Consider the following 144,179-nt stretch of genomic DNA (forward strand, 5'->3'; position numbering starts at 1 on the left):
TTCTGGAAGAATTTAGGCTCAACTGAAAACACGTCTGTTTCCTTGTTCCTCATTATATCCTCAGAACAGTGCCTGGCACACAGTAGATGATCAATGAACAATTGTCCAACTCCAACCACAAAGTAAAAAGGGCCAGAACTAAGGTGGTGGCAGTTGTGGTGGGAAGATAAGGACATATGCAGAGATTTGCAAAAGCAATATTGATAGAATTTGGCAATTTGAGAGTAGGGGAATGGCTTTGAAAATGCAAAAGGTGATGAGAGATTGGTGGAATCAATCGCAGTTAAGTTAGAAAATGCGCAGATCTGAGAAAAGTAAATTGTATTTTGGATTTATGACATTATGGGGAATAGGACAATAAAATGCAGGACTGAAATTTGACAAAAGTTTTAGTGTAATTTAGCTAAGGGGACTATTGAATAATAAGGTTTCTCAAGACAGATGAAGGATCTTTCCCCACTATTACTAAGAGCAATAACTAAAACAATAATCTTCTTTGTATAATAAATAGTGTCATTGCAAAAGTGAGTAGTGGATCATTTTTGAGGGTCTAGAGTTGAATCACAGAACAGTTACTCAAAAGCTAATGTACCTGTTGAGATTGCTTTGTTGGATTTTCAATAATCTTTGGGCTGTTTTAAACTTATACAATGTCATTGTCAACACTGAACAATCAAAAGTTCATATTCTTTAATCCTCTTAAAGACCAGGCAGATTTGTCAAGCTTTGTGCTTTTCAACAAGCACAACTGGATGGACCTGAGCATCTGGTGCAGCTTTTAAATGACTCCAATATATCACCTCATAACTGTGTCCACTGTGTCACCCACCTGGCCCTGTAGGTATTTGAGTTTGCAGTTTTTGGTCTAGTAGTACCATATCAGCTTTAGTGAAAATAATAACACAAAGAGTAACAATGAGAACTTAGTTCCAGGCCCTGTTCTAAGCATGCCACAGAGATCATTCACTGTTTGTAGGAGTTACAACTATTAAAAATCATTTTATAGATGAGAAAAATGGGGACACAGAGATTCAAGGACATGCCTGCAGGTCAACAAACAGCAAATGGTATAGGTGAGATAGAAGTCAGACTTAAATGAGATTTAAATCAGACTTAAATGTGCAGTTAGCCAATTTAAATGGTAATAAATTACTCTGTATGAACCTCAGTCTTTTTTCTAAAAGCAAGCCTGTGTTCCTCTGTATGTACACACAAACATGCACACCCTATGTGACTCTGTTTAGCTGAGTATCTGCTTTCTTATTCTACCTGCGCAAAGCTGGCCTCGGGTGAGCTCAACAGTTTCACACACACACACCCCCCCCCCGCCCCAAAGAGCATAGCTTTGTGCACCGAGGAGGGTGAGTCACAGCAGTAAGGGGACGGCCTCACATTTATTTCTAGAAATCCTCCGATGCACAGATAGGACTAACTTTAAGAAGCATGTGTTCTAACTGGAAACATGAAATAGTATTCAAAAAATTTTAAGGACATTTAAAAGAAACATGTGGGTGAGTATAAATGGAGGTTGTAGAGCATATCCAGGGCTGAAAGGATGAGGGACATAAGAGATCAGAATAAGGGCCAGGAAGACCATTTAGAAGTGTTTCAGTTAGGGTTTGTTAGTGTCTTCATGAAGATGTCCACGTTAAGGGAAAAGAGCTTTCCCAAAGGTCACACTGGGCACGCTGGTTCTCTCCCAAAGTATCAGCGGACATTGACATTTGCTTGACTGAAGAAGAAACATTCAGTGGAATAAACGTGGAATAGAATGAAAGAATGTGAAAGATCAGAAAGGACATCTGACTACACTGGAAAAACTGAGAACGAGCTCAGGGAAAAAAAAAATCAGTGTTCTAAAAGATCTTAATGCATTAAAGTATACATTTGTAAGGCAGACATGAATTAGGGGAAAAAAACCACGAGTTGAGTCGAAATGAAAGTGGCATAAAGTATTAGAAGAACAAAAAAATTCACTCACAACTATCAGAAATAACCAAAACTATTTTTATCCCTTTCTGACAACACATTTGAGAAAGGTGAAATAGGGGGTATAAAAAGCTGGTTGCCTTAAATTAAAAAGATACACACATCTGGGGATGAAGTACTCTAACAGGAGGAAAGTGCTGGAGAATTACTCTTTCTCACACTTTGATTCTAGAAAAATCCATTAATCTTCTGTGTAGGTGTTTTAACAGTTTTTTTTTTTTAAAGCATTGTATTAAAGATGAGATATAACACAGCAATCATGAGTCAGTCAATGAACCTCAATTTTCTCCTTAGTTTTTACTAGATGCTGGGGACAAGGAAAACTAGTATTCTTTGAATGCCCACTTTATGCTATGTATTACTAGCTTTGGGACTGCTTTATTTCATTTAATCATCACTACAGCTGTGTAAGGTGGACAGAATTTTTTTTTTTTTTTTTTTTTTTTTTTTTGCTTTTTAGGGCTGCACCTGGGACATATGGAAGTTCCCAGGCTAGGGAGTCAAATTGGAGCTACAGCTGCCAGCCTAAACCACAGCCACAGCAACATGGGATCCAAGATGTGTCTGCAACCTACTGCTCATGGGATCACTGGATCCTTAACCCGCTGAGCAAGGCCAGGGATTGAACCCACGTCCTCATGGGGTCGAGTTGGTTATTGCTGAGCCATGACAGAATCTCCCAGAATAAACTTTTTAAAGATGAATGTAGACGTCAGAGATTTGAAATAATATGCCCATGTCCACATAGCTGTTAGGTGGCAGAGCTGCTACTCAAATACTCTCATGCTTCTGGCCATCCTCCAGTTGTGTTCTGGAATGAAGCAGACCTGGGCTAATATCTGGTCCTGCTACTTAACAGCTTTGTGGCCTGAACTTAATGTCCCTGGACTTGACTTTTCTGTAATATAGGGAGACACAACCAATTTTCATAGGGTTATTTTGTGGAAATTAGTTTATTCATTTGTTCATCTAACAAATGATGGCCCAAAGAACAAGGGATGTGAAGAGGGAGGGGGTAACATTATAACAAACGCAATAGATATAAAGTTGTGATGAAGTAAAAAGACTGCCTGAATAGCAGCATTGAAGCAGATGAGCTGAATGGGGCAGTGGTCAAAATGTGAAGCTTGAAGGAGAGATTTCAGATTGTATGGACTGTAAAGTCAACACGAAGGGGATGACTATGAGAGTTGGGGGCTAGGGATGTGGCAAGGATGGAGGAATAGAACCTTGGAGGCAAGTAAGTTGAGAGACTGAAAAACAATGAAAAATGCATGCAAAGTATCTACAACCCAGGTGATCCCTACAAAATGCTAATCCTAAAAAGTAAAAAATTAGAGATAACAAACATTTTTCTTGCCTGCATATTAAAAAGGATGAAAGTGAAAAATCTGCCTAAGTGGCAGATGGTGTATGTGAACATGTATTTGATGCTGTAGAAATGCAGATAAAGTGGATAGTGCAGTTCTGCACACAAGCTATTTACTATGTCCTGATATGACTCACTTGTACTTAAATACTTCCGTTTGAAGGTAGTTAGGTGTTCTGTTAACTGCCTTTGTAGGAGTAAATAAAATGGTGAGGAGTAAAAAAAGCTGCATTAAGTAGAACAGGAAATGTTAAAAATTTCTGGGCAATAAATATCCACTATAAATAGACATCTAAGCCTCAGCAGTTCCTCCTGCCTCGGTTCTTCCCACAACAAACACCACCTCGTCAGAGCTCTCCTCTGACTCTCCTATGTAAATCCATTATCACACACTCTGTCCTTTCTTTCCTTCAGAGGATTCATTACCATGGGGTACTTAGTCGCTTACTGTTTTTCACTGCTCTCTCTCCCAACTATAAATCTCATGAGAGTTGAGACTTTGTTTGCCTTATTGTTTTATCTCTAATCCCTAGAACAGACTTAGGACCTTAGTAGCTCAGTCAGTTACATTTAAAAATAATCTAATAACACTTTAGAATCTTAAGTACACAGTAAAAAGAATAGTTTCCCACTTTTACATTTAGAAAAGAAATTTTAAATTAGGGTTGCAGTGAAGAAAATAGAATGTCTAATCCACAGATTTTTTCCTTGTTGTCAGGGTTTTAGTCAAAAGATCAGTGTTTAGTTAAAAAAATTAACTTATTTATTTCCTTTAGGGCTTATAGTCTATGTGCTCCTTAAATCCAATCTGCTGAGCTTCACAGTTCTGCGAAAGGTACTATGTCCATGACAATCCATTCTAATCACAACTCACCACCTTCTAACCACCACAGTTGGAGAAAATGCTAATCAATGAATACTTTGGGAGGACAGAGGGGAGAGGAGGACAAGAGGATAATATTTATTGACATGGACTTTTATTGTTATTTATGTTAAGTTTTAAACAGCAAAAATAGAAAACATATTGAGTCAGTGTGCTTGAAAGCTAAACATTAAAATGGTGGTCCTATTATTCTTGAACCTGCACATAGGCTAAAATGGATTTTATGTACTTTTAAGGTGAACAAGTACAAGTAGTCTACTTAGTAAATAAGGTTAAATGTCTGCCAGCAAATCTAACATTTCAGAGGCAATATTTTATTTCAAAAGTAATAAATAATATAGTCACATATTTAATTAGTGAGAGTTACAATGATGGAAACCCTTAAAATTCTTAGAAAAATTATTTCACAGTTCGGCTTGTCCACGTTTCATGATTGTATGTTTTCCAATCTATTAATCCAAATTAAAAACTAAATACATATTAACTTACCAACAGTGATATAACTTCAAGACTGAGTAAAGGCAGTAGTCACAAAAAATTTTGATTAAACATTAATCTAACAGTCCAGAAAGAAGAAATGCCATCAATGAGAGAAGCCCTAATTATAAATAATATAGCTGTGTATCTGTTTAAAGACTAACATACATCTAGTTTCACCACTTGTGAAAAAAACTACACACATCTATTTTGTTCAAGCCATAATATGAAACTTGAAATAATTTCTCTACTTTAAAAAAAAAAAAAAGGGCAGCTCCTAAGAAGGGTTTATATCATCTAATTAACAAAGCAGAAATGTTAAATTGAAGTGGTTCACCTCTTTTGGTCTGCAGTTACAAATAAAAAGCCACTAATAATTCATTATAATAATTCTATAAACAACTGGAGACAGTATTATCAGAAAAAAAAACTTGTCAATGAAAAAAAATCACTGATTCAATGAGCATTTGATCATTTTATTAACAAAATATAAGCAAGAATAACATTCCTCTCTGGTGAAACTCTTCAAATAATTTTATGTGGAGGGCCTTGAGATGTATCAGTTATAAAATATGTTAAAATGAAAACATTTTTTAAATGTACAAATACAAATCAGGACTTTATACAAGAATTCTCTATAAAGTTCGTCAATGTAAAAAATAATTTGTTTCAACTGAATATAAGGCATGTTCAGTTTCTGTAATTTCGCAGAATTTTTTTTTTGCTTCATTGGAGACTTTTCTTTTCGAATTATTTTTTTTGCTTTGTTGGAGACTTTTCTTTTCGTCGGTCCTGATTTTTCTTTGATTCTCTGGATTGTTCAGAGTATCGGCTAGATTTTTCCCATCGCCTCTCGGCACCATTCTGATACCTATCTTCATCGCTTCTAGAACCTGAATGTTTTTTACTCTTTTCTCTTGAGTTGGACCTCTCTTTTCTTGTAAAATTTTCACTGTCCCTATTTCGGTGTCTGTGCTCATTTTCAGAAAAAGAATTTCTTCTCTCTCCTCTTTTCTTTTTGGGGTCCCTGTGCTTATGTTCCACATCTATGTGCATTTCGTAGTCTCTGTCATTCATGGCTCTGCTGTAGCTATTTCGCTCAGAAGGAACCCCTCTGTCAGAACTGTGTTTTGTTGCAGGATCTCTTGAATCTCTATCTCTGGGTTTCTCTGACCTCCTTTCTCTCTCAGTCCTCGTTTCCTGGTGCCGTGGCTCTGGTCGCCTTTCTTCTTGTTTCCTATCATTTGTTTGTTGTCTCCTGATTAATTTATCTACTTCTTTACTTCTGGGATTCCCTTGTCCCTTCTTTCTTACATCTTTAGCTGCATGTGTAAAATGATATAGTTAGCTTTTATTTTAATCTTAATTTCACAACTGAAAAATCACATGTATTGATACATTATAGGTTTAGTAATTCAGATAAGCTGGATGCAAAGTCTGATCATAGAGAATTTTACAAGATGTAATTTTTTAAGAATATACAACATATTAACATTAGTTACCAAAGTATTGTTTTGAACCTTGGACTCAAAACAGTAATAGGGATTTTAAAGGAACTATAAGAAAATGTAAAAATTTTAGTTTAGTGACTAAAATGGTACATTTCCACCCACAAATTTTATCCAAAACATAAATTCCAGCCCACATGCATTATGTCATAAGATATATTATGTTGGATCTGGTACATAATTAAAATACAACGATTACACATGCCAGCAACATCACTTCCTAAAAGGTGGGTTGAGTGGGATTGACTGGGCTTGCTTGACAGTATGAATACATATTTTTCAAATGAAAACTTCTTCCTACAAAAATAATAGTTCTTCTATCAGAGAAGCACTAACTGTACTATAGCAAAGAGAAGCTATGGTGAGATACAATCATAAGCTTTAAGAGAGCAATAAGGCTTGATTTCTGAGAAAACTATTCTGAGAGGGCCTTAAATATTTTAACTTTATTGAGATGATCACAAATAAGAATACCAGAGAAGCACAATGAAAACATCTTACCATTTTAAGCTATAAAATAAATTTATGTGTTATTTAGTTTGGGTATATCATCAAAGGTGCTGAGATGACCAAAATTTCTGTCAAATTCCTATGAATACTGAAAGAAGAAAATATGGTGGAGAGTTGTCTACCCTTGTCCTATCTCCACTCAAACCTTATTGTACCAACTTCCTGCTAAATGAAATGCCTACCCTTGGCACAGTCAGTTGGTTAGCCACTAAGGACCTATTTCTCTGGTTCCCATCAAGCAGCTCAGCTGAGCTGCAGCTACCCAAGCAGAAACCATCTGGCTCTGTGAAGAATCAAGACCTCTCTGACCCTGCTATATGCCACTCTTGGTGCCTCTTGACACTAAAACCAGGGTCCTCTAATAATACGTACTCTCCTCTTTCTTTGCTGTGTGCTTTACAATCTTCTAATTTGGGGGAAGTTCATACTGCTTTTATGCTATTTAATATTTTATTGATAAAACTGAAAGCTCTCTACTGAAATTGTATGACGAGGCAAATTAATTTTGAATCAGCAAGCTTCCTTATTGTAGCAGTTCATGCTGTGCTATCATCTGTTCTCAAAACAGATATAAAATAACAAATTCTTTAGAATTCAGAGGTGAATGGTAAATGATCAATGTTAGTATATTTCAATTCAAAAATAAGACTTCCTGTGAGCAAATGGAATCTTGCTCTATTAATTTAAAACACCGAGAGTCCTCTAATTGTGGATGCCACATAGTATGTAAAACAAGTATCTAAAGACTAGCCTTCCAACCTACTAAGCCTGCGGGGGTGGGAGGAGGTGTTACCTCTCTGAAATACGCATTAAAGAAAAACAGGACATGATGCGCATTTTGGACAGACTATCTCTTATTCAGTCTAAGATGGTATGATGAAAGAAAGCTGAGTTGCCCCTAGGGAAAACAACACTGACCTTTTCAAAAAAATGGTATGTTTGGAAAAATCCTTTATTACAGCACTTCCCCTTCTAAGGAGGATAGGAGAGATTATGAAAGGCTAGCGATGCTTTTGAAAACAACTAGAAATGCCAGATGAAAATTTAACATCTTCTGTTTAAAGGCACTAAAGATCTGGAACATCTTGAGGTGCTATGAAGGAAGTGCTCAAAAAAAGATGAAAGTATGTTAAAAGAACACAGGAGTCAACTTGAATGAACTCCTAATTGCCAAAGTTGAAATGATTCGAACAACAAAATAAATGGACTTTAACCTATAGAATATAACAAATATCCATGAGTCCTCACTGATTGAATATATAGTTGAATTAATAAGTAAATGGAGGGGACAACTCTTTCTTACAGGAGAAACTGAATGACTAAACACAGAAGAAAAGAGACAAATAGAAAAACTACCATTTGGAGTTCCCATTGTGGCTCAGCAGATTAAGAACCTGACGAGTATTCATGAGGATGCAGGTTTGATCCCTGGCCCCACTTAGCAGTTTAAGAATCTGGCATTGCTGTGAGCTCTGGTGTAGGTCGCAGACATGGCTCCGATCTGGCACTGCTGTGGCTGTAGCTCAGGCTTACAGCTGCAGTTGCAAAATGAACCCTAGCCTGGGAACTTTCATATGCTATGGGTGTGGTCCTAAAAAAAGAAAAAGAAAAAGAAAACCGACTATTTGACAAACACTACAGTAATAAATGCTATAGATAAGATCCAAAGATAGATGATAAAATTGAAGACTGAAGTTAGAGGATAAAGAAGAAATTTGCATAGTATCAAATTATGTCCTTACAATATATTAACTTACTAAAAAAAACAATTTCCATGAAAAAATCCAGTAGGTACCATCATAACCAAGTAATCAAAGTTAATGTCACCAATAAGATATCGATACTATGAACTCTTCAGTAAGGCACATTAAGAACAACACATAATTTCTGTGGTATTTAAAAATGCATAACTTCATTCTAATTATGAGAAAACATCAAGACAGATTCTGAGGGACATTCTACAAAACAAGTGGCCAGAGGACTTTAAAAGGGTCAAAGCCATCCAAAACAAGGAAAGCCTGAGGGAACTGCCACAGACTGCAAAAGACTTAAGGACCTTGGAACAGGAAAAAGGACATCAGTGCAAAGACTGGTGAGATTCTGATAGGACCTACTATTTTGCTAATAGTATTTTCCCAATGTTAACTTCTTGGTTTTGATAACTGAACTATGGTTATATAATATGCCAACATTAGAGGTAGTTGGGTGAAGGCTATATGGGAATTCTCTATGTCATTTTTACAACTTTCTTATAAGTCAAAAATCACTTCAAGGGAGTTCCTACTGTGACACAGTGGGTTGAGAATCTGATTGCACTGGCTCGGGTTGCTGCAGAGGTGTGGGTTCAGTCCCCAGCCCAGCACGGTGATTAAAGAATCCAGTCTAGGCGCAGCAATGTCATAGGTCACAGGCATGGCCATTAAAAAAACCCGAAAATCAGTTCATAAAAAATAAAAAATAAATACATACCATATGATATCACTTATAACTGGAATCTAATATCCAGCACAAATGAACATCTCCTCAGAAAAGAAAATCATGGACTTGGAGAAAAGACTTGTGGTTGCCTGATGGGAGAGGGAGGGAGTAGGAGGGATCGGGAGCCTGGGCTTATCAGACACAACTTAGAATAGATTTACGAGATCCTGCCGAGTAGCATTGAGAACTTCGTCTAGATACTCATCAAAAGGGTGGGGAAAAAAAATGTAATTGTAATGTACACATGTAAGGATAACTTGATCCCCTTGCTGTACAGTGGGAAAATAAAATAAAATAAAGAAAATAAATAAGTAAATAAATACATTAGAGAGAAGGGCCAACTCTTCTACATTAGAAGAGTTATGCCTCTTTCTCTCTGCAAGCATTTGTGCATTAGGGTTGCTGCTGAAAGACAGAGAGACCAGCAGAGCTCCGGCAACCACGCAAGGCTTGAGATGAGAACGGGACTAGTTATTTGCAATACATATCTGTGACAGAAGATATACAAAGGTTCTTACAAATCAATACAAAAGACAACTTAATAAAGAAATGAGGGGAGGGGCAAATAACTTGAACAGCTATTTACAAACAGAAAATATCCAATGGTCACTCATATATAAAATGATGCTCAACTTCACTAAGTGATCAAGGTATGCAAATGAAAGCCACAATGCAATAACATTATACACCCAACAAAATGGCTAAAATGAAAAAGACAGTCAAGTAAAGTGTTAGTGAAGATGTCAGCTCATACATGGCTGGTGGGAGTGTAAACTGGAATAACCACTTGGTTTTCAAAACCATCTGACAGTATCTATACAACCTAAAACCCATCGATTCCATCTCTAGGTATGTTACATACCCAACAGAAAGGCATATATACATGTGGTCACCAAAAGACACGTACAAGAGTATTCATGGGAACACTAAAAATTTAATTTTCCATTGATAAATGTTAAATATACTGTGGATATTCGTATAGTGAAAAACTACGACAACAAGAATGAATGAACTATAACTAAATGCAATAGCATGGATGAATCTCACAAGCATCATGTTAGAAGATAAGCTAGACATAAAGGAGTTCATAATATATAATTCTGAAGTTAAAAGCAGGCAAAACTAATATATAATTACAAATTAGAACAGTAGCTGCCATGAGGCAGTGGATGAGAGGAATGGTAACAACTAGGAAGGGAACAAGAACTTCTGGGTCCGAGCTACATGGATGTGTTCTGTTTATGAAAATTTATACAGCTGTTCACTTGTAAGGTACGCACTGAATGTGTGGCATGTGGCAATTACTAACATAAAGCTTCACTATTAAAAGTGAAAAATTAAAATTTCTTGAAAATATAAACATCAGGAAAGCTTAATCCTTAAACTAGATGACAGAAGTTAGAAATGGCATTTCAGTCAGCATTCAAATAAATTATTTGCAGTGGACTATCTTCATTTCTATAAAGAGTATTTCAAAAGATAATCTTAGCATTATAAACACTGAATTCAGTATGGACTGCAATAGTGATAGATGAGTGTTTATATTATTAATTGTGGCTTTTAAACAAGTGAAGTCTAAAATAAATAAGCAATCAAATGATTCTCTTCCCTTGTAAACACCACCAGCAATATACTTGTGAGAAAAGGGCAGAGTTAATTATAAATGAGCTTTGATACCTGAGGACGAGCTCTGACTACTGGTGGATGAAGAATCACTCTCCTCACTAGAAGACTCTGAACTGCTGTCACTGCTGTCCGAATCAGAGGCAGAGGATTCAGAATCGGAGGAGGAGGAGGAGGATCCAGAAGAGGAAGAGGAAGGGGAGGATTTATTGGGCTCAACATCTGGTTTTTGGGCCACGATGACCTTTGGTGTATTTTTGAGATGCTCACGCAATTCATCCCTAATTAAAAACAAAATTTCTATTAGATTCTGCCTTGAAGGCAACTGTGAGAAATTCTGTAAGGTGAATAAATTTCTGAAAATAATTCTTACGTTAAACCTCCAAGACCTATAGAAGTAAAGAAGTTGATGGCAAACCGAGTGTTTCTTGGGTTATCTCGGGGTAATAATCCTTCAAAGAATGGCTGCAGAGTTCTAAAAAAGAAAAAGAAAATGAACAAAACAGATTGGTTAAAAAGGTAAAACCCTTATATTAATCCTTGCATTTTCAGATTTTCTATATATTAAATTAGTAAATGAAATACAATTAAGTGATTTAAAAATCATTTATTTGGTTGTATGCTATCTAAATGAAATGAGTAGGGTCAAGCCATAATTTACTATAATTCTATAACAGAGAGGGTTTTAAAAAACTTTCTTATTCACTCTTATACACTCAGAATATATATATATAGAACACATATAAACCTATATATATGTCTATTTATTATACATTGAGTATATGTGCAGAAAAGTGAAAAAAACCAAACCCCCCCCCAAAACCCTCTCTTCTGGTGTATATACATACCATGTACACAGAGTGCTCTGCAAGGCACTGGAGGAGGGGAGGAAGCAGTCAACAAAAGAGAAATCAAGGATGAAGACTGTATGCAATCACTACAGTTAGGGAGGGGGACAGGCAGAAAAACATTGACAATATAATGTGGTTTTCAGTGCCACACTGAATGGCCTAACCAGCAGTGTTAGGAAAAACCATTCTTCATAGTAAAGGTAATTTAATGTAAGAAGAATGATTAAGAGTTTGATGGACAGAACAAGAGAAGGAATACCCAGCTCTGTTAGGATGCATGAACGAGCCAGAACTACTTAACAAGCTGGGCAGTGTTGGTGTGGCAGAGTGCTGCTGTTAAGATTCTGCTTGAAGGCAACTTATGAGATAATTCTGTGAGGTGAGTAAACTTACAGAACTTGTGTGGAGAGGAACTATGTGAACTTGACCAAGCAGATAGGGACCAATAAATAAGTACATGAAACCAGGAGAAGGGGATGGACTGGCCCAGAGCATACAGAAGCCAGGACAGACTTTCAGCGAACAATGGAGGGGGAGGCTCAAGAGAGAGAGACTGAGGGGAGGAAGGCACAATGAAGGAAAGTGAGGAGCCACAGTGAACAAGTGGTCAACAGTGTGAGGCCAAGAAGTCAAGAGGCATGAGGCCACCTGGAACTGGCAGGTGGTCACTAAGACAAATGAGAAAGGACTTCAGGAGTGTGAATGGAACAGAAGCCAAAGTGAGTGGTGACGGGCAATCTGGATAAATGGTAAATAAGAAAGCTGATATTATTTGATAGTCCTGGAACAAAACCCTAGTTCAGTGTAAAATTTGAATAGTTTCATGAGTGATACTCATTTGTATATATTCACAGTAATTTATTGATAGTAAAAAATTAGCATTCTAAGGCTCAAAATTAGGGTAAAAATGAAACTAAAACTAAAAACACTCATTGCTGGAAAACTCCAGTGAGCATGCAAAAGTTCTAACTAAATTAAAAGAGGTATTAATTCTGAATTTTCTCTAGAACTAGACTATCATCAAGTTTCATGTCGTACCACATAATACAGGAGACTCAGAGTGGCAACGAATGGATGAAAACTATCATGAGAACTTGTATTTTTACCACTAAGGGTAGATTTCCTCTGCTAAAGTGCGGTAAAGCCTCTGAGGGCAGGAAGAATAAAAAGAATAACAAACTTACTCATCCTTTAACCTTGCATTAAGTTTAGGAAGACCCATGTATTCACACAGTTCTTGGAAAAATATTTTCACAAAAATTCTACTGGATGATGTAGTAGTTTCTTCACTCAGCTTTATACATTCAAGAACCTGAAAATTAAAATTTAAAAACATTTTTATTTTGGTGTTTAAAAGGTAAGACAAAGTGACCAATATTTATAACTTTCCTTTCTTGTGAAATTACAATTTGTTCTCATCTTCAATCAGAATTATCTCTAAATATCTTAAGATGATGTATATTATTTCTTGGAAAGAAATAAGACTGCCTCTCTATACTAATTTTCAAAATGTTAAGATGCTGTAGAAATAAAGAGTTCATTCTCTTTCTTGAGTAATGTATGTGCTTTTTATAGATGGGAGGATACTGTCTTGAACATATAGTGCTAAGATTACTAGTTCCTAAAACTCACTCATTAAAATGTGCATGTATGAGAGTCTGGGGACAAAATGCCACTGAAATCATCAAGCCATAGTTTTATAAAGACAAAGAGTGATGGCTTGTTCTGAATACTAAGATTGGGGCTGAAAACCTAAAGCTCATAGAGATATTTTAGGGTAAATAAAAAATAAAAGCAACCTCCATGTTTGATGGATTCTGTGTTCCACTAGCTCATTTGTTTCATTTGTTGAAAATTTTTTACTCCCTTTTTCCCAGAGAAAAGGGAAAAAAAGAAGTAAAAAATTATTATACCTCTTGGGTCAGCTTATAAATGCATATTAAAGTAGCTGGGCACACTTAGCACTTAGTATTACAAAAATTCACCCAATGATTACAAGCTCAATGATGTTGCTTCATTCTACCACAGGATTATGGTATTCTAAAATATGATCCCCTTTTTTCTTTCTTCTTGTATATAATTTTCTTTTCTTTTTTTTTTCAATTCCTTCAGTAACTTTGTTTTTCTTATAACCTATCAGGTTTTATTTTGTCTTATTACTACAGGCATCTTATCTCTTCTCTGACATAGTACTAAGATCCTTGAAATAAGAATCATATAAAATTCTTCTGGACACTCAGTTAGGCAAAGAGTTGGTGACTAAACAAATGGTTGTTGAATGAACAGTAGCTGTACAATTAAGTGCCAACTTAATGAGTGAAGTTCAAATTCTAACACAGTGTACATTTTCCCATCAAGAATACCTTTCCTTGTTCTAATTATGACTATGGGATCTTCTCCCTATCACTTATTCAACTTTAACGGATGCTACGAAAAATACATCCTGACAGAATAATCACGTCTCACGTCCCTACTAGAGAGACTGCTGATAGCTACTCCCTCACGAAACGGCAGTTACTGAGAGGCTCATATGCCACCAAACAACTGGTATATGTGAATATGGGTGTGTGTGCCCATATGTGTACACAGAGAAGATGAAAATGCTCCCAGCCATCACTATTAAAAAACACTGTGATTTTGGGTTGTTAATATCATTCACAGTGATATTTCTTACACTCATATATTATTTACTTAGCTGATGATCCCATGTCACATTAATATAACCTGAAAGACAGCCATTATAGTAAAAGTTTGCTACACATCTCATTTAAAAGTATGTTTCCTACATAGGAAAAGTATGGCTATGTTATACTTAATCTATTTCAGAATAACAGGGGATTAGCCAAGAAGAACAAATATATTGACCCATCTACTTACGCTCCAAGGAAGTGAATCAGTATATAAAAGGTGAGCAAACATCTTAGCAACATTTCTCAATTTGTTTGTTTCCAAGCGATGGATGGTATCATATTGTTCTTTGAATATACTTTCGAAGGATTCCATGTATTCTTTTTTTAGCATACAAAATCGCTAATAAATTAAGAAAAAGTCAATACCATTATTAAAGCCTTCTAGATTTATTCAATCAAAAGATAATCAATATTTTGTATATCATATAACCTTTTTGTGCTGTATAATGGGATGCTCAAAAAGTAAGATAATACGTATTATCCCTAGGTACTTGGGGTTTATATGCTAAAACAAAATTATACATGTAGCCGATCACAGACATACACATTTGCATAAAATAAACTTCTCTGTGAGTAGAGTTTGGATTCTAAAAAGTATTTTAGCTCATCCTTTACTGTGCTGCCTGAACATGTACTTGACTTCAGAAACTGCTGTGAAATTGTGAAAAGACAGCATTTAATTGTTCTCTTTGGGAAACTGTCAAAAAGCATGTGGAATTTCCCAAAGCCCTGGAAGAGTGATATGTAATGTTACGGCACTACAAAAATAAAGTGGGACAGGAGGAAGCTGCAGAGAGTGGGGAACCTGAGGGGTGAACAATTTGTTTTCAGGAAAGATATGTTATTACATTAGACTAGACCATAAAGCAGACACATTAATTCACAACACTCATGTTAAGAATTCCCTTTGTGATTTCATCACAATCCAACAAGAAAAATGATGTTGGAACTCACCCCAGCTAATAAGCCAAAAAATTTCTCATATGTCCTCTGTTGGGCACAGCAATCAAGTATCATGTTGCAGAGTTCTTTCTATTTGGAAAAAAAATTACATTAATGATTCAAAGCACAATGAATCCATGCTGTATAATAATTTATCAATATGACAGAGATAGCCTGAACTTTAAAGTAAGGTTTTCAAAACACAAAACTTCCACAACTTTATGAACTTTAGTTATGAGGACAAAATAAAAAAAATCAATCTATGTCAAGGCTATAGTCTTTTAAAGGCTTCTGTTTGGCTGACAGAAATTTCAGTCATCTATGCTAATTACATCAATTATAAAATTCTAAATTTGGAGTTCCCATTGTGGCGCAGTGGTTAACGAATCCGACTAGGAACCATGAGGTTGTGGGTTCGGTCCCTGCCCTTGTTCAGTGGGTTAACGATCCGGCGTTGCCGTGAGCTGTGATGTAGGTCACAGACGTGGCTCGGATCCCACGTTGCTGTGGCTCTGGCGTAGGCCTGTGGCTACAGCTCCGATTCGACCCCTAGCCTAGGAACCTCCATGTGCCGCGGGAGCGGCCCAAGAAATAGCAAAAAAGGACAAAAAAACAAAAAAACAAAAAAATTCTAAATTTGTATAAGCATGAACTACTTCAAGAAAACCTCGTATATGAAAGAGATACACCAAAAAGAGACTAAATATACTGTATTCTAAAAAGATTCTATCCCAGTAGGGCCTCCAAAAATAAGTTAATTATGTAAATAAATAAAACAAAAGTAAAAAGATTTTATAAATATGTCTTTTAAATACAGATTAACAATATGACATCTAACAATTCAGTTATACACCTTTTGAAGATTTAAACCCAATTATTAATGAATATATTTTGTTAGTATGGAAAAGACAGATCATAATGAGTCTTTACAGAGGCATAAATGGACACAACTTCAATGCTGAGTTAAATGACCCTCTGGATGATAAAGAAGAAAATATATTTAAAAGAACAAAATAAATGTTATGAATATAGATCTGTCAATAGATGGATCTATACAAAGAGATGGAGTCATTAAACTCCTGTTATAACACAATGTCTAATCAGTTATTTATGTGCTTTGAAAAAATTACTTTGTGAAAATTCTATTGACCTAAGAAGTGCAAGAATAAATCCAAGATTAGGAAATACCATCATCACAAATGATTTACACTTAATATTATTTACTAATTCCTGAAATAATCCTAATGAAATATGTATTGATTATAGCAATTTCATAGATGAGGAAACTCAGACATATGAACAAATCAATGGAAACAAAACTAAAAAAAGGCACAAATTCATTCTCTGACCACTAAATATCTGTAGACTTGACTAAATATCTTTTTCTACAAAACATTTCTTATCAAAAGTTTAAAATTATTTTTTCTAAATACAGTAACTGCAATTTATTTGTGCTTTTTACAAATAGAAATCTATAAAATATAATGTATATCATTTCAGTTCATTTTTACTTTTAATTTTACTTTCATATTTTTAACTACAAATTTTGACATCTTTGTCACTTAATAACATGAGATACAACTTAAGTAACTATTGCAAATTTTTAAAAATTAGGTCAATGTTTATTTATCGCATACATCTTTGTAACAAAGATATTATGGAAAAATACAGAATAGACATTCTAGAACTGTGCTGTCAGGCATGGTAGCCCCTAGCAACATGCAGTTACTTAAATCTGAATTACTTAACGTGACACAAATCCAGATTTTAGTTTCTCAATCACATGAGTCACATTTTGAGTACTCAAAACTACATGTGACTAATGTAGTGGCCACTGTCCTAAACAGTGCAGAATATGAATACTTCCATCACTGCAGAAAGTTCTGTGGGACAGAGCTGTTCTAGAAGCTGATAATCTAATTATAAAACTATTTACTCAAAGGCCTCTCTGCAAAATATAAGGTTATTTTCAGATATAATTATATTACTAGATTTTTTAAGATTAGTCATACATTGCCTCAATTAAAATGTTTATAAATGTTTAAGTTCTGAAGAGATGTATTTTGTCAAAATTTAATATAGTATTAAAAACTTAAATGAGACTTTTCTGAGTTGTGTCATATAATATTTATTTGATGTATTAAAATACATTTTCAAGTTTTTCTACTAATACTGTATTTTACGATAACAGTTAATTAGGTTTTAAACAATATAACATGGTAATGCACTGACAGCATTGCTATTAAAGTCATCACTACCTGTAAAACAAATTACTTTCTTCCCTAGACTAAATGCAATTACCAGAGTTACTCCCTGTGGCATATGATAATTAAATATTTTAACATTTTAATTAAATATTATAGTGATTTTATAAGATTATTTTGAGTATATGAAAATAGATGCATTAAGACCAATTTCCAAATGTTATCAAAATACATTGAAGTTACTTCTAGAGCAACAATGGTCTGGATTAATATTAATAAAATTTATGATGACAATTATATTCCTCAAATAATGTGACAAGAGCATTCTGTAACTTTAGTTTCAATTATAATTTTAAAAGTTGACTCACTAATTTATTCCTTTCCAATTCACCATATCAAGTGCACCCATAATACTATGAGGCACACTATTATTAACATACCAATAAATAAAGAGGGGAAAAAATAATTTTTTAAATTTGAAAAGAATCACCTCTTCAAAATCCAACACTTTGGCATTTCAAGAATTAATCTATATTCTTGAACAAAGGTTGGGAAACTTTTTCTGTAAAAAAAAAGTTTACGGAAAAACTTTTTCTGTAAAAGATAGTAGACATTTTAGATTTTAGCAGCCATACAATCTCTGTTGCAACTAGTTAATTCTGCTGCTATAGGGTGAAAACAGACACACACAATATATCTACCCACGGGCATGGCTGTATCCCAATAAAACTTCACAAAAATGGGCAGTGGCCCTGGACCACAGTCTGCCCATCCCTAGAACAGAACATATTTAAAAGCCCCAAGACAAAGGACTTTATACTCAACAGTAATTCAGCTCAGATAATCAAGGTCTTTTAGAAGAATCAGAAACCAAACAGACTGTATATAGTTGATACTCTCCACCTGTGCTGAATCTACCACAGGTAAGGGAAGATGTGGAAAACAATGCGAAAGCCTTGGCTCAGGTTCCAAGGATCTACAATCTAGATGGGCAGGGAGCAATATACATAAGAATACAACTAGAAAAAAACACCCTTGATAATCTTTTCAATCTAGTCTTTATTTTCCTTGGCATTAGGGTTTCATGATACTCTGAATAGTGAAGTAGTGAGTTATAAGACTATTACTCACATGGGCTAAGAGGAGGCTAAAATATGTATTTTATGGATTATTGAATCCGTGATATCCCGCAGAGTGCCTGACATATATGCTGAATACATTTTGTTAAATGAATTAATGAATAAAAATGGTATAGATTCTTCTATACCCAAAGAAAGCAATGTAACAACATGTACGGTCATCTTTCTAATTTCTATGACAAAAAAATGCTTTAGTGCATAAAGTAGGTGGACCGGGTAATTCATTAAGGAACAAACTTTCTACTGTATTTAAGCCACCATTTGATTTATAGGAAACCACTCAGAAATTTATGTGAAGTGTGGTGGTTCAGAGAGACTGCTTCCTTTTCCTACAGCCCATCCAAGCAGCTGATTTAAGTCACCAGAATGAGTAACATATATGAAGCACTGCAAGACTCCTAAGTTTTAAGTTACCTAAAAATTTTAGCAAACCTACATTTAAAAAATGAATATTTAGTAATGAGTTACTGTTTCAATTCATGAAACCTATTAAATGTCTTAAACACTTTTATAACCAATATATATTCCTTAATAGAAAAAAAAGTATTAACTTACTGTTTGACTCTCAGGAAACTCCATTTTCAGCAATTTGTGAGCACATTCCTCAAAATCTAAACTGTAGAGAAAAATGGTTACAAAAATTAGGTTAAAAACTTTCAGCATAGTTAAACTGTCACTCTCTTTCATATACAAGAATCTTATTCTAATAATTATTTTAAATAATTTTTTTTACTATGATTTCATATTATTGTGTTGTGTATATAAAAAAGACATAGCTGGAGTTCCTGTCATGGCGCAGTGGTTAACGAATCTGACTAGGAACCATGAGGTTGCGGGTTCGGTCCCTGCCCTTGCTCAGTGGGTTAACGATCCGGCATTGCTGTGAGCTGTGGTGTAGGTCACAGACGTGGCTCGGATCCCGCGTTGCTGTGGCTCTGGCGTAGGCCTGTGGCTACAGCTCCGATTCGACCCCTAGCCTGGGAACCTCCATATGCCGCGGGAGCGGCCCAAAGAAATAGCAAAAAGACAAAAAAAAAAGAGACATAGCTTTTAACTCCACAAAGAATGAAGTACTGATACATACCACCATGAGGATGGACCTTAATTTATGCCAAGTGAAAGAAGCCGGACGTAAAGACTGCATACAGTATAATTACATTTATATAAAATGACCAGAATGTGCAGAAAGTAGACAAATTTTTATTACACTCCTAAATATTTCCACTTCTGTCTGATCCAAGTCAGGAAGAGGTGAAAGATATTCCAGGAGCCCAGCATGACATCTAGTGCTTAATAACCAAATTTAAAAGTTATCTTGAGGGAGTTCCCGTCATGGCTCAGTGGTTAACGAATCTGACTAGGAACCATGAGGTTGCAGGTTCGATCCCTGGCCTTGCTCAGTGGGTTGAGGATCTGTCGTTGCTGTGAGCTGTGGTGTAGGTCACAGACGTGACTTGGATCCTGAGTTGCTATGGCTCTGGTGTAGGCTGGCGGCTACAGCTCTGATTGGACCCCTAGCCTGGGAACCTCCATATGCCGTGGGATCGGCCCTAGAAAAGACAAAAAAAATAAAAAAATAAAAAAAATAAAAGTTATCTTGATTCATACCCAAACACAAGGCTTCTACCCTACATAAAAACTAAGTATCAAAATAGTAAATAATCAAAATCACTCACAAAGAATTGCTTTTGTACAACATTCAAATAAATTGCATGAAATATATCTTTGATATGCTTCACTAAAGAGGATGATGAGACTCAATGTGAACTTGATTCAGGAATAATGCTAGTATCTTTTGATAACAGCAGCATAAAAAATCACCCACTGAAATATAATGATTATGAATTCATAGTTCATCTGTATTCTTCAGCTTCTGTTATTTATTGGGTTTCAGAAGCATAAAAAGGTTAATAATCCAGGATGAGAGAACAGTAAAAAAAAAAAAAAAAAAAGACGTATAAAAAAAAAATCTATCAAAAAAGATTTCATAACAGATGATATCAAACAATACCTAGCACTAAGATTAAAATAGTTAAATTGCAGTTGACAAACTTTAATAATATTGTAATACCACGAAGTATTTAAAAAGATATGTCATTTTTTAGTTTCCACTTTTTAAAAAACAGAATTAGTACTCGGGGAAAAAAAAATCCTACAATTTCTGAAAAAAACAAGTCAGTAATTCATGGAAAAATTTTACAAGTTTTATTTTATCTAATAAGTGAAATATTAGGGAGAAGGTATGACAGTCTATTTTCCTGTTTTATTTTAAAGGTATTTGGTGACGTCCTACACATGATTGTCTTGAAGTTGCACTAAACATAAATATTAAATAAATTAAATTTGCTTGGTATTTTATACCAAATGAATTCCAGGTTTAACACAAAGTAATAGTGATTGAGAGAAGGGTTAAAAAAAAGGATGTTACATGATGCCAGTTTTCAAACCATGCTTACAAATGGCTTGTTGATATTGCTAATCCAAGAAACTGACTTGTTGAGGACCTTGTAGTTCCACTTCACTCCGATGGTACAGCTTCAATAACACAACATCAGACTGCTGAACATCACTTTAAACTAAGAATAAATAGGAATTCCCGTTGTGGCATAGTGGAAACGAATCCGACTAGGAACCATGAAGTTGCGGGTTTGATCTCTGGCCTTGCTCAGTGGGTTAAGAACCTAGCGTTGAAGTGAGCTATGCTGTAGGTCACAGACATGGCTCCGATCCTGCATTGCTGTGGCTGTAGTGTAGGGTGGCAGCTGTAGCTCCAATTCAACCCCTAGACTGGGAACCTCCATATGCTGTGGGTGTGGTCCTGAAAAAAAAAGCAAGAATATATAGGAAGGTCTAATTTTCAATAGCAAAGCTAATTGTATGGTTTCATGTTTTGCATAAATAAAAGACTATGTAAAGAGCCAGAAGAATAAGAAAAGCACTGGTGAAATCAGTCAGTAGGTCTAAAAAGAAAGGAAGTAAAAAAATAAAATCCCCAAATAGTTCAGTTGCCAGCACAGTTCTGTTCACAAGATTTTCAAAAGTGAACAGTTCATATAAATAATCCAATGTCCTCTCAAGATAACCACTATTGATATGTTAATGGATTATTTCTAGAATGTCTACCTATGGTTAAGATAACACCACTGGCATGGTACTAGGTAGTCTACACTATTAGTTTTTATCCTCACCTAACATTAAATAAGACTACTTGCCCACATCAATACTAATTCTCTATTAACCTAATTTTCAATGGTGGCATAAAATGGATATTTGATTACTGATACTGGGCAATAAGATTCTCTCTCTTTCTCTCCCTCCCCTCACCCCCTTTTTGGCATAGAATAATTCTGTGAACAACTTTTTGGGATCATATAATTCTTAAAGAAATACAATGAAAAAGAGGCAATCAATCACACTAAGCTATTGATTCATGCCACCAAAAGGCTTTCCATAAATACACCCAATTTAAATTCTCATGAATAATCACTCTGTGTATCTAACTGAAATCATCATTAGTGCTGAGTATTATTCCATTAAAAAAATAAAGTAAACCACTTTAGCTGTTTTTATAACAATATTACTTATTCATCTAGACTGATATTTGTTTGATAACTTTATGTTTTATAATCCCATTACATGAGTCTCCCAAACATGACCTTTTAAACACCTTTTTATCAAAGTCTTTGTTTTTCTTGCCTAAAATTATTTTTACTAGGCATTTAGGGGCTGAGAACTCTTAATAAAAAATACATAAGACAGTAGTTATTGTACTGTTACTAGAATTGGTACCATATTCTATAATACCATATATAATATGTAATATCATATAACATCATATATCATAAAAAATAATATATAAATAGCATTTAATATATATCATATAAAATATAATTATATAATATCATATAATAGTGGTTGTCAATTATCCAATAATGTTTTAGTTTTTCAAATTGTTTTGTGTAATTCAGAGATTATCAAGGTTAGGTCAGCTAAAGAAACAAAGTTTCTTTTAAATAATCATTCAAAAGGCTCCACTGTATAATTCTTCAAAGCCCAGTGGTTTGTTTTTGTTTTTGTTTTTCTTATTAGGGCTGCACTGGCAGCATATGAAAGTTCCCAGGCTAGGGGTTGATTCAGAGCTTCAGCTGCTGGCCTATGCCACAGCCACAGCAATGTCGGATCTCAGTCACATCTGTGACCTAACTACAGCTCACGGCAATGCCGGATCCTTAACACACTGAGCAAGTCCAGGGATCGAACCTGCATCCTCATGGATCCTAGCTGGATTCGCTAACCACTGAGCCACAAAGGGAACTCCTCAAAGCTAATGTTAATAGCAATATTTAAACAATAAATCCACTGTTTACAACTGATTACTACAGCATTTCTTAAAAAAGGACAAATCAAAGTTAAACTCTAAGAATAGCTACCTATAATAAAAATTTCTCCTCTTTAAGTTTGTATAAAAAATATTTAATAGTTTCTTTCATGTGAAAGGCAAAGAAACAGGTAAGGAAAACCAAAAAAAAAAAAAAAAAATCTAACCAATGTTTTGCTGTTTAATATTTCTCTTTTTGAAGATGAATCTAGGCCAAAAAGTTTTCAGACAGACCAAAAACAAGATGACTCCTACTTATGAATCATTTTTGCTATTACATCATACTAAATGGAAATATACAAAACTTAGTAACAAAACAAAACAGAAAACATTCCTTCTCCAGTAAAAAATATAAACACTGTGCCCACTAAATTAATAGGTTGATTCCCATTCAAAACAACAGATGTACTGAGCATTTAATATTTTCATTTATTTTTCTTTAAAACCAAATTCACAGTCTTCAAAGGCAATAGGTTGTTTTCATAGTATAGTAGTTCTTGTTTACATTACTTCAAAGGGTCCTCAAAACCTTCCTAAGTCTAATTCCTACTTTCATTTATATTCATTTCCATCTGTTGAACAAATCAGTGTCCAAACGTCGTCATAATAATGTTTCCCTGCTTAGAACTAGAGTTAGAAACCAAATTAGAAAAAATAAAATATAAACTTCCATTGCATAATTAAATACTGTGCTAACTGTAACAGAATTGTTTTCAAATTTTTATTAGTGATATTTAACTATAAGAAATGACTTGGCTGAAAAAAAATTAATTAGATAACAGTTAAATAAGTAAAGACTATTTGCTTTTGAAGTGAAGAACCAACAGTAGGAATCCTTATAAAACTGGGGCTTGGGATGGCGGTAGAGAGGCAATTAGTTGGAGAATCCCTGCAATAGTATTCAGTTTTCTGTCATCACATTCCAAATAATCCCATCTCCTTCCCCACCCTGTTAAAACTAAGAATCAACTGAGTTACAGTACCTTACCTTGACTGAATAGCAAGATAAATTGTACGACGAAATGAAACTAGATTAATTTCTGTTTTGTCATGAATAGTCACTTTCTGTCCTGAAATTAAACATAAAATTATAAGACTATAAAATTAAAGGTGAAGAACTAAAAATGTAACCCTGTGTAATACTTTCACAAATCTATTTACAATCTATGAGTTTAATAATAATACTCTCCTATGCAGTATAAATCAGTATTGTGGAATTCAAAGTAACTTTCTCAGTCTTTTCTCATTTCTTAGAGTATTTTAATAGGATTTATCAGCTCAAAGAATTCCAGAACCAAGCCCGGGAAAACAATTTTTGTTTCTGTGCCACCTGCTCATTTAGACATTACAAAAGGCTGCCCTATGCTGTTATTTGGTAAAACATTATTTCTATATTTATAAATAGTTATCTTGCTAATTTGGAAGAACTATAACTTATGGATAGAGATTCAGTTTCAGAGAGCAATTGTATCACCATGACAGGTTAGATGGGTCCAATACAAATATGACTATATGTCAAAATTTTATCTCATGCATGAAAACTTTCCTTATTCATATTTACTAGTTTTTATTTGAATAATATTTTCACATAAAAAAAGAAATTCTGAAGTTAAATGTAGCACATGGTTAGATGTTTTAAATAAGGAAGACATTGGAAAAAATTAAATTTATTTTTATAAAATATGTTGTAGAAGAGCTATTACACTCTAAGAGAGAACTAAAATACATTATGACCTCAAAGGGAGAGATACATTTTTAATATTTTCAAATATATAACACAAGTAAATAATGACCAGTGTACATATGTTCTGATATTTTAACTGAGACTTAACCAAAGTAAAATTCTGAGCTTATTTTCCTGTGAAATGATATAATCAAAGCTGAGGAGGAAGAACATTTTGCCTGTCTTTGTACAAATATAGGTTTTGGCCTCCCCGCTCTACTTTTCCAAAATGAAGAGCAAATACCTAGTCATTCTCATCTGTCACATTCATGCCAGGGTGACATAAATCACATGCACTCAACATGAATGCACCTTTTTCATAGTTTATAATCAAAGTCATAACATATCAAATTTAATTATGTTGATATTAAAAAATGAATTTCCTTGTTCAATACTTATAGAGCAGTGTATTTCAACCTTGCCAATGCTGATTTTTGGGTTGGATAATACTTTGTTGTTGTTGGGTGGGGGTAGGGGGTAGGTTTGTGACTTGCGATATGTTTAATCATTAGCCTTTAACCCTCTAGATATCAGCAGCATCTCTCCCAACCCTCCACAGATTGAGAATGACTGTTTTAGAGGGTTACCTTAGATTAATTTGAGAGTATATTACAGTATTATTTGAATAAGTTATACTTTTACCTTCTTCATCTTCCTCTCCCTCTTCCTCCTCTTCTTCCTCCTCCTCCTCACTACTTCCAGCATCTTGGTCTGTGTTCGAGTCACTGTCTCCCTCATCAAGAATTTCTAAAAGAACAAAGTAAGTTTAGGAAAATTATTAGTGAGCCAGTGATACAAATGCACTTCATTCTGAGAAGATAATTCTCATTTCACTGAGACCCACAGTAGTGTAAGTTTATCAGTCAACAAAGATGGTCACACAGGCCTCATGTTACTGCTGAGGTAGTCAGAGACTGTTATGACAAATATGGCTAGAGAGAGCCATATGAGTAATTCTTCTGCCAGATAGAAAGTGGCCATGAAACAGGGAAGGGATGAGAAGAATGAGAAAAAGCAGATGAAGCTTTGCCAAAAGGCAAGAACGCTAGAAAAATAAATTGGGAATGGAAATTAGCATATTAGAGATAGAATATTATTAGTTCATCAACAGAAAGAAGATAGTCTAAACGGTATGAAAACAGTAATGTAAGAGACTACATTAAGCTAAACATCATGGTAACATTAATAAACAAATTACAAAAACTAACGTTCTTTCCAACGATGTGTGCTCTATCAGTCTGACAAAGATTTTATAAACCTGGCTAATAGTTCACTTTTGCATTTTTATTACGTCAGACAGGTTTTAGTACATTTTGGGGGGCCAACTTATTTTTAGGAAAATTCTTATTTCTTTATATCTACCCAAGTGTATAAAACAGGATCCACATATAATATTTAATGTTAACAGAGAGCTTCATGCTATGAGAAACAAATCATTCTACAAAAATGGAGAGTCATCATTCAGTCCTTAGCTGACATACAAATCTCCTCAAGAATATTTCTAACAAATGAGACTTCAAGAAATGATCTGAGGTGTCTGGTTTATTATTACATAATGCAACTTAGACCTTTAAAAGAGGAAACCATTTAGTATTCAATAGTAGGAAGACAGGCACTCCTGCTGTTTTCCCAAATGCTGTAAGACCTAAAACACAAGTACACCTGGGTCACTCTAAGGTGCTAATTAACTAAAGCTGTGCCCACTTCCTGCTGGGGCTGTTTTTTTATGCCAGTCTAGAAGAACGTTTTATGAAAGAATGAAGGTCAAATTGATTGTCTAGTCGTTTACATCATCCTCTCCTTTTCTCTTCACTTTAGGATCTACCTACTAAAATCACTTAGGCAATGACAACTGTATTTCATCAACTGAATAAAGCAGTGGTTTCAAAGTATGGTCTGAGAGCCCCTATGTGGGGAACACTGAGAAGTCAGGTGGTCTGTGAGGTCAAAGCTATTTTCATAATAATACCAAGATATTATTCACCCTTTCACTGTGCTGACACCTGAAACAATGATACAAAAGCTATGGGGGTTAAAACTTGCTGGATCCTGAGCACAAATCAAGGCATCAAACTGCAATAGTGGTCACTGTGCTCTGCCATATTACTGTAGTAGGAAAAACAAAAACGTTTTCATTTAAGAATGCCCTTGAAGAAAAAACAGAAAATTACTGATTTTGTTAAATATTAGGATAGGCATTGCTAACAGTCTGAGTAAGAAAATATGAAGTTCACATATAACACTTCCATTAAAAACAGATGTACAATGGTGATAGCCGTCTCCAGGAAAGGCACTTGTGTGACTGAGTTGCACAATGAATTAGTATTTTTCATTTTTACTTGAAAGAACTGCAAGCAAACTAGAGTGGTTAGGTATTTAACAGCCATTTTCTCAACAAAGTGAGACTGTCATTTCAAGGAAAATTACCAACAGTATTTGCCCCCCATGATATCAAATTAAGAGTTTTCAAGAGAAAATTAGAATTTTGGAAAACTTGTAAACCTCCCTGTGAGCCTGACAACGTCCCAATACTTAAGAATTTTCTGATGAGATAGATGGTAATAAGAATAAATTTGATTTCTTGATACTGTATTGTGTCAATTTAATTTTGATAATGTTAACATGCCAACACTTGGAAGATGTGAATAACTCAGTGAATCAAGATTTTCCAAATGACCAATACGACATGTTACAAAATCATGCATTGGTAAAAGATCCATTCAAAGTGACAGGCCAATGGATTTTCATGTTAACAAGTATGAAAATTCAAGGACATTATTTCAGGTTTCATAATGCAATTAAATTTTTAAGAAACTAATAGCTATTAAATATTAACTGGCATAGTATTAAGGAGGGATACACTCAATTATAGCTCTGAAAAGGCTATTAAAATACTCCTCCCTTTCTAACTACATTTCTGTGTGAGGCTAAATTTCCTTCATATATTTTAATAAAAACAACTAATTGCAACAGATTGAAATCAGGAACGATATGAGAATCCAACTGTTTCCTATTAAGCCAGACATTAAACTGTACAAAATATAAAACATGCCATTCTTCTTTTTAAATTTGTTTTTTAAAGTAGTTTTTGTCATAAAAATATGTAATATGCGAATATGTTATTATTATTTTGAAATGATTTAATTTTTTATATTTCCAGTTTTAATTTTTAATAAGTGTCAACAGATATAAATCCATATAAATAAAAACTCTTCGGAATCCTCAGTAATTTTCAAGAGCATAAAGATATCTTGAGACCAGAGAGTTTAAGAAGTGCTATTGTAAAGAAAAGTACTGCTTTCCTGGTATCGGCCAAAGAGGCTAAAAATGGGTGGGGAATTCCCAAGTTAAAAAAAAAAAAATTACGCCAGCTATAACAAGAATTCCATAAAATCATTTAGCATTTTTTAGAGATACTATAGAAAAAGAAGTTAATAAAAGAAAAAAGTGGGTGTAAGGGTTTCTCCATGTTTGGAAACCAGATTTTTAAGAGAAAAATGAATCTGGCTGTTGCAATGAAATGCCCTAGGAAAACAGCATCTAAGGAGAGATGTACCAGATATTGTACCAGGTTTTGGGGATAACATATAGAAATGGGGAGTTCCTTACACCGTTACTTTCCTTTTCAACATTCCAGTTCTAAGCATGACTAAAGCATGGAACGCAGCAACGACAGATTTCTAGGTCTCTGCTCTCTCTTCCTAGAAGCTTTCAGAGCCATAAGTATTTGCCAGGTAAAATTACAACTCAAGGGAAATAAATCTATAAAATTATTATATAAATACATGAAGTAATATAAATAATTACATAATAGAATAAAAGCAATGATATAAGTACCTCTGAATATTAGCTCTGGAAGAAAAATAATGACACATATGAAAAAAATAGTATCAGTGTCTAAATACATGCTCTGTGGCAATACAAAGCACTGTATTTTATTTATTCTTACACAAACATGTAACATTTACCCTTACATCAAACAAGTAACTTGTTCTAGGTCGCTTAGCTAGTAATGGCAAAAACAAAATACAAACCAATGTCTGTACAAAGCTAGTGCTTACAATATACTAATGACGTACAAATGATAATAATTAATTATCTACTGAGCACCGATTCTGTATCTAGCACTGTGATTGATTTTAGAAAGATACCAACCTGTCATAAGAAATAATTTAAATAGAGAACTTTATGAAAACATATAGCACTTAACTGCATATTAAATTGGGTGGCAATTTAAGCAGTAATTTTTAAATGGCAGTGAAGTTAAAGATTACTGGTAAAACATGAATATTTCTTAAGAAGGACAAAACTTAAAAGAGTTGTATAATTTAAACAGAGACAAAGAGGAGAGGAAAAATGAGTTAATTTAGAATGAATACCATAGATGAGCACTAGACTAACACATGGGTAAACACTGACAAGAACAGCTTCTCAAGAACAAAAATTTCAAGAGGTAGGGGTCTGTGATCTATAACTTTCTATCAGTACTATATAATTACATAAATTGCTTCTACTTATCCAAAATAAATTATTTTGTAAATTTCTACATACCCTTCTTAATAGCTTTGTACTTCTCTTCATTTTCCATAAAATTAGGGTCCATCTTGAAAACATCTTAAAAAAGAAAGAAGTTAATTAGTGTTTATTTTCAATATTTATATTCGTTTGTACTAAACTTCCCAACACCCACTCCTAACTTACTAAGAACGTCTTCTGGATTATAGTCATCTTCCAGAGGGAGCATGTGAGTGAACTGATCATCTTCTTCCACTAAGTCAAGTCCTTCTAGGATAACAGGGTGGTCCTTGAATCCATCCTTCCGTACAGCAAACATCACTTCAATCATATACTGAACTCTCTTGTCAATTTCAGACTCATGAAGAATGTTTCGAAGGCGTTCAAATATCGCTAAAGTTAAACAGAAAGATTGTACAATAAGCAATAAACATTGTGACACTCAAACGAAAGCTCAATAGCAAACCAAGAATATATACTTACCATTGATTCCTCGTGGTGACACTTGTGTTAACTTGAGACCACATTCCTTGAGAAAACCAATAGCTACTTCAACACTGTCATCTGTTGGTCTTTCCAGGAGCAAAGTGAGCATTTCTAAGCATAAAACTTCATGAGCCTTAAATAGATTTAAGACAGACAGAATGGACAAAATGATTTTACATATATTAATCTACTACTGAGAGTAACTTTAAAAATTATAAATCTACTTTTTGCAGTGATAATAAGCAAAATCTTATAATATACATAAAATTTCTCCAAATATCGGATACAATTTTTCTTTCACTTCCATTATGCATCCATTAACATTTCCTGATGCTTTTCCCCAAAATCTTAACTTACTGCACTGAATACAACTATTTGATTTATCTCCAGAAGAAATATTCTTCCTAAACTCTCTATATAAGAAATGTTATCTATAAGAAATGCCAAAATTAACCTCAAAATGTTAAAAAATAATTTACTAATTTTTAATCAGAGGTATTTTCATAATCACTATATGAAGAACAGTAATACAATTCCTTTTTATAGTATCTTTCTTCATGACCATAACTCTAAATCCATTTCCCAACTGATTCTATCAGCAACTTTGTTAGCAAACAGATGAATACTAATTTTCTCAGAAAATATCTTTCCAGTAGTTTGTAGCATGCAATGACAGTTTTGAACACTTTTTTAAAAAAATTAAATCAAACTCAACTAACTATGGTCAAATTTTGGATTTCATAAAACAATGCCAGTTAAAGAGGGAATAAAAGTCTATTGGTAAGTTTTGCTATAAATGAAAATGAACTTGGGAATTCCTACTATGGCACAGTGGGTTAAAAATCTGACTGCAGTGGCTTGGTTCACTGCAGAGGCACAGGTTCAATTCCCTAGCCTGGTGCAATGGGTTAAAAGGATCTATGTTACTGCAGCTGCTCTGTAGGTGGGAGCTAAGCTCAGATTTAATCCCTGGCCTGGGAACTACTGTATGCTGTGGGTGTGGCCATAAAATTTTTAAAAAATAAAGAAAATGAACTTACAAAGCATGTTCAAAACACTATACACTAGCTTTTTAAAATCGGACTCTTTTTTGAGATGGAGAGAGATGAAGTCTAAATTTCAACTCAGGAAAATATCCTCTTCACATTTTGCACCACATTAAAAACACATACTACTGGAGTTTCCACCATGGCTCAGTGGAAATGAATCTGACTAGTATCCATGAGGACACAGGTTTGATCCCTGGCCTCGCTCAGTGGGTTAAGAATCCAGCATTGCTGTGAGCTGTGGTGTAGGTTACAGACTTGGCTTAGATCTGGCATTGCTGTGGCATAGGCTGGCGGCTACATCTCCGATTCAACCCCTAGCTTGAGAACTTCCAAATGCCATGGGTGGCGTGGCCCTAAAAAGACAAAAAAAACATACATACTAGTTTTATTTTGGGAAGGTGGTCACAGTTGCCAGTCTTACGTTAGGGACGAGATAATATTGCCTGTACCACCGTTTGGAAGACGCAAAATACTTATTATTTTAACTGTTTTGTGACAATGCCAAAAATGTCTCCAATATAATTGTAATATACATTCAGAAACTGAAACATAATACTTCCACTATTATTGACTATGAAATTAGGTTTACGGACATGTGACATTAAGTTTCCATGTCTTAACAAGAAAATTATCATTGTAATAATATGGCTGATTAGGTTAAAATCTAAATGGTTCCTAAGTAAACATTGGAAAGAATTTTGTGTAGGAAAGAATTAAAATATTATTTAATGTTAGAGAAATAAGGTTAGGTGTGTCTTACTCTTATGTACAGATATAATTAAAAATAATTATATATCTGAAGGAAACCTTTGAATATTAACAAGAGCAATTTTATTATTTTTAAGTTTAAAGTAAAGCTAAGGAGTTCACATCATGGCTCAGCAGAAACAAATCTGACTAGTATCCATGAGGATGCAGGTTCCATCACCGGAATCACTCAGATTAAGGATCCAGCGTTGCCATGAGCTGTGGTGTAAGTTGCAGATGCAGCATGGATCTGGTGTTGCTGTGGCTGTGGTGTAGGCCAGCGGCTACAGCTCCAATTTGACCCTTAGCCTGGGAACCTCCATAGGCTGCCAGTGTGCCCCGCTCCAAAAATAAATAAATAAATAAAATAAAATGAAGCTAAATCAAAATTTAAACAGTAGATGAATACAAAATAAACACAAAAGGAAATGAGAAATTATTTAATTTAAAACATTAAAATTATTTAATCTACTATATTTATAAACTGATTATAAGAACAAAGGAATACTATACAGTTTTATACATGCATGAGCGCACGCACACCATGCAATTCTAGGGAAGAACATTTTGTAAAGAATATCAGCTATTAGGTTCTCATGAACACTAGCTACATGGGAATAAGTGGAAGAATTAGCAACTTTTAAAATAAAAACAAATTACATTCTTTGAAGGAAAAATCTGCAGTTAAGTATCCACATACAGAGATCAATTTGATAAAATATTTGTTTTGGGTTCCTCTTTATATTAAAAAATAGTACATGTATTTATTATAGTTCTAAAACTAAAATATCATCCAAGATACTTTTCCAAAGGTATCAAAACAAAGATAAGTCGCTGAAGTGGCATCAAGCCTATAGTCTAATGCCACTGAATGGCACCAAATTTTGAAAATAATTACTTACCACATTTTGGTTAATAAGATGTGCCACAAATTTTGAAGCTGTTAGACAGAGTGGCTGAAAAGGGAAAGTAGAGACAGAGTTAATCTATAAACTAAAACTGATCTTCAATTATATATACAATTTACAGTTTACTTACATAGTCTATTTAAAATATGTAACACACAAGGTAATTTTAACTTGTAAGTAAGTTACAAAATAAAAACTAGTATATGTTAGAGTGTCATTTCTGGCTAAACAGTTGTAATTCAACAATTACAGCCATCATTTTTGTTGCTCATATCAGAGGCCAGAGATGTTTATTAGAACAAAATAATTCTCATGAAACATGCAATTTTAAAAAGAATTCCATTCAGAAATCAACACTGCTCACTACAGTTAATACTGGTTTATTAGTCTGTTCACATGTGGCAGTCTATTTACAAGTCCATTATAAGTACCTTATCATTTCTTCGATAGCCTTTTCGAAAATTCAGAATTAACCTTTTGAGGATTAATTCTCCAATTTGTGGAAATTTTGAGTTGATAATTGCCACTAATGCTGCATAAACATGAGTGAAAATTGGAGAAGCACTCTGAGCTTGCAAAACAGATCTGGACAGCAGGCCTCTGATTAAAAGAAGAAAAAAGAGTCAATAATAATCACCAGTTTAATTAGACGGAAAAAGCTCACTTAAAGTATCACTCCTCTGTAAATCTTCATAAAAGCTAAATTAGGACTAAATTTTCACCACTTTTATCCAGGGTTTGTCCTACTAACAAATGGGAGTTCCCATCGTGGCTCAGCAGTAACTAATCCAACTAGCATCCATTAGCATGTGGGTTCGATCCCTGGCCTTGCCCAGTAGGTTAAGTATCAGGCATTGCCGTGAGGTGTGGTGTAGGCCAGCAGCAGCAGCTCCAATTAGATCGCTAGCCTGGGAACCCATATGCCATAGATGCAGCCCTACAAAAAAAAAGAAAGAAAAAAAAAGAAAGAGGGGAAAAAAGAAAATAGCCTTCAGATTTTAAAATAATAAAATAATAATAATAATAAATAATAATAATAAAAAATAAATAGAATACAGAAAATTTCCTAACCCTTTAAAATATCACAACTACTTAACTGCACAGAAAATGGTTGTGACATCCTTTTGCTTTTCTAAAATTTATTACTGATTTTTCTGATTTCTTTCACATTATCACTTTGCTTTAGAAATTAGACCGGTTTCAGGTAGCTCTTTTATGTATATATAAAAAACTAAATATTCATTATTCCTCATGAGTATCAATTATTGGAAGTTTTTAGTAAAAAAAAAAATCTGTGCAAAAATCATTGTGACGTCAAAGCATCTCAAAAAGTAAAAAAATCCACACAACATCTAACAGTGGAGTACAGGTTATCTGTTAGCTTACATTTTTACAAAAACTGCAATTTAAATAAATATTCTCAATTACCTTTGAAATGAGATAGCATAATAAATCAATGATTACTGTTCATGTAAATACTATATTCCTTTGAAAAACTGCTATGAAAAACTACAAATAAAATATCTGATGCTTACCTTCCTCTAACTATATTTTCTTGAAGAAGTTCTTGAATAATAATACCAATATTAGAAATGTTAACTTTGTTGATCAGACCATTGATGGACTTCTTTAAGGCTTCCCAGCTCATCCTCTGGTATGCTAAGCTGAAAAGAATTGATTTTAATACAGGTGAAAATTAAGTCAACAATTACAATAACAAGAGTTTATACTAAGAAAAATTCTTAGTGTTCCTTTATTTTTAACATTATTTTTACAAAATGACCCCAAAGTGCAGTAAAATATATGTATATGGATACATAGATTATATTCCAATCCATATTTGAGTCTATGTACATGTCAAACTCACGTACAAAGTTCTTTTAATAACATAATAAATAAAATAATGTAAGAATATACATTTTGTTCTTATGTCCATGTATACTGCAATTTACAGTATTGGTTAGATTTAGTACATGATTATTTTACACTGTAACAATTTACTTAACCTTTGTCTTCAAAGAAAATGTTTTAAAGTAAAAACAACCATTTTTATTTTAAATTACAACACAAAATATCCAAATATAAGCCACAAAAAGGAAATTTTTTATTATATTCCTTCTCATAAAAGCCTGACAGAACAAACAAAATTAAATGTTTTAAACCATAAAGAAATAGCATTAATTATAGGAAAAGGGAGTCATGTGCAATCACAAGGCTGAAAGACTGTTCTATGTATTTTAAAGATCATCTCTATATTTAGGTAGTAGTCCCAGAGATTTCTCAGCTGAATGCTAGATAGCTATACTGTGTTTTAGCTTAAAGCTTAGGTACATTATTTAGCCGAACTGGGTTTCTTTAGGTTGAACTTGATAACATAAGGTTTTTTAAAGCTCTAAAATTCAATGTTTTTTATAATTATATCTCTGCAGAGTATAATTTCAGCTGCAGAAGTCTTAACTTTTCCTGTACCTATATCTTACTGGCAGTCTGATGAAGGTGGACTTCTTAGAATAGTACATATAAGTACATAGGATTACAAAGGACACCAGTCATAATGAAATAGTTTTTGAAGCATGAAAGGAACAAAAGTTTGATACAGTATTCCATGTGCTAAACACATTTAACAAGTAGCAGTGGTAGGCATAATAATTCTTTAAATTTCTAAGTAGCATAAATAATATTTTGAGATATTTATATCAATAAATAGTCTGTTAATACTATGGTCTGATGCCTACATCCTGATAGAAATACTAAATTAGATTGGTTTAGAAAAAGATGCAATTTTCTTTCCTTCTGTTCACATTCACTGCCTGAATCCTATCCATGGACCTCTTGAAAGTCTGTAGGTTAAGAACCCCTGTTCTGAACCATCCTAAACTGTTGGTAGGAATGTAAAGTGGTACAGCCACTATGGATAACAGTGTCGCAGTTCCTTAAAAAACTAAAAATAGAGCAACCATATGCTCCAGCAATCCCACTCCTGGGCATATATCCATAAAAGATGAAAACTCTAATTTGAAGATACATTTACCTCAATGTTCATAGCAGCACTGTTTACAAGAGCCAAGACATGGAAGCAAGTGTCTAAGTGTCCATCGACAGATTAACAGATAAAGATGTGTCTCTCTCTCTCACACACACACACACACACATACACACAAGAATATTACTCAGCCATAAAAATAATGTGATATTGCCAGTTGCAGCAACATGGGTGAACCTAGAGATTATCATACTAAGTCAAGTCAGACAGAGAAAGACAAATATTTTATGTTATCACCTGTATGTGGGATCTAAAAAAAAAAAAAAAATACAAATGAACTTACCTACAAAGCAGAAACCGATTCACAGACATAGTAAACAAACCTATGGTTACCAAAGGAGAAGGAAGGAGAGGGAGTATGGGATTAAAAGATACACCCACTATACATTAAGTAAATAAAAAGATTTCTTGTATAGCACAGGGAGCTATATTCAGTATCTTATAATAACACAGTGTAAAAGAATCTGAAAAAGAATACACACACACACACACACACACGTATATATAACTGAATCACTCCACTATACACATGAAATAACACAATATTATGAATCAATTATACTTCAACTAAAAGAGAATGAATCCCTCTTCTGGAGTATAACAAGGAAAGGTGGTAAGAGCTATCTTCCCTGGTAAGGAAGAGTATTCTATCACTGACAGTGCCTTTAGCAGATACTGAAGTTATAAAAAGCAGACTGACTTGCAGCTAATTTCTCTATAGATTACATATCCCCTCACTGCCTATATCCAAGGTGGAATACTCCTCCTGCCCCTGCACTCCAGCCCTTTAGTATGCTACTATCTATAGAAGTAAGATTTATCGTTTAACAACTAGCCTGATCAATAAGTTCTTGCTGATACACTACCACAAACTCTATCAATCTTTGGTTAAAAGACAATAACAACCATAGCTGTACTTTGCAATTAGGAAAGCTACAATGAACCTGACTTAGTATCTACTGAAAGCAAAGTCTATAAACTTCTCTCAGACACTTCTACTTCTTTTGTCCTCTTTACAGCCTATAAACAGAATTCAGCTGTATATAAAATTATCTTCTAAGAATCTGTTTAAAAGTGCTATATTGTGATCTACTCAATACCTCAATACTGTGTGACAGCCTATATGGGGAAAGAATCTGCAAAAGAATGGAGATATATATACACATATATGGAGAGCGGATTCTTTTCTTTTCTTTTTCTTTTTTTTTTTTTTTACATTTTAGGGCTGCACATGTGGCATATGGAAGTTCCCAGGTTAGGGATTGGATCAGAGATGCACATGTGGCATATGGAAGTTTCCAGGCTAGGGATTGGATCAGAGATGCAGTTGCTGATCCACAGCCTCAGCAACACAGGATCCAAGCTGAATGTGTGACTGACCTATTCCACAACTCAGGCAATGCTGGATACTTAATCCAATGAACGAGGCCAGGGATAGAACCCGCATCCTCATGGATAATAGCAGTTAACTGCTGAGCCACAATGGGTACTCCTTACAGATATGATTCTTGATCTCTTACAATTAGGATGGCTTTGGATAGGACTAGAGAGAGGGAATACTTCTCACTGATGCTGCCATTACTGCCTCCCGTAAGAGGAGAATGCCTAAATTATCATGAAGCTCCCACAAACTGGAGAAGACATCTCCAAATCTCTTCTCAACATAACACTCCAGGCATCACTATCAAGTGCTGGAATATGAGACATAAGAAAAAACTTACTCTGGTTAATTTATTTATTTTTTTAATTTTTTTTTTTTTTTTTTGGATTTTTAGGGCCACATTCACAGCATATGGAGGTTCCCAGGCTAGGGGTCGAGTCGAGTAGGAGCTACAGCTGCCACCCTATACCACAGCCACAGCAACATCAGATCCAAGCCGCGTCTGCGACCTACACCACAGTTCAGGGCAATGCAGGATCCTTAACCCAATGAGCGAGGCCAGGGATCAAACCCGAAACCTCATGGTTCCTACTCGGATTCATTTCCACTGAGCCACAATGGGAACTCAGTCTAGTTTTAAATTTAATGTCATTTAAATGTTCCCTTCTAGCGCATACATTTTTTAAACTTTATTTCAAATATTTATACTTTCATATAAATGACATTTCTACTTCAAGCTAATTCTTACAACAAATTTAGATTTCATTTATATAAGGTTATCAAGTACTTTCAAGCTGCGATTAAAATGCCAGAGAAAGATGTGGGAAGACCTTCTTAACTCACCTGTAATCCGTTTTTCTCAAAGCAGAGCTATGGTCTATCACAATCTTTCTACCGACTAGTTGGCAATTGAGTGATCATTTCAATCTGGGACCATAGTTTTCCTGGTTATCATCTCATTCCACTAGAAAAAAGGTCTTGAAAACTTAGCTGCACTTTCCTACATAGTTCCTCATCATTCCAATTATTTTGAAAAGGGAAGGAAAAGTACTTCAAGGGTGAATGGTTATATATGAATTTTAATTGTTTGCTCCAGGGTAGCAAAAAACTACACGAGCTAAGACATTATGGTCTAAGAAAAGGAGGGAAAAAAAAGAAAACTGTCAACTTTGTTTCATAGATTAGCACAGGGGCTGACAAACCATATCCATGAACCAAATGCAGCCTAGAGCCTGTTTTCGCAACAAAGCTTTACTGGAACACAGCCATTCTCATTTGTTTTCATATTATATCTGTGGCTGCATTCACTATAATGGTGAGGAGTTGTAACAGAGAAAGAACAGTACACAAAGCTTAAAACAGTTTCTAACTGGCCTTTTACAGAAAAAGTTTGCTGACTCCCAGTTTGGTACAACTGGAAAGATCCATTTTAGTTCTAAAATATTGACAGTACTACTAATAATCATTCATGCAACTATAAAGGGAATAGTTTGAAAATAGGAAAACAGTAAAAACAAACACAATCAAAGAATAAGTGATCTTTCCTCAAACTTTTCAATTCACTCATGCCAAAAATAAAGACGTTATGAGCTAACATCAGGGAAAAGAATAAGCAGGGCTCACTGGAGCCTCCAAGGATAGATGGAAAGAACCCTAATTTGAGGTCTCTATCATTGTGGGCTCATGCAAATCCTCGACAGCTAAGGTCATTGGATCACACCCGATTTTTTTTAAATGAAGATATTACTGCCATGTATACTCAGTGATAATGACATGCCTGTTTTTATCTGTGATCTGTTCCTGCATCATCCGGAGCTTTGCAGGAGGAATATATGCTCCACCAGTGCGAGTAAGGAGAGGATCCAGCTCCTCTTTCTTCTTCTTTGAATTAGGTTCATCCTGAGTAGAGGAACTTTGGGTGACCGATGGTTCTGGGCTTCTTCTCCCAGGAGATGGAGATTTCCGGGACCTTTTCCGATCCACATCTCTTTCTCTGCGTTTTTCTCGGTCTCTACTTCTGTAATATATAGATTTTATTTTTGATAGAGAAAATACAATACAAATAACATTCTTAAATGTACTGATTACCAAATGGGTGAGACCATTTGGGAGCCACAAATTCAGACGGGGTAAAGTGGTTTGGAATGGTAAGGAAGTGTCTTACAGAGAAAATGTAACTTGTACTAGTTCTTCAAGGGTTGACAGGATTTACACTGGGGGCAAGGTGGAGAGTGGGAGAGGAGTGCAGGGAGAGGGGATGACACTCTGCAAGCTAGAGAAGACAGAATAACTACTGAGAAACTGAGCAGGGGTGTTGAGGCCAGATGAAACTTAAAAAAAAAAAAAAAAAGTTTATTGTGACCTGCAGTTGCATAAAGCATGAGCAGAATAGTCTGAGTTTCCAGGCAGTATATGTAAAAAACAGTAAACTAGACAAACTCTTCTTTGGGGAAAGATAGCAAAAAGGGTTCATTCTTTCTTGCTAGTTCTTGATAGTTTCAGAAACCATACTCTGGTTGTTTTAAAAGTGTTAGCTTAATAAAGGATAGTTACTTGCATTAGTTATTGTGGCTAGAAAATAGCTGATATTTTTCACATTGTGGCTAGAAAATAGCTGATACTTTTCACATTGTCTCGAGTTAACCAGAAACTTCTGATATTTTGAAATTTGTAATAAAAATACCAGTTCTATCAAGAATCAATTTCAAATATAATTTTTTAAATAACATTCTTACTCCTAAATTGTCATTAATGGAGATGAACTCTGATTTCTCCTCTGTACAACTTATCATGTACATCACAGGCCAATTTCTCCTCTTAAACACTACTTTTATGTCACTGTCTCACTCAGAAACTATTGCTAATTCCTTTTCACTTCCAGGATAAAAAACTTAAAATCTATTGCTTGTCTTTTAAGATTTCATAGTTTGACTTGACCTCATCTTTCCAGCTACTGTTATCCATGATTCTTTATTGTTTCTACTCATCTGGCCTCAACACCCCTGCTCAGTTTCTCAGTAGTTATTCTGTCTTCTCTAGCTTGCAGAGTGTCATCCCCTCTCCAGATTTTAGCTAAATCTAGAGGATATGTTTGAGATAATTTGTCTTAATATATGTTAATACAAACTATGTGGAGAGAGAGCAGTGGTCAGTCACTTAACCCAGGTAGCTATATAAATCTCTAAATATAAAGAGATCTGAGTGACTGCCTATGAGGACAGAATCTGCACAGACTAAGACAATGTGAACAGTGGGGGGAAAAAGTGATTCCAAATAGAAACACCAAATAATCAAAGGCAGGTGCTCTGAAATGGAGGCACTGATTTGCACCTGAGTTGCTTTTTACTGTGGATGTAACATGTTGCAAGAGAGTAGCCACAGAGGGATTTACTGACAGTGGTTATGATTCTTGTGAGAAACACCAAGTAAAACTGTTTGCTGACTGGTAAAATTATGTCCTTAAAATTACAGTGTTTGTTCATATAGAGTGCAAAAGTACTGGAGTCTTCTGAGTCTAAGTAGAAATATTTCTCTTCAAGTGCTTTTCTACTGGTTAGCCTTTATATTCTATATGACAGACAACCTACTTACTTCACAATACAACTATGTGGATCAAATGAGATGCAGCAAAGTCAGGGGTTATGGAAATAAACATGGGCTTTAGACCCAGAATAGAATTCAAATCCCAGTTTCATCATCTACCAAATAAGGAACTGCAACCTCTGCTAAGTTAATCAGTTCAGACCCATGTCCTTATAAGTAAATTGAGAGATACAGCATCCAGTGTGTAAGAGTGTTGCCTAACTCACAATTATAGTGGTTTTTATGGTGCTAGTAGTTGCTCTTATTAAAAAGTTATTAGAGTGACAGCAGAGAAGCCTGGCTTCTGGAGGTTAATTTAATACAACATTTAAGGATTTGGATATACATTAGAAAGTAAGTAGTAAGAAAGAAATTTTGGCTGCAGATATCAAATAACTTGTTTAGCTCCAAACTGCCAAGAAATTTGATCAAAATTCTAGTGGGGTATATAGTTTTGGTAGTCCTGGAGTGGATAATATAAGACATCAAAAAGGATATAGAACTAAGTGAAAAATAAAACATGACAGACAAGTTTTTGAAACTAGATGACTAATAAGGTAGGTAGTCAAGTTCTCTAAGACTCAAGAATAATTTACACTTAGATAAAAATTACAGATTGGTAACTTCATTCTCAATGTCCCTCTGCCATCATGTAGGAAAATAATTATAAAATTATTATAAAGAATAAAGAAAATCCAAAAAATGCTTCTATAGTTAAAATTCCAATACTAACCGTGACTCCATGCCACCATCATAAGAACGTCCTCTTCTTGAATGCTCATAGTCTGACCTGCTATGATCAAAGTAATCTCTATCCCGAGGGGATCTTTCTTGCTCTGGATATCTAAAACATAAGAAAACCAAAGTTATTGAAAACTTTGGTTTGAATGTTGAAAACAGTGATGTTATAAATACACAGGGAAGTCATATATAGGTAATGCTAAAGCAAACTCTATGACTGAACAGTTTTATCAAATGGATTTTAAAAAAAACAGCCTGTTTTGGAGCTGCCATCGTGGATCAGTGGTTAATGAATCCGACTAGGAACCGTGAGGTTGAGGGTTTGATCCCTGGCCTTGCTCAGTGGGTTAAGGATCTGGCGTTACCATGAACTGCGGTGTAGGTTGCAGATGTGGCTCAGATTCCGCGTTGCTGTGGCTCTGGCGTAGGCTGGTGGCTACAGCTCCGATTGGATCCCTAGCCTGGGAACCTCCATACGCCACAGGAGTGGCCCAAGAAATGGCAAAAAGACAAAAAAAAAACCCAAAAAACAACAACAAAATAACCAGCCTATTTTGTTGGATACCATTCATTTAGTAGTAATTATAAGAGCTTTCAGCTTGTATGCAATAAGACAACTCCTGGAATTCACTTAACCAAATCTGTTGTCCTGATTCTACTGTCCTGTCTGCATATCATATCCAGTTATGAAAGAGACTGTCCTCCAAATGCCTCCTTTTGTTTGGTTGGCTCATTTTATCAAAGTATTGCACAAATGATACCACTGTCATTGGCTGGCCTCCATAAAGACCAGTTTAACTCCACTCCAAAAATCTCTATCAGCTACTATTCTTAAAACTGCATTTTTAGATAGTTGTGAGAATGGACTGAAATTATTAGCAAAAGAGTATAGTCAGTATAAGATCTGCTATTTGAATCTTTTTTTTTTTTTTTTGGTCTTTTTAGGGCCGTACCCACAGCATATGGAAGTTCCCATGCTAGGGGTTGAATTGGAGCTACAGCTGGCGGCCTATGCCACAACCACAGCAACGACAGATCTGAGTCATGTCTGTGACCTACACTGCAGCTCACGGCAATGCCGGATCCTTAACCCACTGAATGAGGCCAAAGATCAAACCTGCATCATCATGGATACTAGTTGGATTCTTAGCCTGCTGAGCCACAACAGGAATTCCTTTGAATCTTAGAAGTCAGTAAAATCAGAGACCCTTAAGAGATGTTAAATACACACATAATAAATATACACAGTGACATAATCCATGTTTTATATGCACATCTGTAATTAACTTATACACCTATGTGTATATGTGTGTAGAGAGATTCTGCATATATAGAGAGGGAGGAGGTGACTGATGAAAGGTGTAAGTAGATGCAAACAACAGCAGTTAACTTCATGTCCATAAAGCAAAGTTTTTAGAGACAGCAGAATGGAATATGAACAAAGTACACAGAAAATAAAAGATCAGACACATGAAAGAAAGCTTAGAGGATTCTTTTCCCTTCATAAATTCCTTTTAATGGTCAGAGCTTACTAAGGGAAATAACTGCAATCCTACTATGAATGCATGATGAACATTAATGGTAACATTTCTGGATCTTTGATCTTAACACAATTATGTAAGATATAATATATACATATAAACATTTTGAAAACTATAACGAGCTATGTAAATATAAAACATAGTAGGGAGTTCCTACTACTATGTGACTCAGTGGGTTAAGAACCTGACTAGGTTAGAAATCAACCATGGGAAAAGGAAAGAGAAAAAACCTACTACATGGAGACTAAACAACATGCTACTAAAAAACCAATGGGTCAATGAGGAAATCAAGAAGGAAATTAAAAACTACCTTGAAACAAATGATAATGAAGACACAACCTCTCAAAATCTATGGGATGCTGCGAAAGCAGTGCTCAGACGGAAATTTATAGCAATACAGGCCTTTCTCAAAAAAGAAGAAAGATCCCAAATTGACAACTTAACCCTCCACCTAAATGAATTAGAAAAAGAAGAACAAAAAAGTCCTAAAGTCAGCAGAAGGAAGGAAATTATAAAGATCAAAGAAGAAATCAATAAAATAGAGACCCAAAAAACAATAGAGAAAATTAATAAAACCAAGAGCTGGTTCTTTGAAAAGGTGAACAAAATTGATAAACCCCTGGCCAGACTCACTAAAAAGAGGAGAGAAAGAACCCAAATCACCAAAATTATAAATGAAAAAGGAGAAATCACAACGGATACAGCAGAAATACAAAAAACCATAAGAGAATACTATGAACAACTATACGGCAACAAGTTTGACAATCTGGAAGAAATGGACAATTTTCTAGAATCTTACAGCCTGCCAAAACTGAATCAAGTAGAAACAGACCAACTGCACAGACCGATCACTAGAAATGAAATTGAAGAGGTCATAAAATCACTCCCTACAAATAAAAGTCCAGGACCAGATGGAATCACAGGTGAATTCTATCAAACATATAAAGAGGAATTGGTGCCCATCCTCCTTAAACTCTTTCAAAAGGTTGAAGAAGAAGGAATACTCCCAAAGACATTCTATGAGGCCACCATCACCCTCATTCCAAAACCAGACAGAGATACCACCAAAAAAGAAAACTATCGCCCAATATCATTGATGAATATAGATGCAAAAATTCTCAACAAAATCTTAGCCAACCGAATCCAACAACATACCAAAAAAATTATACACCATGACCAGGTTGGGTTCATCCCAGGTTCACAAGGATGGTTCAACATACGCAAATCAATCAGCATCATACACCACATTAACAAAAGAAAAGTCAAAAATCATATGATCATCTCAATAGACGCAGAAAAAGCATTTGACAAAGTTCAACATCCATTCATGATCAAGACCCTCGCCAAAGTGGGTATAGAGGGAACATTCCTGAATATAATCAAAGCCATTTATGAGAAACCCACAGCAAATATAATCCTCAATGGGGAAAAACTGAAAGCCTTCTCACTCAAATCTGGAACAAGACAGGGATGCCCACTCTCACCACTGCTCCTCAACATAGTTTTGGAAGTCCGAGCCACAGCAATTAGACAAACAAAAGAAATAAAAGGCATCCATATAGGAAGAGAAGAGATAAAACTGTCACTGTATGCAGATGACATGATTCTATACCTAGAAAACCCTAAGACTCAACCCCAAAACTACTTGAACTGATTAATAAATTCAGCAAAGTGGCAGGATATAAGATTAACATTCAGAAGTCAGTGGCATTTCTGTATACCAGCAATGAAATATTAGAAAAGGAATACAAAAACACAATACCTTTTAAAATTGCACCTCACAAAATCAAATACCTCGGAATACACCTGACCAAGGAGGTAAAGGACCTATATGCAGAGAACTATAAAACTTTAATCAAAGAAATCAAAGAAGATGTAAAGAAATGGAAAGATATTCCATGTTCCTGGATTGGGAAAATCAATATTGTAAAAATGGCCATACTACCCAAAGCCATCTACAGATTCAATGCAATCCCTATCAAATTACCCATGACATTGTTCACAGAACTAGAACAAACAATCTAAACATTTATATGGAACAACAAAAGACCCAGAATCGCCAAAGCAATCCTGAGAAACAAAAGCCAAGCAGGAGGCATAACTCTCCCAGACTTCAAGAAATACTACAAAGCCACAGTCATCAAAACAGTGTGGTACTGGTACCAAAACAGACAGACAGACCAGTGGAACAGAATAGAGAATCTGGAAATAAACCCTGACACCTATGGTCAATTAATCTTTGACAAGGGAGGCAAGAACATAAAATGGGAAAAAGAAAGTCTCTTCAGCAAGCATTGCTGGGAAACCTGGACAGCTGCATGCAAAGCAATGAAACTAGAACACACCCTCACACCATGCACAAAAATAAACTCCAAATGGCTGAAAGACTTAAATATACGACAGGACACCATCAAACTCCTAGAAGACAACATAGGCAAAACACTCTCTGACATCAACATCATGAATATTTTCTCAGGTCAGTCTCCCAAAGCAATCCACAAATAACAAGTGCTGGAGGGGCTGTGGAAAAAAGGGAACCCTCCTGCACTCTTGGTGGGAATGTAAACTGGTACAGCCACTATGGAGAACAGTTTGGAGATACCTTCGAAATCTATATATAGAACTTCCATATGACCCTGCAATCCCACTCTTGGGCATCTATCCGGACAAAACTCTCCTTAAAAGAGGCACGTGCACCCGCATGTTCATTGCAGCACTATTCACAATAGCCAGGACATGGAAACAACCCAAACGTCCATCAACAGATGATTGGATTCGGAAGAGGTGGTATATATACACAATGGAGTACTACTCAGCCATAAAAAAAGAATGACATCATGCCATTTGCAGCAACATGGATGGAACTAGAGAATCTCATCCTGAGTGAAATGAGCCAGAAAGACAAAGACAAATACCATATGATATCACTTATAACTGGAATCTAATATCCAGCACAAATGAACATCTCCTCAGAAAAGAAAATCATGGACTTGGAGAAGAGACTTGTGGCTGCCTGATGGGAGGGGGAGGGAGTAGGAGATCCTGCTGAATAGCATTGAGAACTTTGTCTAGATACTCATGTTGCAACAGAAGAAAGGGTGGGGGAAAACTGTAATTGTAATGTATACATGTAAGGATAACCTGACCCCCTTGCTGTACAGTGGGAAAATAAAAAAAAAAAAAAAAAAAAAAAAAAAAGAACCTGACTAGGATCCATGGGGATGTGGGTTCGATTTCTGACCTTGGTCAGTGAGTTAAAGATTCAGCATTACCCCAAGTTGTGGTATAGGTCACAGATGCAGTTTGGTTCTGGTGTTGCAGTGGCTGTGGCACAGGCCAGTGGCTGCAGCTCCAATTCGACCCTTAGCCTGCGAACCTCCATATGCCCATGGGTGTCACCCTAAAAAGACCAAAAATTTATACTATAAATATAAAGAAAATATATAAAGGAAACATATATATGTGTGTATACATATATATATGCATATATATACACATAGAGTATAGTATTAACAGTAAAAAGCACTTCAAAATAATGCGGTATCAGCTCAACTTTCCATTTTATAAGCTTTCATTCTATCTAGTATTTGAGATACTAAACTATTCTCTTTAGCCCAAAAAATTTCATAAAACCTAGAATTATTTACTAGAAATTCCTAGAACAGTCAGTCATTCAAGGATGATTTGTTCTCAAGCCCACTCAAGTAATAGTGCCTTTAACCATCAAAAAGAAGTTGTCTGCCCTAAAATTAGAAACCCAAGAGCTAAAAAATTCCTTAAACTTATTATAAAAAGGTTTAAATAGCATTTGGAACACATAAAACTATTTACCTGTCTTCTGGAGAGGAGGTCCTCTGATATGAATTATAGTTTTCCCTTCTGTCATGGCTAGAAGAATGCTTTTAAAGGAAAAAAAAAGGAGGGGAGGTACATTTAAAAAAAATCACATTAAAAAATAAATTGACAATGGACAAATATCTCAGAAAACTGAAATTGCTTTAAAAATTATTTCAAAATATTCTTTTAATCGTAAGTATGAATTATATTACCTAAATAGTATGTAAGATAAAACTAAATGTTTAGGTATCCAAGGTAAATGTCTATGGCAGATATCTGTTTTCACTATGGATCAAATACAGTTCAAGGTAGAAGAAAATAATTCCCAAATTTTCAATGCAACTTAGTTAATATTTTATTCCTATGTAATAAATTACAAATTTATAGAACATGATTTTTATAAAGGCCTTTCCCAGTGAAAAACTAGCCCAAATTTCTCTTCGTGAAAAACACGACCAAGGGCCAGAGGTTTTCTAGCCAGGGCTCACTTCTGTGGTTATGCCCAAGTCTTTAACACTGCCCTTACCTTCTTACTTCCTTTGGCTTATAAAAACTACAACTTTAGTCCAGGTTACTAAATCCGGATGAAATAAATATCTAGAAGAAACTAACTGTAATGTATTTACGAAAATTCATTTTTGTTTTAAGCAAACATTATTTGTGTGTCTGGTATGGCATTATGGTAGACTCTAAGGATTTTAAAAACATGACAAATTAAAAAAAAAAAAAAAAAAGGAGTTCCCATCGTGGCGCAGTGGTTAACGAATCCGACTAGGAACCATGAGGTTGCGGGTTCGATCCCTGCCCTTGCTCAGTGGGTTAACGATCCGGCGTTGCTGTGAGCTGTGGTGTAGGTTGCGGACGCAGCTCGGATCCCTCGTTGCTGTGGCTCTGGCGTAGGCCGGTGGCTACAGCTCGGATTGGACCCCTAGCCTGGGAATCTCCATATGCCGCGAGAGCGGCCCAACAAATAGCAAAAAGACAAAAAAAATTAAAAAAAAAATAAAAACATGACATGTAAAACATAACTCCTATTCCAAATCCTTTGAAAAATAACAGATGCAAATAAATAACTTCAAGGTAACATGAGATTGAGGTTATATATTAAAAGAGACAAGAGTTATGAACCATTCAGGTTAAGAATATATCCTAACTTAAAAATCCAAATACTGTTAACTAGCCAAAATATTTACCTCTATAAGTAGGTAAATTTTTTAAATCACTGGTATAAAAATATTCATATTGACAAGCTTATTTTTAAAAGTTAAAATAATTTTAGTAACCTATTAAAAAGGAAACATAGTTGTATATTCAAAGTATCTTAATCTTGAAATCTAAGAAAAAATAATTCAAATAATGAGTAACTTGGTCTGCATACTTACATGCTTGTCTCTTTAATGGGAAAAATACATTTAAAAATAGAAAATTATACTGCAAAGAAATGTAAACAAGTTCCAACTTCCTCTTATTTTATGATTATCTAATTAGCATAGGTTGAGTCTAACATTATCATAAGAAAATTGCCAAAATAGTCTCTTTAACTACTGAATTTTTTGAATAGTATACACTAATATGACTAATGTATGTGGGTGAATAAGCATATAATCAAAATTTATAATTTAAAGTAGCCAGTCTGGTTGTTACTTACACTGAATGCAAACATCTTAAAATCCTGTTTCTAATGTGTACAAGTTTTAAAAATTATTTCACTTAGCAACATAATTAAATAGAATTGTTATATATGACATAGATTTCCATAAAACTTGACATTAAACTATCCTAAACCAAATATAGAGGTCAATTCTATTTAATTCACGGTAATAAAAATGGTATTTACTTATTCATTATATAACATAGCCCTTCCTATGTAGACACTATGGGGGATTAAAAAAAAAAAGGGAAACCCTCAAGAAACTTAAGAGCTTATGGGAGAGACATGGTTACAAAGATTTCTACAATTAAACACAGATTATATATAAAGAGAGGGAAGGAGAAGGAGGAGAAGAGATGGGGAAGGAAGAGAAAGAGAGAACAATAAAACTGTACTGTCTTCTTTTACAAGGCATGGCAATTATTTTGATTACATTAGGGAGAAGGCCTCAATTCCGTGCTAATGATTTTTAACACATCTCCGCAACATCTGTTGTGAGCAAGAGGGAGAAACCAAAAATATTGAAGTCGTGAATCAGGATTTCGTAAATATGATCAAGTTTAACAAATGCCTGGCACACATAGGAAGTGCTAACAGGAGATTCTGAGTAGGAGCGAGCACTGTGGTACAGAGTCTGAGGGCAACAGTTAGTAAAGGGGAACCTGAGCTGTAATTTGGTAGATTTTACTACATGAAAAATAATTTCTAAATAAGTCAGATTATAAGTCAGAGCAGTAATTGAAAATAACATATTATTGAAATTACCTTTAAAAGCTCTCTAAATTATTCATTAAGCAAAACAAATATGGTACAATGTAGAGAGAGGAGTACAAGGAGAGGTGGTGAGTCGAACAGGGAGTCTGTGTCCAGAGGTTCTGGGCATCTGTTAGGCTCAGGGAAAGTCTTCAAGGGTGGGGGCCGGGGGTGGGGGGGGAGGGGCACAGAAAGAGGTAGGAAGCTTGCTTCTAGTAGCTAAGGCAGCTACAGTAAGGCTCAATGGAAAAACAAGGGATCCTTACAAATGATGCCTCACAACATCAAGAGAGGATCTGAGCTTCACGTGAGGTAAGAATGAGTTCAGCCCAGCTAGTGGATCTGCTTATGGCCAACAAGATGGACAGAAGGAGGCCGACTAAACTAAGAACTGGCTGGGAGGACTGAGCCACTAAGTGAGAAGGGCATGCTGATTGAAGACATAATGTCCTAGGCTAGGGGGAAGCCCCAGAGGACCCATCTGGATCACAAAAGGCAAACATGGAGTAGCAGAGTCTTAAGAGGAAAAGGAAGAGGATCCTGAGAAAGACTAAACACTTCTCCCTGTGTCAAAGGTATAAAGTTTAAATCTGAGTGCTCAGTCAAGTACCAGTTCTGCAAAAGGTCTTTTTCTTTATGTCCCCAGCTCAGCACCTAACAGGGTCTGCCACCTACTAGGCCCACAATTCATTGTTTACCTGTCACTGGGCCAATAAACAGAAGTTGCAAAAAGGCAGATTTCAGACCACTACATGAAGGGATCTACTGACAGATGTGGTCTGCTTCAGAGACAGTGAGTCCCCCCCCCCAAGAAGGGAGATAAGCACAGGTTAGATGTCTACCTAGGAGGGAGACTGAAGAGTGCCTTCTCAATACTCGAATGAGGTTAGAACAGATGGCAGTAGAGCCTGCCTTGGTCTGCAAGTTTATCTATTCAGTTTATTAAGCACTTACCACACCCCAGGCCTTGTACATGGTATCTGCTGTTAAGAAACTCTCATCTATTCACTCTCTTTAAAGTAGCTTTAGAAGTGCGGGAGTTCCCATTGTGGCACAGCAGAAATGAATCTGACAAGTAGCCATGAGGATGTGGGTTCAATCCCTGGTCTCATTCAGTGGGTTGGGGATCCGGTGTTGCCATGAGCTGTGATGTAGGTCACAGATGTGGCCAGGATCCGGTGTTGCTGTGGCTGTGGTATAGGACTGCACCTGTAGCTCTGATTCGACCCCTGGTCTGGGAACTTCCATAAGCTGCAGGTGAGGCCCTAAAAAGCAAAAAAAAAAAAAAGCACCTGTCTTTGTTATCATATAAAAATCCACCATCCCCTTTATTGACTCCAGGACCCAGGAAATGATGTGCCTGCTTATAGATCCATGGACTACACAGATTGCCTAGTAGATCTGTGCAGTTGAAATGAAAAGGAAGTAGAATGGTTTGCTCTTCCAACAAGTCCACTCACAGGCAGAGAAGAGTTCTGAAGCAAATACTGGTTACTGGTTCCCGGGACTGCTTTGACCTCTACTTTTCTACTTTTCTCACAACCTGCTCCAGCCGCACTAGCCTGTGCCTTTGCACTTGTTCCCTCTGCCTGGCATACTCTTTCCCAAGACATCTCTGTGGCTAACTCCCTCATCTCCTTCAAGTATGTGCTCATAAAGGGCCTTTCTCAGTGGGTCCTCCCTATTAAAAACTTTATCCTCCAATGACACTGATCAACTTTACCCTATTTTCTCTGCAGCACAGGTCTAGAACTTAACACTCTAACATACTTATAACTCACTTGTGTATTATGTTTATGATTTATTTCCCTTCTTTCTCGCTAGAATGCAAACTCCATGAGACCAAGGATTTCTGCTTTATTCAACATTCTACCCAAAATGCTTACAATAATCACTGGGACATAGTAAGAATTCAGTGAATATTTGCTGAATAAATGAATGTACAATGTCTAAAGTACAGCACAGAATAAAGAGCTCATTTATGCATTTGAAATATGCAACAAGAGGTTCACCTGTAGAGACATGTGGGAACTGTGATCAACTGAGGAAGGACCTACTCATGCAAGAAAGAATGCTCTTTGAGAAGAACGGTAGAATTCCCTGCTGTTTATTTTTCTTTTGCATGTGCTCACTCGCTTGCACATGTGTCCACATATGTGCATACACCCATATCCACACACACCCCTGTATGTTCTCTCAACTACCCACTTGCACATCTGGCCAAGTATTTATATTTGAAACTGTGGTAAGTTAGATGTGTGTATGATACTACTCTACTGTCTGGTTTTAATGTCCTAATTATATAAATGCATTTTTGTGTTCATGATAGACAAATGACTATATGTTCTTTATCACAAGTTTTAAACTTACCTTTATTTGTGCCACACTACTTTTCATTTTCGCCCGTTGATCTGATAAATCAAAAACTCCTTAATCTGGTCCAAATAACAAGTACTGAATAGATTAATTCCTTGACAGTTTACTTTTCCTGTCTGCAAACATCACCTATAAATATACCAAAGAAAGCTTTGTTAACACTGATAAAATACATGTGAAATAACATGTTATTTTCACATAATGGACAACTGACTCTCTTATTTTTCTTAATGGGCACAAATACAATTGGTAACTGAATGGAAGTTCAAAAAATCTTTAAAAGTTGCATATAATAATGTATAAAAAACATATTAATAGAAAAGACTCTGAACAAAAGAGCAATAATAACGAAGGCTTATTAAACATTATAAAGTATTCTGATGACTGAGAAGAACAAAAATTTTAGTAATTTCATGTCAGATAACTTTATTCAATATGTTCTCAGTGAGGGAGACCTACAACTACATCATAAAACAATATTGTGATATAAAAAGAAGTGAACAGAGAAAATAAGAATTTAAGAGGAACTATATAAACTGAGTATAAAATATCCAATGTTTCAATTTAAACTAAAAATGAAATATCCAATGTTCTTATAATAATGATCATTCAGAAATATACTCCATATGGAAATACAAAGTGCTAAACTAGAGTAACCATGTCTTAACATGATCAAACTGGGCATCAGATACATGCACATACAAGAACTTACCTATCTGGCTCAGAATAAACACAATCATTAATGCTAAATACTAAAATAAATGTCTTTCAATAGCCATCTATTAGGTGAAATTTAGTAATTTTTGAAAAATGCTCAACCGACAGTTATGTTCATACATAACTGCCATTCAAGTACTTTATTGGAACTGTATATTTGAATACTTTATAGTTTATGATATGGTGTCAGGTTAACAAAAAAAAAAATCACAAAAGTAAAATGAAATAGAAGAAAAAAGAATTAAAAGAGGTAGAGAATATAATGAAAAACTGTGCTCAGTACCAAAATAAACTGAGTACAATTAGGAAAACATTCTAATTTGAATGCCAGGAAGGATATTACAGATTATCTGGTCCAAATCTTTCTCTTTATAGATAACACTGACAGTCAGATAAGTCATTTCAATGTCCTAAACTATAATAATGTTCCAAGCTATAAAACAAGCTAGTGGGGGACTAGAAACTTAGCCTAAGGACACCCGACAGTATTCTTTTCGCTGGACGACATATACAAATAATCAAGACAGAGTGATAGAGAACTGCTATCATTTAATATACATAGGGATATACACAGATCACCATCAAGAAAAATCTCCATTACAATTGTCAGCATTCTATCAAGGTTAGTAAAAACAATATGTACCAGATTCATCAATCTATAAAATGTAACTGCAGTCTAAAGCACACCACTGCTCAGGAACTCCCAGAGGAGAGAGAGCCAGAGAAAGGAACCCCATGTGCTCAGGAACTCCCAGAGGAGAGAGAGCCAGAGAAAGGAACCCTATCTTCTCCCAAATCTCTGACCACCCTTGAACCAACACCAAGTGGTAAATGGATTCCTGCTCAGGATCCAAGGACTGAGCTGAGATGTCAACAACTGCTCAAGAGGCCGAATTTGCAACTTAAGCCTAATCAGGTTAATTGCCTCATCAATCACCAATTCTCTGAGGAATGTACCAGAAACCAAAGTCTTAACATACAGTAACAATGAAGAGAATACAATTAAAAAAACCTCAATGTGTCAGGAAACTGTGGCCCAATCTTAAGAAAAAGAAAACTGAAGGAAAACAACATTAAAATGCCAAATCAGATGCTGAAATTAGCATATGAGGTTTTAAAATCACATTCAAAAGTGCAAAGGAAAACACACTTGCAAGGAATAAAAATATATAAAATTTCTGGAAAAAAAAAAACACAACAAAAACATAAAACAAAAAATGAACCAAACCAAATCCTAGAACTGAAAAATATATGAAGCAAAATATTCACTGGAGATAAAGAAAAGCCAGTAAACTTGAAGTAAGATCATTAGAAATTATCCAATCTAAAGAACAGAGAGACAAAAAAGTTTACCAGGGACACGTGGGCAAAGTATCTGAAAGGCCCAATGCGTGTGTAAATAAAGTCCAAGAAGGAAAGAGAGAAAGAATGGGACAGAAATAACAGCCAGAATTTCCCCACATTTGATGAAAGGCACAAATTTACAGATTCAGGAAGCTCAGAGAACCCCTGCCAGGATGCATATAAAAAAACCCACACTTATGCACATAGTTACTGACAGTGGTCAGTAGTCCAACTGCTGAAAACCAAAGATAAAGAGAAAATCCTGAGAGCAGCAAGAAGCAAAAACGACACATTATATGAAGGGAAATAATTCAACTTATTGCTGATTTCTCATCAGAAACTGAGGAGACCAGAAAACAGTAGAATAATCTTTACAGTGCTGAAAGATTCAAAAATTATAAACCTAAAACCCCAGTAAAAATAATCTTAAGAATGAAGATAAAATAAAGACATTTACTAATTGAACAATAAAACAACTAAGAGTAACTAAGAGAATGTATCACCATTAGACCTGCACTGTAGGAAATACTAAAAGAAGTTTCTCAGGCTGAAGGAAAATGATACCAGATTGGAAATCTGGATTTCCAAAAAGGAGTGAACACTGGAAATGATAAATTTCTTGAGAAATACAAAGAATTAAATACTTTTAATTTTATCTGAAACACAGGTTTGTTTAAAGCAAAAAATTATAATGTCTTGAGAGGGCATTGTGTGTGTGGATATAGGTACATATGGACTAAAATGGACCTACATGAGGCAAGGTTTCTGAATTTTTTGTGAAGAGGTACAATATGAACTCTAAGGAGCCTGTGGAAAGTTAAGGATATATAATGTGCTCCCTACAGAAATGACTAAAAAAATAACATAAAGAAATATAGCTAAAAAGTCTAGATTAAAACAGAATTTTAAAAAACATTTAGGACTTCCCCTTGTGGTTCAGCGGAAACGAATCTGACTAGCATACATGAGGACACAGGTTTGATCTCTGGCCTTGCTCAGTGAGTTAAGGATCTGGCGTTGCCATCAGCTGTGGCTCACAGACTCTCAGTCTGTGGCTTGCTGATACAGTTCGGTTCCCGTGTTGCTGTGGCTGTGGTGTAGGCTAGCAGCTACAACTCTGATTTGAGCCCTAGCTTGGGAACCTCCAGGTGCTGTGGGTGTGGCCCTAAAAAGACAAAAAAATAAATGAATGAATAAATAAATAATATTTAATTTATAAAGGCAGGAGAGAATGAATAAAAAAGAGGAGACAAAAAGAAAAAAACAAGATGGCAGACTTCTATCTATTAATCATACCAAATTTTAATGAATGAACATTTCTAATTAAAAAACAGAAGCCACTCCTCTGTTATCTCAGATGATACAACCCTGAAGGCACAACCTTGTCTTGGCTGGATTTTAGGCCCCATTTGCCTCCTCAAGAAGATGACTCTGTACTGTACATAAATTATATAATTCTTTTCAGAAATCCTGTTTCAAATGGCTATAAATGTATGGAACTATAAAATTCAAAATTTTATTCAAATAACTTTTGCTCAAAGGTATATATATACACACATACATTTATATATATTTAACCTCTACTAGGATAATCATTATATTCTAACATATCCTTATCACCTAGTATTATTTATACATACATTTATTCAAAAACAACAAATATTTACTGCACTTATATTATTTGGCCTCACACCTTTCTAGGCACTGGGTGGACAGCAATGAACAACCATAACAAAGTCCCCCACCCACATGGAGCTTATCTTCTAATTTTAAGAAGTAAAACTATAATGATGAACAAAGCATTAAGCTACTAAAGCAAAGTGGCCGATTGGGTTTTCTTCATAGTTTCAGATGATTATTTAACACTGTAAAACCAGATCCCTAAGTCTCCACGTTAAAAATAATTTACTTGTACATATATTGGGCCCAGCTGACTTACTACATCAAAAGATATGTGTGTGAGGGGAGTAGGTATGGTGGATGTGTGTGTTGCAGGGGTACACAGGCATGCTGGTTTTATGAAAAAAAATCCCCAAGATAATTCTAACATCCAACTCTTGCTCAAGATATCTCAGCTCTCCAATTCTGAGAGATTAGTTGAGAAATTGGTTCCCAATTTATCTTAAACGATGAGCCGCTTAAGGTAAAATATAGAGACTTACCTACTTTTTAGTGAAGAACTTAGTCAATATAAATTATTTAAAAAGGGAAACATAAATCCCAAATATTAATCCTTGGTAACGCACTGGTAAGAAGTACATATATACATGTTAAAAAAAAAAAAAAAAAAAAACAGTATCAATGATTTTTTATTGAGAAATTTCATGCACAATTTACAGGGATAAAATTCTCACTTGTAATGCACTGATGGCCACAGCACAGGTTTTTTGGGAGCTTATGATATTGGCTATGATAATTAACAGTACCTACTGCAACATGATCAGAAAATGCAAAATTAAGCACTGAAATGGAATCATCCAAATGACAAAATATGTTCATAAAACACTTTCATTATTCTTAAAATGAAAACAAAACTGAAAAATTGAGAGAGGGAAAGAAGAGGAAAACACCTGCACCAACAGAGTTCAGTCTCTCTACATAAACTAGATATATATTTGATATAAGAAATGTTTCAATGATTACTTCTCAAGTTAGAAAAATTCATATAGACTGAAATATGTGGTATAAATCCTCTTTTCCTGCAAGCTTAAATATGCTTATTAGTTGGTAGAATCTGGAGTATGTTTTATATAAAAATTAAAAGCCTAGAGTCTTGTCAATGTTCTTACTATCCATAATTTGTTCGTACTCCCAGGATAATCTGTGACTAAGGCCTTACGAAATTGACACTATATTATACCTTAACAGAGGATTTCACTCTCCTCTATTCCAATAATGTTATTACATAAGTAGAGTCCCTTATTGTCCACAGGAGTTTCTGCTTTCTCCTTACATTCACCCCTTCTATGAACTAGCCTCAGGAATTGAATCCTGAGTCCAAAAAGAAACTCAAAAGAACCTACTCCAAGCAAAAGTCTCTACCTAGTACTTCTTCACTTGTTGCAGTGAATTTACGGATGGATACTGCTGCCACCAGCACTCAGAGGATTTTTCTGACCCAGAAGGAGAAAACATGGAAGGAAGAGAACAAGACCTGCCTTCTCCTGAAGCCAGATGCCAGTGACTAGCATGCACTCCTTTGCATATTTTTGTTCTTGATCCTCCTGGTCATTTTTTCTGCCTCTTTGCTAGCTGACACTTCTAAATTAGCATTGTACAATGAACTTTCTGCCCTGATGGAATGGTTCATAATTCTGCAATATCAGTGACCACTATACTAATACAATAGTCATTGGCCATATGTGGCTACCGAGCACTTCAAATGTGCCTCAGGGAATAAGAAAATTAATTTTATTTGATTTTAATTAATTTTACATTTAAACACTAAGAGCCACATATGGGGAGCTCCCCTTGTGGCTCAGTGGTAACGAACCTGCCTAGTATCCATGAAGATACAGGTTCGATCCCTGGCCTTGCTCAGTGGGTAAAGGATCCAGTGTTGCTGTGAGCTGCGGTACAGGTCGCAGATGCGGCTCAGATCCTATGTTGCTGTGGCTGTGGTGTAGGCCAGCAGCTGTAGGTCCAATTTACCCCTAGCCTGGAACTTTCATCGCTACACTTGCGGTCCTGGGGAAAAAAAAAAGCCACATCTGGCTATTGGTTACCATAATGAACAACACAATTCTAAATGATTAGTAGACAATGCAGCCTTTTAGTCAGGGTACTCCCAAGATTCTGGTTTTTGAGAATCTTCAGATACAACATTAACTAATTCTTTAGATATGAGTAAAGTAAAAAAAAAAAGAAAGAAGAAGCAGCTCATATCCAAATTAATGGGAAAAGTAATTTGGTTATTTTCCATGATAAATTCCAATTCTGGGAAATAAGAGATAATATAATAATCCTCATCCTAGAATTTGTCTGTTGCAATTACCAATGTGTGATCTACAAAGTCAAATGCTGCTCTGCAACTGCTATGATACCAAGTAATCACTGAACATAAATGACAACAAAAAACCTGGCACTTAATACACAATCATGACCTACTAGACAACAACGCAGATAGGGACTGACCACATCTACAGAAGCTACAGGTCTATCTTTTGGCTTAGGCTGAATAACTAAAAGAAGTATTACTAAAATGCAAACAAACAAAAATTAGCCCTGATGACAGCCAAGAATTGACGACACAGAAACAACAACTTGAAAAACAGATTTCCACTAATTTGCAGATGAGAAAAATTATGCCAATCTAAGTCATGATGTACACTGTGGATTACCTAACAGTCAAATTCTTATTTTTACTTAGTTCAGGCTCACACAAAATTGTGTCTGCATGGACTCGTGTGTTCTAAAGATATGACAGCCACTCTTTAGTTTACAAATTCTCTCCAGTCTACAAATCCCTGCTGAGACCACTTGCTAACTACCACCTAGGTAACTGGGGATTTTTTATTAATGAGCTTTAACATACAAGACAAACAAAGCGGTTTCTCCAACAAATTCAATGGCAAAGGGGACAAAAAAGGGAAAAGAGTAGCATAGTATTTACAGAATAAAAGAGGCTTGACAGACTTAACAAATGTAATATATGTTTATATCCCAAGTTGAACAATTTCCCCTACTCTAAAATGGGATGTGTTTATATAGTAGAACCAACTCAATTGATCAATATCCTTTATGGAGCCTTTCTTCGAACAGAGGAGGTGGACGAAAGTCTCATCTCTTCACAGGGAACAAAAGGAAGAAAGAGGATGCTTTTTAATCCATTAAGACTGTAAACTTGCTGACAATTATTATATTCACATCATGGTTTTCTGGGAAGAAGTATGAGAATAGGTTGGGATTTGGATTCTCAGAAATACTTAAATCCTTATAGATGCATATTTTCTACCAAAGAGGACTCAGCTTAGTATATAACTGAAATAAGACTCATTTCAAAATCAGCTATTACCTATATAGTGTGCCCAAACTGATAATAAAGGAGATATTCTAAGCTCTAGTGCCAATAATATTAACTTGAGAAAAAAACATTTTCCTCAATTAAAAATGTTTTCCAATGAGACAAAGTCATTTTAAAAATAATATGATGATTAGTGTCCCAAAGCTGAAAGGAATAATGCAATGGTGATTGCAGGAACACTGTTTGAAACCAGCCAATGGGAGGAATGCCAATGTATACAGTAGCTTCAGAACAAACCAAAATACAATCTACACTAACAGAGTCTACAGTGCATTACAGTGCTGCTCCTGAGATATCCGGAGATGAACTACTTATACTTCCTGGGTTAGAAGTCAGAAACATGTGATTTAGAATAAGACACTAACAACAATATCAAATAATAATAATATCATTGTAGCCACAAAGACACTATACCAGGGACTTCGTTTATGTATTCTTATTCAATTTTCACGATTACTCTGATTTCGAAATTTTTTAAACCTTATTTTCCAATGGGAGAATTGAGGTACAGAGAGGTGAAGTGATGTGTACAAGTAAACCACAGCTAGTAAATGGCAAATCTAAAATTCAAGTAGGTTTATCTGATGTCAAAACCATCTGATAGTGCATTTATTAATGCCAACATTAATAAATTGATGCCAAATTGGTAAATTATAAAATGCAAACACATACAATCTCTACTACCCTGAAAATTTTCCTATTCTAAACTGATCCACTTTTCTAAAGTTCCAGATAGCAGTGGTTTTGATGTTGATATAATGAGGCCCTACTGCTTTTTAAAAGTGCATAATAATTTCAAGGGTTCTTTTATTTAATTTGCATACCTAGAATTCACTATGGCAGATACAATATGAGCAAATAAATCAGTTGACTCAGTTGTGCAAGATATAGTATCTTCCTTGGCTCTCTCTCTTGGGTCTTAAGCCTAGTTTCTTTTTTCAATCTACCAACACACACACTTACACACAGTTTTTTAAATCCATTTTATTTCAGATTATCTTACCTATTTATGAGTCATCTTTCTGATCAGTGTCATCTTTTGCCTTTCTACCCATCAACCATCATCACCATATATTTTTCTGACAATCAAGTCCAATCTGCTACATTTCCACATCCCCAAATGCAAGTGTGAAAGCGACGATATTGTAAAGTAGACTACTACTGCAGTTCTAACAAAAAAATGCAGAAAGTACTATCATCATCCAGATTTATAGAGAATATGCCTGTAGGGAAATAGTGAGAGTTCAACATGTGCATGCTTGGTACTTAGACTAATTGGAAATTCCTGCAATGAGAGCAATTTATCTAGAGTTTATAGCTCTCACTGCTCTGCTTAGCATCACTATGTGGATTTTATGATGAATTATTAAATTTCTCTCTCCTTGTCACAAGTAAGCAACTCAGCAAAATCACACCTGCTCTCCTGAGCAAGGAGAATCTTTTATACAAGGAGGTGAAATTTAGTAAGCATCAGAGAGCAAAATATTTAATAAGACTTTTTAAGACTGTTAACTAGAAACTATGAAATGATAATTTCCACAATTTTCTCAAAAATTCAGAAAATGGGGCATTCTGTGGGGCTCAGCAGGTTAAGGGTCTAGCATTGTCACTTTTACAGCTAGGGTCACCACCATGGCAGGGGTTCGATCCCTGGCGTGGGAACTTCTGCATGCTGTGGGCATAGCCAAAAAAAATTGTTTCTGGAAAAGAGAAAATATTCAACTAATGGCTGAAATGCCTGCTTTCTCAATGATTTCAACAGAACACAACTGTCCCTTAGGTGTCATCAACCCATGTTAGAGAAACTTTCTCTAGATGGTTAGAAACATACCATCCTAAAATTGTTAAAAGGACGTCAACGAAGTAAATTACCTTTAGTATGCTCTTTTGCATTCCATTTGCTTTACACAGTAATAGTAGATGAGGCAAACTTCAAACATTGTAATGGTTTTTAGAAAAACAAAAATAAAAACAAACTTTAGCTGTCCAATGGGGAAAATGTTATATTAAATAGTATTCAAAATAAAAGTTAGTTTAAACCTGTTAGTAATGCAAAAATAAAATGGAATGTAATGGAAGCTGTGGTGGTGGTGATTGGATCCTCAGGAAAATCTCCAAATAGGAGCCAAACCCCTGACTCCAAAGAGTGATTTTCCTTTTCAGGAAAGACAGGCCTAAGAGATTCACCACAGTCCCTAAAGCATTAATGACCAGACTGCTATGGCCTTTCTCTATTTGAAAGAACTCCCTTGTTTAAAAAAACTGCTTTTGGAGTTCCTGTCGTGGTGCAGTGGAAACATCCGACTGGGAACCATGAGGCTGTGGGGTTCGATCCATGGCCTTGCTCAATGGATTAAGGATCCGGCGTTGTCGTAACCTGTGGTGTAGGATGTGACTCAGATTTGGCGTGACTGTGGCTGTGGTATAGGCCGGGAGCTGTAGCTCCCTCCAACTGGACTCCTAGCCTGGGAATCTCCAGATGCCACTAGTGCGGCCCTAAAAAACAAAAAACAAACAAAATCTGCTTTCTTGGGAGTTCTCCTCTTGGGCATTGGGTTAAGTATCTGGTGGGTGTCACTGCAGCAGCTCAGGTCACTGCTGTGGGATGGGTTAGATCCTTGGCCCATGAACCTTGGCTTGCTGCAAGTATGGGAAAAAAATGCTTTCTTACTATTTTCTGGCTCTTTTTTTTTTTTGTATATATACATACTAGTAAGAAATTCACCCCAAGATATGCCACATAAAAGAACAAAAGATGTTGTTAATTTGATTTCATAATTTCAAGAAAATGAAAAGGGCCAAAACATTCCTAATCTTTTCAGCAGAAGGCAAATTCAGGGTAACAATCTCTTATTTGCAATTCTGTAATCTGAAAAACTCTAAAAATGTAAACACTTTTCTTTAGCTTGGGGAAACTCATTTGGCAGTAAAATTTGATATGCATTAACTTGAGACTTAATGTACTATAGAAATATTAATGTGTTTGATTAGAGGATGTTGCCCTGGACTCTAAAAGATGGACTGCTTAATAAATACTTCTGCACTGTATTTTTTCTAAAATCTGAAAAAATTCTGAATGTCAAATAAGAATTACAAATAAAGAACTGCAGACCTGTCCTCTCTGTTTTCTTCTGGTACACAGCTGTACACCATGCAAACACTCTGACTCACTTGAATGACTGAAGGTTACCACATTCAAGTACAGGTCTGGAAACTTGCAGATAGTATCTGAATATTATTTGGATTTTTTAAGTGATGACAAACACAATATAAAATCTTTTGATTGATCTCTGACTTTATGTAGGGGAGTCAGTACCTACTTGGGGGTATCTTTAGACACTGAAACTCAGATGAAAAGAAAAATGATAAAATCTCCAAGTTCTTATCATTTTAGGAAACTCAGTGAAACCAATATTCATACTAAAAATTACTCATTATAAACGGGGGGTGGGGGGGAACATTTTCTCCCATTCATTTCCTACAACATGAAGCCCATCCATTAGTCTGTATTTAAGTTACCAAAGAAATTAGAGTAAATGACATGATTATTTGGATATGCTACCTAAAATTTTTTAAAAAGTTCTTTAGTTGGAGTTCCCACCATGGCACAGTGGGTTAAGAATCCGACGGCAACAGCTCAGGTCACCATGGTGGTGTGCATTCAATCCCTGGCCTCGTGCAATGGGTTAAAGGATCCAGCACTGCCACAGCTGTGGCCTGGGAAACTTCCATATGCAATGGGTGTGGCCATTAAAAAAAAAAAATTTCTTCTGTTGGTATTTAGGAAGATCCACCCTTTACTGTGCTCCTTTTCACTAACATGCAGGCTCTATAAGGGCAGGAATTTGTCAATTTTGTTTGTTTCAAAATTTTTATCAGCTATTTCTTGATTTATAGTATTGCTTTCCAAGTGAGTTGGTTTTAAAGAAAAATTTTACATGTTGAACTTCTTTACTGATTCAATTAAATATAAATTATGGCATTTATGGGGCAAATTCCCTTTATCCTATCCCCTCACTAGTTCCATTCCTTCTCTACACAGCCAAGTCATTTTTTGTTTTGTTTTGTTTTGATCTTTTTAGGGCAGAACCCGCAGCATATGGAGGTTCCCAGGCTAGGGATCAAACAGGAGCTGTAGCCACTGGCTTATGCCACAGTCCCGGCAATGCCAGATCCAAGTCACATCTGTGACCTACACCACAGCTCACTACAACGCTCTTAACCCACTGAGCGAGGCCAAGGATTGAACGAACCTGTGTTCTCAGGGATGCTAGTCAGATTTGTTTCTGCTGAGCCATGATGAGAACTCCCAAGTTTTTTTGATAGATGAATCCATCCTGGCTGCCTCTAATTCTTAATCTCCCATTAACTCCTCTTACGCACCACAATTTTGTTTTCGACTCCAACTATTCCACAGTATTTTTCAGGGTTGCAAAATGACTTCCTTGTTGGTAAATCCAGGGGCCACTTCCTTCTTTTATGATATTGCATCTATTACTTGGTACTGCTAACCCCCTCTTGAACTTCTCACCTCACACCTTATAAGAATACCAAATTCATCTGGTTTTGCTCTTGTCTCTTCCTCTGTCCACTCCTCTAACATTTTACTATCCCATAGAGTTTAATCTTCACTCTAGACTTTTATCTGTTTTGTTCATTGCTATAACCTAGAAGTTTCTCAATATGTATTTGTTAAATGAACAAATGAATAGTCCTTACCTTTTCTTTTTCTTTCTCTCTGAAAGACCATCTTTCCCCTACATCTTTAACTAACATTCAAAAGAATGACTTTACTCTAACCCAATCTTTTCCATAGCATTCCAAATGTCTACAGAACATGTGGATGGTCCATAAGCCCTCTCAACTAGATAAGTCTGGATTGGAACTCATTTCCTCCTCTCCTCAAATTAGCACTTCCTCTAAGATATTACCTATAAAGCTAGCCAAGTGAATTTCCTTTTTCTCAGACCCAGTCATCATATTCCAGTGATCCTACTTTTTCAGTTAATAGGCAACAGAATCAAACCTGGCTATCCCCCCTCCCCCAATTCTCCCTGCCATTGTATATAGGAGAAGGTAGGGGAAAGGCTCCTTTTAAGGCAGATCCCATAATATGATAACCCTGGCTTCATTTTAGAAGAAGGCAAATTGTTTTTGACCTCTCTACCAAGATTTCTAATGGGATCGTTTTTATCTCTAGGCTATAAGAACTTTCCCTACTTGCCTCTGAAAATATATGCTACTACTAACTGGTAGGATTCCACTGCATTCTACCCATGCAAGGCAATATGATCCTTTAAATATCAGCAAAACTGCATACAAAGAAACCCAGGCTTTAAATTAAAAGCACATTCTAATACAATAAATTTGGTATTATTCACACACTTTCCAAATTTCCTTCTAAGTTTTTCAAATGAAAATTCTGTCTCAATGCCTACTGTATCCACAATCTGTCTCCTTACTCTTTAACAGAAAAGCATTCTTTGGTAGCTGAGTACCAATAAATCTTAAGGAACATCTCTACTCTCAATCATTTGTACTTGAATGCTCCCAAGTCTACTTCCCCTTGTCTTAATTTCCCCACACATGGTTCACTGCTCAACTAGCCAGGCAACAGAATTTAACTTTCCTCATTAACCTCAGCACTTCATTCACTGAACAAATATTGTCATTATGGGTTTTATTGTTCTAGTGATAAAGCTAAATTTATACCATTTTCACACACACAAGAGATAAAAACCTCACATCTCAAACCTATACCATAATCCTCACAACATTGCTTAATACATGCCTTGTGGCAAAGAAGTAGCTCTAGGCTTTTAATCACCAGAACAGTCCCTTTCTCATTTCGTCTTTAAGTTTGTATTTGTGCAGGAAAGTCTCCTTTGTGAGGTCACAAAAACTGAAAATTTTTGTTTAAGACAAATAGGAAAAGAGATCTAAAACAAATGATGAGGCTTGAGCCATAACTGATACCTGTATTAAAAAGTGGTTCAGGAGTTCCCGTCGTGGCGCAGTGGTTAACGAACCCGACTAGGAACCATGAGGTTGCGGGTTCGGTCCTGCCCTTGCTCAGTGGGTTAACGATCCGGTGTTGCCGTGAGCTGTGGTGTAGGTTGCAGGCTCGGCTCGGATCCCGCGTTGCTGTGGCTCTGGCATAGGCCAGTGGCTACAGCTCCGATTCGACCCCTAGCCTGGGAATCTCCATATGCTGCGGGAGCGGCCCAAAGAAATAGCAAAAAGACAAAAAAAAAAAAAAAAAAAAAAGTGGTTCAGAAAAGCACTTAAAGAGAAAATGAGAAAGCATAAGTTTAAGAGAAAAAGAATGGTCTTTTCCTACTTTTTAACTTTACCCTCATTCTTTGGAAATAAATTAAGAATAGAGGGTTAAAGGCAGTGTCTGTGTAGAGTGAGATGGACACAACGCACTGAGGTCCAAGACATGAGAATTTCTATCCTCAGGCAGAGAAGAAAAGTCCAAGTGCTATAGCAATGTTATTTATACCACTGGAAAAAAGGAAGTGCAACTACGTGGGTATGGGGCATGCAGAAAGAAGTGGGTTTAGAAGCTGATTTTGAACGACAAGTAGGAAAGGTCTTTCCCCCAAATGGAAAGGTGAAAAAGGTTATTCAGGCAAGGAGATAGCATGTCTAAGGACAGAGATTTGAGAGACCTTGTAGAACACTGGATCCTTTAAATTCTTGGTCACTGCTATAGAGCTAGAAGTTGGTAGAGTGCCTGCTACTTAATAGGTTCTGATTCTAAAGTTAAATGTAAAAGGAGGTGTGTGGACTTCTACCATTGCTCCTATTTCTTCCTATGGAGAAATCCCTATGACAGTATTTTGACAGCTTCTTAACCAGGGACTACCACAGCAGCCTCGTCCACACATCAACCCCTACTTCTAGGAACTGCCAAGCTGTTTGTCACCAACTATATCAAGACAGAACTATTAGCTGCCATCCCTTATTTGTTTTCACCCCATGTTAACCTGAAGAGCAGCCTGAATATACCTCCCCATTGAGATGAAAACAGTACCAGCTCCTTTGAAGGCACTGAAAGGGGAAATCTGATAGTGGAAGTGCAGTTACCTCAACTTACCAAAACAAGTCTAATTACTGAGGAGGCTGCATCCTTTCAAACATTCATATCACTTTGTTCCCCCTCTCCCCAAGTCTGTTTATCAGCTTGCCTAATTAAGTATATGGGCTGAATATGTTTTGCCAACTGTCACTGCACAGCTTTGAAAGTGGGCTTGTTGATGATTTAATGAAAGAGCCATTTAGTAAATCACATTCTAAGTTTAAAGAAAACCTGGACCATGGCCTCCACAGAGAAATTTACAAAGTAGCCCCTAGCACACAGCACTACATTCTATTCCAGAGGCTCCTGTCACCAGGCTAGAATAAAGGTGTCTAGATAAACTAATTCAGGAAAGGACTCAACAGGGTAGTTCTGAGGTGGAAGTGCTGAACTCTAGTCTGATCCATTTATGAGTTAATATCAAAGTCAAGTTAAACATGAACCTCCACTGGGTCTCCCTCCCATTAGCCAACCTATTCTGTAGTCACAGGGGCCCATATGTCCCCAGGCCAAGGCATCCACATCATCTTTTTTAGTACCTGTTCATTGGGGAAGATTTATGAGCTTAGCTACAAATAGCAAAGGCCTGCTTTAATCCACCACCACTTCTCCTGATGTATTATTTTAGAAAAATGCTTTGAAAGTTTGCACTTTGTTGTACGCCTTGAAATGTCTCTTCCAATGTCCACGTGAGAAATATATATACAGAGATAATATTTAGGCTGCAGGCTTTTTAAGTATGGAAGTTCACAGAAAATATTATGGTAGTGGCCTTTTTGTTCCATTACCTCCCATGCTAGAATTCTCAGATTTAAATAGAAAAGGAGAGAAATGCAACAAGGAAGCCCTCAAAGTCATTACCATTAGTGAGAACAGCTATATTACCAATAGCCACTTCTTTTTTAAACTAGTTCTGGGCCAGCCATGACTTATATCAAGTTAGGGATACACCAGGTAGTACAAGATTCAGTCCAAATACAAGGGGACAATAAACAGAAAATAATGTTCAAGTTACATAATGTATCACTGTGTACTCTCTTAGGTAGTTTCAGCTACAACGAGCCACTGTACAACTCTTGGCAATGTACAGTCACCAGGGAGGAGACTTAACCTCTAACAATTCAGTAGCTGGGAAAATGGACAAAGCTAAGAAAACTGGTTTATGAAAAACAAGTAAGAAATCCAGGAAGTGTAAGAAATCCAGAATTCCTATTCTATTTTCTTATTATTCACTCCAGAAGTGATTGGAACTAAACTATCCAAAGTAGGGAAGGATGTGTCAGTGGAATAACAAGGAAATACAGGCTAGCCATGGATCAAGTACTTTGCAGCAAGAAAGGCAGCAAACCTGATTCTGGGTGAGGGTGAACCACTGCAAATACCCAGGAGATGGGCTAGAACAGTGGCTCTCAAACTAACTGGCATGAAAATCACATGAAAGCTTTGGTTAAAAAAAAAAAAGAGTGAAAGGCCCCTCATTCCCCAGTTTCTGATTCAACAGGATTGGCATGAAGCCCAGTAATTTAATTTCTAACAAGTTCCATGTAGATATTGGTGCAACTGATTCTACTGATTCAGGAGATTATATTTTGGAAACTTGGGTCAGGTAGGGCATTAGATTAAGGTTCTTGGCCTCTGAAGTCTCAGTGCCTCATATGCATTATTTCTCTTCATCCTCAAAACAACCTCCATTTTTCAGCTGTGTTATCTGAGACTAGAGATGTGAGGTAGTCTGCCCCTAGAGACAGACCTAAAATGTACTGAACCAAGAATGGTACCTTTGGTTTACTAGTCCATCACTCAGTACCAATTCAATTTGGTCTCCTTCTCCTACAGAAAGTGATGTAAAAACGCTTCTTGTTATCAAGATGACACTTTTTTTTGGTGCAGCATATGGAAGTTCCCAGGCTAAGTGTTGAATGGGAGCTGCAGCTGCCTACCCATACCACAGCCACAGCAACACCAGATCCAAGCCGCATCTGCAACCTAGCTGCAGCTTGCCCCAACGCCAGATCCTTATTTAACCCACTGAGTGAATCCAGGAATCGAACACTATGTGGAGTTCTTAACCCACCGAACCACAACAGGAACTCCCAAGATCACACTTTTAATGGCAATTCTAAATCCACCTTTCCATAGTAGGATGTTAACTGAGGTTAACTCCTAAACTCAATGGCAATCCTAAAACAAATTTAAATACAGACAAGGAAGAGGCAGGTTAACTGGTTTTCTGAAACCCAAGTTTATCTGTCTGTCTGTTCTTTCTAGTCTGTGGAAACCTGAAAATGTTAAGGGAACTCTTTCAAGACTTTCAACCATCTCATTCTTGCATCTGGAATAGGCTTTCCCCATTTTTTTCCTTCTTCGTTTATCTCAAATAATTATTCTCAGGATAAAGCGAAAATAGGTTAAAGTGGTTACTGCAGCTGGACTCAGTAAAATTAACTATCATATTATATTACCAGTACATGCAAATGTATCGTAGATTCAGAACTCAATAGAGAGGTAGACAGACACTGGGGACCCAAGTTCGGGAGTTAGCACCTTATTGGAAGTAGTTCAAGTTATGGAAAGGTAAAGAATGACAGAAAGAACACATATAATAAGGAAAAAAACAGTCTCCAGGACTAAACACTAAGAAGCATAACTATTTACGAGGCAAATGAATGAAAAAGAAATGACTACCGAAATTTTACAGAAGCATCCACAAAGATAGTACGCCTAATAAAGGAGAGTGTAACTTCCACTATTTTTAAATTAACTATCGTACATTAATCCCCCACCCGTGGGGAGGCACTAAGAAAGGGACCTTGGGAAGCTCAAACAATTTGAGAGGTTCTAATTGATTCAAAACTGATCCGCATCCAAAACACATCGCATAGGAAGGGAGCGCTGGTTCTGGATTCTGCAATAAAGACAGTGGGGAGAGACAGCCCAGGAGCCTCACGATAGCTACTCCGTCCGCGCAGGCGAGGAGTGGATTCACCACCGCCCGCTGCACCCCACCTACTGGGACTCCTCGGCCCGACAGACACTCACAACCCAATCTCACGGGCCAGCGCGCGGCGGGAGACCCAAGCGCACCCTGGAGCCGCCCACGGCTGTCCCAGCGAGCGTGCACCCAGTCCTGGGCCCTCCTTTACTTCCCGCCGGGTCCCACAACCCGCCACCCGCACTCCGGTTCGCTGCCTACAGCGGGTCTGCGGAATTCGGTAATTACCTGGAGCTCCACCGCGCCGCCATTACACCGGATACACGTCACTTCCCTTTCCCGGGCCGGCGGTAGGCGGAAGGCGGAACATGGAATATATAAAAACCTAAATTGACCTTGCAACGTTATTCTATTACCTTATTTTAAATACCATCTTAAAATGCCACATTGTGAGCAGTCGGTAGGGTCCCACTTTTCCCTTCCCAAAACGGCGACAGAAGAGAAGTTGATATAAACTACAAAGTCCAGAACCCACACGCAAACAGGACGGAAATGACGTTTGCAATTGTAGGCTGAGAAGGCCGCAGTGTATGGTGGGAATTGTAGTTCTCCGTAAGCGGCAGAAAATGCGTCTTGCCGGCCCGCCGGAAACCTGGTTGTGAGAAAGACTTTTAAAAATTTACTTTACTTTAATCTAAAATTATTTCTCTGAAGTCGGCAAAAAAAAAAAAAAAAAAAAGTAGACCTTAATGTATTCATTTTTCTGAGAAAATCTAAGAGCAGACACCTTTCTCGGATTTCCTAGTTACAAGAACTATGTAAGTGAAAATGTTACCAGATGTTAATTAAGTGCCTACTAAGTTCCAAAATTTAAGCCCAAGTGAATGAGAGAATATTGGACTGTAAACAGAGTGACGTAATGAGGAGAAACTAATTCTTTAGAGAAGATGATGTTTCTCTTTTAGGTTAAGGTACAAGCTCGTGAGATATCATAAGGAGACAGCCTCGCTGACTTGGAAATAGTCTGGACAGAGATGAGAGGTAATCAAAGTATTTTCTTAAACTAAACTTTTTTTTTTTTTTTTTTTTTGTCTTTTTGCCTTTTTCTAGGGCCGTACCTGCGGCATTTGGACGTTCCCAGGCTAGGGGGTCTAATCAGAGCTACAGCTGCCGGCCTACACCACAGCCACAGCAAGGCGGCATCGTAGCCGCATCTGCGACCTACACCACAGCTCAGGGCAACGCTGGATCCTTAACCCACTGAGCGAGGCCAGGGATGGAACCCTCCACCTCATGTTCCTAGTCGGATTCGTTAACCACTGAGCTGTGTCAGGAACTCCAAACTAAACTTTTTAATAATAACAAAACCTAAAAGTTAAAACTGCTTGTTACTGTTTTGGAAACTGCCTTTCCTAAAATTTCTGTATATTTATGTTCCTCAACCTTGTATAAACCAGGTCTGGTTTCTCCAAACACTGATCTATTACAATTTGAAGGTGCTAGTATTACCAACCCTTTCCTAGAGGCAGAGTAAAATGATTATGGATAAAGATACTAGAGCAGAACAACTTATGTTAGAATCATGAATCTGTTGAAATAGATGGTTGACCTTTAACAGGTTGCTTCACACTGTGTGCCCATTTCCTGATCTGTTAGGAATGATAACAGTAGCCACCCCACAGAATAGTTTTAAGAATTGAATTTGGTGATACACTTGCTGTGTTTGTGATGATTCCTGGTACATGATAGTATTATCTATCCTTTTTCATGGTTAAGATATTTGGCCATAGTTTAAGGTGCATTTTGGTGTCTTAAAATATTTAAATGTATAGTTTTCAGTTGTACTAATACAGGGCATAGGAGATGAATCTGATAAGCATCTGTGTTCATATCTGAAAAAAAGCACAATACCACCTCTGCGATTTAATTGGAAAGTTAGCGTTAAACTTAGGGGAGCTGGATGGAACTGGGAAAGACTAGGTTTGTCATTTGGGTCCTCCAGGAAGTAAATAGTGATAAACTTAAGAATAAAAAAAGTGAAAGGAGGAGTTCCCTGGTGGCTCAGTGAATTAAGGTTTTGGTGGGCATTGCCACTACTGTGGCTTGGGTTTTCATGCCAAAGACATGGCAAAAAAAAAAAAAAAAAAAAGGAAGAAAGAAAAAAAAGAAACCAGATAGCCAGGAGTAGCTCCAGAGAAAAATGAAGAGTCTGTCCTTGAGATAAAATGGCCAGGCCCTTGCAACACAGTCGTGCTTAATCATTGGCTGGGGCCTCCCCAAAAAGAGCATGGCTTTAACTCAAAACCTGAGGTGGACTTGAAAGTGGTAGTGGTTAAAGGCTGTCACCTACTCACACTCCCTGTAACTAGGCAAAAAGCATTTTACTGAAGGGGTATCTGAGCAGCACATCTTTCTGTTTGTCACAGTCCATGCCTTGCACCATGTAGATTCACTTTCCTTACACTTTCAGAGAACTGTTTTCTTTGTGAAGAGAAACTTTAAAGACAGAAATTTAATGGGACAAACTACAGTCCTCATCTTTACAGTTGGTCTTGAGCCACAACTGAACTCATTGCCTTTCTCCTCTGGTATTCACTCTAAAATTTCCTCACTTTCAGCTATCACCTCTACTGGTCTTAATAATTAAACTGGTAGTGTGAAAACCCTAATTCCTGAGAAATTTGAGCCCCTGGCAACAATCCCCTTTTCAGGCAGGTGTTGTTGCACTTGTCCATTTACAATCACTGTCAGGCAAGGCAGAGGTGCCCAAGTGGATTACCCGAGTACCACACATATTCCTACTGCCCCTGTTGTGTAACATCAAGTCTGCTTCCTCCTGATGATCAGAGTTAGCTTTTCCTGCCAAGGTGTGGATTCATCTTGCCTACTTGTCCCTGAACTCAAGAATTCCAAAGTTCCCAGGCAGCAGATAAAGCTTAGTTCAGTGGAACCCTTACCATGTCCCCTAGCAAGAATATGCCACTTTGGGGACTAGGACCTCTAGTTCTACAAAATTCAGAGCTTCATAAATGGGAAACACTTCCCTTAGTGGGTCATTGGGAAGGTGGTAAATAGGGCTATTCCTCTTTTAATCCATTGTTTTCTGGCCCCATGTATTGTTTCTATTCAGGAACATGAACCATATCAAGTTCTATTGCATCCTGGGGAGCAGCCTTTCATCCTTGCAGAGTATTGTCTCTTAGCAAGTGCTTGAACTTCACCTTCAGCCCACCATTCCAGTGCTATATTAGGCTATATTCTGGGACATAATGGCATGTGGTACAACCAGTGGAACCCATGGTGGTACCTTCCTGCACCATCTTTGCTGATTTCCCTGGCTGGATATCATATTGTATTGTATTCCATGCCTGTGTATCAGACATGGTATCAGCTCACAGGTAGTGTGCTCAGTGAGGACAGGTGTATATGGACTGCAAATGCATACCCAAAATAAATAATCTATGCCCATGCTGCTCCTTCCAGGATGGAAAGATCCCAGTGTAGTCAACTTGCTACCAAGTGGCTACTTGATCTCCTAAAGGAGTGATGACATATTAGGAGCCCAGTGTTGGACTCTCTTGTTGGCAGGTTGAGTATTTACATGAGGCAGTAGGTAGGTCAGCTGTGGTAAGTGAGCTCCATGCTGACAAACCCATTCATAGATTTCATTTTTGTCACCATGACCTTGTAATTCAGGTATTCATTATGCCAGCACTGGGGTGGCCACTAACAAGAACAGGCTAACAGCCAGCTGAGTAATTTTGTCTACTAGGCTGCTTACTGCCTCTTCTATAATGCATACTTTCTGGTGGATATTGACTTATGATAAAAAGATTGACTTATGGTAAAAAGGGACACTTTTTGCCTACACCAGTATGTATATCCACATACCCCTCAGCCTCTACAACTTTCTTGTTTGCAATCTTCAGAATCTCTTTCTTTTCAGACTTCTGACCAGTCAGCCTGGCTATTTGCCATTGCCTACTAGATTATATTCTAGAGTCAGACTACTTTTTCTTCCGCACCAAGACCAGGTGTACTACCCAAAGCTCTGCCCATAAGGAAAATTGTCCCTCTCCTCTGTTTTCAAGGCTGTTCTTGACTGAGGCTTTAATGTAGCTGTTGTCCAGTTTTAGCTTTCACCCATATATTTAGCCAACCTATCTGTAAACTAAGCTTGGCCATTTTTTTCTTTCTTTAGCCTGTTGTTCAAGACCTTACCTCCTACCCCATATAGCCATCAATATGAGCTAGAGAGAGGTATTGCTGCAGCTGTGATGGGTGATGTCAAAATCTACACTATCTGCTCATGTAGATTGCTTGTACCCTCTTGTCTTCTTCATGCCTTATCCAAAATGTAATACCTTCATCTTATGATGAATTAGGACTGGGCCTCCAGAATTTCTGACATGGCAGGTACAATAAAACACATTTCATTTTGTACCACTCAGTGTCTCATGATCAGGCATTCTCTCTTTAGAAGTAGCATGTGAAGAGCTATTTTTCAAAAGTTGCACAAATTTGATCCAAAACCCCAGGAACCTGAACTGTGATTCTCCTTCTAAGATTTCCATAAACTCCATACTGCATCTTTTTCTGAAACTGACAACTATGACTCTATAAAATATGCCAGATCCTTTAGTCCAATTATGAAGGCTGCTTGCAATACAGCTCATACCTGCTGCAGAGCTCTTGATTGTGCCCTGGTATTATGGGCCTGAAATATATTTCTAGGTCTGGGGTACATTGCCTACGGAACCCAAAGCAGCCTCTTAGGCCCTGTAGGGAATGCAAGAGGCAGAAATTTGTCTTTTACTTTGAAGAGGATGTTCTAGTGCTTCGCTTAACACTGGGCCTTCAAAATCTTTAATGAAAAGAGAGGTTCCTCATTCTTCATGCGGTTCATTTCCTACTCTCTGTAGCACAAACCTCCAGCATGCTAGTCACCTCTTGCTCAACCTGTTTGATCAGCATGATGTCATTGTTATAATGGATCTGTCAGACCTTCCACAGAATTTTCAGATGATCCATGTATCTTTGGACTGTATTATGATAGAGGAGAGTTAACATAGCTCTGGGGCTAGAGCGTCATTGCATGTTGTTGTCAGTTTATTTCATGTAGATGTTAATTATTTCTAATTGTGTTTAGAAAAGAATACTTTCTCCAAATCAGGGGCCACATACCATGTACCTGAGGCCCTATTATCCTGGTTTATCAATGATACTATGCTTGGCATGGCAGCTGCAACTGGGGCTGCTATGTGGTTGAACTTGTGTAACCTACAATCGTTCTGCTAATTCATCTGGCTTCTGCAGGTGCCAGCTTGTCAAATTTAATGGAGATGTGCTGAGAACTATTACTCCTGTATCCTTTATCTCCACCATAACCCTGGCATTGTGATTTATTATTTTAGACTTACTCTCTTGGCCAGGAGAGGCAGTTTCAAAGACTTCTGCTTGACTTCCCCATGATAGCTCTCATGCCGCAGGCCAATGACTATATATGAAAATTACTCCAGGAGTTCCCATCATGGTGCAGTGGAAATGAATCCAACTAGCAACCATGAGGTTGTGGGTTCAATCCCTGGCCTTGCTCAGGGGGTTAAGGATCCAGCATTGCCTTGATCTGTGGTGTAGGTTGCAAATGTGGCTCAGATCTGGCATTGCTGTGGCTCTGGTGGAGGCCGGCAGCTACAGCTCTGATTGGACCCATGGCCTGGGAACCTCCATAGGCCACGGGTGCAGCCCTAAAAAGACAAAAGACAAAAAAAAAAAAAAAAAAAAAGCAACTCCAGGAGTTCCAATCATGTCTTGCTAATAACGAACCCAACTTGTATCTATGAGGATGTGGATTTGATCCCTGGCCCCACTCAGTGTGTTAAGTATCCGGCATGGCTGTGAGGTGTGGTGTAGGTCGCAGACGGCTTGGATCCTGCATTGCTGTAGTTGTGGTGTACACTGGTAGCTGCAGCTCTGATTCGACCCCTGGCCTGGGAACTTCCATATGCTGTGGGTACAGCCCTTTAAAAAAAAAAAGAAAAAAGGAAAATTATTCCAACTGTGAGTATGTCAATCCCAATTATATACATGGGACTGAGTATATAACCACCAAGTTAATGTGAATCTAGTGGATCATTGTAGGCCAGACTCTGGCCATGACTCCATTTATTACCTGGCCTCTATATACCTCCATTCCAGCAGCAGAACCATGATGTTTCAGATCTTCAGGTGTCACTGTCAACTCTGACTTATATCTAATTGTCCTCAAAATATATGGATACACCCCTTTCTCTGTATACCATCATTCAAATAGTTTCAAGTGGATCCCTTTGGGAAGGGGCCAGAGGATTCTCTGCAATATATACTTGATATGGTTCTGTAGAGCCCTTCTTTCTGAGAACCAGTTAAATCTTCACTCAATGCTTTTAAAACTGATACAGGTCCACGAACTGGGCAAGAGATTGTAACTTTTTTGGGGGGGCAACTACCCCTAGCTTCCTGCTCATTCATTCCTCCTTTTAATCACTTATATTAAGCAACACTCTCATTAGTTGCACATGTGTTTTGTCACTAGACACCATTTTCTGTTAAATATCTTTACAACTTCCTCTTGGCTATTGCTCCTACATTCTGGTCACTATAACTGTGATCTCCTAACTCCTGATGGTTAAGTGTTGCTTAGCCTCTGTTGCTTTGGCCATCATCCTCAGTGCTACTAATGAACCACGTTCATGGTAGGCTTTCCTATAGTCAACCTTGAGCTGTTAAGATGCCAGCATGGATGTCTTTCTTTGTGGTACTGGCCCCTTTTACTTAGCACATTCTTGTTGGCTTTGGGGAATAATATGTCCTCTGGGTACCCCTCTGCAAAGTAATTTTCTGGTAGGTTTTCTGGCCTCACATAATATATTCACTCCAGCATGTCCACTTTCCTGAGCTTTTTTATATCCTTTCTCCAGGGTCAGCTATAGCAATTCAGGCATTTCATTTTCCTCGGAATGAACCATTACTTTCTCCAGATGTCTGGGAATCACCCTAGCATTGCATTTGCTCCACCCATTCAGATTCTTTCCAGAGTGTTTAATTTTATATTCCAAGAGAATGCCCCAAAGTCAATAAACTCTCCCTATCTGGTTTATATGCGTGTGCTATCTACCAGTGAAAAGTTTTAGCAGTTGCACTGCAGTATTGTGCCAAGTATTAATTGACCCTCATGTACCACCCAGGATGGGCTGTTTTTTTGTTTTTTGTTTTTGGCTTTTGGCCGATCAGGAAGTAAGGGATCTAGTTTCAAAATCTCAATTTACAACTTGACTTTTTTCGTCCTTTCTGGTACCACTGTGTCATTTTGGGTCCTCTGAGAAGTGGGCATTGAGATGGAGAAGGAGAATAAAATCCTTATTGGGAGATAACACCTGTGAAAGGAAAGGGCAGGAAAAAAGATTGAGCAGGAGGAGTCAACAGACTGTGATGCAGATGTGACAAAGTCTCTGAAAACCCAACACAGAGGTCCAGAATGAGGTTTAACTCTGAGAAGAGTCTTGCATTGAGTGAAAGTCTAGGCCCTTGTAGTACATCGTGTCATCTTGCTTGGTCATTGGCAGAGGGCATTCCAAGAACATGACCTGAGCCAAACCTGGCAGCCACAAGTTCTTTCTTGAAGAGGGATCTGAACACCTGAAGGGTGCATTTCTGTATCTGCCATTATAGGTACCAGTACTAGAAAAAAGTTAGGTTTGTTTGCTGTGTTCCATGTTTCTTAATTAGTTCAGCACTGTTGTGAGAATTACATGGGAAGAATCAACAAATAAAAAGAGATCTCTGTCTTCTCTGGATTAAGTTCTTAAAAAATTTTAGTGATTGAAGATTTTAAGGAAAGACCTGGAAATTTATCACTGCTCACTGTCCATAACAGGTTCTTAGTTCATGGGATACATTGATTAAACACTTTGGAAATAGCTAATAGAGAATTTTATTCTCCTTCATTCTGATATTGTTGGTACTACAGTAATTTGACCACAGCAATTCAGTCTCATTATTAAACAGTTTTCTGCTTCATTCTGAAACTTACTTGAGACTCCATCCAGGCAACAGACTACACTTATCTCTTAACAAAAAACAGCCTCAGAACCCTGTGAAAAAAACTGTGCTAGGTACTCTGAACTTTGGGTATTTCAAAGAACAGAGTCTTGGGTACAATCTTCCAAGGTAAAATTGCTTGGAAAACTTTTAGACTGTACCAGTTTATCAAGTCCAGATTCCCTGTCAGGAGACATGTTTCTACAGTCTTTTCTTAGCTTCTTTTGCGTCTATTTTCTATGCTAAAAACTCCATCTCATCCTACTTTACCTTTACCCTATATTCCTGCTTGAAAAACAGTGGAAGTGCTGGTAAATGACTTAAGCTTAAGAACAAAGACCTAAAGGCATAAGTTATTCATGTGGTCAGCTGAACGAGGACATAATGCATTGGTCTAGGAATGTGGACCTGTGCAGATAGGCCTTTTGTCCTCTTAAGAATAAGAGGACAATAAGAATAAGAGGAAGATGAGCCTCATGGCCCCAAGGGGTTTATGAGGGGTCATTAGCAGGATATGCATTAGCAAGGAGAACCGAGGTGCAAACTTAGGCACACTGTCTGCAGAAGCACAATAGTGATTCTCTAGATGCTATGCATAGATAGTTGAAGGCAAGCTTCCTCAATGCTAATGATTGTTAAATGCCTAAAGGTCAGAATAAAAGCTTAACCAGCTACCGGCTTTGTGACTTTTAAAATAATAAAAAAAAAAAAAAACTATATCCTGCACCTATAGCCCCCTCCTCACTTGATGTAATCCTGAAGAGCACGATAAAAGCAATGTGGTTTCTTGAGGCCACGCTCTTGGTCCCTGAGACCTTGAGTCCCTCGGTTCCGGTTCCCGCCTTTACTTAAGATAAATGTCTCTGTGTCTTGTTTTATTTTAACTTTTTTCTTAAGTTTCAGAGCACCTATTCTTCAGCCTCGCCTGCTGAGCTGGTCTCCGCAATTCCTAGGACTCTTTTCTATCCAAAAGCAGACATACTTCATCAAAATTAACTAAATGATCCAAGGTCCAGTGAAATACAGATTAATTTCAGTGGACTTAATAGAATATTGAGGGATTTCCTGTTGTGGTGCAGTGGGAATGAATCCATCTACTATCCGTGAGGATGTGGGTTCGATCCCTGACCTTGCTCAGTGGGTCTGGGATCTGGGGTTGTGGGCGAGTAGTGTAGGTCACAGACGTGGCTCGGATCTCAACAAAAACAAAAACCTCACTATGTGGCCATGGCATAGGCTGGCGGCTGCATCTCCAATTCAACCCCTAGCCTGGGAACTTTCATGTGCAGTGGATGTGGCTGTAAAAAAGCAAAAATAAATAAGCTATCGAGGGAAATTCTAATATGGTAATTTATGCAAAACATTTTTGGTATTAATGTCCTAATTTTTGTAGATAGATGAAAGAGCCCTCTCCTTTTCCTCTGAAGATATTTTAAATCTTCAATTTAGCAATCTGCCTGTGGGATCTTATTCTCACTGACATATAAGAATGAGAAGCACGTATTTTTACTGAGTCTCCTTACTTTCACAGCTGTTTTTCAGTAAGAATCTTTTCTCCTTTTACCGAGGTATAATTGGAAGAATCAATTGTGCAGCAAAGTCATACCTGAAATATCACACTTTAGAATAATTCTTATTTAGTCATGTAGTATAATTGGAAGAATCAATTGTGCAGCAAAGTCATACCTGAAATATCACACTTTAGAATAATTCTTATTTAATCATGTATCAACCAGGGTTAACTTTATATGTCAGGATCAGCTCATAAATGACACTAGCTGTCGACTTTAGCTGTGAAGGTCTGCCAGCTGAGTAGTGACCATTGCCTTAGAGACCAAAGGATATGGGAATACTACACTGATCTAAGGATCCTCATTAATCCTTTTTCCTTAAAGACCAGATGTTGTCTTGGAGAGGAGGTTGGGAAGGGATGAATCTGACATGCTAACAGTTTCACCTAAATACCTGAGCATTACTTAGGTTTCTTTCTTTTTCTTTTTTGTTTTTCTCTCTTTCTTTCTTTTTAGGGGAGTGGGCAGTACAAACCCACAAGGAGGTGTTTAGAAATGTGTAAGAATGGTGAAGGTTGTTGTCATCCCAGAAAAGGCTGTTCTTGTGCTCTTGACATTTTGTAGAAGGAGGAGACGTGGCGGGGGGTGGGGAGGGCAGGGGTGCTAAGTATCTGCAGGGCTCTAGGAAGAAGTATCTTCCTAGCATACCACTTGAGTTATCATTAGGAACACAGAGAGGAAGTGTTTAAATCATACTATCCATTTGGGTTTAGAGGAGTGACTTAACAGTTTTTGTTTTGTTTTGTTTTCTCCACACAACACAGTGGGGATAGCTCTTGAGGAAGGCTAGTTTAAATCAAATAAAGAAGCACTTTTCCTTCCCATATCCAATTTTTAATGTCATTGGTCTTGTTACAACTAAACTTAAAAGCAGATTTAATCCAAATGCAAAGTAATTATGGCCATATTTTTAAAAGCTGGGAGTACAGATTCCTGGAAGGAAAGAAAGATACTCTTTAATTGATTTTCTTTAAGATATGTTTTTGTCTAGAGTGCCTAAATCTCAAATGATCACATCGGTCACACTCAAAAGCCAAAGCTTTAACCCAAAGTTGTGTGACTCAATTCATATCATATTTTGAATGTTTTAACAAGCCTCCAGTGCTTATGTAACCCACATGTAATAACTTAAAAGTGCTCTTGGAACTATTTCTGACAGTTTCTATGAAAACAGTTTAATTGGGTGGCCAACTTCTTTTAACTGCCAGGAGGGATGTTTTGATATGGGAGTTGGGTGGGAACAAAAACAAAAATTCACTAAAGAAGAGGATTCCCTCGCCCACCCTCCACCTGTGTTTTTCTTTCTGATGATGTTTCCAGAAAGCTGTCCTTTCAGACGAATGTTAAAGTTTCCAGAGGGTGAATAGTGCCTTTTTCTGTAAATGAAAGCAGTGTAAATGTAGGAGAAAACCATTTATAGGAGAAAGTAAAGATGAAGAGGAAAATGGGATCTAAGAGCAAGGAAGAGCAAAAATTGAGCATAGAAGCAGTGAAAAACAAAAAGAAATGGAGAGAAATAAGTGAAATAGTGTGTAACAAGAATGGGCATTTCTGAGTCACAGCCCAAGAGAAGTGATCAGTAATGACCTTGTGGTGCAAGGGAGACAACAGGACTCATTCCTTAGAACAAGAGGATTGATTATGGCATGTGCCCTGTGCTGAATCTCAGCACTACCGGGGCCATTGGGAAGTAGGAGGGAGCACACTGAATGTGGCTGCAAGTGCTGGCCTCTGAGAGGGAAACTGGGACAACCAATCCCAAGTACTAGGGAGCAGTAGAGCATGCTGGCTAAAACAGGATGTCCACAGCCAGATCAATCATATAGTTTAAATTTACGAGCTGTACTAGTTATTTATTGTCACATTACAAATTACTCTAAAGCTTAGTATTTAAAACTACATTTATTATCACATTTCCTTGGAATCAAGAATCAGGTGCAGCTAAGCTTAGTCCTGGGGGTCAGGGTCCCTCATAAGGCTTCAGTCATGTCAAAGCCACGCTAGGAGAGGATCTGCTTCCCCACTTGCTCATGTGACTGTTGGTGGCCTTAGGTTCTTGCTGCCATTGCCTGGAAACATCAGTTCCTCGTGGACCTTCCCTTTGAAATATGGCAGCTAGCTTCCAACAAAGTGAACAAGTGGGAAAGGGTCAGAGAGGGCACGATCTAATCTTGAAAGTGACATCTCATTTTTGTCTCTTCCTTTTCTTAGAGCCAAATCATTAGAACCATTGCACACTCCTAGGGAGAAATGACCTAAGGGTGTAAAGACCAGGAGGTCACCTCAGAGGCTAGTTTATCATACCTGCTAGGTAACCCAACCTCCCTCAGTTTCCTTCACTCTAAAATGAGGATGAATAATAGCATTTACAGTATTAAACAATACAGTAAACATTTTTTGCCTATTTTTTTGACAGTGAGATAAGATAATGTATGTAAAATGCTGACTATGATGCCTTATACCCTTACTTTTGAAATAGTGACCATTTTTTCCTCCTAGGGATTTCCTTTTCCTTTCTCCCATGCAAGTAGTTGGTTTCTTTGCTCATTCCTCAGAAGGTAGATATGGCTGAATGGGAAGCTGAAGGCCTGCTTGTCTTCGCAATTTGGTTTCCAGAACCCTGGAACCTCATGGAAACAGAAAGTTTGGGATGATGACCAAATAAATTGGAAAAACACTAGGTAAAGAGCAGGAGCTAGGAAAGAAGAGTTGAGCAGAAAGAGTGCTGATTTCTTCTTCTTAAACCAGGCATTACATATAGAAAGGTCTATGTTTTCTAATTCTTTGGATTAAGAAATTTGGTGAAGATTATGGACAGCTGAATATGCAATTCAGTGAAGGAAAATGGCCAGATTATATTATGCAGAGGGAAGGTCTCCACAATCTTATTGAATCCTGTAGCATTTGTTCAGTAATCCTTGGATTAAGTAGAATGAGAGTACTCTGAGACAGCAGTAATGGGGATTTCACTGCCTAGAGTTTAGACTTAGATTGAGTTGGTGTTTATACTTGGTAGCATTTTAAAAGTTGTGTATCTGTTGTCAGCAAATTAGTTAACACTATCTTTGAATACTATAAATATCCTACCATTCAGTCAAAGCTGTGCTAAGAAAAATGCTGACTGTTTAGATGGCTTAAAATCAGAGTTCAATATTTTGAAACACTTAAGGATAAAAAGAAATAAAGGACATTTCTCATATTTGTGTATTTAATTGATAAATAGGTATTATTACCAAGCACAGGTCACAGTAAGAGGTCTTGTGAGGAATATGAAGTTTAGGAAATTGTTCTCTACTTTCAAATTTTCTATCTAGTTGAGAACTTTTGTCAAATCTGATTTTTAAAAAATCTAATTGAGAGCCTCTGGGAAAGGCCTGATTTGACATATGGTGTCTTTCATCAGATTTCCCCCTCGATTTTTGAAAATCCTTAAGGAACATGTCCTTGTTCCACAAGCCAATTATAAGAGATGGGATATCAAAGGTGACTGCCAGAATTTGTACCTTGGCTCTGCCGCGTGGTAGCTGATTGGTTCTGATGAAGCTACTGAACCATCTCTGTCCCTCAGTTTTCCTGCTTATAAAGCAGTAACAATAATATCATTCATGTCATATGGTTAGTGTGAGAAGGAAATGTGATAATCTGCAAAAATACTTATTAGTCCAAATGTGTGTGGCTCAATAAACGTGAGTATATTCTGATTATCTGATTGTTGCTTACTTTATCCATGAAATGACTGCTTCAGGCTTTTCTGCTCACCACCTATTGTCATCTTATAAGTTGCTATTTTCCCCATTCTACTTATACCCCAAAGACAGACATGGCTCCTAACCCTTAACTGCACAGCTGTGGTATTTTATAAAACTTTACTGATGCATACATGAGATGATAATAGCATTCAGAAAAAGGAAAATCTAAGATAAAGCATTTCTCCTAGAGTCCATTAATGATGCCCTTCCACAGGGCAGACCATCTCTGTCCTTTACTCTGCCTTGCTTCCCTGGGCCAGGGCTTGACTCAGTTTTCCCCAGATGGATGTCCCCTCGCTCCGGCCCTTCTTCTCCAGGTTCAGACCCCCATCTGCTCTCCAACTTTCTCAAGAGAAAACAAAACCCAGTCAATATCATCATAATCTCTGCAGAGTACATGCCCACAAAGAAAATAGAGCAGATTGTTTTCTCATTGTCTCAGTATCTCCATTCCCACTTTCTCCTTTGCTTTGTACTACCCACAGGTCCATAAAAATGTATTTTACCAAGGCTCTCTTTTCCCAAATACAAATTTTTTGCTACACCTAGAACAACAGGCACAAATTTCAATCTGATTTTTTCTACATAGCACTCTATTAAAAAAATCTAGACTCTCTCCCCAATTCCTAAATTAATGTTTTCAGGACAGAGGAAAGTGGGAGAAGATATTGAATCAAAATGATTGGGTTATGCAGTTCCTGTCATGGTGCAGTGGTTAACGAATCCGACTAGGAACCATGAGGTTGCGGGTTTGGTCCCTGCCCTTGCTCAGTGGGTTAAGGATCTGGCGTTGCCGTGAGCTGTGGTGTAGATTGCAGACGCGGCTCAGATCCCGCATTGCTGTGGCTCTGGCATAGCCTGCAGCTACAGCTCCGATTAGACCCCTAGCCTGGGAACCTCCATATGCCACAGGAGAGGCCCAAGAAATAGCAAAAAAAGACAAAAAAAAAAAAAAAAAAAAAAAGGTTAGGTTGTTCATTTGGTCAATTGCAGCTAATTTCTACTGGGGAGCTTTTAAAAAACCATGTACAGTGTTGTCCAACACAAATGTAATGCAGTGAGTTCCCATTGTGGTGCAGTGGAAATCTGATTAGTATCCATGAGGATGCAGGTTTGATCCCTGGCCTCGCTCAGTGGGTCAGGGATCTGGTGTTGTCATGAGCTGTGGTATAGGTTGCAGACAAGGCTCAGACCTGGTGTTGCAGTTGCTGTGGCTGTGGCTGTGGCTGTGGCTGTGGCTGGTGGCCACAGCTCCAATTCAACCCCTAGTCTGGGAACTTCCATATGCCACAGGCGTGACCCTTAAATTCCAAAAAAAAAAAAAAAAAAAAGGAATGCACACCACGTATGTAATTTAAAATGCTCTAATAAGGAAAGTTTTTTAAAGTCAGGTAAAATTAATTTTGATGTTATATTTTATTTAACAAAATGTATCCAAAATACAATAATTTCAACATACAATCAGTAAAAATATTAGTGAGATAGTTTATCCCTTCTTTCATACAATATCTTTGAGGTCCAATGTGTATTTAAGACTTAAGGTGCATATCTGTTTGGACTAGCTACCTTTCAAGTGCACAATAGCTAAATTTGCTAGTAGCCATTATGGACAGAGTAGAGAGAACATACCTTGGAATTGCCCCTAACAGGACAGTGTGGTCCTTCATTGACTGGGAGCTATCCTGGGGGAGTTAACTTCTGGGAGCCTGACATTCAAGCCAAAGTTGTCCTGTGGCTTGAGAAGGTTTTCAGGCAGAGAGATGCAAGTCTTTATGCTAAAGTGCCATTAGGAGAAATATTCATTAAGCTGCATGGTGACCTCTGCAGAAACTAGGGGATATGGTCAAGGTATGAACAGTGTTCACTGCAACCACCTAAAATGTAGCTGGCACTATTCTATGCTGGTGATAGCTATAAATCACCAGCTAGTTATGAAATTAAAACACAGTATCAGGGAAGTTACTAAGCAATGCTCTTCCCCTGCCCCCCCCCAACAAAAGGGTGTCTTCTCTTGTGAATTTGACATAATATTTGATTTTGGTTTGTTTTGTTTCCCCCTATACTCTATCCCTCCATTTCACGCCTGCAGATAGATAGAGACTACCCTTGCTTTGGGGAAGATTACTGGTAGGTCTGAAAAGAGAAGAAACTTACCCACAGACTTGGATGGCTTTTGTTTTCTGAAGGCAGGCATCTCTAGAGGGGGTGTATATTGTAGCAGAGCAGAACAGAGACTCACAGAGTGAGAGAGAGGGATAGAGGTGGGTAAGTCAACAAACAGAGGGAACTTGGGCCCCATTCAAGGGCAGTACCTTAGCACTGGGGGAGTGGTAAAATGGCAAGATTGCAAAAATGACTGCTTTCACACCTGGGGTGGTGACACTCCAGAAGAAGTTTATCAAAGATTCATTGACTTGATGCCTGGCACACAGAGTGGCAGTCATCGTAAGTCAAGTACCATTGGGCATTTAGGGAGCGATCAGTGTGGACCAACTGGAGACGTGCTCTGGGTGATACCCTTGCACATTTGCAGGTTCTGGTTCCTTGTAAATTCTCTTTCTTTCTTTTCATTTTTTTTTTAATGGATTGGTTTCTTAAAAGTGTTAACATTATCTCTAAAAAGCTGTCAGTAGCTTTTCTGGAAGTATGGGTGAGATTTTTTAAAGTCTCAGATTTCATGAAATGAGCACAAAATTTCACTTTTCACACTCTAGGTCTATGTCTGTATATCAGTTTTTCTGGCTTCCTGGGGGAAAAAAGAGCATTTAAATTTTAAATAGTTGATATTCTCCTTATGTGTACATATTTATAAGATATCAAATAATGTACTCCAAAAATAAGAATTAAACCTTGAGGTAGTAGCCAAAAGTGACATGCACTTTAAGGAAATTGAGTGAATATTTTAATAGAACGTCCTCATTATTGCTGATATTTATGGATTTTGAAATTTTATTTTATTTTACTTTAAGTAAATATACTTTTAGGCTTATAGAAAAATTATAAGAATAGCACAGTGAATTCCTATACTCTTAAACAAGATTTCCCAAATTTAACATTTTATCACATCTGCTTTATCACTGTCTCTCTTGCTCTCACTCTTGCTCTCTCTTCTTTCCCTTCCATTCTCACTCTCATATATAAATGCATATATATACATATATAATTGTAAGGCATATATGTGTATATAGTTGTAAGGAAGCTGTAAAAATGTCTTTTACCCTTAAATACTTTAGCACTTATTTTCTAAAAACAAGGACATCTCTTTCATAACCACACAGTTAAAATCAAGAAATTAACATTGAAAGAACACTATGACCTAATCTATAGACCTTACACTAATTTTTCCAGTTTACAAGTCCTCAGCCGCAAAAGGAAACCCTAGATCACACATTAGTTCCAGTTGCCGTATAGCTTTCATTTCCTTTAATCTGAAAGAGTTCCTCATTTGTGTGTGTGTGTGTGTGTGTGTGTGTGTGTGTTTATAACACTGAAATTTTTGAAGAGTCTGGGTCAGTTGTTTTGTAGAATGACCTTCAGTTTGGATTTGTCTGATCTCTTATCCTAATAAAGATTGCATGTGAGTTTTTGGTAGGAATGCTGCAAAAGTGATGATGTGCTTTTTACTCAGGGCATCATATGAGGAGGCACATGGTGTCAGTTTCATTGAGAAAGTCCTATAAAATAAATACCAGCTGAACTAAGCAGTTCACTCAAGGACATAGTTGGTTCATATTATGGTGCAAGTTTTTTCTATTGTCATTAATTGATAACAGAGTTTATGCACTGACATTTTGAGTAGCACTCTTACAGTGTGCATTTGTTGACTATTTCCCAGTGTTCATTTCTCAACTTGTCCTTTTCACAATAGCTTTTAATCTTCATTTTAAGGTTGCACCTCAACCTGGGGAAACCAATTTCATCTCCTCATTGTTTCAGTATGGATTTGATCAGTGCAGTCTAATTACAGTGAATCTTGGGACTTTTAATGGAAATGCTGGGCAAAGATTCTTTATCCTCCTGGAAAATGTTCCAGGAATGTGAAGTCCGAAATTGCTACAGCCACTGTTTCTGTGGGGGTGAACCTGAGATCAAAGCTGGACAGTGAAGGAACAATTAAAAAACTGAAGGGAAGATAACACTTGATTACAAATGTCTGGATTAAGCCTGAGGTGATGCTTTTGAGCTGCTTAGCAGCAATTCTAAACCAAGGTTTATACTATCCCTAAGGTTTATACTATCCCCTATGGAATAAACCTGTGAAAGTATCTTTGGTTGTGAGGGATGTTATTGTTAGTAGGCTCTGATTACTGCATTTAGTTTCTAAAGCCAGGGATGATAAACATTTTGTGGCATAAATAATAGTGGATAATAATAATAATAAAGAATTATCCCAGGCAAAATGCCAATAGCCACACCATCTCCTTAATTGAGAAACACTTTTAGATTTTTAGCTTTGGATTGGAATTTTTACTTATTTTGAACTGAAGATAGTTTACTTTAAAGAGACAGTGTGTTCATAACTGTTTTGTTTAGATGGTCAGGGCTCGTTCCATTCTAGTCATTAAATTTTTTTGCATATTGCCCTTGCTACCTAGCCAGTATTCTCTGTTCTAAGTCTATGTCAGGAGTGAAACTTGGTGATGAACATTAGCATTTTTCACTCCTCCCTCCCCAAATCCTAATTGTAGCTGCAAAGTTCACATGAGGGGACTTCTCTCTTGGTTTTCTGATTGTATACTCCAGCCTCTTTTCTAACTGACTTGAACTCCATCCCCTTGATTAGGAATTCTCGGCTCTACCTAAGCATGCCATGGCAATTCCCTCTTCCCAGAAACTGGAGTTCATTCACCAACACGATGCCAGTGATTGGAAGGCTGTTTTGACCAGGCCTTCCAGGAATAATGCATTTTGCCTGTCTTTCAAAAAGACAGACATTGTTGTAGCTATGCCATACCACCAGCAGAATTCCCTTGAGTAATGATGCCATCCTTGACTAACTGGGAGCTTGTCAACTCCTCTGAGCACTGGGATTTGGCCTGATGACTGCCTCCTATGAGGAGTGCATTTACTCAGTTCAATCTCATTCTGCTTCTTCGGTCTCTGCTCTCCCATGTCTCATGTCTAATCTTCTCAGGTGTGAGGAATTAGGAATTAGTGTCTTCAGGAATTAGCTAGGGTGCTCCACCTTCTCTAAACCATACTCATCCTTCTTTAGAGAGAAAAGAAGCAGAAAGATTCTTAGGTGGTAAGGATACATATTGGTGGTACGGGTGGTATTGGTAGCATGTTACGCTATAGAGTGGAGATCAAGATGGTTACCCAGGGAAACAAATTTACATTCCAAAACTAACAGAAGAAAAAAAAGAAGTGAAGTTTACTTGATTGATAGTTACCAAAATCAACTTTTTATATTGATTTTGTCACTGGATGAAGTATTCTTAAATATTTGGTCAGGAGGGATTGCTTTTAGTCTGATTTTTTTTTTTCAGCTTTATCGAGGTATAAATAGGAAAATTGTAAGATATTTAGAAGCTGCTACTTGATAATTTGATATAAATATACAGTTTTCAGAGGATTTTCCCCATCAAATCAAGTAACACATCCATCACCTCTCAGAAAATTTCAATTTTACAATCCAGTCTTATCAACTGTAGGCACCATGTTTTACATTAGATCCTCAGGTTTTACTCATAACTGAAAACTTGCACCCTTTACCAACCTCTCCCTGTTTCCTTTTCCTCCATCTCTCGGCCTCCCATGGCAACTTTTCTCCTTTGTTTCTATGACCTATTTTTTTTTTTTTTTTTTTTTTGCCCAGTTTCCACCTGTAAGTGATGCCATGTCTTTTCATGACTGGCATATTTCACTTAGCGTATGCCGTCCAAGTTCATCTATGTTTTTGCAAGTGACTGAATTTCCTTCTTTTAAGGCTGAATAATATTATAATGTGTGTATGTGTGTATATATATCACATTTTCTTTATCCATTCATCCACCACTGGATACTTTGGTTATTTCCATACCTTGGCTATTTTAAATAATGCTGTAATGAACACAGGAGTAAAAACATCTCTTGAAGATAATGGTTTTATTCCTTTGGATATATACACAAAGTTGGGATTGCTGGGTCATGTGGTAATTCTATTTTTAATTTCTTGAGGAACCTCCATACTATATTCCATGGTGGCTGTATCAGTTTACTTTCTCACCAACAATGTTCAAGGGTTTCCTTTTCACTACATTCTCACCTGCATTTGATATCTCATCTTTTTGATAATTGCCATCCTGAGCTGTGTGAAGTGATAGCTTGTTGTGGTTTTAATTCATGTTTCCCTAATGATTAGTGATGTTCCACACTTTTTCATATACCTGTTGGGCATTTGAATTGTCTCATTCAGGTTATTTGTCCCCCCCGCCCCAGCTTTTTTCTTTTTTATGGCTGCACCTGCAGCATGTGGAAGTTCCTGGACCAGGGGTTGAATGGGAGCTCCAGTTTTGGCCCCATGCCACAGCCATAGAAACACTGTATCCAAGCCTATCCTGTGACCTATGTGACAGCTTGTCCCACAGAGCAAGGCCAGGGATCAAACCCACATCCTTACAAAGACAACGTTGAGTCCTTAACCCACTGAGCCACACTGGGAATGCCATGCTCATTTTTAAATTGATTATTTATTTTAATTTTTTTTTGCCTTGGACTGTATGACTTTCTTGTATACTTTGGATATCAATTCTTATCATATATATGGTTTGCAAATATTTTCTTCCATTCCATACATTGCCTTTTCATTTGTTGATGGTTTTCTTTGCTATGCAGAAGCTTTTTTGTTTGATGTACTCTCATTTGCTTATTTTTGCTTTTGTTACCTTTGCTTTTGGTGTAAAATCCACAACATCTTAGCCTAGTCCAAAGTCAAGCAGTTTACCCCAACATTTTCTAGGAGCTTTATGACTTTACATTTTATCCATTTTGAGTTGATTTTGAGGTATGATGTAAGATAGAGTTCCAGTGGGTTTTTGTTGTTGCCGTTTTGTCCTATTTTGTTTTTTTTTATGGCCACACCTGTGGTATATGAAGTTCCTGGGCCACGGATTGAATCCAAGCTGCAGCTGTGACCTTCACCATAGCTGCACCAATGCTGGATCCTTTAACCCACTGCACTGGACCAGGGATCGAATCCACACCTCTGCAGTGTCCTGAGCCACCATAGTTGGATTTTTAACTCACTGCACCACAGTGGGAACTCTTAGAGGTCCAGCTTTATCATTTACATGTAGCTGTCCAACACCTTTTATTGAAGAGACTATCTTTTCCTTGTTGCATATTATTTGCTTTCTCCTAAAGTAGTTGACCATATATATATATATGTGCATTTATTTCTGGACTCTCTATTCTCTTCCACTGATCTATGTGTCTGTTTTTTTATGCCCGTACCATCCTGTTTTGATTGCTATAGCATTGTAATATAGATTAAAATCAGTAAATGTGTTGCTGGAGGCATGTATTATTTATTTGCAAGGTACTTTGTCTATTCAAGGATTTTTGTGGTTCCAAACAAATTTTAGTAATTTTTTTTCTATTTCTGGGAAAAATGCCTTTGCAATTTTGATAGGGATTACAGTGAACCTATAGATTCCTGTGTATAGTGCCAACATTTTAACAATATTAATTCTTCCAATCAATAAAATAGAATATCTTTCCACTTAGGTATCATTACTCCATTTATCTATGGTTACTTCAATATCTTTCATCAGTGTCTTAGAAGTTTTAATGTACAGATCTTTCACCTCCTTAGTTAAATTTATTCCTAACTTTTTGATGCTGTTGTTCTTTGGATTGTTTGCTTAATTTCTCTTTCCACTAGTTCATTACTGATGTACAGAAATAAAACTTATTTTTGTATATTAATTTTTTAGTTTGCAACTTTATCGAGTTTTTAATTTTCAGTGGAGGCTTTAGGATTTTCTCTACATAATATCATGTCATCTGCAAATAGAGATAATTTTATTTCATCTTTTCCAGTTTAGTTGCTTTTTATTTCTTTTTCTTGCCTAATTATTCCAGCTAATACTTCCAGTACTGTTCAGTAAAAATGGTGAGAGTAGACATCCTTGTCTTGTTCTTGACCTTAGAGAAAGAACTTTCAGCACTTTGCTGTTGAATATTATGTTAGCTGTGGGCTTGTCATATAGTTTTTAATACGTTGACATATGATCCCTCTACACCCAGCCTGCTGAGGTTTTTTTTTTTTTTTTTTTTTTTTTTTTTTTGGTCTTTTTGCCTTTTTCTAGGGCTGCTTCTGCGGCATATGGAGATTCCCAGGCTAGGGGTCTAATCAGAGCCATAGCCACCGGCCTACGCCAAAGCCACGGCAACGTGGGATCCGAGCTGCATCTGCAATCTACACCACAGCTCATGGCAACGCCGGATCCTTAACCACTGAGCAAGGCCAGGGATCGAACCTGCAACCTCATGGTTCCTAGTCAGATTTGTTAACCCCTGCACCACGACGGGAACTCCCGCTGAGAATTTTTAATCATGAAAGTGTGTTGAATTTTGTTAAATGAGTTTTCTGGACTTCCTGGATGGCTCGCAGCATAACTACTTGGCATTGCTTATTGAGATAATTCAATGATTTTTATCCTTCATTTGTTAATGTGGTATATCACATTGATTGGTTTGTGGATGTTGAACCATTCTTGCATCCTTGGAATAAATCCCACTTGATTATGGTGTGTGCTTCTTTGAAAGTATTGTCGAATTCTGTTTTCTAACATTTTGTTGAGGATTTTTGCATCTACAATCATAGGAGATATTGCCTGTAGTTTTCTTTTCTTGTAGTTTTCTTTCCTGGCTTTGGTATCAGGGTAATGCTACCCTCATAAGTGAGTTTGAGGGTATTCCGTCTCTTCTGTTTTTTGGAAGAGTTTGAGAGGATTGGTATTAGTTCTTTAAACATAGGATAGAATTCACTCAGGGAAGCCATCTGGTGCTGAATTTGTCTTGGGGGTTTTTGATTATCAATCCAGTCTCCTTACTAGTTATTGATTTATTCAAATTTTCTATTGCTTCATGATTCATCTTGGTAGGTGGTAAGTTTCTAGGAGTTAATTTATTTCTAATGCTTCGTCTAACTTGGCATATAATTTTTCATACTAGTCTTTTCTGATATTCTGATATTTTCTATTTTGTGGTTGTTTGTTATTTTCTCTCCTTTTATTTATAATTGTATATATTTGAATATCCTCACTTTTTTCCTAAATAAGTCTATCTTAAAGTTTGTCTATTTTATCTTTTTAAAAAATATATATTAGTTTTAATGATCTTTTCTATTGTCTCTTTTTAAATTTTTTTATTATTTATTTATTTATTTATTTATTTTTGTCTTTTTGCCACTTCTTGGGCCACTCCCATGGCACATGGAGGTTCCCAGGTTAGGGGTCAATGGAGCTGTAGCTGCCGCCACAGCCACAGCCACAGCAATGCAGGATCCGAGCCGCGTCTGCAACTTACACCACAGCTCACGGCAACGACAGATCCTCAACCCACTGAGCAAGGGCAGGGATCGAACCGCAACCTCATGGTTCCTAGTCGGATTCGTTAACCACTGCGCCACGACGGGAACTCCCTATTGTCTCTTTAGTCTCTATTTCATTTATTTCCATTCTAATCTATATTTCCTTCTTTCTATTAACTTGAACTTAGTTTGTTTTTTTTCTACTTTACTGATATATAGAGTTAGGTTGTTTATTTCTTCCGTCTTAATGTAGGCATTGATTACTATAAACTTCCCTGTTAGGACTACTTTGGTTGCATCTAATACATTTCGCTATGTTGTGTTTCCATTGTCATTTGTCTTAAGATTTTTTTTTTCTTTTGATTTCTTCTTTTACCAACTTGTTGCTCAGGAGCATGTTATTTAATGTCCACATATTTGTGAACTTTCCAATTTTCTTTTTTGTAATTGATTTCTAGTTTCATACCACTGTTGTGAGAAAAAATATCTGATATGATTTGATTCTTAATTTATTAAAACTTATATGTATTGAAGTTCACTGGTGGCTCAGCCTCTTAAGGATCCAGCATTGTCACTGCTGTGGAGCAGGTTCATTTCCTGGCTCCAGAACTTCCATATACCTAAGAAAAGAAAAGCTAAGAAAGAAAGAGAAAAAAAGAAAAAGAAAGAAAGAAAGAAAAAGAAAGAAAGAAGGAAAGAAAGAAAGGAAGGAAGGAAGAAAAAGAAAAGAAAGACTTGTATGTGGTCTAACCTATTATTCATTCTGTATATGTGCTTGAGAGAGTGTATATTGTACTGCTGTTGGTTGGAATGTTCTGTATATGTGCATTAGGTTCATCTGATCAAGTATGTAGTTTAATGTTTACTTATTGATTTTCTGTTTGGATTATCCATCTTAGAAGGTGGAGTATCGAAGTCCCTGCTATTATTGTATTACTGTCTGTTTCTCCCTTAATACCTGTGAATATATGATTTATATATTTAGATGCTTCTATGTTGGGCACGTAAATACTTACAATGAATTGATCCCTTTTTTTTAGTATAATGACCTTCATTATCTCTTGTTATGGTCTTTGGCTTAAAGTCTAGTTTGCCTGGTATAAATATAGCTATGCTTTCTTTCTTTTGGTTTTCTTTTGCATAAAGTATCTTTTTCCATCCTTTAAATCTATGAGTATCCTTAATCTGAAGTGAATCTCTTAAAGGCGGCATATAGTCAGGTCTTTTATTTAGAAAAATTAATTCATCCACTCTATATGTTTTGCTTGGAGAATTTTAGTCCATTTATTTTTAAAGTAATTATTGATATGTATGGGCTTACTATTGCAATGTTGTTTATTGTTTTCTTGTTATTTTGTAAATGTTTTCTTTTTTCCTCTTATTCTGTTCCTTTGCACTTGACGCTTTTCTGTAATGATATGGTTTGATTTATTTCTCTTTTGTTTATTTACTATGACTTTTGCTTTGTGGTTACCATAAGGCTTACATTAAAATATTATGTTTATGATAGTCTGTTTTAAGCTGATAACAACTTCAAATGCATATGAAATCTCTGCATTTTTACATCTACCCATTTTACGTTTTTCATCTTTCATATTGTGTATCCATTAACAAATTATTGTAGTTACATTCATTTTTGAATACTTTTATCTTGTAGTCTTCATACAAGCTTATAAATTATTTACCTATCACTATTACAATATTAGAATATTCTTTTTTTTTTTTTTTTTTTTTGTCTTTTTGCTATTTCTTGGGCCGCTCCCGCGGCATATGGAGGTTCCCAGGCTAGGGGTTGAATCGGAGCTGTAGCCACCGGCCTACGCCAGAGCCACAGCAACGCAGGATCCGAGCCACGTCTGCAACCTATACACCACAGCTCACGGCAACGCCGGATCGTTAACCCACTGAGCAAGGGCAGGGACCGAACCCGCAAGCTCATGGTTCCTAGTCGGATTCATTAACCACTGCGCCACAACAGGAACTCCCTAGAATATTCTTAATTTAACTAAATATTACCCTTACCTATGAGTTTTTTGTAAGTTTTCATGAGAGTAATTTGCATCCTTTTGTTTTAGCTCCAGGAAGTCACTTTAACATGTGTTGCAAACCTGGTCTATTGGTAGTAAAACTAGCAGCCTTTGTTAGTCTGGGAAACTCTTTATCTCTTCTTCGGTTTTAAAGGACAACTTTGCCAGGTAGATTATTCTTGGCTAGCAGTTTTTTGTTTTCCAGTACTTTGAATATATCATCTCAGTCTGTTCTGGCCTACAAAGTTTATGATGAAAAAATTTACTGATTTTCTTTTGGGGGGGGTGCTGTGCATAATAATTTACTTTTCCCTTGCTGTCTTAAGATTCTTTCCTTCTGTTTAACTTTTGCATTTTAATTTTTTTTTTTTTTTGTCTTTTTGCCATTTCTTGGGCCACTCCTGCGGCATATGGAGGTTCCCGGGCTAGGGGTTGAATCAGAGCTGCAGCTGCCAGCCTACGCCAGAGCCACAGCAACACGGGATCCGAGCCACGTCTGCGACCTACACCACAGCTCACGGCAACACCGGAACCTTGACCCACTGAGCAAGGGCAGGGATTGAACCCTCAACCTCATGGTCCCTAGTCGGATTCGTTAACCACTGCGCCACGACGGAACTCCTGCATTTTAATTTTAATGTGTCTCAGTGTGGTCTCTTTGGATTCCTTTTATTTTGAACTCTGAGCTTCCTGGATCTGAATGTCTGTTACTTTCCCCAGGTTAAGAAACTTCTCAGCCATTATTTCTGTGAATAAACTTTCTACCTCTTTATCACTCTCTTCTCTTTCTGTGACTTCTATAATGTGAGTATTGGTCCTCTTGATGGTGTCCAATAAGTCCCTTAAGCTATTGTCACTCTTTTACATTCTTTTATCTATTTGCTTCTCTAATTGGATGAATTCCATGCTTTGTCTTTGAGTTTTCTCTCCTTTCTTTAGCTTCATCTAGTCTGCCATTGAGCCCTTCTATTGAAATATTCAGATTACTTATTATATACTTCATCTTTGTGATTTCTGATTGGTACTCTCTTATATTTTCTATCTACTTATTCAATTCTAAAAGAATTGTTCTTCTGACCTCAGGGGAGTAGCTTTATGACCAGTATTTTGAACTCTTTACCAGTTAGTCACTTTTCTCCATTTTATTAAGATCTGTTTCTGGAGTTTTATTTTGTTCTTTTTTTGGAACAAATTCCTCTGTTTTTGTTTGTTTGTTTGTTTGTTTTTCATTTTATTAGACTCTCTGTGTTGGTTCTGTACATTAGATAAAAGAGTCACTTCTCCCATTCTTGACATTAATGGCCTTGCATAGGAATCAACCTTGTTAATGAACCCAGACAAGCTCTTGGTTTTCTCTCAAACCACTGTGATTGTACAAGCTCCCTTCTCTATTCTTGTTGCCTCTCAGGAGTTGAGAATGTGCCAAGACCCATCAGTATCCCAAAGGGGAGGATCACAGTTGGCACTTAGATGTAGGCTAATTAGAAACTGGATGCTCAGACAGTAGCTTGGAAATTATGTATTTAAGTTCCTGCCAGGAAGACACTGGGAGATATGTGTTTTCCTGCTCTTGTCTGTGCTAGGTCTTGTTATATAGCCAAGGGGATAGGGAGTGCTCCTGTGCCCATTAAGAATTATTTCTTTGGGAGTTCCCGTTGTGGCTCAGTGGTTAATGAATCTGACTAGGAACCATGAGGTTGCGGGTTCGATCCCTGGCCTTGCTCAGTCGGTTAAGGATCCGGCGTTGCCATGAGCTGTGGTGTAGGTTGCAGACGCGGCTCAGATCCCGCATTGCTGTGGCTCTGGGATAGGCTGGCAGCTTCAGCTCCGATTGGACCCCTAACCTGGGAACCTCCATATGTCGTGAGAGCGGCCCAAGAAATGGCAAAAAGACAAAAAAAAAAAAAAAAAAAAAGAATTATTTCTTTGTTTGCTACAATACTGTGGGGCTTGCAAATACAAGCCCTAATGGCTATCAGAGCCAAGCAATCTGGGGACCCATCTTCCAGGCAGCAGCTGCAAAAGCTTAGATGCCATATGTGTGTATAAGCTCTTTCCAGGCAGATACTAGCAACTTGTTGTATTGTTGGAGCAGGATGGAGGGAGAAGGCGAGAGATGTCTGCCAGCTTCCCTAGTCTCCGAGGATGCTGCAGCCAGGCCTAAGACATATACTAAAATTAGAAGCCTGACCCTCAGCCATCTGCTTTTAAATTATGTAGGGAGGTCCCTTTCAGGAAAAGACTGGGAAAGGTGCTAAACTAGAAGAGGATAGCAGATTAAAAACTCTTTTTTTGAGCATTTGACAAAGTCCAACATCCATTCATGATCAAGACCCTCGCCAAAGTGGGTATAGAGGGAACATTCCTGAATATAATCAAAGCCATTTATGAGAAACCCACAGCAAATATAATCCTCAATGGGGAAAAACTAAAAGCCTTCTCACTCAAATCTGGAACAAGACAGGGATGCCCACTCTCACCACTGCTCTTCAACATAGTTTTGGAAGTCCTAGCCACAGCAATTAGACAAACAAAAGAAATAAAAGGCATCCATATAGGAAGAGAAGAGATAAAACTGTCACTGTATGCAGATGACATGATACTATACATAGAAAACCCTAAGGACTCAACCCCCAAACTCCTTGAACTGATTAATAAATTCAGCAAAGTAGCAGGATATAAGATTAACATTCAGAAGTCAGTGGCATTTCTGTATACCAGCAATGAAATATTAGAAAAGGAATACAAAAATACGATACCTTTTAAAATTGCACCTCACAAAATCAAATACCTTGGAATACACCTAACCAAGGAGGTAAAGGACCTATATGCCGAGAACTATAAAACTTTAATCAAAGAAATCAAAGAAGATGTAAAGAAATGGAAAGATATTCCATGTTCCTGGATTGGGAAAATCAATATTGTAAAAATGGCCATACTACCCAAAGCAGTCTACAGATTCAATGCAATCCCTATCCAATTACCCATGACATTTTTCACAGAACTAGAACAAACAATCCAAACATTTATATGGAACAACAAAAGACCCAGAATCACCAAAGCAATCCTGAGGGACAAAAACCAAGCAGGAGGCATAACTCTCCCAGACTTCAAGAAATACTACAGGAGTTCCCGTCGTGGCGCAGTGGTTAACGAATCCGACTAGGAACCATGAGGTTGCGGGTTCGGTCCCTGCCCTTGCTCAGTGGGTTAACGATCCGGCGTTGCCGTGAGCTGTGGTGTAGGTTGCAGACGCGGCTCGGATCCCGCGTTGCTGTGGCTCCGGCGTAGGCCAGTGGCTCCAGCTCCAATTCAACCCCTAGCCTGGGAACCTCCACATGCTGCGGGAGCGGCCCAAAGAAATAGCAAAAAGACAAAAAAAAAAAAAAAAAAAAAAAAAAAAAAAAGAAATACTACAAAGCCACAGTCATCAAAACAGTGTGGTACTGGTACCAAAACAGACAGACAGACCAATGGAACAGAATAGAGAATCCGGAAATAAACCCTGACACCTATGGTCAATTAATCTTTGACAAGGGAGGCAAGAACATAAAATGGGAGAAGGAAAGTCTATTCAGCAAGCATTGCTGGGAAACCTGGACAGCTGCATGCAAAGCAATGAAACTAGAACACACCCTCACGCCATGCACAAAAATAAACTCCAAATGGCTGAAAGACTTAAATATACGACAGGACACCATCAAACTCCTAGAAGACAACATAGGCAAAACACTCTCTGACATCAACATCATGAATATTTTCTCAGGTCAGTCTCCCAAAGCAATAGAAATTAGATCAAAAATAAACCCATGGGACCTCATCAAACTGAAAAGCTTTTGCACAGCAAAGGAAACCCAAAAGAAAACAAAAAGACAACTTACAGAATGGGAGAAAACAGTTTCAAATGATGCAACTGACAAGGGCTTAATCTCTAGAATATATAAACAACTTATACAACCCAACAGCAAAAAAAAAGCCAATCAAGCAATGGAAAAATGGGCAAAAGACCTGAATAGACATTTCTCCAAAGAAGATATACAGATGGCCAACAAACACATGAAAAAATGCTCAACATCGCTGATTATAAGAGAAATGCAAATCAAAACTACCATGAGATATCACCTCACACCAGTCAGATGGCCATCATAAATAAATCCACAAATAACAAGTGCTGGAGGGGCTGTGGAGAAAAGGGAACCCTCCTGCACTGCTGGTGGGAATGTAAACTGGTACAGCCACTATGGAGAACAGTTTGGAGATACCTTAGAAATCTATATATAGAACTTCCATATGACCCTGCAATCCCACTCTTGGGCATCTATCCGGACAAAACTCTCCTTAAAAGAGGCACGTGCACCCGCATGTTCATTGCAGCACTATTCACAATAGCCAGGACATGGAAACAACCCAAACGTCCATCAACAGATGATTGGATTCGGAAGAGGTGGTATATATACACAATGGAATACTACTCAGCCATAAAAAAGAATGACATCATGCCATTTGCAGCGACATGGATGGAACTAGAGAATCTCATCCTGAGTGAAATGAGCCAGAAAGACAAAGACAAATACCATATGATATCACTTATAACTGGAATCTAATATCCAGCACAAATGAACATCTCCTCAGAAAAGAAAATCATGGACTTGGAGAAGAGACTTGTGGCTGCCTGATGGGAGGGGGGGGAGTGGGAGGGATCGGGAGCTTGGGCTTATCAGATACAACATAGAATAGATTTACAAGGAGATCCTGCTGAATAGCATTGAGAACTTTGTCTAGATACTCATGTTGCAACAGAAGAAAGGGTGGGGGAAAAATGTAATTGTAACATATACATGTAAGGATAACCTGACCCCCTTGCTGTACAGTGGGAAAATAAAAAAAATTATAAAAAAAAAACAAAAAAAAAACTCTGTTTTTGTTTGCTATAGTTATGTGGGACTTGTGAATGGAAGCGCCATTGGCTATGAGTGCCAGGTTATCTGAGGACCCATCCCTCAAGTGGCATCTCTAAAAGCTGGAATGTAGACATGTGTACAGGCTTCTTCTAGGGAGATACTGGTGACTTGGAGCAGGCTAGAGGGAGAAGGTTGGGGAGATGTCTGCCCAGCTTTCCTGGTCTCTGGAGATTATCAAAGCCAACTGTAAATACATGCTTCTAATTTGAAGCCTGGCTATCAGTTAACAGTTTTTAAAGTTTGCAGGTAAACCTCTTTCAAGAAAAGAATGGGATATGGGCATTTTTGCCCACTACTCTCTGTTGATCCCTGGGGAGTAGCCAGTAAATAACTGATTCTTTGTTTGCTGTTGTCTTATAGATCTCATGGATGCCAGCCTTACTGGCTTTTGAGCTAAGTGTTTTGAGAGCTTGTCCCTCAGCTGGGAGTTTTAACAGTTAGAGTGGTAGATGTAGTCTAAACCCTTCACTGCTCAAGGAGAAGCTGGCAGCTAGTGGCTTCCTCCTGATTTTTTTTGTGTTGTGCTGGGGATGTGATTTATAGTGAGACTGTATCTCAGGCTTTCCTACCCATTTCGAAGTGAGTATTTTCCATTTGCCCAGTATTATAGCGGTAGCTCAGCTAGTTTCTGGACTTCTTTCATAGGGAGTTCCTCCATGAGTAGCTGTATATTTGACCCATCTGTGGGAGGACGGGAACATCTATATTACCACCTTGACTGACTTTCTGTTTTGATTCTGGTCTCCTGAAGTATTGAAGTCACTGTGGCTATAAGCAGGGAGAATGATGACAATGAAGTGTGTGTACATCAGAGGAACACAGAATGGCATCCCATTCTGCCTCATGATTATGTGGGCCTACCATAGAAGGATAAGTGGCAAAAAAGAGGGCAACGAATGGTAAATTACTTAAAAATTTATTAGATGTAACAATAATCCAAAAAAGGAAATTGACAAAACATATCCATTTATTAAAAACATCAAAAAGAATAAGATACTTAGGAGTAAATCTAATCAAGGAAGTGAAGAACTTGTACAGTGAAAACTATAAAGCATTGCTAAAAGAAATTAAAGAAGATACAAATAAGTAGACCATTCCATGTTCATAGATCGAAAGACAATATCGTTAAGAGGTCCATACTATTCAAAGTGATCTAAAGTGTAATCTCTATCAAAATTCCAAAAGCATTTTTTTTTGAAGAAATAGAAAAGTTGTAAAATTCATATGGAGTCTCAAGGGACTTTGAATAGCCAAAAGAATTTTGAAAAAGAAGACAAAGTTGGAGAACTATTTTTCATTTCAAATATATTATAAAGCCACAGTAATAAAAATAGTGTAATTCTAGATAAAGACAAACAGCTAGGCCAATGGGACATAAAAGAGAACCCAGAAATAAACCCTCACATGTGTAAGCAAATGTTCTTTAACAAAGGTACCAAGACTACTTAGTGGGGAAAAGACATCTCTTCAACAAATATCGTTGGTAAAACTGAATATCCGTATTCAAAAGAATGAAGTTGGACCCTTATTTTTCATAACATAGAAAAAGCATCTCAAACTGGATTAGAAACTTAAAGATAAGACCCAAGACTATAAAATCCAATAAGAAAACAGAGGAAAACTTCACGACATTGAACTTGGCAATGATTTCTTGAGATATGACCCCAAAAGCCTTGACAACAAAAGCTAAAAAGAACAACTAGGACTACATTAAACTTAAAAACTTTTGTGTACCAAAGAGCACAGTCAATAGAGTGAAACAGCAACCTACAGAATGGTAGAAAATATCAGTAAATTGTATGGCTGATAAGGAGTTAATACCCAGAATAAACACAAAATTGTTATAACTTAACAGCAAAATAATCAAATAATCTGATTTTAAAAATAAGCAAAGGATTTGTGTAGACATTTCTCTAAAGAAAAACATACGAATGGCCAAAAAGTATATGGTAAGATGCTGGACCGCATCCAGATTGCTGCTCTCTTGCTCTCAGCATATATGATCAGGCCACTCCAGATGGCTGCTCTCTTGCTCTCAGCATATCCCCTACTCTACCAGTTCCTGCCTCACCTACACACCACTCACCCGACTGACCTTTCTTAATCAAAGAGCCTAATCAGTAAATGCTTACATACTTACTTGCACTCCCCACCCCCGCCACCTGCCCCAGCCAGTGATTGTTCTAATCTTTAGATTAGAACTATCTCCTCTGTGATGGTTTATCAAAGGGTTAGTGAGGGGCAAGCTTCTCTGCTGGTTTCCCTGGCAACTGATGAGCCAACCTGATGTCAATTCCCCCTCTTCCCCTGGTAGTGAAGACTGCTACCACGCCCTGCTTACCACCATCTGAACACATGGTGGGGTGTTGCTCCAGGACCTTGCTTCAGACATGTAAGATCCCACTATCCATTAAACTATTGGTATCTCCATCATTGACTCTATGCTCTGTCTTTGGTCTTGGGTCCGGGCAAGGACAGGGCTTGCAGGCCTGTGGTGTGCAGCCCCACTCTTCTTTCTTGTTATAAAGACATTTTCTCTCAACAAAGACACTTGTGTGAAAACAAGCTAATTTCTTAGTGGTTTATCTGTTCACATTTTCCTTATTCCTCACCTGAAAGTGTAAGCCTCAATGTGTGAAATGACAAAGAATTAATGACCAAAACATGGAAGAGAAAGCTGGGGCTAAGAGTCCCTGAAAGCAAAAATGGGTTGTGTCCAGAGGAATGACACTGAAATTAGTAGGGCTTTTTTACTGACAAGTACAGAGTCTGGACATGTGTCTATGGGGAAAGGCATGGTAAATGCAGGGACATTTTAAGACTTTATCTTCCAACACTTACTTTTGAAATCTTGCATTATAGCATATCAAACACACTTAAATGTACCCACATACCACCTTAAATGTAGTATTTGTACAGTGAACAGAATATAGCTTTTTTATGGTTTTATTTTTGAAATTATTTATCACCATTTTCTGAAATATAATTGTGTTTACTATTTCATTATTTGAAATGAGATAGTCTAACCTATACATTGCTATCAAGGGTAATGAAATTGTTATTAATATCAAATTTGATGTTTAATAAACATAACAATTTTGGTAGACATTTAATTGCTTTGTGTTTGGAGTGAATAACTTGTTTTTCAAAAAAGAGCAATGCTTTTTTTTTTTTTTTTTTTTTTGCTTTTGAGGGCTGCAGCTGCATCATATGGAAGTTCCTAGGCTAGGGGTCAAATCGGGGCTGTAGCTGCCTGCCTATGCCACAGCCACAGCAAGGCCAGATCCAAGCTTCATCTGCGACCTACACCACAGCTCACTGCGATTCCAGATCCCCCACCTACGAGCAAGGCCAGGGATTGCACCCACATCCTCATGGATACTAGTTGGATTCATTTCCACTGTGACACAACAGGAACTCCAAGCAAAGCTTTTATAAAAGCAGATTTACTGAAATATCATTCATATACCATACAATTCAATGGAATTTAATTCATTCACAGATGTATGTTATCACAATAATCACTGTTAGAGCATTTTCTTCATCTCAGAAAGAAGCCCATGCACTTTAGCTGTCACCCTCTCTCATTATTTACTTTCACTCCCTCTCTGGTCCCTAGTGCATGTCTAATTTTATTTTCTCAATTCTGGGTGTTTCATATGAATAGAATAATGCAATATGTAATCTTTTTTAACTGGCTTCTTTTACTTAGCATTATGTATTCAAAGTCACTCACTGTAGCATGTGTGTATGTAGCATGTATATTGTAGCTCATCATTTATTATGGTTGAATAATATATCTATTGTATGGATATATCACATTTCACTTTTCCATTCATCAGTTGATGGACATATGGGTTATTTCTGCCTTTTTCCTATTGTGAACAGTGTTGCTTAAACACTTGTGTATAACTATTTATTTGAATACTTATTCGCAATTCTTTTGGCTATATAGAAAGAGTGGAATTGCTGGATCATAGTAATTCTATGTTTAAAAGTTTGAGGAACTGCTAGACTATTTTCCAAAGTGGCTGCACCATTTTACATTAAATATATATATATATATATATATATTTTATAGCTGCATCCACTGCATACGGACGTTCCTGGGCCAGGATTAAATCTGAGCTGCAACTGCAGCAATATTGGATCGGATCCTTTAACCCACTGAGCTCAGCCAGAGATCAAACCCACCCCTCTGCTGTGACCAGAGCCACTGAAGTTGGATTCTTAACCCACTGCACTACAGTGGAAACTCCTATTTTACATTCTTACCAGCAGTGTTTGGGGGTTCTAATTTCTCCATATCTTTGTCAGTACTTACTATAATCTAGCTTTTGATTCTAACCTCTTTGTAGGTATGAAGTAGTATCTCTTTGTGGTTTTAACTTACATTTCCCTGATGACTAATGTTAAGCATTTTTTTATTGTTTATTGGATATTTGTATATCTTCCCTGGAGAAATGCCTATTGAAATCTTTTGCCCATTAAAAAATTTGGGTTTTTGTCTTTTTTTTTTTTTTTTTTTTTTTTTTTTGGTCTTTTGTCCTTTTTTAGGGCAGCACCCACAGCAGAACCTTTTATGGAGGTTCCCAGACTAGGGGTCTAATCAGAGCCAGGCTACGCCACAGCCACAGCAACGCGGGATCTGAACCACAGCTCACGGCAACTCCGGATCTTTAACCTACTGAGCAAGGCCGGGGATCGAACCCGCAACCTCATGGTTCCTAGTCAGATTCGTTTCCACTGCTCCACGACAGGAACTCCAGGTTTTTGTCTTTTTATTATTAGCTGTAGAAGTTCTTTTTACATTTGGGAAATAAGTCCCTGATTAGAGGGAAATATTTTTCCCCATTTTGTGGTTTTGCTTTTTGCTTCCTCAGTAGTATCCTTTGAAGCACAACTGCTTCTGATTCTGTTAAATTTCAATTTATCTACTTTTTCTTTTGTTGCTTATGCTTTTGATGTCATATTGGATTTTTTTTTCTTTGCCAAATCCAAGGTCATGAGACTTACTCTGGCTTTGTCTAACAGTCTATAGTTTCAGCTTTTATAATTATGTCTTTGTTCTATGTTGAGTTAACCTTTTAATATGGTCTGGAGAAAGAGTCCAGCTTCAGTCTTTTGCATTTGGCTATCCAGTAATTCCAGCACCATCTGTTGAAAGACTCCTCATTAAATGGTCTTGGCACCCTTATCAAAAAGCAATTAGCCATAAACACGTGATTTTATTTCTTGACTCTGAATACTATTCCATTCATCTTTATGTCTGTCTTTTTTGTAGTACCACATAGCCTTGACTATTATTGCTTTGTAGTAAGTTTCAAAATAAGGAAGTATAAATTCTCTTTGTACTTTTTCAAGATTGTTTTTTCTATTCTGGGCCCCTTGTAATTCCATATAAATGTTAGCATCGGTCTGTCATTTTTCATATTGAAGTCAGTTGGGGTTCTCATAGGCATTGTGATTAATCTGTAGAGATCAGTTTGGGGAGTATTGTCTCTTAACAGTATTGTCTTCCAACCTGTGGTCATGGATTTTTTTTCCATTTATTTAGATCTTTAATTTCTTTCACTAGTATTTTATAGATTTCAAAGTGTGAGTTTTTCACTTTTTATTAAATTTATTCTTAATTATTTTATTCTTTTTAATGCTATTGCAAATGGAGTTGTTTTCTTATTTTTATTTCCAGATTGTTCATTGCTGGTATATAGAAGTACAATTGATTACCACATATTGGCCTTGTATCTTTCAATTTTGCTGAATATATTCTTTAGTTCAGATAATTTTATGGTGGATTCCTCAGGGTTTTCTGTATATGGTATCACGTCATCTGTGAATAGAAATAGTTTTACTTTTTCTTTTTTGATCTGGATGTCTTTTTTTGTTTTCTTGCCTAATTGTCTGTGCTTGAACCGCTATCATCTTGAATGTACTGGAAGTTGCGAAAGAGGCCATTTTGTCCAATTCCTGGTCTTAGAGGGGAGGATCTTGTCTGTTACCCTTGTGTTAGCTGTATGTTTTTCAAAGATGCTCTTTTTCAGGTTGAGGAAGTTCTCTTGTATTCCTTGTTTGCAGTGTGTCATCACCATGAAAGGTGTTAGATTTTGTCAAAAGATATGATCATATGATTAACTGAGATAGTCATATGATTTTTGTTTTTCATTTCGTTGATATGATGTATTACATCAATTTGATTTTTTTTTTTTTTTTTTTGGCTTTTTGCCATTTCTTGGGCCACTCCTGCGGCATACGGAGGTTCCCAGGCTAGGGGTCTAATCGGAGCTGTAGCCACCGGCCTACGCCAGAGCCACAGCAATGCAGGATCCGAGCCACGTCTGCAACCTACACCACAGCTCATGGCAACGTCGGATCCTTAACCCACTTAGCAAGGCCAGGGATTGAACCTGCAACCTCATGATTCCTAGTCGGATTTGTTAACCACTGAGCCACGACGGGAATTCCAACATCAATTGATTTTAAGATGCTAAATCAACCTGGAATTTCTGGAGTGAACCCAACTTGGTTATGGAATATAATTTTTTAATATGTTATTAGAGTCAATTTGCTAGTATTTTGTTGAAGATATTCACATCCATATTCATAAGAGATATTAGCCTGTAGGTTTTTTTCTTGTGTTGTTTTTGTTTGTTTGGTGTTGGTATGAGGGTAATACAGGGTAATAAATTTGGAAGTATTCTCTCTTTGGAATAATTTGCTTTAATTCTTTAAGTGTTTGGTATAATTCACGAAGTAAGCCTCTGAATTTGACCCTCCTTTGCGGGTTTTTTGTTTTGTTTTGTTTTTGCTTTTTGGGGCTGCACCAGCGGCATGTGGAAGTTCCCAGGCTGGGGGTTGAATCGGAGCTGCAGCTTGTCAACCTACACCACAGCCACAGCAACATGGGATCTGAGCCAGCATCTGTGACCTATACCACAGCTCACAGCAACACTGGATCCTTAACCCACCGAGCAAGACCAGGGATTGAACCTGCATCATCATAGATACTAGTTGGGTTTGTAACCTGCTGAGCCACAATGGGAACATTGTAGGTAGTTTTTTTGATTGATAATTTGTTCTCATCACTTGTTATAGATCTATTCAGATTGTTTATTTCTTTGTGAGTTATTTCATTAGTTTGTGTCTTTCTAGGATTTTGTTCATTGAATTTAAATTATCTAATTTATTGACATACATTGTTCATAGTATTTATTTATAATGCTTTTTATTTCTATAAGTTCAGTAGTAATTTCTTCTCCATTTCTGATTCTAGTAATTTTGGTTTCTCTTTTTTTCATTAATCTATCTAAAAGTTTGTCAATTTTGTTGATTTTTACAGAGAATCAGATTTTGATTTCATTGATTTTTCTCTAATGTTTCTGCACTCTCATTTCATTAATTTCTGACCTGATCTTTATTATTTTATTCCTTCTCCTTAATTGAGATTTATTTTTTTTTATTTTTTATTTTTTGTCTTTTTGCCTTTTCCAGGGCTGCTCCTGTGGCATATGGAGGTTCTCAGGCTAGGGTCGAATCGGAGCAATTGCTGCCGGCCTACAACACAGCCATAGCAACGCGAGATCTGAGCTGTGTCTGCGAGCTACACCACAGCTCATGTCAATGCCAGATCCTTAACCCACTGAGCAAGGCCAGGGATCGAACCTGCAACCTCATGGTTCCTAATCGGATTCGTTAACAACTGCGTCACGACAAGAACTCCCTTACTTGAGATTTAATTTGCTCTTTTAGTTAGGGATTTTTTTTTTTTTTTAGATCTTTCTATGTATAGGCACGTGCAATTGTAGATTTATCTCTAAGCACTGCTTTAGCTACCTCCCATTACTTTTAGTATGTTGTGTTTTCATTTTCATTCATTTAAAAATATTTTGTTTTCCTTTTTGATTTTTCATGAATCCGTAATTATTTAGTAGTGCACTGTTGAATTTCAACATATTTGTGATTTTCTAAAATTTTTTTCTTTTACCGATTTATACTTTCATTCATTGTGATTGGAGAACATACTCTGTATTATTTCTACCCTTTTACATTTTTTTGAGATTTTTTTTTTTTTTAAGGGACTAGCCTATGAGATATCCTAGAGAGTCTCCCATATGCACTTAAGAGTATATATTCTGGTGCTGGGTGGTATTCTATGTAGATATCTGTTAAGCCTAGTTGATTTACAGTGTTGTCCCAGTGTTGCTCTTCTATTCCTTGTTAATCTGTGGTTGTTCAGTTCATTATTGAAAGCTGAGGATTAAAGTCCCAGCTATTACCATTGAGTTGCCTATTTTTCTTTTCATATAGTTTAGGTTAATAACTCTTTTATCATCTCACTTTTCTAGGGCCCTCAAATATTAAAAGCCAAGATTACTGTGCCTGTGGTGCCCAGTGGGAAAGTGGCACAAGCTGAAAGGTCTCTACTGACAAGATCAGAATGTCTCAACAGATATAAATTTATTTTGTGAAGATGATTGGTATTGAAATCTCTGGACTTCCTGTGATCTAATCTCCAATAGTCAAGTAGGGTGGTAGGGGATAGAATTCTGGATGTAAGAAGAAGATAAAGGTTTTTTAGCTTATAAAAACTAAAATAAGGAGAAATTCAATTGCAAACTGGGGGTAAAAAGAGAGACTGGCTTCTTGTTTAGGTATTGTGTGTGGAAGCAACAAAATAAGAAAGGAGCAAGAAATAGTTATAGAACAATATAACTCATTATTTAGGGGAAAAAAAAAACTAGGTAATTCTCTCAAAAACTTCAGTTTCTTCCATCAAACCCACATACCTTCTGGTCACTAGTTCTGTAATTAGATTCTCAAGAGGTGCAATAATGAAAATATTCCTGGTCAAATGCACCCTTTATTCCTAAACAATACATCCTGAATCGTTTTTTACTTTTCTCTGCAGGTGAGTTATATATAGATATCTCTTTTATGATAATCCTTTCAAATTACCCTTTGACCCAAATCTGAGCATCCAGATTAGTCTTCTCTGTCTTTGGGGTAGAGCCTGGTCCCCTTAGCTAAGACTAGCCAGTGATGCCCTGAAACAAAAGCCTGGATCACTACAAGTTTTCCAAAAAAGAAGAAAAAAAAAATGCTGGATATAATATTATATTTCTCTGACTCTTTAATTCAATCTCTAAAATGTTCCATCTGTTTATACTGAGAAAAAAGGATGAATTCAAGGCATCATTTCATGATGGCCTTACTGTGTTCCCTTAACATGGCATTGTACTTTGATTCATGACCAGACCCTTGTTTGAGGCATCTGAGGTGAGGTTACTGATGAAGATTGCTTTGTCACTAATTCTGGCAAAGGGTTTTGTGAAAAAATACTGTGCCTCTTATGAATTTATTTTTAATATATTAATATTTAATAATGTAACTAGAACCAATAAGTAATAATGCTTAACAGACTTTAACTTCTTAGTAATAAACAGTTTTTTTAAGGTAAAATAATATCTAAAGAGTAGAATGTATGACAAATTAAGGTTTGATGAGAAGCGAGTGTGAAATGAGGACCTAGTTAATAGGCCCTGCTGGGGTGCCAGTCAGAGGAGGATCTACACAGGAGTAGCCAGCCCACTGGAAAACATGAAGAGGAATTTGAGTACTGAGGGGGTCTTCATAAAGAGACCAAGTGCACAGTAAATTATATTTGGAAGAGGCCAAAGAAAACTTTCACTTCTTCATAAATTTTCCTGCAGCTAACTCTGCCCTGTTGACATCAAATTGGGCATCACCAATTTCTGGATCTTAAAACATATAAAAGTCAAAATGTTATGTATTAGCTAATTAATTTTTAAATAACACCATTTATTATTTTGGGACACTTTCTAAGATTGCATCAATCCATTACAGCAAGTAATGGTGGATATTTATCACTTTTAATGGTCTAAATGAGCACTCCCTCTACTTCCCATACTGTTCCCCAGAGTTTCTCAGAATAAGTGCTTGGGAATGCCGATATTTTATGGAACCCTCACTTTAGATTGCTTATAGGACTCTTGATTTGAGAAATAAAACTTTATAAATGTAGCAGTCTTTATAGACACTTGTAATGTCACAGCTGAAGCAATAATTCCAGGAGGAAGTGTCCCTTTGGGGACTCTTAATTGATAGAGAGGTAATATTGATCATAGAAGTAAAAATAATCCTTAAAGCTTTGTTCCTGAAGCTCCGAACTCTGCTAGATTATGTTATCTCACTCTGGAGGTGCCAAGGAATGAAAGACCAGGCTTCTGGGCACTACCCCCACAGTCCTAACTTACATTAAGACTGAAGGAGTTAAAGATTATCACCGGAAGTATATGTGTAAATGTAGTATTGTGTTGTGGAAGGAAGAAGCAAGGAGGGTAAAAAGAGAGCCAGTTCCAGATCTTGTGTGACTTCAAAGCTTGAGTCTTTTTGTTGAGCAAGTTAGAGCCAAATCCTCAACCTAAAAATCTCAAATGCCCTTTGAATCACTTAAGACCATGCTTAGAACATCAAGAATAAGACACAGCAAATCTTCAACCACTGTACCTGCTCATGCGTCATTCCTCTTTCCCTATATCCAAGATCTGAGGGGTTATTTTTATGCTCGATTAAGGTGAAGGATGAGTCCCAAGTTTTCCTCCATCTCTCACTCCCAGGCTTCCCTTCATCTCTCTTGATTTTTTTTGTTCCAGGGCAATAAAGACCTGATCCCTGTAGCTTGATTTATAATCCCCCTGTTTCTCCTGGTAAAGATCAAATGGAGGGAAAGAACTTTGATCCCCTTTAAAAATCTCCCCTCTCTCAACCCCATTTTCCCTCCTAGTCCTCCTCCACAAAGATGTCAGTATTGAATATTGGAGGAGCTGGTTTCAGCACTGATCCAAAGAAGGTCTTCCCCTTCTTAGACTTAGAAGTCATCAAGGGAGACCTCTGCAAGGCCATGTCTGTATTGCCATAGAAACTGAGAAGAGAAAGTTGTTTCAAAAATTAAAACAGCAATTTGGGGGTAATATATTTCCCCGTATTATGATTTCATCAAATCACAGTAGTCTTATGCTTTACAGATGAGGAAATTGAGTCTCAGCCAAGTTAAGAGACTTGCCTGAGGTCTCATAATGGCTTCCTGACTGAACTAGTTTTCTTTCCAATACACCATGGCTACTACTTAACAGTTTATTATTTTATGCTTTATTTGTTTTTTTTTTTTTTTAAAGGTTGTGGCTAAGGGAATTCCCCCACCATGATGTGTGATCTTAGTCTGATTCAGGTTAAAAGAATGAAGTATTGGGAACATTTGCCAATGGAAAAAGAAGAGAGAAAAAAAGTAATGTAGATTAAGTATTATATATCAAAGACTATTTGCAATATCGATAGATATCACATAGTTGTTTTATTAAATATAGATTCAATTTAAAGATCTAAAGGGATTTACTGAAATAAGTGTTTTCAGTCATTGGACTAGAAAAGAGCACTCCCACAAATAAGTAGTGTTTTTTGTATTCAGTTTATTTTGATCTTAGCTTGGCTTGTCAAATATAATACTTAAATGAACGACTTCCGGTAAATGTCTTGCAAAGAGTAGAGTGTGACACATGAAGATGATTTTAAAAAATCCCCTAATAGATTGTTTTGGAACAGTACATATGCATATTTTTCCTCTCTTTTCTCCTACAACCTACTTTCTCCTTCACCCTTAATGCTTTCCAGAGAAGAAGCAGAATCAATATATATTCCCACTAATTGTGTATATATGTACCACTTTCTTTAATCTCTTGCCAATGGTGTGTACTATCAATCCCCTTATAAAATTTTGCCACTCTAATATGGTACAATAAAGTCTTATTTTAATTTTTGGTTTCCTAATTACTAATGAGGTTGAGTCTATTTCCTGATAAGAGTAATAGCCAACACTTAATAAGTGCAAAAACCATGGCAGTTATTTGCTAAATCCCTTAAATGGATTGTCTCCTTCACTCCCAACAGTATCCCTATGAGGTATGATATCTGATTATATTTACAGATGACACTAAGACAGAGAGAGATCAGTGACTTGATCAAGGTTACTGGTAAGAATAAGAGCCTAAGTTTGAATGTTGATAGCTTGAGTATAGAGCTCCATACTCTTAATGGTTATTATTTATACTGCCTTTTTTTTCATATGATTATCATCTATTCGGATTTCTTCTTACCTGAATAATCTATTCATACCTTTTTCTTTTTTTCTTTCTTTTGATTTCTTTTTACAGCTGCACTCACAGCATATGAAGTTCCTGGCTAGGGGTTGAATAGGAGCTGCAACTGAGTCTACACCAGAGACACAGCAACAACGGATCTGAGTCACATCTACAGCTTATGCCAAGCTTGAGGCAACACTTGATCCTCAACTCACTGAGTGAGTCCAGGGATCAAACCAAACCCACATCCTCACAGAAAATGTCGGATCCTTAACCCACTGAGCCATAATGCAAATTCCACCTTTTTCTTTGTTTTATTTACATAGCTACTTTGATGCATTTTATTAACTAAATCAGATTGATGCTTCTTGATAGTTTCTTTTGTCTTGGACACATAGCAGATCAAAAGACCAGCTGGTAGTAGAGCAATAGGAATGGCTTTAATTGTTTGTAAAACTTCACAGGCTTATTAAAGTGTTATGTAGCAAAATATTGGGAACCATTTAATATGTTTTTGCTTTGAAGATGAAGAAATTTCTGGGTCTTCATTTTTAATGTCCCAAAATAGTAATTTAGAGAATGTTTATGATATTTAAAAAATGAATATTTAGTGGTTAGGCCTACTTGAAACATTCTTAAATTAAGAAGTTAAAAAAACCCAAGTCTATTTTTTTCCAAGAAGATTTGGTTGCCAAGAATATTTTAATCTGTGAGAATATTGCACAATTTTAATTGGCAGAAAAATTTGTACCAACCAAGTTAAAAATTGTTAAGAGAGGCTTCCAAGCAAAATTGTCAATTTGAGATGTTGACTTCCTCTTTCCCTGTTGAAATAGTGAAGGTCACAGGTTCCAGTTAACATGTTTTGGTTAGTTTTACAAAACTGAGTACTTACTAGAGACCAACTTCTGCTCTCCCTTTTTCTTCTTTTTCCTGGATTCATTTGTTCATTGGTTAACAGCTTTGCCTTTCAGTCGATTTCATTATTTAATTATTTTTTTAAAATAATACAGAAAAATTCTCTGCTTAACTTCAGCAACATAAACAAGCCAGAGAAAACACACACACACACACACACACACACACACACACCCTTGTGCTTGAAACCAAGTGAATATTTAAAATGTTTGTCTCAGTTCCTTGAGTCTAGAATTATATGACACTGAAATTATGCTATTAAGGCAGGAAGTGGGCTGAAACCATCATTGAAATTGTAGCTAGCCATGGATATTTCTTTGGAAATGCTTAGTTCACATCACTGCTGTGATGTTTACAGAGGATTCACTGTGAATACAGGTGAGAGACCATGAAAGTGTTGCTTGGTTGACATTGGCAACATTGGACTTCGGCCCAAACTGAAGATGGATCTCCCCTTCATCGGAATGGCCACACAGACATAGTGCCTGGGCTCAGGTTGCCCCCTTCCTTCAATCTGCTACAGCTAAGGATCTTCTCACCCTTGTGTCTTTTCTTTCCTCTTGCTTCCTCAAAACCATCTCATCCACTGATCGTTCTCTCACTGCCTCTTAATAGAGATTCAGTGGAAGCAGGAGGGAAAAGGTGGAAGAGAGGTGGGGAGAGTAAGGCTATAAGCTGAGAAGCAGCTGCTGTTCCCTTTCCTACCCTTGTCTTCTCTCAGGGCAATTCTCAGATTGTTTGGATAGTTCCCATCATCTCCCCAAAGCTACCCTTTACCCTGTTCAGCTTCCTACCAAGACTGTGCCCCATATGCTCTTATAAAACACCTCAGGATTCCCCTGAACACAAGGCAAATTTTACTACATAAACTTACACTTGTTACTTATGTCATCTTTTTTTCTTCTACTGAAGTTGCAGCAGAGGAATGAATTTTAAAAACTAGGTACACTTTAATTAATCTTTTAAATCATATTTTTATTCATTCATTTATTTATTTTTCAGCTTTACTGAAGTATAATTGACAAAACTAAGATATTTAAAGTGTACCTAAGGTGATTTGATATATGCATACATTGTGAAAGTCACATTTTATCTTTTTTTATTGAAGTATAGTTGATTGTCAATGTGGTGTTATTTTTGGGTATATAGAACAGTGATTCAATTATATATATATATATATATAAATTTTCAGACCCTTTTCCCTTAAGTTCACTTCAAAATATTGAATAATATTGAGTATATTTCCTTGTGCTATACAGTAGGTCCTTGATAGTTATCTATTTTGCATATGGTAGTTGTATTTGTTAATCCCACACTTTATCTTTAAGTAACATTTTAATTTTAAAAGTAAAACTGTGAGAAAACCCACAAAAATAGTTTAATGCTTGCTTAAGACCTAGAGAATAGGGTAAATGCTATAAAATCATTGTTTCTCATCTGGCCAAAGAAGAGCCCTAGACAGGAGCAAAAGATGTGGTACTAAAATAAAAATTGCTTGGCTAATTCTTTAGGCTTTCAGGAGATAAGGGAGGTGGTGACAAAGCTGTTGACTGAAAAAAAAAGGCACACAACCTAAAAGTTGAGAATTATGTTTTATTCATCAGACTTGCTGAGGACTTAAGTCTGAGGGACTGCTGTGAAGAGGTAAGAGAGGAACCAGGATATACAGGAGGTTTTGCCAACAACAAAAAAAAGGTACTCTGAACATCAAAACGTTACTGTTAATTATGTTAGTTATAGAAAAACAATATCTTAATGTATCTAGCGCTTTTCTATGTATGGGAAGATGCAAGAGCCTGGACTTACTGAAATTATTCTCTTGATATGTACCTTAACTATCTAGGGCTTGTGTTCTGCATTTTCCCATCCCGAATCCCCTCAGGGTACATAGTCCAGCTTGGAGTTGCTGCAGTGGCTATGCCTTGATGGCTGAAACATCCTTTGTTTATGGATATGGCAGGCAACACCTCTGTCCACTGGGCACTGGCCAAGATGGTGTTTTTATTTATTCTCACTCCCGGTTCCCAATATCCCCATCAGGCTATATTCTGTTGGAGCCCCTCTGCACGCCACAAGAACTGCATCAGAAACTTGGATCCGGGAGTGTGAAGAGAAGCCTTAGGGAGCAAACTGATGGAACCACAGTTGAGGTTACTTTGCTGATGTATTTTGTTTGACCAATATGGTGTGTCACTTTTTTCTTTCTTTAAATTTGAAGGCTTTCAGACATGGAGTCTTTAGTTTACCCCTGTTCCCACCATGCCTTGTTACTAAATACACATTGGTTTCAGTTATTCGTGTGGCTGCCCAATCTGCAGACATTTATGATCGTGATTACAATTCCATGGCTGGAAATGGAGTATGAGGAGGTACGTTTTTTACTTCTTCCAAGGACTTATGTAAGCTGAGGCCTTTTATGGCCAGATCTTGGTGAGAAGGGGAAAGGGCCACTTTGAAGCTATCTAAGTGTTTTGTTTGTTTTGTCTTAATTTTTTATTTAAAAAAACCTTCACTTTGGAGTTCCCGTCATGGCCGAGTGGTTAATGAATCCGACTAGGAACCATGAGGTTGCGGATTCAATCCCTGGCCTTGCTCAGTGGGTTAAGGATCTGGCATTTCCATGAGCTGTGGTGTAGGTCGAAGACTCGGTTCGGATCCCTCATTGCTGTGGCAGTGGTGTAGGCCGGCAGCTGTAGTTATGATTAGACCCCTATCCTGGGAACCTCTATATGCCACAGGTGCAACCCTGGAAAAGACAGAGAGACCAAACAAAACAAAACAAAACCAAAAAAAGAAACTTCACTTCTAAAGCTAGCCCCATAGACTACATTCTCCACCGTTTACCTTCCTATAGAAACCTCTATTTTTTTTCTGTACTGACAGTGTTCATGCTGAAATGCTGAACAGTTCCCTACAGGAATATAAATGTATGTGTATTTATTGATTGTCCTTTTGAAAAAACCAGTAACAACAAAATAGAGCAAAACAAATTCTGATATATTCCCTCACATATCCCTGACCTTTGTGGTTTTTTTCCTCCAGCAAAAATAGCTCAGCTGAGAACTTCATTTGTTGAAAGTTGTAGTTTTAAATTTAACTTAAATGAAAAGGTAATATTTATTAATTAGGATTTCTAATACATTTGTCTTAATGGGTTATCTGTAACTTTTTTTTTGCTCTGCAGGACATTGATGGTTTTATTTATTTTTATTTATAATTTATTTTTTATTGAAGTGTAGTTGACTTACAATATTGTGTTAATTTCTGAGGCACAGCCAAGTGACTCAGTTATACACATGTATAGCTTCTTTTTTATATTGTATTCAATTATGGTTTATCCCAGGATATTGAATATAGCTCCCTGTGCTATATAGTAGGAGCTTGTTTATCCATTATATATGTAGTAGTTTGCATCTACTAACCCCAAACTCCCAGTCTACCCCTACCCCATCCCCTTCCTTGGCAATCACGAATCTGTATTCTGTGTCTGTGACTCTGTTTCTATTTTGTAGATAGGTTCATTTGTGTGATATTTTATTTTATTTTATTTTATTTATTTATTTTGGCATTTTAGGGCCGCACCTGTGGCATATGGAGGTTCCCAGGCTAGGGGTCGAATCGGAGCTGCAGCTGCCGGCCTACAACACAGCCACAGCAATGCAGGATCCAAGCCGTGTCTGTGGCCTACACCACAGCTCATGGCAATGCCAGATCCTTAACCCACTGAGCGAGGACAGGAATCAAACCCGCAACCTCATGGTTCCTAGTCGGATTCGTTTCCTCTGTGCCACAATGGGAACTCCCATTTGTGGGATATTTTAGATTCTACATATAAGTGATCTCACATGATATTTGTCTTTCTCTTTCTGACTTACTTCACTTAGTATGGTAACCTCTAGTTGCATCCATGTTGCTACAAATGGCATTCTTTCATTTTTTTTTTTTTTTTTTATGGAGGACTAGTATTCCATTGTGTATAGGTACCACATCTTCTTAATCCATTCATCTGTTAGTGGATATTTAGGTTGTTTCCGTGTCTTTGCTATTGTGAGTAGTGCTGCAATGAACATAAGGGTGCATGTATCTTTTTGAATTATGGTTTTCTCCGAATATACGCCCAGGAGTAGAATTGCTGGGTTATATGGTACTTCTATTTTTAGTTTTCTGAGAAACCTCTGTACTGTTTTCCATAGTGGCTGCACCAATTTACAATCCTATCAATAGTGTAGGAGGGTTCTCTTTTCTCCATACCCTCTCTAGCCTTATCTGTAGACTTTATAATGATGGCCAGTCTGTCTAGTGTGAAGTGGTACTTCATTGTAGTTTTCATTTGTGTTTCTCTAATAATTAGTGATCTTGAGCACCGTTCATAAGCCTATTGGCCATTAGGAGGTCTTTTTTTGAGAAATATCCATTTAGTTTTCTGCCCATTTTTCAATTGGTTTGTTTGGGGTTTTTTTGTTGTTAACTTGTATGACCTATAATTTTTGATATAATGTAACAGAAAAGTACTATTATAAGGAATCTCAAAGCTTGATGTCATTCTTTTAACTGACAGTGCAATGTGTTTTCTTTTGGCTGCTCGTTTTTACTGGTAGATTCTGTGGATAGATTGACTATCTGGCTATAAAGAATCAAAAACTGAAGGAAAAAAAAAAGAACTTAGAACAGTTTAAAAAGAAGAGTTTTTCTTCTTTCTTGGTAATTTTCCTGCAGAATCAACCAAGCAGTAAGCTGTCTTAACTTCATCTCCAGGGAGGAGTGGGAGAGAGCTGGACTCAGATTGAAGAAAAATGTCTGATAAAAATAAATCAACAGGTTTATTATTTGAGGTAAAAATGAAACCTACTGGAAAAATGGTGTGGTTTGTTGGTACTTGTGAATGATATCCTATAGAAACCAGTAAGAACTAAAAAATGGTCAGGATAGTAAATTTTATGTTATGTGTAACTTACTGCAATAAAAAATTAGTAGTAAAAAAAGAAATCAATAAGAAATGAGACAAGCCATGAACTGTGATTCAATAGGAGAGCCTTAATTTCTGAAGATCACAAACTCAGTATGAGAATGGCTATTCAAATAAAGAAGCTAATTAGCATATGTTTAAGTTCTTCAGTATCGACTATGATTAAGTTTGGATTTTTACCTCTTTAAACTACGATAGCTTAATCACAACAGTAGGAAAAGAAACATAAAACTTGTGGCAGAGAATATTCTTGGAAATTGATACCCTCCACCGGCATCCACTGCAGTTTGAACAAATATTTTAATTGGATGACAATCAATTAAATATCCTGAAGGAGCTGATTAGAATATTGCCCCATTAAGGAATAGAAGTTGCTGATTTTTCTTAACCACAATTGGGGAAATGTGAAGAAGAAATTGGAGTAAAAGAAGATGTTTTGGAATGCTGTAGGTGACCTGTAAAACCTGCTCTGAGGTAGTTTTTATTCTATCTGGCTCACCCATTGTACTTTTTGGGATTTCAGTGGCACTCAACAGTAGGGAGAAGAAAGAAACAGGACTATAGGGGACCAGAACAGGAAGAATGGACCTCTTTTATGGATGGTGGGTCTGAAACTTTTTCTGGGCCATAGATCCTTTGAAACCTTAATGAAAATTCATTTGCATATATCCACAACTATCTATAGATAAAATTAATATTGAGGGTTCATAGATTGTCAGAAACTCATCCAAGCATTATCTAGAGTTCTGTGGACATGGGGATAAGAACCTTTTCTCTAAGGTTTGCCTTCCAGTTGGGTAATTAGCAATAATTCCCAGAGTCAACACTGGCCCAATAGTGGTCCAGTCTGGAAGATGGTAGATGGTAGGAGAATTTAGGCAATGCTGACATGCAAAGTGAGGGAGCCATCATAACAAATTCTCATGATCACCCATTATCCCCAGTCAGACTTCAGATTGAAGCTGAGACTGCAGGGGACAGGACTCCATCTTTCCGTAAATGAGACGTTTCAAATATTTAACCAGGGTCACAATCCTTATTAAATAAGATAGCCCTAATAGCAGACTAGAGTACTAAGCAAGAAATTGAGGCATATCTCCCAACCTGGGCTAGCTAACCTGGTAGGAATTTGGAGAATATGTGCTATTTGGAGGCCCACTGGAGCTAAAGGCTTGTGCTTGCCATACACCATACCTTTAGCATCAAACTAAATTTACAAGCATTAAAGAGATTCTTTTTGTACTTCATGCCCTGGTTGTAATTATCTTAGGAACTTCTGAACCCAAACCTGTGGGTAAAGAGTATCAGGGACTGTAGTTGGGTGTGGCTAAAAATGTCAAGAAAGTTTAATTTTGTACATTTTGTTTCCAGCCATGAACTTGACTGAAGTATGTAAATGGTATGGCAGTAGCATTTACCCTTTATGCAGAAGACCACACATAAAGCCCCTTGGTACAAAAATGATATTTTAAACACTGCTTTTCTCCTTGGGTGAAGGGCAGATTAGATCTTGTTTATATTATGCTGTTTCCTACCTGGTTTTCTGTATCAATTTCTGTTTCAGTTCTTAAGCATTACTTAATTTCTTCTCTTCTAAGTCAGCAATTGAGGCTGTGCTTTAAGGGGAACATATTTATTATTTGGTAATTTTTTCCTCCTTCTTAATGGTTTGCATCATCAGACTCATCCTCCTGAGCACAGCCTGACTCAGTGTGTCATCTGGCAAGTCCACACCTGCCACATTTCAGCTCTGCTCTGTCATGCATAAAAGTCCAAGCAACATGCTGTTTAAATGGAGCCATGCTGGCAGTTTCCGTTCATTCAAATAACATCTGTGAGATTTGCATGGATTAACATTCAGATGACAGAAATCTAGTTCCTATTCAAGTAAAGAAATAAGAATTGGTTCATTTTAACCATAGACACTAGAGACGACTCACATCTTCTCATTGGAATGAATCAGTGACTCTTATTTTACCAAAGGTTTTTCCATCTAACCTACCATACATTTAGGTCAGGGTCCTGGTACCTTTATAAAGAAAACTTCACCAGACATGCAAATAATAACCATGGTTCTTATTACTGGAAATTGTACTCAAAATTAAAACCTTCAGTTAAGTGTCCCCTTAATCACTGCACTGAAAGAAACTATTTTTGAAAATTGCTGTTTGCCCAAACTCATCTACAAAGCTGCTTCATTCTTCAAGAGATGTAAAAGAGAGTGTATCTTCAGGGAATGATATTGGTCAGTCAGATAACTATTACATGTTCTGCAGCCTGAATAAGACTGAGGATGGTGAGAGGAGACAGTAGGGGTCAGGATGCAGAACACAGTGGTGCCTATAGATTCAGTCTGTTGTGGGAGCTGATGGCCATATCTCCATGTTAGAGTTTGGATGCCTTGGAACGAACTGTCCATCAGCAAGTGCAGACCTAAGGACAGTTTAGGGAACACCAGTCATAAAGAAGCTGGTTTTTTGTGAGCTTCTTATTTGCGTATCATAGGCAAGGTTGTCTTACAGAGTGAGGGATCACTTTTTTATTGCTGTAAATGCTGAATTGTAAATATAAGCCTAGACATAACCCTAGAGTCTGGAGTTTCTGGAACTCTTTTCTGCAGGCCTTCCCAAGGAAACATGGGAAGGTGAGTAGATTTTCTGATGCATTCCTGTTCTTGGTTTCTACCACCAGTACCCTCTCCCCCTCAGATACTCCCTCAGGCCTCCCTTCTTTCTTATCTCCATCAAAGGCTGGATCTTTTTTTGTTTTGTTTTTTAAAGTCAGCATCATATCTGCATCCACATTAAGCTTAAAAAAATAACAGTGCTGATTTTTGCATTGCCTGAAACAAACAAAAAACTGGACAAAATGTGTGAAACAATGGTTTTCAAGATGTCAGATGATGGACACTAGTCCCTGAGAAATAGGGAACAAATGAGGTGAGCCCAACAAGGGCGCTGACTGACTGCATTGAGGGAGCCCCCAGACTGTGGTATGCTAGCAGGGGGAAGCCAGGCATAGCATGGCTAAGTTGAGAAAAAAGAGGGTGTTTTTGGTTGTCTCTATGCCTGGGAATGCTGTGGATATCTTGTGGACAGCCATTGATGCAAAATTCCTGAATAACAAAGTATCTTCCCAAATTTTGCAAGTGCCTTTGAGAAGAAATACTGGCGTGATATCATATGGTATTTGTCTTTGTCTTTCTGACTTAACTTCACTCAGGATGAGAGTCTCTCATTCCATCCATGTTGCTGCAAATGGCATTATGTTGTTCTTTTTTATGGCTGAGGAGTATGCCATTGTGTATATATACCACATCTTCCTAAGCCAATCATCTGTCAGTGGACATTTAGGTTGTTTCCATGTCTTGGCTCTTGTGAGTAGAGCTGCAGTGAACATGCAGGTACATGTGTCTTTTTTAAGGAAAGTTTTGTCCAGATATATGCCCACGAGTGGGATTGCTGGGTCATATGGTAGTTCTATGTATAGATTTCGAAGGTATCTCCAAACTGTTCTCCATAGTGGCTGTACCAGTTTACATTCCCACCAACAGTGCAGGAGGGTTCTCTTTTCTCCACAGCCCCTCCAGCCCTTGCTATTTGTGGACTGATTAATGATGGCCATTCTGACTGGTGTGAGGTGGTATCTCGTGATAGTTTTGCTTTCTATTTCTCTAATAATCAGGGATGTTGAGCATTTTTTCATGTGCTTGTTGGCCATCTGTATATCTTTCTTGGAGAACTGTCTATTCAGGTCTTTTGCCCATTTTTCCATTGGGTGGTTGGCTTTTGTGCTGTTGAGTTGTATAAGTTGCTTGTATATTTTAGAGATTAAGCCCTTGTCAGTTGCATCATTTGAAGCTATTTTCTGCCATTCTGTAAGTTGTCTTTTTTGCTTTTTTTATGGTTTCCTTTGCTGTGCAAAAGCTTGTCAGTTTGATGAGGCCCCATTGGTGTATTTTTGCTTTTATTTCTGTCGCTTTGGGGGACTGACCTGAGAAAACACTTGTAAGGTTGATGTCAGACAATGTTTTGCCTATGTTCTCTTCTAGGAGTTTGATGGTTTCTTGTCTTATATTTAAGTCTTTAAGCCACTTTGAGTCTATTTTTGTGCATGATGTGAGGATGTGTTCTAGTTTTATTGATTTACATGCAGCTGTCCAGGTTTCCCAGCAATGCTTGCTGAATAGACTTTCTTTTTCCCATTTTATGTTCTTGCCTCCTTTGTCAAAGAGTAATTGACCACAGGTGTCTGGGTTTATTTCTGGGTTCTTTATTCTGTTCCATTGGTATGTCTGTCTGTTTTGGTACCAGTACCACACTGTCTTGATGACTGTGGCTTTGTAATATTGCCTGAAGTCTGGGAGAATTATGCCTCCAGCTTGGTTTTTGTCCCTCAGGATTGCTTTGGCAATTCTGGTTCTTTTGTGGTTCCATATACATTTTTGGATTGTTTGTTCTATCTAGTTCTGTGAAAACTGTGATGGGTAATTTGATAGGGATTGCATTGAATGTGTAGATTGCTTTGGGTAGTATGGCCATTTTTACAAAATTAATTTTTCCAACCCAGGAGCATGGACTATCTTTCCTTTTTGTTGAATCCTCTTTAATTTCTTTGATTAATGTTTTATAGTTATCTGCATATAAGTCTTTCACGTCCTTGGTCAGGTGTATTCCCAGGTATTTGATTTTTTTGGTGTGCAATTTTAAAAGATATATAATTTTGTATTTCTTTTCTAATATTTCACTGTTAGTATACAGAAATGCAACTGATTTCTGATTGTTAATCTTATATCCTGCTACTTTGCTGAATTTGTTAATCAGTTCAGGTAGTTTTTGGGTTGAGTCTTTAGGGTTTTCTATGTATGGTATCATGTCATCTGCATACAGTGACAGTTTCATAGCCTTTTCACCAGTAAACTCTATTTTGTAGATAGATAATCATATGCAGACTTTGAGTTACACTTTCTTGTTTCCAAAATTTACAACTTATATTCAATAAAGTCTAGTTACACTCATTAGCACTGACAAGGAGCCCCTCTGATTGAGACTAATCCTTTATAGAGCCCCACATATCTCAGGAAAATATGAAAATAAATTTATTAAGGAGCTTATGAGTGTCACTGCCATTTGAGATGCTGTTCTCTATTCTGATATAGAACAAACCTTAACCTTATGTCCCACTCCCCTTTTTTAACACTGTTCAGGTTCCAAAGAAATCCTTCTTCCCAACTCTTGCCCAATGTCCTTGAAATAGAAGCCAATAGAAAGTTTTGGAGATTGTGCCAATGTGAATGTTTGTGGATTGTGCCACTGCTGACATTGGTGATGGACACTGTTTTGGAATGCACGGAGTCTTTGAACAATGCAAGTGCTTGGATCGTAGAAAGAACATATTCCTTAACTCAAAAATCCCTTCTGTCACATACCATGGATAGAATAAAATTTTGTAAGCATTCATTTTCTTTGCTCACGTTCTAACTCACAGTTCTGGAGGTTCTTATACATTAGCACAACACTTGCCACAGTTGCACTTGGTATCTGAGGAAAATTATTCAATATTAAACATTTCTTATTACTCAAACTTTGTATATATGTATATATGGATATAATAATATGAAAACTAATACAGTTTTTACCCTGTGGATCTGATGTTGTTTTGATTGATGAAAACTGCATTACAGATGTTATAAACTGACATAGTGAAAATATTTTGTAATATTTTCTGTAATGATAATTTATAATATGTAATCCATTATAATATTTGAACATAATTTAGAGACTTCATGGATATTCAGGAATCCAAACATTGCTTTAAGATTTTTATTGACTAAAATAAGCAAAAAAGGAGTTCCCTTTGTGCCTCAGTGGGTTAAGAACCTGACTAGTATCCATGAGGTTGCAAGTTCAGTCCTTGGCCTTGCTCAATGGGTTAAGGATCCGGCATTGCCATGAGCTGTGGTATAGATCACAGATGTGACGCAGAGCCTGGGTTGCTATGTCTATGGCATAGACCAGCAGCTATAGCTCCTAGTCTGGGAACTACCATATGCTGCAGATGTGGACCTAAAAAAAGCAACAACAGCAACAAAGATTTTTATTGATACTTCCAGTTGCTACTGTCACAGCAAAATGAAGTTTCTCAAAATTGAAATTGTCTAAAACTTATCTGAGATCTAAAATGAATCAAGGAATTGTGTCTCATTTAGTATTACTGTCAATAGAATACAAATTATGTGAAAGTCTTGACTCTTAACAGTGTAATTAATGATTTCATGAAAGTGAACTAAGAGAATCCCTTATAGATTTATAATGACATATAAATTGTGTATATTTTTATTTTCTACTCATGTCTCCATCCCATAAACAGAATGTGAAGATAGGTACAATAATATAAAAATCTGTCTTTGATATTTTAATGACTCTTAAGTCACATAAAATCATTGTTTTACAAAATTAAAAATTTTTGAAGTAGGTAGATGGAACCAAGAGACAGATTCTAGATTGTGGATGTACCTGTAAGTCTCCTTTAACAAATACATGAACTGTACTGCTCTGTGGGAAAAACCCTAAATTGTGACCTCACACACCTCCAGAGGTGTAGATGTCAAGTTATGGGAGAGAACATATATTTTTTTTGTCTTTTGTCTTTTTAGGGCCGCACCTGTGGCGTATGGAGGTTCCCAGGCTAAGGGTCCAATCAGAACTGTAGCTGCCAGCCTACGCCACAGCCACAGCAATGTGGGATCTGAGCCTCATCTGCGACCTACACCACAGCTCATGGCAATGCTTGATCCTTAACCCACTGAGCGAGGCCAGGGATCGAACGTGCATCCTCATGGATTCTAGTCAGGTTCATTACCGCTGAGCCACAAGAGGAACTCCTGATTTTTAATTTTTGAATAATTTTTTAGTTGAGATATCCTTGACATACATTAGTTTCAGATGTACAACATAGTGATTCGATATTTTTATACATTGAAAAATGATCACCACAATAAGTATAGATAACACTGTTATCATATGTAATTACAAATTTTTTTTTCTTGTGATGAGAAGTTTTATGATTTACTGTCTTAGTAACTTTCAAGTATGCAATATGGTATTATTATCTGTAGTCACCGTGCTATGCATTACATCCCCATGACTTATTTGTTTTATAAATGGAAGTTTATGCCTTTTGACCCCCTTTTATCTTTTGTGCTGCCCCCTGCCTCTGGCAATCACCAGATACAGGTTCTCTGTATCAATGAGCTTTTTTTTTTTTTTTTTCAAAATCCATATAAGTGAGATCATATGGTTTGTCTTTTTCTGACTATTTCACTCAGCATAATGCCCTGAAGTTCTATTTATGCTATCACAGATGGCGAGATTTCCTTCTTTTTTATGGCTGAATATATATATATATACATCATGGCATATATATGTATGCTATATTTTCTTTATCCATTCATTCATTGATGGATACTAAGGTTGTTTCTGTATCTTGGCTATTGTAAATAATGCTGCAATGAACATGAGGGTGCATATATTTTTTCAAGTCAGTATTTTCATTTTCTTCAGATAAGTACCCAGAAGTAGAATTACTGGATCATATGATAGTTCCATTTTTAAGTTTTTGAGGAAACTCCATACTGTTTTCCCTAGTGGCTGCACCAATTTACATTACCACCAACACTGTATGTGTTCCCTTATTTCCACATGCTTGCCAACACTTGTTATTTCTTTTCTTTTTCTTTTTTTTAATAATAGCTGTTCTAACAGGTGTGAAGTAATATCTCATTGTGATTTTTTTTCTTTTTGTCTTTTTAGGGCTGCACCCGCAGCATATGGAGGTTCCTAGGCTAGGGGTCGAATTGGAGCTTTAGCCGCTGGCCTACACCACAGCCACAGCAAAGCCAGATCCGAGCCATGTCTGCAAACTACACCACAGCTCATGGCAGTGCTGGATCCTTAACCCACTGAGCAAGGCCAGGGATCTAACCTGCGTCCTCCTAGATGCTAGTCAGATTAGTTTCCGCTGAGCCACAGGGGAACTCCTATCTCATTGTGATTTTGATTTTCATTTCTCTGATGCAAATGTTGCTGATGATTAGTGTTGCTTATTTTCTCTTCCTGGTAGTTTGTTATTATAGAAAAGCAATAGATTTATATATATATTTATTTCATATTATAATAGCTTAATTTATTTTTATTATTTTTTTAAATTTTTGGGCCATGCTTATAGGGCCAGGGATAGAACCTGCACTACAGCAGCAACCTGAGCCACTGCAGTGGCAATGCTGAATGTTTAACCTGCTGCATCACAAGGAAATTCCTATAAGAGCTTGATTTTTAACTTCTAATTATTTAAGTCATATGGTACATGGGTAAATTTTGTTCTCTTGTCTCAGAACCCACAAAGTTAAAGAAATGCCTGACCAAAACTCTATTAAATTAAGTTGTGATGGTTAAATTCCTTCTTTGATTCTTAGCTTAATAGAAAGGCTTCTATTATTTTATGATTTCATAAGGTGCTAGTTAGGTATTCTGTTACTTGAATTTGTTGGTTGTTTGATTTCTTAGCAGGATTATTTCCTTGAGTAAATGTTTTAGGAAAAGTTCATAACTGTTGTATTTCCTGTATTAAGCTGTATCTGGGAATGCCTTTTTGCTGTCTTTACATATGATTTCTCACCTGTCTGTTGAATTATTATGTCACTGTTTTCCCCTAAAATATTTCAATTGGTTTTATAGTTGAAGAGGATATATTGATACCAATATGATTTTTCTATTTCTTTAAATTAATTCAACAATTACCTATTGTAAGCCTCCTGTATGTAATGTAGATAACTTATTTCTCCTCTTTGTAAGTTTATAATTTTGACTGTTGAAATTTAAATTCTTTTTTACTTATGATTTTATTTCTTTATCTTTTTCTTCTGAGTTTGGGGAGAATTTCTTAATCTGGTCTCATTCACATTTGCTATATGTCTGCAGTCTGCAGTATGCAGTCCGCTGTTTGCTGTCAACATGATGTTTGTAATTCAGCTCCCACCTTTTATATAAAAGCTATTTTTCATGATAGGAAGCAGAATCTTCTCTTTATAGAACATGTTCTTGTAAAGATCTTTGGTAATACAGATTGATATTTTAATTATTTAGAAGATCTGTTTCATAGAACAATATTTGCTTTATTCTTCATTCATTCAACAAATATTTACTGAATGCCCCTTATGTCACAGGCATTATTCTAGGCACTGGGCATACATAATGCACTAAAGAGATTTTATATTGATATATGATATATCAATTAGCCAAAGGGATTTTTATTTATTTATTTTAATTCTTTTTTCCAGATGTTCTTTTTTTATGATTTTTATTTTTTTCCATCCTAGCTGGTTTACAGTGTTCCGTCAGTTTTCTACAGTACAGCAAAGAGACCCAGTAACACATACCTATATACATTCTTTTTCTCACATTATCCTCCATCATGCTCCGTCATAAGTGACTAGATATAGTTCCTAGTGCTATACAGCAGGATCTCATTGCTTATCCATTCCAAAGGCAATAGTTTGCATCTATTAACCGTAGCTTCCCAGTCCATCCCACTCCCTCCCCCGTGGCAGCCACAGGTCTGTTCTCCAAGTCCATGAGTTTCTTTTCTGTGGAAAGGTTCATTTGTGCATATATTAGATTCTAGATATAAATGATATCACATGGTATTCGTCTTTCTTTTTCTGACTTACTTCACTTAGTATGAGAGTCTCTCGTTCCACCCATGTTGCTGCAAATGTCATTATTTTGTTCTTTTTTATGGCTGAGTAGTATTCCATTGTGTATATATATAGCACATATTCTAATCCATTCATCAGTCAATGGACATTTAGGTTGTTTCCATGTCTTCTCTAGTGCTGCAATGAACATGTGGGTGCATGTGTCTTTTTCAAGGAAAGTTTTGTGTGGATATATGCCCAAGAGAGGGGTTGCTGGGTCATATGGTAGTTCTCTATTTAGTTTTCTGAGGTACCTCCATTCTGTTTTTCATAGTGGCCGTACCAATTTACATTCCCACCAACAGTGTAGGAGGGTTCAGCCAAACAATTTTTAAATCCCTGATCTTGGGGAGCTTACTTTCCAGTGGGAGAGGAAATATAAACAATAATGAACATAAGTTTTGAAGGTTACATGATGAGTCCCATGTTTAGTGACTTGCTGGAAAGACTTGCCAGACTCAGAGGTAGTTGTGCTCATATCTATGTACACACATCAGGATATGTAGGGGGAAAAGACTAATCAAGCAGAGTCTGGAGGGGTCCAGACACAGCCTTCCAAAAACCTCCCATCCAGGGGTTGGCATGTCACAGAGAACTTTCTTCTTCCAGCAGTCAAATGAAGCAACATGTGTGCAATGGCATCATTTCTGTCCAGGGAAGCCCACTTGAGATCAGAGTCCAGTGTTTTTTATCATGGGCTGGTTACATATGCATTTTCTGCCTATGCAGCCAGCCATATATTATCAGAATTCCAGACTTCCAGAAGAAAAGCAGGTGTTCATTGCAAATCACGCTGTTTTCACAAATACAGGCATACCTTGTTTCGTTGTGCTTCACTTTATTGCTCTTTGCAGATATTTCATGTTTTATAAATTGAAGGTTTGTGGTGACTCTGTGGAACAAGTCTGTCAGCCTCATTTTTCCAACTGTATTTGCTTAGTTCGATCTCTGTGTCACATTTTGGTAATTATCCAATATTTTAAACTTTTTCATTATTACTGTATTTGTTATGGTGATCTGTGGTCAGTAACTTTGATGCTACAGTTGCAAAAACATTATGACTTGCTGAGGGCTTAGATAATGATTATCATTTTTAGCAATAAAAAAGTTTTTAATTAAAGTATGTATATTTTTTAGACATAATGCTATTACACACTTATTAGACTATAATATAGTGTAAACATAACTTTTTAAAAAATAACATAACTTTTATGTGCACTGGGAAACCAAAATATTCATGTGGCTCACTTTTTTTGTGACATTTGCTTTATTAGTGTGGTCCAGAACAGAACCCACAATATCTCTGAAGTTTTGCCTGTAGTCTTGGCAACCAACCTTATCAGTAAGTAAAATAGTGAACATTCCAAGGGAAGCCAAGGACCAGTCTCCTAAGCAGGTCCTTTGAAAGAACCACACCAGATCTTCTATGTGAACAAATTTTCTTACACAATAATAAACAAATCAATCTTATAGTTTAACATAACATGATAAATGTCATGAAAAAATAGAGCAGAGTGCAAGGGGACTTGTGGGTACCAGGTGGGGAAACAATTGGCAAATAGATTATAATTTAAAACGGCTTTTTTGAGAAGGTGACATATTTGAGCAATGGCAGAAAGGAAACGAGGCAGTGCGCCATGTGGGTAGCTAGAGAGAGAGCAGGCTCACAGAAGAAGACCCAGAGTGCACACTGGCAGGAGGGTGTCTCTTCTCTTCAGAGGACAAAGAGAGCAATGTTAATGGAGCAGAGAGTATGGAGGAAAAATTAGGAGAGGTGATCAAAATGGCAGTACTTGGATTTTCATTTAGTGAAGATTTTTAGATGCTACTTTGTTTGCTTATCCTTATGTGGAGGTTTTATTAGTGGAAAATTGCTGAACCAAAAATTTCATGGCTTTCTAGTCAAAATTTTAGTCCTAAACAAAATAAAGAAGAAAATTTACATTTTTAATATTTTCACATTGAAAATATTAAAACTTTCCTTGCCTAGAGAGTAGGTTGGAATGGGAATGGAAACTTTTACAATGCATTGCCTGATTTCTAGGGCAAATGAGATTTCTTTCTTTGCCACGTGGGGTCTGCTGCTCATGTGCCAACTTCCATTGTGCTCACTTGAATTTGTTCTAAGGTTGACCTCTGCTCCTCCACCCCGAAAGGCCTCAGGACCACTCCTCACATCAAGCTCCTGAATTCAGAGTAAGTTAGATTGGAGTTCCAGTTGCCTGAGGAAAGCAGTAGACCTGGTCTGGGAAGGCACTCAGGTCTCTGGTTATAGTGATGTCAATTCAGGGTCTGCTGAAACAAAGGGCTCTTTAACTGGCAGTAGAACCTATCAGAATCTATTATGTAAATTCCATTTTGGATTTAGATATTCAGATTTTCAGAGGGCTTTTTCAGCCAGGATTGGTAAGTAGGGAGCACCTAGAAACAGTCTCTAGAAGGGATGTGCCTGTGAGCCTCCTTCAATAATGCTGTTTTGGGGGGAGTTCTGGTCGTGGCTCAGTGGTTAATGAATCTGACTAGGAACCATGAGGTGGTGGGTTCCATCCCTGGCCTCACTCAATAGGTTAAGGATCTGGCATTGCCATGAGCTGTGGTGTAGGTCGCAGATTTGGCTTGGATCCTGCGTTGCTATTGCTGCGGCTGTGATGTAGCCCAGCTGCTACAGTTCCAATGAGACCACTAGCCTGGGAACCTCCGTATGCCATGGGTGTGGCCATAGAAAAGACAAAAAGGCAATAATAATAATAATAATAATAATAATGCTGTTTTGGGAAGCACCCTAAGGTAATGTTCTCAATCACCTGGAGAGATGTTGTGATTGATAACTGATGCCTGCTGTCACAATGGGGGAGTAAGTAGGCACACACTTTCCATGCATTGGGCATCTCCTTTCTGAATTGGATGAAAGAATGACTATAACTGCAGTTGCAGGCACTGTTAAAAGCAAGTAGAGAAGCACTTTGGGAACTGGAAAGGATCCATGCTGGTGTCTCTCAAATGGTACCGTGGAGCCACCACTGCATATAAACTCCCTGTTGTGTGTAGTACCAGGGGTAGCATAAGTCTTCCTGCAGTTAATTTGGAAAGCTTGGGTTTCACTCACCTGGGTTCTGCCATCCTATAACCGGGGAAGAGGCCCAAGAGCCCCTGCAATCATTAGAGAATAGCACCATGCTCAAAGAGAGGATGGTTCATATTAGTACATAAGAGATTCAGTAGATGCCTTCAAACACTGGAAACATGGCTGGGATTCATTCCAGTTACCTATATTTAGGAGGCACTTGGGAGAAGTTTGGGTTAGAAAGAGAATGGGGCCAGATATTTATGGACATCTAAGGAAGTGCTTAACTTTTAAGCAACTCTCTCTACTAGCCCCAAGTTGTAAGCCCTTTAAAGGCAGGGACTCCCAGTTCCCAGCCGAGGCTTCTTTGAGTCCTCAGCACACATTGTTGGCCAATCCTGTGGCCTCTAAAGTCCAAATTAATCACTTGGTTAAAGCATTTTTCCACATAAAGAGATTAGAAGTATGCTATGGAAAGATTATTGCTCCCAGGTCAGTCTTTTTGGGCACATTGGTAAATAGCATAGCATCATTATTTTCACGTCTGAAAGCTCTCGGCTAAACTCTCTGGAAAATAATGTATGCCTTCCAGAAGTTATGAGGGTTAAATGAGATAAGTCACAATTTCCAAAGGCACTTTACTGAAACATAATAAATGATAGTTTTCCGTTTTCCTTTCAAACATGGCAACTTAAGAAAAAATATGGTGTAGTCTACAGTAATAAAATTCAGAATGGCTTTTGAAGTTTACTAAAGTTTAGTACTCTTGCCTAGATATAGTTTTGCTTTTTTTTTAAATGGAGCTTAAGTGAAACTAAGAACCAATTCAAACAACTTTTTCAATTAATTTTGGCACAAATAGAGCTAATTTGCTCATTATGTTATTACTGTTTGGAATCCTGTTTTCTAGTTTAGTTATGACTCTGCTAGAAGCTTTTTGGCTTAATCTAATGTGCCTTTTGAAAACTATTAGACTTGATTGAATTTCAAAGAAGAATTCTATGAAAGTTTTGACTATTATTTTAGTTTTCTATTACTCTTAAAATGCATTGATACATGTGTAACTCTAAGATAATTGGAATTATGTTCACTATATCTAAATTTGTAGGATTATCAGATTGTAATGACTTTTTTTCACTGTTTTTAAAATTTCAGTTATATTGAGCTATAATTGACATACATTTGTCAAGACATTTAAAATGTACATTGTGGTGATTTGATATGTGTGTTGTGAAAGAATTCCCTCCCCCATCTACTTAACACATCCATCATCTCACATAGGTTTGTTTGGTTTAGTTTGGGGGGTGGTTTGGTAAAAACACTAACTTTTACTGTCTTAGCAAATTTCAGCTGTACAATACACTGTTACCAACTGTTGTCACCACATTTTGCATTAGATCCTCAGATCTTCAGGCTAAGAGCTTTTATCTTTTTACCCACATTGCCCTATTTCCCCCAAGAAGATTGTAATGATAATGAAATAATGTTGTTTTTATTTTTATGTTATAGATACTATGCCAACTTTACTTCTGGGTAGGAAAATACAACGTAAGCTGAATGGCAAAATTTTTATCAATACAGAGCCTCTAAAAGAATATTTTCAATCCTTAGAACTATAAGGAACTGAGTTCCTGATTTGTTCAGGTACCAGACAACAGAAACGAATTATTCAGAAGAGTATTAGTCAGCTTTAATGAAGCTTATTTCCCAAAATTTATAGTTGTCTCCACAGTGTTTACATTATGGGGGAAAAGGTCAAAATTCATTCATGAATTAGGAATTATAAAGTCTCCAAGGATGCTATTGCTATTTAATAAACAGAGTATTACATACTAAAGATTTTAAATTTTATTGAAAAACTATTCTCAGGATGTTTTAGCTTCTGGCATTTTTTTCAAAGCTGAAATATTAGCAGTTTTGTTATTTAGTTGAGCTCTTAATTTGTTTATATTTGGAAATAATATCCTTTTTTTTTTTTACCCCAATAAGCCTCTGGCAACATCAGCCTGAACAGGAATGTAGGAGAAATCAATTGACTTCATGTGTAAAAATCTCAATGGACTTAAGATACTCAGAGTTAAAAAAATACCTTAGAAGAAGGAAGTATTTCCTTCAGTTTGTAAAAATGGCCAGTTTGAAATTATGCTTTTAAGAAACAATTTTAATCTGATGAATGTGAAACTGTGTAATTGAATGCTGAATTCATATTCTACTAGGATATCTAGAGACCTCTTTAAATGATTGTAAATTTACCTAGTAGGATCTTGGTGTTTTGCATTACATTTCTGGAAATATTAATGAAAAGGTCAGCAGTTGCAGTCAGAAGAGTTTTAGGTTGCGTTATAAAGCTTCTCAAAGCTGTCACATTGTTTAAATCCAGTGGAAGGATTAGAGCCAGGTAAAGTCAGAGTTGCGAAGTATAGTAGGTAAAGTTCATCAGAACTTCTATATTTTGTGGCCATTGTACAGGTGAGTAGACCCCCATCTTCAGCTAATTACTTATACACAGTGCTAATATATAGCCCTTTGTATCAAAACTTCTTACAGATAAGTGATAGCCACGAGTTTACTTCAACAAGTGAAAGTGTGACTTATTGCATACCTTTGCCTGAGAAATTTAAAAAAATCAAACAAAAAAAAAAAGCCCACAAATTTTTGGAGTTCCCGTCGTGACACAGTGAAAATGACTCTGACTAGGAACCATGAGCTTGCAGGTTCGATCCCTAGCCTTGCTCAGTGGGTTAAGGATCCAGCGTTGTCCTGAGCTGTGGTATAGGTCACAGACACAGCTCAGATCTGATGTTGTTGTGGCTGTGGTGAAGGCCGGCAGCTGTAGCTCCAATTTGAGCCTGGGAATCTCCATATGCTGCAGGTGCGGCCCCAAAAAAACAAAAACCGAAAGAACAAATTTTCTTTGCTGCTATCAATGATCATAGAAGGCAGGCACCTAAAAATACAAGATCCCACACTTTGCATCAGCTCAATAGCTGCTTTCATAATTGTGTCATGAATTATGATCCAAAGAAAGGACCTGTGAATTACCTAGTCCAGTTCCTTTATTTATGGATGGTAGTGAGTAGTTGGTGGGCAGCGGGTGGAGTGCATCTGAGGCCCAGAAGTGACACAGTTTTCCCAGCATCACGGGGGTAGTGCCAGTGGAAGTTTGAAATCCAGGCTGCCTGAATGCTAGCGCAGACTCAGCTTTGTGAAGAGCAGCATATCACACATTGATTAAGGGCACAAACTCTGGGGTCAGACCTTCTGGGTTTAATTTTGGCTCCAGCCCAGCCCTTGCTATTTATTTAACCTCAGTCCCAGGACCTACCTCACAGTCTTGATGAGAAGATTAAATGAAGTTGAAGATACCCTGGCCTGTGAGCATGCCACAGATATTAATAATACCACTGGCCTTGAGGAGACTGGTCTCCTCTGCATGACCTATATTTAGAATCATTTCAGCCATTAGTAGTTTCGGATCATGCTGAAGTGTTATGTTTTACTTTTCAGCCCATTAGGAGATTATTCCTATTGACCTATGACTTGGCCCATGAATAAAATGCCATTAGACCCACCATAAAAAGAAGCACTGGACTATATGTCTCTGGCACTTAAATATATTAAACTAAAGTTCATAAAAGTCAATTCTTTAAGCATGGGGTAGAAAATTCTTTGTTATAATTCTTGCTGTTTCCAGGGAAACAACCATTTAGTTTACTTATTTCCCAAATGGACCTTATTTTAGTGGTAAGGTACCACTTGATTTTGTTTCATTGTACCTACTAATTGCTGCTGCTGCTGAAACAGCCACATATCCTATAATCTGCTTCTAGTAAGAAGACAGCTTAAGTGGCTGGGGCCAAAACTATTTATCGTTCTTTCTACTCTGGTTGGCAGAACCTTGAGCTCTACGTCTGTTAGTCCACAAAGTTTTTTATGTTAGGAATTATTCAGGTATTTCCAGAAATGTAGTACTTTTTGTCTCCAGTGGCTATGAGTTACAGTTGACATGGATGCTAAATTGTTTTATTCTTGACATTATTAAAAGATGTTTCATTGCACTGCCTCAGTAAATTACATACATCATATATCTGACAAAGGGATTTTTTTTTAAAGAAATACTGCCCCCTTGTGTTGTAATGTGGTAGACTATCAAATGAGGGTAATTTCAAAACTCGTAAATTCCATGAATTCTGTGTAAGCACAGCAGATCTCACTTCGAAAGAACACTAAATTATGTGCATTGTGTATAATACTTTTCTACATGTTAGCCAGTAGTAACAGAGAAGTAAATATACAGTATGATTAGTTCTTTTATCTAGTATTGCAAGGAGCAGTGCAGAAGTTGCATTTTAGAAAGATTATAATTCATCCTTAATGAAAGTTCTTTGTGTTTTTGTTTTGGTCTTTGCACACCATTTTACCTGGAAGAAATACCACTATCATATAGATTTGTAATAGTGTTCTACAAGTGACAAAAGTACTTTTGCTCATTGGACCTCATTTAATCCTCAGATCAACTGTGTTAGGAGAGGTGTTATTGTTATTCTTCTCACGTTATAGAAGGAAAAAATGAATGGAAGAGTATTGACTAACTTGCCAAAATTAATACAGTTATAAAGTATAATTGGTGAGAACATAAAAGAAAGCCAAGTAATGTACCCAAACTGATACAATTAAGATCTTCGGACCTTAAATGCTGAACCTTTTCTACTATAAAATACTGCCTACTAAGACAGTCAAAAGTCAATGTAGCAGTCATACTGCTGCAACTGTAGTGCTACAGCTTTCAAATCATTAATCAAACAGATTCTATTGTAATTTACTAACTTCATATTCTATACTTATGTCTTTGTTTTGTGAAATAGAACATTAGAGTGCTATTCATGGTATTTGGTAAATTTAAACTGCGAGTTAGCATTGTGAAAGAGTGTCAAAAAAAGAAAATAAAATGTTGTATTTTGTTCTTGGAAGTATATTTTATATTTCGAAGAAGTCATTTCGGCTGAAGATGTTACTCAGAGGGAAATGTGTCTATAAAATATGCTAAAATTAAACACAAATCAAGTATTACATAGCTAAAACTTAAAAAAAAAAAACCTTGAACAATGCATAAGTAAATTCCCATGGTTAAACTTTTCAACAATATAAGAAAAGGAATTGAGGTTAAGGATATTTCCCCCTGCCCAAATCCCGTTTTATTCTCCAGACATAAATACAGTTAGCAGTATACATTTTTCATAACAGTATACTGTTAGCAGTATGTAAATACTGTTAGCAGTATCTTCATAACAGTATACTGTTAGCAGTACACATTTTTTCATTCTCTTTTCTATCCACTTGCACATATTTGCATGCATATGGGCAAATATATTATTTTTGGAAGTCATATGTAGGATCCATTTATAAGTATTCTGTTGACTGCCTTTTTTCACTTAAAAGTATATTAGAGAGCTCTCCATAAAAATGTATGTAGATCTCCCTTACATCTTCTTAATTGCTGCAAAGAAATTCATGATATTATGATTTAATCCTTGTATTATTGGTGGCTCTTTAGGCTGTTTCTTATTTTTCACTGTTACAAATGATAAGGAATTATTTCTTCTTAATGCCTCTTAGAACACATTTATGACTATTTTTTTCTGAAATAGATACCTAAAAAATTCAAATGGTCAAGGTAGTTTTTTTATTCTATACTTTTGGATTTAATTTGCTAATAATTTATCACATTTGCACCCAAGTCCTTAAGTTAGTTTTCTTTTTTTGATCTTGTTCAATCTTGGCATCACAATAATGATTCCTTTGTAGGAAGACTAAAAGAATGCTTTAAAAGTTCTTTACTTTGTGCTCTGGAAAAGAAAACTTGTATATATAGTAATTATTTATTAAAGATTTGGTAAAACTATCTGCTTCTTCTTCATTCTTAAGAGGCAGACACTTGACTGCTTTTATAGTTTATTCTATGATTATTTACCCATTCAGAATTTCTTCATTAGGTTGGAATAAGTTTTGCAGTGTGTATTCATCCAAAAATTATTCAAACACAGATAATCTAATTGATTGTAATAAAGTGATGGTACAAAGTATTTTATTATTTTATTACTACTTTAGGTATATTTCTATATATATAGTTATATTTCCTTTTGTAATTATGCCATTATTTTGATTATACCTAGAAAGATTTTAAAATTTTATTTTCATCTTTTCAAAAAGGTGTTTTTTGGTTATATTGATGAAATTATTTTTATTTCTTTTTTATCTTTATTCATTTTTTCCTTTCGTTGGAACTTGTTCTTCTTGTTATTAGCTATTGGAGTTTGAATCTTAATCATATTTTTCATTTTCTTGATTGCCAACAAGTACAATTGAGGCTAAGTATCTTCCTCATATTATTCCTTGCATTTATATCATACGTTTTGATAATGCAGTGCTCCTATTCTCACTTATTTATAAATAATTTATGGTTCCTATTTTCCCTTTCCTTCCTGCCTGCCTGCTTTCCTTCCTACCTTCTTGCCTTCTCCTTTTCCTCTCTCTCCCCTTCCCACCCTTTCTTTCATCCTTCCTTCCCTCCTTCTTCCCTTAGAGTGAAGGGTTCTTATTAGCGAGTTCCTTGGGATTAACACCTGCAGAAGAGGGAGGGGATGAAGTAGGAAGGACTGGAGCGGCAGTTGAGCAGTAGTGTAGCTTTAATGACAGACTTGATTGATCCCACGGGGAGCTAATTGGCTTGCCAGGATTGTTCCAGGTTTTTCCAAAATCCTTGCCTTAACCAACCATCAGATAAGGGCTGTGCTTTGACCTTGAGTAAGCTGTTCTCTTCAGCTGGACGGGCCGACAAATGAAGGATGTCTGCTGATAGCTGGGCAGCTGTTGGAGCAACCAGCCCTTTTCTGAAAGGGACTCTGTAGTTTTTCACCTTGTCCACCACAGTCTCTGAGTGCTCGGAAGGCACTTTGTCTGTTCACCATTCCTTCTCATACCTTGTGGGGGCATTTTTCTTCTGGAAGTGCATCCTTTAGAATTTCCTTTCATAAAGTTATGCTTGATTTCTCCCTCATTCTTAAACTAGGTACAAATGTCTAGCTAGATGTTTTATGTCTTTTCCCTCCAACACTTGGAAAATATGATATCACTATCTTCTGACTTCCATCGCTACTGTTTAGAAATCTCCTGTAATTTTAATTGTTATTGTTTTCTGTGTAATTGCTTTTCTTTCTGGTTGCTTTTGAGACTTTTTTTTTTTTGTCTTAGTATTCTGCTTTTTCACTCTAATATGTCAGGTGGATTTCTTTTAATTTATCTTGCTTATATTGTCCTTTTCAATTTATATCTTCTACATTAAAAAAAATTCCAGACATATGCTACATCTTCTCTTTCTGTTATCTATGCTGTCTTTTCTTATGTCTCTAGTATTTCTCTCTCTCTCTTTTTCTCTCTCAATAACTTTAAATTTTGATGTAAATTCAAATTTCTAGAAAGTTGCAAAAACAGTAAAATTCACTCCCATATACCCTTGACCAGGCTTCATTAATACTTTATGTTTAAACTCACTTGCTTTGTCATTAGGACTTTCTCTTTATGTATGTGTGTATTTCATTACTACTACTTCTATGTTTACACAATACATTTTCCCCCAAATTTAGGGGCATTAAACACCATTTATTATACCAGTGGGTTCTCTGGATCTTGAATTTGCATAGGGCATTGTAGACATGTTTATGTCTGCTTATGGTGTCGGAAGACTCAAAGCCTAGATGCTGGAATCGTTTTCAGGCTTGTTCTCTCATATGTCTGCCAATTGATGTTGACTAAAGGCCGATGGAGGCTTTCTTGTCTCCCTGGGCCTCTGAGTGTGATCTCTCTTAAAGGAGTTGAGTTCCTTCATCTTGTACTTATTAATTGTCTTCTTATTTTATGTGTTCTGTTTTCTTTTTTTCCCCTTTTTTTCTTCTTATTTCTATGTCTTCCTTTTTTTTTTTTTTTGCTTTAATTACATCATTTTAGAAAGACTTCCTTTGACTATTTGAAAGTTCCTTGCTCTTTTTTTTTGTTTTTATGGAGGTTACCTTAAATTTTTTTTTAACACATAATATCAGTGCATAAGCGAGTGGTCTTCTAACAATGTCTAAAATTAATCTGAAGAAAAACTTAAGCTCTATTAGTTTTCTGCTTTCTCTCCTACCTCCTGTTACTAATGTTAAGATTATCTTGTGTTATAAACCAGATCGTCAATAATTCTACTTGCGTTATGCTTCGAGAATTATTTTGGCTGGATTAAGTATATGTGTTCCAAGTCATTTTAGAAGGATAAATAAAATAGACAAGAAGTCTGAAATCCAAAACAGAGTTCTCAGGAGTCATTTCTGAGCTTGAGGTACCTTAATGAATAGATGTCCTTCATGGTTGAGAACCTGAGGGATCAAGTGGGAACTTGGGATTTTTTCCAGTTACCTTAAATCAGTGCCTCATTGATCTAGCTTTCTGTTTTCCTCTCAGGTATCTCTGGGGAAAATATTTTCTTTAGTAGAACATAGTCTTCCATTCATATTTGTAAGTGACAGTAGTTCTAATGCTTCTTATATCCTTTGATAAGTTCACTTTATTTCATAAAAGAAAAAAAATTTAGAGAGAAATGTCATTCCTTATAAATATATGATTTAAAGTAGAAAACTATACCACTAATAGAAACTGAAAGTAATTTTGTTAAGAATGTGCCAAGACCTCAGTCCATTTATACCTGTGTCCTCAAGGCTATCTTAAGAAAATGTCTTAAATATCTGTCAGTCTCAGTTTTCTTATAGGTAAGGCTGGAAAACAAAACAGAACAAAACCCAAACCCTAGCTGTCAGGGTTGTTGTAAATATTAGAAATAACATTAAGTACAAAGCATGGCGCTGAGTAGATGGTCAATAAATGGAGGTTTATTGTATCCCTATTCTGGCACCATTCTCCCCAATGAAGCTCTTAAGGTTCTCTGCCGTCCACACTTTGATTCAAGTCTGAGACTCCATCTGGTGAGAGAATACTGGCCTATGGTGTGGTGGTGGTGTGTGTGTGTGTGTGTGTGTGTGTGTGTAATTTCTAATCCCTTGTTCTAGAGATGAGCTGCTCTTCTCTAGTTTGAGAATTAAAAAATTATGGAATCATAAAAGGGACTATGAATTCAAGAGAATAGCAGAAAAATATCAGAGGTTTATCATGTCTTACTATATTTTTTCATGTTCAGTCATTTTAGTTCCATGTTCTTCATTTTTGCTTTCTACACCTCATAGTTATATTACTATATAATAATTTAAAAAACTGACCTTAATTCAACTCCCTTATTTTATGTCTCCCTATCTTAATCAATAATACATAATTGATTTTTGATTACATAATAATATATAAGATACCTTTTATTTTAATTGTTATATTTAGTATAATTATTATTGTGAAATTATCCCCTTGTATTATGACTTAAAATCATATTCCAGCATATTTGATCAGTGCTGTACTTGTTTGGGGAAATTCTGTTCTAATGAGTACAGTGCTCACTCTCTCCCCATTCTGTGACTTGTTACAGGTTTAGTATCCAACTAAGCAACTAGATGACTCCCTCCTTCCCTTCTTTCCCACTTGATATTTGTCCTACCCCCCATTGATCCATTTATTTACAATTTAGTGCCCTGTACTGTGCTTGGCACATGGTAGGTATTCAGTGAGTAGTTGTTGAATAATGAACTTTTCAAAAATGATTTGAGTCATCTAATTTTTTAAATTTGTCCTTTCCATTTTAATTTACATTTTAGCCAGTATTTTAAAATAAAATACAAAAAAGTAGAGACCACAATTGGGCTTTGTATAAAATATACTCCATTTATCAGTTTATTTTAAAATGATAATAAAATTCCTAGATATGACGAAATTCAATTATATTAATTTTTTCATAGCTGAGAATCTTGAGTCCCAGAGATGTGAAGTTATTTTTCCAGAGACTTAAGAGTAATTCAATCCTAGAGCTGATTTTGAACCTAGGCTACTTGATTACTCAGTCAGTGTCAAAACTCATGGAGATATTTCCCAACTATACCTTAAAGATTATGGAAGCATAGTTTTATTTTCTGTTGTGCATTGTCCAGTCCCTCTTCCTTTCTCTCCCCAATACAGTTCCTCCTCCGTGTACCCATACACACACCAATATTACATTTTCTCCATCACTCTTGAGAATTGAGCTAGAAACGGTGTTTATAATTATACTAAAATTTGGAATTGGTAAAAAGTACATTATGGCTTATTTCTGCAATTACGCTGGAACCACATTAGATTATTTTGCAGTTTATTAGGAAGGTCATATATTTTGTACTTGCATCACTTGTGTTACAGAAACACGGCATACACTGTCCATGCATACTACAGTGAGCAAGTTTGGGATTCATAACCAAATAAGGATTGCATTAAGACCTCCAGAAAAAAAAATCTCATTGACTTTGTACTCAAAAACTCTTTTATGTAAGATAATTCATATCTGGCAAAAGATGCGAGGTTCTGATTGAAATGCAATCAAATGAGAGTAGTATGCCCTTCGTAATACTGTGTAATCTGATAAGCTGTTTCTAGCTTACCCCTACTGAGCCCAGTGGATAGGAATGCAGTTCTAGGAAGAGATGAGCTGTAATGTATTCTAATGCCAAGGACAAATTCATGCTGCTGTGTCCATATAGCGAATTTAATAAGATGAACGGTCCTTTTAAAAAAGTATATGTAAAATTCCCTCATTCCTTTCATTGATTAACCTGATGCTTTTTTAGTTTTCACAAAGATCTCCAACCATTGAAATATTACTCTGTGAAAATTATGGCTTAAGGCTTTTCTCCAAAATATTCATGACAAATGCACAAAATAAATTATGTCTGAAAGTAAGGATCAAGGCTACCCCTCTGCAAAACAGACATTTGTCTTTCACGCCCAGCTCCTCATTGCATGGATTTTCTGCCTCTATCTCTCCATCCCTCATGCACACGTATATGCTTGTGCACACACACCCTTCTTCCCTATACCTTTCCCCTTTTTTCTTTTTGGTTTATTGGTCCTTCGTCTTTGTTTTAGGTCCTTTCTGGACTGGACCGGCCACTAATAACCCATACAGGTCAATGGTAACCTTTGGACCACCTACGTCTTAGCTGTATCTGCTTCCTTTCTCTGTGACTCTATTTTTTGTTGACATGTACTTTAATAACAGATCTATTTTATAGCCCACCTGTCAGAGTAGGTGCTTTCACTTTGTCCAGTGGCAATTAGTTGATCTTCAATACACTAATACCTGACATGCTAAGGGTAGAAAGCTAAAAGAGTGCATTTTATTTTCTGAAGCATGTGAACTTTCATACATGAATTTATAATGTAACTTCTGGAAATGGTATGTATTAAGCAGAAAGAGATTGGCTTGGAGGAAGAGGTTACTTTAGACATTTCAATGGTCTGATAGTATTCTTCAAGGTACACGTTCACTATAGCCTCTGGTAACTGTGGAATGCATTGTACTGACTACATTAAAATTTCCCTAAGAAAGTGGGTCATACATTCATAGGGAAAGCCTCTTCTCCTCTTCCTTACTTCTCTCCTTTCTTTCCTTCTATCCCAACTCTCATTCGTGAGTATATTGGCAATTTTTCTTTGGTATAATTGGTTTTAATGAAAATTTTGTGTTTGTGAATAAAAAGAACCCGGTGACCTGAATTTTCTTTCTTTCCCTGTCATCCACAGCAGACTGTGCATTGGAGTGATGCTGCCAAAGAATAAATAAAAAAGGAAGTTTTATGCTTATGTAGAATTAATTCATAAAGCCTGGTATAGAGAAGTTAACCTCTGTGCACTAGACTCCCTTCTGATTAACAGATGGCTGTAGATCCTCCATCTCCGAAGATTGCATCCTATTATAGCAGGTGTAAAACCATCAGGGCTCTGGGTGCATTTAGATAGAGTTCAGGTCTTAAGTCTGCTATTCCCTTAAAATAAATCCTGTGGGTGCTCATATTTTTTAACATAAAAGTATGGAATGAGCTCTTATATTACAAAGAGTGTTTTGAATTATTTTAAAAATATAATTTCTTTGCACAGTATGTTTGTTCCCTGTGAGATTTTTATTGGAGGTATTATATACATTTAAAAAGGTTTACAAGGTGCTGCTGTAACCGTGTAAATTAGAACTTGTGAGGTGAATTTTTTGTTTTCACAAGTTTAGTTCTCTTCAACTAATATTAAGCCCCAATATGTTTTTTTGGTGATCTTTCCTATAACCAGACTTTCATGTACACAAACGCAAAAAAACATAAAAATATATTTCTATGAAATTTCAAGTTCTCCTAATAGAACCATTTTCTAGATATATTTATTCTCTCTCTCTAGCTATATAGATATAATATACACTTTTATATACAAATATATAAGTAAATATATACTTATATATATTACATGTATAAATTCTTATGACAAATAATAAAATGCTAGTGTGGAATATTAATGTGATAGGGTTTATCAGCTGAGACAGAATGGGGTCTCTCATAAAGCCTTATGGGGAATCTTCACCAGAGGTTTTCAAGATTTTTTGGACAATCTTAAATATCAGAATGTTTGAAGACCCTGAAAGGGATACTCATCTCATCCCTGATTTTTGTGGGGTTTAGGAGCTTTATGTGAACAAACTTGGATTCTGTCCATGAAAGAGATCCAGCCAACTACAGATATGTCCAATGAAAGAGGCTGAGTGGACTGAAAACAGATTGCAAGGGGAGGGCGAAAGAAAGGAAGCTCTGAAAGAAAAAAAATCATACCTCTGAGTCTAAGGAATCTGGTCAAGCCTTATGAGGTTCTGAGAGTTAAGAGGCAGCTGTAATTCAGGATAAATTGTGAAGCTGCTCTTGTGACCTCTCTGATTCCAGTCCCTTATGACTGCCTAATTAAAGTCCCTGTGGATCCTGTGGAATGTACTAGGTAATAAAAAGAAGGAACTGTGTTCTTAGAGACCCTCTACAAGGGCTGGGTGTTAGGAAAGAAGGGTTGGAGAGAGGTCAGAAGGTGTGCTACCGAGGGTGGGGGTTTATATCAACAGAAGTGGAGGAAAAAAAGTGGCAGAGGGGACACTTGAGACAAAGCTTGGATCAGGACCAACTGTAGGTGACTCCGTTAGTCTGCTAAGGCTGCCATAATGAGAAAACACAGTCTGGTTGTCTTAAATAAGCAAAGTTGATTTCTCATGATTCTGGAAGTTGGAAGACTAAGATCAAGGTGTGGGCAAGTTTGTTTTCTCCTTGGCTTCTCCCTGTGTCTTTATGTGGTCTTTCCTCTATGTGCATGTAATGTCTATGTCCTGACTCTACTTCTTGTAAGGACATCAGACATATTGGATTAGGGACAACACATATGACCTCATTTTAACTTAGAACAAGGGGTCCAACAACTTAGAAGCAAGCTTCCAAGTGAAAGCTACCCTTCTTAGGATCTGCAGTTGATGTGCTTTAGGATTATTTGGATCACATATAAAATACCAATTAAAAATTATATAAATATATAATATAATGTCAATGAAATTTTAAAAAATCAAATTATTTTTAACACCATTACTATTTGCATTGGTTCTGGGTTGGAAAAAACTTTAGAAAACACTTTATTCAGTTTTTATAAGGGTTTTCTTGTACTTTATTTTCTTCTAAAATGTCTGCAAGGAAGACAGAACAAACATACTCAGTATTAAATGGATAAAGAAATTGCATCTGAAGAAGTTAAGATTCCCTGTCCATGGTCCTAAAACTAGGAAACAGAAGAGCTGAGAATCAAAAGGGAATGTTTTGGAACACTACAACATAGAAATACATAATGATTTAGTCAGCTCAGGTTACCATACAAGATAAAATAGACAGGGTGGCTTAAACAACGTAAATGTGTTTTATCATAGCTCTGGAGTCTAGAAATCCAGGATTAGAGTGCTACAATGGTTAAGTTCTGGTGAGGACTTTCTTCCTGGCTTGCAGATGGCCGCTTTGAACCTTATCTTCACATGGGAGAGTAAGAGAGAGGGAGAGAAAGCTCTTTGATATTTCTTCTTATCAGGGCACTTATCCCATCACAAGAGCCCCACCTGCATGACCTTATCTAAACCTAATTCCCAAAGGCCCCATCCCCCATACCATAGCACTGAGGGTTAGGGCCTCAACACATGAATTTGTATGTGTGTGTGTGTGTGTGTGTGTGTGTGTGTGTGTGTGTGTGTGTGGTGAGTGTCCAAAGAATAAAGGTAAAATAAACAAAATATAAGGGAAATGAAGGCAATCATAGGCAACTATGTTACTCTTATAATCAGCATTATAGTTATTTTATAACTGATAATATTACTGTTTTAAGAGGACTAATTAGTCTGATTACACTTTATGTGATTATTGACTTGCTTGGGTTTATTATATGTACAATCTTAGTTATTTTTTAATTTTCCACTTTTTTTAAATCATTTTTGACTTTCTTATCTTCTAGATTAAGTTTTTTGTGTCTTTTTTTACATTTTAGGGCCATACCTGTGGCATATGAAAGTTCCCAGCCTAGGGGTCAAATTGGAGCCACAGCAACGCAGGATCTGAGCTGTGTCTGTGACCTATGCCACAGCTCAGGCAATGCTGTATCCTTAACCAACTGAGTGGGGCTAGGGATCGAATGCCATCCTCATGGATACTAGTTGAGTTCGTAACCCACTGAGCCACAACAGAAACTCCAGATTAATTAAGTTTTAAAAATTATTCTCTTTCACCCAATCAGCTTTTTAATTATACATTCTTTTTTTTTATTCCTTCAGTGGTTACTCTAGTATCTAAAATATGCATTCATGGAGTTTCTGCTGTGGCACAGTGGATTAAGAATCCAACTGCAGTGGTTTAGGTCACTGTGGAAGCACAGGTTTGATCCCCGGCCCAGAGCAGTG

The 144,179-nt window shown here is 36.8% G+C and overlaps 1 protein-coding gene across 3 annotated transcripts; it reads right to left on the reverse strand.

The window, feature by feature from the left end:
- On the reverse strand, positions 4,332-69,011 carry CWC22 (CWC22 spliceosome associated protein homolog). Of its 3 annotated transcripts, none has more exons than XM_003133514.5 (20): positions 68,763-69,011; positions 51,369-51,503; positions 46,589-46,656; positions 41,209-41,319; positions 38,671-38,910; positions 34,005-34,133; positions 32,901-33,069; positions 32,464-32,517; positions 29,763-29,898; positions 29,466-29,672; positions 29,316-29,378; positions 25,407-25,511; positions 24,030-24,111; positions 19,219-19,279; positions 15,333-15,410; positions 14,566-14,718; positions 12,873-13,000; positions 11,211-11,312; positions 10,892-11,118; positions 4,332-6,040 (listed from the first exon to the last, which is right to left on the reverse strand). In XM_003133514.5, exons 2-20 carry the CDS (start codon positions 51,393-51,395, stop codon positions 5,469-5,471), a joined length of 2,712 nt encoding a protein of 903 aa, XP_003133562.2. In that variant the 5' UTR covers positions 51,396-51,503; positions 68,763-69,011; the 3' UTR covers positions 4,332-5,468. The 3 variants fall into 3 exon arrangements, with proteins under 3 accessions (XP_003133562.2, XP_013839769.1, XP_005672046.1); XM_013984315.2 differs by lacking the exon at positions 68,763-69,011 and adding an exon at positions 56,929-59,418 and having other exon boundaries at positions 4,535-6,040; XM_005671989.3 differs by lacking the exon at positions 68,763-69,011 and adding an exon at positions 55,598-55,695 and having other exon boundaries at positions 4,535-6,040.

The sequence above is a fragment of the Sus scrofa genome, chromosome 15 (assembly GCF_000003025.6).
Source record: "Sus scrofa isolate TJ Tabasco breed Duroc chromosome 15, Sscrofa11.1, whole genome shotgun sequence".
NCBI classification, from domain to species: domain Eukaryota; kingdom Metazoa; phylum Chordata; class Mammalia; order Artiodactyla; family Suidae; genus Sus; species Sus scrofa.

Excerpts from the sequence above, each read along its gene's own strand:
- CWC22 (XM_003133514.5), bottom strand. The coding sequence starts at position 51,395 with ATGAAAAGTAGTGTGGCACAAATAAAG. Across the intron at positions 41,320-46,588 it reads ACCTCCTCTCCAGAAGACAG|ATATCCAGAGCAAGAAAGAT; the intron begins GTAAATAGTTTT and ends CTTATGTTTTAG. Across the intron at positions 14,719-15,332 it reads TTTTTGGCTTATTAGCTGGG|CGATTTTGTATGCTAAAAAA; the intron begins GTGAGTTCCAAC and ends TTAATTTATTAG.